General features: G+C 49.7%; 1 protein-coding gene and 1 long non-coding RNA gene across 8 annotated transcripts in view; both read left to right on the top strand.

Moving 5' to 3' along the window:
* The first annotated feature begins 6,180 nt into the window (after positions 1 to 6,180).
* On the top strand, positions 6,181 to 117,093 carry LOC119848501. 5 transcript variants are annotated; one of them, XR_006277018.1, is made up of 4 exons: positions 6,181 to 7,283; positions 10,392 to 10,443; positions 66,665 to 67,248; positions 113,777 to 113,868. It is a non-coding gene; the product is annotated as an uncharacterized LOC119848501 (long non-coding RNA). The 5 variants fall into 5 exon arrangements; XR_006277016.1 differs by lacking the exon at positions 6,181 to 7,283 and adding an exon at positions 8,206 to 8,458; XR_005290274.2 differs by lacking the exons at positions 6,181 to 7,283; positions 113,777 to 113,868 and adding exons at positions 8,477 to 9,262; positions 116,378 to 117,093.
* A 17,429-nt stretch (positions 117,094 to 134,522) lies between these two features.
* TMEM161A (transmembrane protein 161A) overlaps positions 134,523 to 141,014 on the top strand; it is a 14,662-nt gene continuing 8,170 nt past the window's right edge. Inside the window, exons 1-6 of one of the 3 annotated variants that reach the window (XM_043502428.1) lie at positions 134,623 to 134,676; positions 136,646 to 136,749; positions 137,078 to 137,158; positions 137,246 to 137,291; positions 138,061 to 138,158; positions 138,556 to 138,712. In XM_043502428.1, the coding sequence (XP_043358363.1) occupies positions 136,743 to 136,749; positions 137,078 to 137,158; positions 137,246 to 137,291; positions 138,061 to 138,158; positions 138,556 to 138,712 (389 nt within the window). In that variant the 5' untranslated portion in view covers positions 134,623 to 134,676; positions 136,646 to 136,742. Of the gene's footprint in view, positions 134,677 to 136,229; positions 136,282 to 136,645; positions 136,750 to 137,077; positions 137,159 to 137,245; positions 137,292 to 138,060; positions 138,159 to 138,555; positions 138,713 to 141,014 lie in introns of those variants that run through there. The other 2 variants (XM_038384197.2, XM_038384196.2) reach the window with 2 other exon arrangements.

Consider the following 141,014-nt stretch of genomic DNA (forward strand, 5'->3'; position numbering starts at 1 on the left):
CTGCCAAAGGGGCTTTCACCTCCGGAGACAGCTCTGAGGGAGAGTAAGATCAGGTTTGGAGAGGGGGGAGTTTATCTTCTCTTTTGTTTTAAGAAAGTGCCATGCATTCAAAATAAACCGTGTAAGAGACCGCTCGCTGCTGCTTCTCGGCGACAAAACCTACTTTGCCATGCCTGGAATTGGGGGCATTTTAAGTTAATTATGTATTTTTTTAAATTATTTCTTTTAAAAAATGTCTATAAACTTGCTCTTCTCCTCTGGGTGCAAACTCGGGAAAATGCAATATTGGAAGCCACTGCAAGACAGGCTTTGAGCACGAAGTCAAATGCTTCTCTTTGTAAAACACCTCTTAAGTGGACTGCAGAGTCCAGGCTGATTTCTAATACGCTGAGCCGTGTGTGTGTGTGAGAGAGAGAGAGAGAGAGAAAGAGAGAATGATGGCTGCTCTGTGCATGAATATTAAGTACGCATAATAATGTTAGAGCATAAAATAACAGCTTCATCTTTGTTTCAGGGAAGGATGTGACCACGCAGCCTCGGACAGAGAGCTGAAAGGAGCTCAGCTAGCAGATTCACCTTAAGAATGATGCACAGACAAAGGGGAGTTTACCCCTTTAAAAAAAAAGGCAATCTTTGGAGTGGGGAAAGATTTTACCGGTTTTGCTTTTCAACATCTAATCAGAGCATTTTGCTAAATATGGGTCAGAGGCGCATGTTTTAACCATAGCACCCAAGGGGGGGGGGTGATTCTACTTCTGCCCAGTCCCACATGAACAAACCGCAGTGGCTGTAGAAATCAATCTTGTTGGTTGGTTGGTTTTTCACAGCTACACTAATGTTCTGACTATTGCAGGGGAGGGGGAAATTATCTAACCTGCCTACAAGTGTCGCTGTTTTTGACATTGCTTTAGAATAGACCCGGTTTACTTTTGGGTGCATTCCTTTAAAATGACCGGCTCGAAGGTGCTCGTGGAAATGAGACCGCTAGGAAGGTTTGCGAACCTGTTCCCAACTGACTCTTTGGTGGCTTTTCTATTCTTTTCTATTAACTCCCCCTTATTCGTAGCCTGAGTCAGGGAGCAGGTAGCCTCGCGGGGCTCTAGCCCCTGGTTCAAGGATAAACCCTTCTGACAAAACCTGTTTCAGCTGCACTGAGACTGCGGGTCCTGAATAGCCCAGAGCGTCCACTCAGCTCACAGTCTGGACCAATATTCGTTAGCTAATAAATGCAAAAGCAGAACTCATTAGGGAAGCAAAATCTTCTACCTGCACAGGTGGGACCAGAGGAGTCTTTTGGGGAATGACCTGTTGGGGTAGGACTGCCCGTGTGTAGCTCTCGGCTAAACTTGGCCTGGGTGGGATTTTCACGCTGGGAACTCCGCACTGCTTTCCCCAAGGGGCTTTCCCCAAGAAATCCGGCTCCGGGTCACCCTCTCCTGGGGCATTGCGCCACGTGTCCTCGCCGAAAAGCTGCACACTCCGAATCAAAACTCGGGCGGGGGGGGGGTGTCTCTGCACCACAGAAATGAGCCCAACGTTTGAGGACATGGTTAAAGTGAAATTGTCCCAGGCCCCCCGAGTTAGAGGTTCGGCTCCCTTTGGCAGGATCAAAAACGGGATTTTTTTGACTGACACGCTCCAAACTTCCTGAAACGCTAGATCCAGCGGGTGTGGTGTGTTACAATGGCCTGGATTGTGTGTGGTACACACTTACCTGTATAACTACCAACACAACCATACATGTGTACATTTACTGGATTGTGCATCTTTGTGTGTGTCCGTCCACACACGTACAAGTCACTAAATATATACACGCGAGTGTGTCTATAAAATCCATCTCAGGGGTGTATTCTAACGCGAGTGGATGTATATGCCCCACAACCCAGTACAACGTGTGCAGAACATAACCCGGAGTGAATTCAAACAGAGAGCACGCGATTTCTTTTCCAAAAGAAAAACATCTCCTTCATCACAATACTTCTGTTGCTGTTGTTCCTCCGCCTGTACGCGAAAGAACAGCATGAATTGTGTGTCAGAGCAGCAGCCGTGTTAGTCTGTATTCGCAAAAAAGAACAGGAGGACTTGTGGCACCTTAGAGACTAACACATTTATTTGAGTACAAGCTTTCGTGAGCTACAGCTCGCTTCATGTCTGTATGGGGGGTGGAGTGTAACATTTTACGGCGGCTGAATTCCAAATCTACGTATCTTTCTTTTGCAAACGTCAAAAACCCCTATACCTGCGCCTGGCACCCTCCATTATCAACCTAGGATCTCTTTTCTTTTAAATGTCTCCAACCCCTGTAAGAAGTCGCTGTGGATTTTACAGCTTAGGTTTTGTACCTGTGGGTTTTTTTTCCTTTCCCACTCGGACGGCGGGGTGAAATCCGTGGATTTTTAACGACGCTAATTAACCCTTAAGACAGGTTTCAGAGTAGCAGCCGTGTTAGTCTGTATTCGCAAAAAGAAAAGGAGTACTTGTGGCACCTTAGAGACTAACAAATATATTTGAGCATAAGCTTTCGTGCATCCGATGAAGTGAGCTGTAGCTCACGAAAGCTTATGCTCAAATAAATTTGTTAGTCTCTAAGGTGCCACAAGTCCTCCTTTTCTTTTAACCCTTAAGAAACTCTCCCGTGTAAACTGTGAGCAATGTAAACACAGGATGAAGGGCTCCGTTTGCATTTCGTGTCGGGGGGAGATAAGACATGCAGGAAACCTTTAGCTCACCGGCTGTTTTTCTAGGCTAGTCATACACCCCAAGGGCAGAGCGAGCAACCTCCTTGGATTTTGTGGGACGGCCAAAAATAAAATAAAAAAAACCTAAAAGCGATTTTGGTCCTAACCAGCGAAAAGGCACCCGAAGGTTCCGAGTCACGTTGTGGCTAATTGGTGATGAGTAGGAATTACTGGTCGCAGCTACTAATCTATCGACAGTGTGGCGCCAAACTGGCCTGGCAAACTTTTAACCCAGGACACCTGGGGGGGGGGGTGTTAATTGAGAGATACACGTTTAATTTCTAGAAGTGTCTGGCTGAGAAGGCGGGCAGGTTTCAGTCCGCGCTACAGGGGATGGGGTGGGGGCTGGTTTTTGGAGCTGCACCTACTGTCCGCTTTTGAGAAATATCGTTTGTTTAGCATGTTCTCACTGGTGTTTAAGGAGAAAGGTCGTGTCCTTGTGCTGCTGTGTTATTGTATGGAACAGAATGCTGGTTACCCCTGTGCGTGTGATCTCCGTGACACACACATGGCAGAGCCTGGAGCCGGCACCCCTGGCGTAGCCACAAAAACCCAAACAGGCAAAACCGTCTCGGGCTCCGTCCCAGATCTCTCCATGTTCACATCTGAGCCGGCTTCCCCAAGGCGTTTATCGTCCAGCTACCTTCATGGGACGGTAAAACTTGTATCCCGCCAAAGAGGAGGGTCTGTGTATGTCAGAGCTAAAGCTCGGCATGTACCTTGTTTAGATTTACACTTAGATTTTACTTTCCTATCGCAGGTCTCCCACGGGCTCCAGTAAAGGCCCTGCGAACCTCAGGAGGGGTGGGAAATGAGAACGCGTTTAACAAAGGGGGGTTGCCATTTTCTTTCCCTTCATCTCTAAAAATCTGCCCTTTATTTCTTCGCTAATTGCCTAGCATCTTGCTGATCTGAAATAAAAATCAAATAAAAACACATCTGCCTGCAGCTTGCCGAATGAAACCCACCCGCCGGTTCTTTACAACCATCTCGAGCGCCCAGTTGTTTGTCCCGGCAGCTAGTAGGACAGAAAACCCCCGTGCGCTCTGCATTTCCCGTCTGACCAGGGATCTGGCGGGCACCGCAACCCTGCACCATTGATACCGGGCTGTTCCACTTCAGCCGTGGTCTGGTCTCGATCCCCCTGCACGGCACGTCTCCTCCGCACCCCGGGCTCTGGGCACTTGGTCACTGCCGGGCATCAGTAGCAGAGTGTGTGGAAAACACCGCGCGGTCCCACTGCACAAGTTGAAACCAACCTTTCAATAATAAACCAACTCGAAAGCAGGGGACCCCCCCAGACACGCGGGTGCCCCAGCATTTTAGTGGCTTTAGAGCAAAGAACATACCCCGCGAGTGACGGAAATAAATAAATATTTATCCCCGCCTGGGGCTCTGGGTATTTTTGCTACAGAAGAGAAGAGATTTATTTTCTTCTCGATCAGGAAGCCCGGTGTTTCCTTTCTCTGAACTAGTGTCGAAATCCAGCCCCGCTCCTTGCGCGGGACAGCCCGGGGGATTTTAACATTTCCTCGCTGGGCTGCCCCAGTCTCTAACTCGACCCTTTGCAGACGAGCCCCAAATTCTCCCGCTCGGCTCGTTCCAATCCGTTCGCGCCCGAGGAGCTGCTCGGTGAGGCAGAGCAAAGCACACGCGGGCGTCAAGCTGCCCCGAAGTCGGTGCGTATCTGCAGCTGCCTTAAGCACCGCTCAGCAGCCGGGCACCGTGTGCCGGGCACCCAGCCGCTGCTTCCAGCGGGCCCCTTATCCCAGGCTGGGGCCCGCGGCCGGGGGTCTGCACCACCAGAACGTGGCGTGTCCACTTTTCAATCGGAAACCTTTGACATGAGCCTCACTCCCCCCGTGTAAAGGCTGGGAGATGTGGGGCTGTCTCCGCTGTGAGTAGCTGCTTTGACGTCTCCTTCCTGGCCTGTTTACAGATATGAACGTTTGAAAAGAGGTTTCTATTTTAACCCGGCTTTCGATGTGTTTTCCTCTGTTAACGCTGCCCGGTGAGGGGCCCCCGCTGCCCCGGGGCTCTTGGGAAGGATCGTTAGAAGAACCAGCTATTTTAAAATATGGATTTCCAATTCCTAGACACGCTTCTGTAGATGCCCGAGAGATGCCTTGGATGGAAAGTGCTTAAAACACGTTAGGACCGATTTTGGAAAGCAAAGGGTTGATGCAGAAACTAAAACAAACAAACAGAGCGTGTTTTTAAAGCGTCCTTTAATCGGTTTGTCCTAGAATTCACCTTAGTTGCAAAGAGAGACAATGCTCCGTTATGGGGGGGGTGTCGTGTTAGTTTCACTCTTTGGCTAGCCACGTTCGCGACCTCTAACAAACTTTTGCGAGTGGTCTCGGGACACACTCTGCCAGCTGTGTTTTTTACAGCCCGAAGTCAGGGTCTACACTTCAATCCGGTTCAAAAATTGTTGGTTTTTTTTGGGGGGGGGGAGCTGTTAAAAGAAAAGAGTAAACGCATACGAGCAGGAGAGAGGGCATGGGAATTCTTTTGCAAATAGCATCTTCTTATAAAATCTAGGCTATAAATAGACACAGTCACACCCTACAAACACATAAGGAATGAGCAGTGGGAGTGCTCCCTTCTCGACGTGATTTATTTTCTGTCTCTTGGGAGTTTAGAAATATGAACTAGCAACAGCCAAAGGAAACCAGCCCACAGCTTAATTGCCAGGGGACAAGGTGACTGTTCTCCACAGGCTCAGAGGTCGATCTATGGAACACACCACGATCCCTTGCACCGCAACCAGCCACGTACCTCTACAAAGCGCCTGCACCTGATTTCCCAATTTACCTGGTAGCATGAACAGGGACTTCTCAGCATGGCAAGAAGACCCTGAAATGCCGGGGTAGCAAAGCACCTTAGCTCAGCAGTGTCTCCGAACAGCTCCAGCTCCTCGGCGGGCTGAAAGGCAGAGCCCCCCCCAGCCATTTGAATTGTTCTGTCTGTTTTGATTTCTGAACGTTGCTTTAAAGCTGCCCTAGGAACCTGATCAGCTCCTATCGATCAGGAGCTGAGACTAATCAAGGCTGAGACAGTCTTACAAAACAGCAGGGCTAAGACCCCCACGGGGGGGTATTTATTTATTTATTGGCTGGTTTTAGATTAACCATCGGGGGGTTATTGATTTATCCTGTACTAGTATTTTAAGTCTCCACTGTTTTGAATTTTTCCTCTAGAAGATCAGATGTGCAGCCTCGCCTTGAACCCCCCACCAGCAAAAAACCATTAAAATATGAATGCAGCTAACCTATCCTGCTCCGCAACGTCACGACGTCATGCTTTACGTAGTAAAATATGGAACAAGGGGGAGGGGGGCACTTTCTCTCCTCCCTTTGCCTCCCATCTCCATTTCCAAAATGGATGTTTGGGTAACATTCCTCTCACGGGTCTTATGTGCGGGGCCGTCATTTTGCCTCCCCCAGGTCAGTGTAGGCCGCTGCCAGACTCCTCCAAAGGTCCCCACTGCAATGCCAGAGGTATTGGGGCGGGGGCGGGAGGTGACAAGCAGACGTAGCTATTTAACCCCACGTAAAGACAACGTGACCAGCAAGACTCAGCTTCCAATACCTCTTTGCAGCCCTCTCCAGAGGCGAGAGCTGCGGCTGGATCTGCTCTTCCCTGGGTGGATTGATTTTGTTTTTCTTGCTTCCTTCGCAGCCAGCGTTCTGAGCTTCCTTTTCCTAACATAGACCCTGGGAGTCTGTTTTTTTCCCTCTCTCCCTTTCTCTCTGCTGACGCGTTAATAGCTTTGAGGGTAGTTGGGGTGTGTGGTACCTAAATCATTCAGGATGCAGGTGTGGGGCGTGTAGGAGGTAAATACCCTCCCCCCATACACACACGCTCACTCCCCTTTCATCTTTTCTTTCTGGGTTTTTTTCCCCCCTCTCTCCTCTTCTCCTGCTCATCAATCCACCCGCTGACTGATGCACCGTGAGAATTGCTGGACCGCCTGCCTTTGCTGGCAGCCTGAAAGTTACAGACACTCCTGGAGCGGGAGGCGGGGGACCCGAGCTCTCTGCTCCTAGACAACCCTTCCTCCTTTAGCACCCCAGCCAAAAGTTTTGAACTTGGAATAAAAGGGGGAGCGAGCCGGAAGAACAACCCGAGCCCCAGCCCAGCCCAGGCAGCGTTCAGAGCTGCTCGTCTTGGCTTAGCAAGTTGTCTTCTAAATTAGAGGGACCCTGCGAGGCTGGTGCTCCCTGTAGATTCTCTGCCTGCACTAGTGGGGGTTTTTCGGATTAAACTGGGGCTTCCTCTGTGATTTTTCCCCACCCACCCCCCATCGAACTCAATGTGTGTCGGGGGGGGGACACCAAAGGCGTGAAAACAAATCCTCCCTGCAGATCAGGCCGAGCTCGGAACAATGGACCCCAATTCACTGTGGACAATGACCGCTGGGTCTGCTGATTGGAGTGCTGGACACGTTCACAGCGGCTCGGGCCGCTTTGGGGGACCGACAGCAACGGACTCTGGGCAGAGACGTTCCCTCCTCGCCTCTCGCTGGAGCTGTGAGAAAATGTGTGTTGGGGGGACGGGGAGTGGGGACGTGGCCGCAAAGTTTAGGAAAGTGTCTCTCTTCCCCCCCCCCCAATCGCTTCCCCCTTCCCCGCCCCCCATGGCTCAGCCCAGCCAAGCACAAGTAAGGAGCTGAACGGCTCTGGCGGGCCCCGGACCTTAGAACCTGCCGCGGGTTCTGCTGTCCCGCCTGTAGCCTTTCGTGACCAGCTTCAGGCTGCGATGGGCTTTTCCCAGAGTTTTTTCTTTGGAAACCTGGTCAAAGGAATTGCAATTTGGGGAGAGCGGGGGGGTGTTCTTCCCCCCCCCGCATGTATTAGTATTTGGAATCAACAAGTAAGTAACAATGTTTCACTCCCCTCGCCTTTCCTTTCCTTTTGCATTGTTTGTCTCCTGGCCCCAGGGGTTGTTTAGCTGTTTAGGACAGTCTGTTCAACTCCACCTCGTCTCTGGACACAGGGTGGGGGGAGGAGCTGATGGCTGGGGGGTTATTTGTATTTTTCTTTTAAAATGCTCTGTCTTCTTCTTCTTTCAAGGGCTGGCACTTTTCTCTCTCCTTCCCCCTCCTTAGGTTTTGTGGGGTTTTTTTTTTGTAATGACCCGCCCCTCCCCAAAGCCTTCATTATTTTTTGTTATCATAAGGCAAACTCCATGCCCAAACGTTGGCATGTGTAAGACAAACAGTTGTGTGATTGTTAAGGAGCCTGGGAAAATGTGGCTGGCGGTGTGAATAGGGGACTGCCATGACGCCAGTCCCTCTTGTTGAGGAGACTTCTGTTCGCTCAGACTTTATTGTTATGATAATAACCTTCCCGCATGCTGTTGAACTTGATGTTGACTTCTTTTCTTTGGGGCTACACGTCTTCCCGGTCACTTGTTTGTGGGAAAATTTTCTCTGGGGCTACAGTGTGAAATTAATTAATCAGGGCCTTTCTCTGGGAAGGAGACACAAAAGGAGAGAGACGGGCACTCTGGCAAACTTACAAAGGCGACCCACTTTTGATAACCTTGATGAGTTCCCAGGGAACGAGCCCCCATCGGTGTGGTTACAGTAGGGAAGGTGGCTCGAGAGAGAGATTTAATGCTACATGCTGGGGGTGGGGAACGAAGTGTAAGTGTGTGTGGAGAGAGGGGGGCTGGAGTTCGGATTTCGGAATTCGGAGGCTGATGGGGATGAGGTTAGTACACTGGATTTGGGATGGGCAGGATTGGGCCGCTGGTGTATTTTGTGTGCGTTTGCGCGCGTCCTTCAGTCCGTTCTAATTCTCATTGAAATGCCTGCTGTCCTCTGCGCCTTCATTGGTAACACTCCTGGCCAAAGAAAGACCAAGAAACTTTTTTTAATACCGCGAGGGAGAAGCTTTGTGTTGGTTTAGACACCCCAGGGGGGCCGGACTAGAGTATCCCGGGTCATCTTCGCACAGAAGCAGGCTGCTGCTGCACATCTCCTAGATGTCTAAGGCTTTGATTTTCTCAGCAGTATTTACTGATCAGCTGTCCTGCAGCGGAGGGAAATATCCTGCTACAAGTTTGATTTTTTGTTTGGGTTCATGATTTGATTATTAATGATTGTCTGAAGTATTAAGTGCACTGAATCTTTTAGGACCAGTTGGACTGTCTGCCCCGCGTGTGAGATACAGATATTTTAATGCACTTGCTGGAGCAGGAACCGATTGCTTTTTAGGGAAGTCAATCTTTTGCAAAGCATGCAGGCGCAGGGAGAATATTTCTGCACAGAAGAGGCCAAAATGTGACCGTCAAATACCTTCCTAGTCTTTGTTGCTAAAGCACCTTTTGGCTGATCAGCTGTGGGGGTGGGGGAAACCAACCCACCCCTCCTGCTAGGTATATAGTTTATGGCAAGATCTATATTTCCAGTCTAGATTTTGGGGACATATTGGCTTAGGCTCTGATTGAAAACCTCTTTAACCTGTTTTTATACGCTGTTTCTGAATAAGTTGATCTGCACAGAGCCATTCGCGGTGAGTGATAGTTTAAAAAATGGAAATAATAATAATTATAATTAATAATAATTAATAATTTAATAATACGTAAAATGTTAACATCTCTCTGGAAAGGTACCAAATTTTAGCTTCAAATGAGCTGATAGGGTGTGTTATGTAAACCTGCCTGTAGCTTCGCAGAAGTATTAGCTGCCTCTGAGGAGAGATCTGCTGTGGGATCTACTAGATTTTGGTGAGATTGACAAGGAAAGCAATGTTCATCCTGGATGTCTGAGTCACAGTTCCATTTTTATATGTGTTATTTACAATGGATCCTATATGTCGCCCCGAATCCATTTGCTCACTATGGACCCTGGAATTCTGCAGGGAGACGCAGGATAAAATTGCACATCAATAGTTTTCAGTCTGTATTTCTGTCTACGAGTGTTATATAGAAATGTGTCGTATAAAAGGGAAAGGAAATACTACTACACATGGCTTTATCCCCCACCTGCCTCCTCACTGGCTTGTAGGCCCTAGCATATTCCTGCTTTATGTATTTATTTTTCCACGGTTGTCATTTCATCTGGCTGTGATGCTGGGGCAATTTCTATACATGGAATCCCAGGGCTGGTTTTTAAAATTTCTGCTTTTTAAAATATCATTTCTCCCGGCTTTACCCTCTGGAAGGGGTGAGATTTCGGATCAGGAAACTCCTTGGCTGTACTGAAAGAGATTCTAGTAGCCCAGTGAAACTGACCTGATTTGGTGAGTTAATAATCTGAGGCTGTGTTTGTTCTGAACCAAGTTCTGAGACTTTCCTGGTGTAATTAAGAAAGAACCGTTCATTCAGGCAAAGGGGGCTCTTGAGGTTTTTACAGCTAGTTGTATTTTGATCACACACAGGATACGTTTGGGAAATGGCACATTTAAGGTTATTGACAATCGCTGTTCTGCTCCTATAACCACCCCAGAGCTAATGGTTGGTTTTTTGTTTGTTTATTTTGGGTTTTGGATTTCTTTTTGTTAACAAATACCCCGGTTGTTTTTTTTTAATAAATGCTTTCAGTTTACATCTTTCTGTGAAAGTTAGTTCAAGTTGGAGCATTTGCTTCTTTGGTATTTATAGCAACCCCACCCCCACCCCCATCTCTCTCTCTCTCTTTAGGTAAGCTCAGAAAAGGAGAACTCGTCGTTACATTTGCAGATAGGATCCAAAGGTAATTTTGAAATTGTTTGTCTCCTTTCAAACGCAATCAGACTAGGTGGCTGGGTGTGTATTATGTGTATCAGTAATAGCACGTGCACAAGTCTACAAACTGCTGTGTGGGAGGCATGAGAACCCTGCCCAAAGTGTTATAATTATTGAAACAACTGAAAATGATTTAAAGGTTTTCGGATTATTTTTAAACGACAGCAGTTAACGGATTCAGAATACCTGTAGGCAGCCCGCTAGTATTTGGTGACAGAAATGCCCTTTTTCGCTATTTGATTTGAACATACCAGGCTATTACATTTTTCTAAATATCCGTTAGACTAAACTGCTGTCCCATTTTTCATAAAAAGTCATGTCTCTTCCTCTGATTCTGTCGATTTTGGCTCTCGTTTATTTGCTGATTGGATATATTACTTTGTGTGTGTGTGTGCTGTGTTTACACCAGAGTCCAATATGGCTGCTGGAGTGAAGGTATTTTGCTTCATAAGAAGGATCTATCTATCTATCTATCTATCTATCTATCTATCTATCTATCTATCTATCTATCTATCTATCTATCTATCTATCTATCTTCTGAAGCATATATATATATACACACTCACACAGCAACCTGCCCATTTAAATGAAATAGATGTGGATGCAGGAGAAATTATGCAGGTAAGTGTCAAATAGGAAAGGTCACCTCTTGACCCGAAGCTTGTGCTGGTACGGATACACATTTGCTTCATTGTTATTAATTTTTAAAACTGCCTAAAAGCTTATTTAAAACTAAAATGAGTGAGTCAAGAGGATGGAGAGGACATGCCTGGCTGTCTGACAGCTCCATCGGGGAGAGAAGGAAAGGAAACTGACCTGGACAGGGGTTTGGGTTTGTTTTTTTCAATCTTTTCCTGGTCCTTCCCATCCTTGCCTTTCACGGTGTTTAAAAGCAAATATTGCAATACAGCGGGTGTTGTTTGTGAAGATCTGTGTGAAGTCTAGCTAAAAGCAAGCCGGGACTCTGGCTGAAAGGCAGGGACAAGCCTTGGGGAGCTGAGCTGGAGAGCTCTCCCCATGTTTAAGGTGTTTAAAGTCCTGGCGAAAGGATTTAAAGGGGAGCAATTTGGGGATTCCCCCCCAGGGTTTCCTAGAGACTATTTCCCTGTCTCCAGTCACGGGTGGCAGCCCTTACATTATGTGCAGAAGGGAAATCTGGTAGGGTCTGTAAAAGTGTGGACTTCCCGGAGCAGCCCATAGGTAATACATGATCAGAGCAGCCCATCAAGCGGTTTCATCAGTGCAAAATAAAGGGATGGGATTTGTTTTTAATGTAGTACACCCCCCCTCAGCCCACACACACTTCCTCATTGTTGAGAAGTTTTTAGCTCCCCGCACGTGGCTCCTTTGGCAGGCCGGGCCTTGTTTAAACGGGGATCAGGTATCTCAAGGAATTCAGAATGTGTCCCCAGTCCCGTAAGCCTTCCTGGGGCATGTTTTCGGCCCCTGTCCGAGATATACCTGGAAGGTAACTAGCAAGAAAAGAGGCAGGATGTCACGTGTGGGGCGGGTGTCTGTGAGACAAAGATATTTAATCACCCTGTTTTTTTTTCCTGGAGGTTACCTGTTTTTCTCTCTCCCTATTAAATAAATTCAGATCTAGGCAAGCCGCGCGTGTATCATGGGTGGGGGGATACAGGGAGCGAGATACCTTTTTATTTCACCAGGTGAAACTCTCTCACGGTGGGGTCTTGCTGTAGAGACAGCTTTTGCGCGGGTTTCTTTACATCTCGGAGTCTCAGCGTGAGCCCCTTCGCTTCTCTGAGGTAGGCTGCAAACATCTGTGCATGGCGATTTAAAACCATGGGGAGGGGGGATAAAAAGGAGAGAAGAAAAGCCCGTTCGGAATGTGTCCTGTTTCCATTTGGAATTCGACGGCAAATGCTAAACAGATCGTAGCTGGTTTAAGGAGTGTCCAGCCTGTGTGTGTGTGGAGAGATGGGAATCGGAAGGACCATTATTTATATATTTTCTCTCTCTCTCCAAAAAAAGGCCCGACAATACAGAAAGTGACATTTTAAGCCTCTGCTTTACAGTGAGAATTGAAAAGAAAGAGGGTTGCATGGTGCAAGCACTTGTACTGATTTGGAAACAAATTTATTAAAACTCCCTCTGCTCATTAAGGCTTCCCCGTAATATTTTCTATATTTATATGCTTAAGCCGAGTCCTGGAAAATATACCTAGAAAGGTGTTTGCAATGAGTCATACACGAAACACTTTAATATGCAGATAGGATACACGTTTTTATTAAAACGTGTGTGTGTCGTTTTGTACATGTATCCACTTTTATCACACTATTTGTGTTATACGTTTATGTAAGACTACATACTATATGTGTATCTTATACATATTACATCATTAATTTTAGATGCACAGATATAATAAACACATTAAAATATTGTTATAAAAGTGCGTGTACATATTATATAACAATATTGTTGGTGTACTAATTAGACACTCCTATAACAAACACCTCAGCAAGGGTGTTATAAAATACGTGTACGCTTTTATAACAATATTTTGTGTGTCTGTTATACGTGGGTTTAATGAGCACACCGAAATATTGTTATAAAAATACTTACACGCACATATACCCAGAAATTAGTGTGTACACATACTTCTCTGTCAATATTATCGTGTGTGTAATACACATCCATATTATATTGTGTCTAGTCATAGTGCAGCGATATAATTTCATTCCCTGGAATGGGCATATTTAAAAAGATGTACATTATGAATGAGATTTTTCTGACGTTATTCTATGTGTGAACCTCTCGATCCGGAGCTTCTCTGTGGGAAGATTTATCTCATTTCTTATCCACAATAGATTCAAACACATTTGATAGAATTGTTTTCTGTTTAGAATCGCACAGTCCAGCGTATGGGCTACAAACTCCACCCCCGGCCCACATTCTAACCCGTGCGAACACGATTGTCAGGTCAGGCTGAAGACACTTGTATCAAACAAAATATAATGCAAAATGGGTCTTGGCTAAGGCAAAGTGGCAAGTGAAGTTAATGGGAGTTTGTCTGAGGAAAGACAGCAGGCTCACGTCCAAGGTGTGGTCATGCCATTTCTATGTAAATAGTTTGAAATATTTGAAAAAGGGGAATTATAGAAATGTATGGTAATTTACACTATTTCTGTGTGCTGTTTAAATACGTGTGTGTGTAATATCACACACACATATATATTCTGTTAGCAAATTATATATAGTGACACAGAACAGAGTCAAAATATGACACAGTGAACTATTCTAAATAATCCATATTATACACACATTGTATTAATATGTGTGTAACATATAGCCTTGTGGGGGATAGTTGGCATATACAACTAAAAATATAACACCTAACAAAAGAAATGGCTGAGACGATGAGAGATGATACATAGCGCGCGCGCACACACACACTCAGATAATATTTCACATTTTCAAAAATTGTCATTTTGGAGCATTTTGTTTAACGTCAATGTAATGGAACACGCCTAATGTGTGCCTATACACATGACACCCACGTGTCTCTGAGACATATAATGATCTACTCAGGAATATTTAAATTCTACAAATGCACGGGGTGGGTGTGGGGGGGAGGGGGAGGAATAATAAGCTAACTAAACAAACAGTTACCTGGGCAACACCAGTCTCTTCATTCAGTACTGTTTGTCTTTTTTAAAAATAAATCTGACAGGAATAATTAATTAATTAATAAGCACTGTGTACGGTATACAGAAATAAGAAATATCCCCTCACTTTAAAAAACAAATTCAGGACCCTCTGCTTGCCACCTCAAGTCTTTGAAAATAGGAAGGTATCAACTAAAAATGCAGTATGTACCTTCGTGGAGTGTGGGAGTTTTTGGGGAATAGTTTCCAACAAAGGCCCTGTGTATGTACCAACCGACTTTTCGGGTGTAGTCTTCATTGTCCATGCAAAATTCAAACCAGCCTTGCTGTATTTGTCAGGCACTACGGGAAACGTGCAGGCAGAGACTTGCATTTCAGCACCATAGACAGCACTTTCCCAGTTCCCATTCCCCATGCGGGTGTGATGGGCAGAGAGAGGATGGGACCCCGAATGGTAACATTCTGCAGCCAGACGAGGCGGGTAGGAATCTCCCAACGCTTCAAATTATTATTCGTGCCTTGTTCGGTGTTTTGTTTGTTTGTTTAAAAGAATAAATGAATCTGGGGGCCGATTTAACTTCTGGGGGGTTTAGTGACGTTGCTCTTTAGGATTTATTTTTAAAATGTGATTTCCACGTGGGAAAGAGTTAAAGAACTCCGTCGATTGTCTGCAACGGTAAAAGGGGGGCACACTACGAACCCCAGATTTTCTTCTGTACCTCCGAAGTCTTGGTTCTAAGAAATTCGTCTGGGTCTCCTACTCGGGGAGAGTTGCTCATCCCCCTACAATTTGCCACTGTCCCGTCCTTGGAACAGACAGAGCCAACAATATGTAGAAAGGGCCTCGGCACCGAAAGATTATATGGGGCCATTGAGGCCCACGAGCGCAGGATCGGGGCCAGAGCAGGTGGCAGTGCACTTTGGAGAGAAGTCTAGTGGATTCCTCTAACCTGGGTCGAATGATAAAAAGCAGAATCAAACCGCCGCGTGATTCCTAAGGAATCGCCCCTGGGTGAGAGGATTAATGTCCTCGCCGTGTCATGAACGGGGCTGGGTTAATAATCTGTGCTAGCTTTCGGCTGCTAGCTAAATACGGAGCTAGGAAGGGCCGCAGCCCGGATGGAACAACGCTCTTCAATCTGTAGGAAGCGCAGCTAGGGAGAAAGCCGGGGGAGCCCGCAGGTTGCCTGGGTCTTTGGCTGGGTTGGCTCCGCGCTGCCTCCACGGAGAAGCCGCTTGAATTCTGGGAGCAGAGGAAAGGCCTGAAACCAACAGCTTCCCCGGGCCCTGAAACACCTCTCTGAGAAGAGCCCCAAGATCTGAATGAACAAAACCCCGCCCACCCCCAAGCCCGCGGCATCCGCGCCGGCTAAGCCCCGCTAGCCTCTGAAGTCGTTTCAACCAGAAATCGAACGTGCGGACGTGGCTCTGGAACGTCTTTGGCGCATTCAGCGTCCGCCTCCAGGAGCCCTTTGGGCTGAAAATAGCGTCTTCGTGCCACATCTCCCCCAGCAGCGACTCGTCTCCAGGGTGTGCATCTGCGTGCGGCTGGGTTCCTCCTTCGCGGCTAATTATAGACGGGCAGCCTGCGTGACATAGGTCTGGGTGGTTGGCTACGATGTTGCCGGGTCTTTAGTGATGTCTGGCGGAGTGAGGCAGTTGGGGAGTGGGGGTCTTAATTGATGGACTGCGTGTTGGGTTGATTTGTTTCAGGGTTTCTCTAGAAATAGGTGGAAAGATCAGGCATTTCCACCGGGTAGGGTTTAGAGCTGCCTATGTCAGCTGACGCCGGCAGTCCAATGGCGGATGGAGGGGGCTGGCAAAAATAACAATACAGTCAGGCCAGAGGAAAATTTAGGAGGCTGGGAGACGGATAAGTTATCACAACAGTGTGTGTGATTGCCTGGATGTGCACGCTTGGGTGTTTGTCTGGGTGTGCACACATGGGTGATTGCATGGGTATTTGCCTGGGTGTGCACGCTTGGGTGTTTGCCTGGGTGTGCATGCATGGGTGTTTGCTTGGGTGTTTATGCTTGGGTGATTGCATGGGTGTTTGCCTGGGTGTGCACGTTTGGGTGTTTGCATGAGTGTTTGCCTGGGTGTGCATGCATGGGTGTTTGCATGGGTGTTTGCCTGGGTGTGCACGCTTGGGTGTTTGCATGAGTGTTTGCCTGGGTGTGCATGCATGGGTGTTTGCATGGGTGTTTGCCTGGGTGTGCACGCTTGGGTGTTTGCCTGGGTGTGCACGCATGGGTGTTTGCATGGGTGTTTGCCTGGGTGTGCACGCATGGGTGATTGCATGGGTGTTTGCCTGGGTGTGCACGCTTGGGTGTTTGCATGGGTGTTTGCCTGGGTGTGCACGCTTGGGTGTTTGCATGGGTGTTTGCCTGGGTGTGCATGCATGGGTGATTGCATGGGTGTTTGCCTGGGTGTGCACGCTTAGGTAATTGCATAGGTGTGCATGCATGGGTGTGTCTGCATGAGAAGGATTCTTTGCTTGCTTTAGTATCATTTTATGATTGTTTTATTTTGTTTTTGTTTTTTTAATGTCTTTCTCCCTTAACATAGTGGAGGAGAAAAATGCAGAGTCCCCAGCTCTGGAATCCGGGCTTTCTTTATGTCTAGGTTAGACCCGGCATGGACAGTGAGAGATCAGGCTTCCCCAAGCACAGCCCCCTCCCTATGTGGCCCGGTTCTGACACCCTCTAGGAGACAGAGGGCAGCTCAGGTCCCAGGGCTCCTTCAGCCTTGGCCCTGCCTGCTGAGCCTGCTGGCAAGGGGGTAGCTGGCTATTGTAATGGGGACACCCGCCTGCTAGGGAATGGGCTGGAGCCCACTCGCTGATTTCACACACAGGCCGCCAGGGATGGAGAAGCTGAAGGGACATTTAAATCCTAAGGAAGGCCTGGGGATTCAAAGCCGCAGTGTGATCTCCTCCAGTTGGGCCTACGGGCTGCAGCGGGCTCCGAACGCTTTCTGCAGCGGGTGGAAGTGCTCTCTCGGAATCTGGCTGTTCCTCCCTGCTGTGTGCCCTGAAGATGTTTCTATTATTTCCCTTCTCCCGCCCCAAAGGAGAAACTCCCCCTCCCCCCGCCCATGGGCCTCCTGGACCTAGGCCCGCAGCACTTCCCAAGCAGCAGGATGTGTCACCTTAGACTGGAGAACTGGGCAAGACCTATCAGGTCAGCCGCTGCCCCCCTCCCTGCTCATTCAGGGCTGTAATAGACTTAGAATCACTTTCCCTGCAGAGCCATTAAGCCTATTGTTGAGAGCCTGCCCGTGGCAGAACTGTGCAACTCAGTGACTAGGGCACTGGCCTGGCAGAGACAGGATGTGGGTTCTATTTCTAGCTCTGCTGCGTGACTTGGGCAAATCACTTCCCCTCTCTAGGCCTTTGCCTCCCCACCCCCGCCCCAGACCCGTCTCTCTGTATTGCAAGCCCTTGGGGCAGTGCCTAGGTTTTGTGTCTCACCTGGCACCAGGGGTCTCCAAGTCCAAATTCTCTATGTGCTGCTGTGTATAATATTGAATACACTTATAGACCAATATGATATGAATTAGTTAAGATCTGCTTAGCCATGCGCCCTTGCTTTATCAATGCACTCATGGTGCCATTGACAAATAGATAAGAACAAACAGTAAAATTTTTCCATCAATGTGTTGATCATGTTTGCTTTCATGTAATATTCCCAACCCTACTTTTTGTTTTTATTTTACAATTATTCCACACTGGGTGCGGGTTTGGACACTTGCTAGGATCCCACTGGGTATAGCCTCTTTGCTGCTGTCAGCTTCCCCCCTAGGCTGATGGACTGTGGCAAAGTGGGAGGACTAGAGGGCAGGAGTCAGATCATGTTTAGGAAAACTTTCAACTTCTTATTTTCTTCTCCTTTTTTTAACAAGGTTCAAAGTGTCCTGAGTTACTAGCCTTCCTGCTGAAAGACAAAGGGGTTTGGTGACAAGGCTATAAAGGATCCATAATGCAATGGTTCTGCTCTCTAAGGTCACAACCCCATTGAAGTCAATGGGAGTCGTTCCATTGACATCAATGCAAGGTGCAATAGTTGGCACTATTTACATGCTTAAGGTTTAGCACCTGCTTAAGTGCTTTGCTGGATCTGGGCCTGAGCACCTTGGAAGAATGATATTCTAAGAATCTGCTCCCATGTGGATTGCAGCATCCACTAGGATGTGGGGGTTGCATCATGGTGGGCATGAACAGGTTTAAGGGGAGCAAAGTCACCCTCCCTCTCTTTATGGCTAGATGGGCTGGGGAAACTGACTTTAGTACCTTGTAACTTGGGGCTTTAGTGGGGGATAATGCAGAGAAACCCTGCTTTAGAGGGCGCTCTCACAACAGGAAGGGTGCTTTCTATTTAAAGAGACAGGATCTCAGTTTAATCTAAAAGCCCAAGTGGGCAGATTTGTTCAAATGGCTTGGAGATGGGCTTGTGGGTCTCTCGCCCTCTTACACCAGGGACCAGATGACAGGGAGAACATTTTTTCCCCTTATGACTGTTCCATTTTTTAAAAAAGGTTTGCCTCTGATCAGAAATGTTCCTGAAATACCAACTCTTCTGGGAGAGCCAGGGATTACTGGCTTGTAAAGCCAGCCGGGACCTTGATGGTTACCCCGGGTGTAGCTGTCCTCCCCCTGGGAGGTTTGGCAAAGCTGAGGTTGAAGTGGACAACTTGTTACTTTTCAGGAAGCAGTTACAGGCTTTGAGGCTCCTAAACCATATGGATTAAATCAAAACTGGAATATTTGAGTAACAAGACCTGAGGATAAAGGAAAATGTCTTTTAAAAATAGGAATGTGGATTTTTTTTATCAGACCCGTTGGATTTATTTTTTTTATTAACAATACATCAAAATAGCTTGAATAATACAGGTCAGCAGGCCGAAGGGAGCCTTTGCCAGGGCTGGAGGCAGGTAAGACGACATGGATCTGACCTGTGCACACATGAGCACACAGATTTTGACAAGATCTTTATGGCCACATGCTTTGCTTATGCTGTTTCTTCCATCAGTGCCTATAAAGAGGTGTGTGTGTTACAGATAAGTGTGTGTGACATAGGTGTATACACATATACAGGTACATAATACCATCCATCATATCTCAGCCTCTGGCTCATAGCTGGAGTTGCCTGCTGCACTCTTTCAAATGTCCCTCATTGGGGTACAGGACAGAGACAGCCGCATCAGCCCACTTAATACAAGTAATTGGCCCAGAGGGGAGGCGACTCTTCTCCTTGCCTGGTATTAATGGCACCCAGCCGCAGAGAATTTCCGGGGCACGCTGCAGTGGGAGCCGAAAGACTCCTTGTCCCGAGGTTTCGGGAGACTTTGTTTCCTCGTGGGTTTGTTTTTAAGACTCCCTCGGGGAATTAGCTTGTCCCGGTTGCGGTGGGAATACGCAGGACCGTGCGTGCGGCTCTCTGCCCCTTCCAGCATGTGACTGGCGCGTCGTCAGGCGGTTCCTTGCTCAGGGTTCAGCTCCCGGTTCTGTTAAGACCCCTGGAATATCCGGGTTGTCACCTCCCCGGGGTCCGTGCGCAGCTCGGGCCCCGTCCTGGCTGGGTAACGCCGGGGATGCTCTGCTCTCTGCACCGAGCTGTGCTGAGCAGACAGCGATACTAACTTCCCTTCAGTGGGTCACTGCCTGGTCTCCGCTCCCATTTCCACCCGAGCTCGGGCTCTGGCCCGCTGCTTGCTGAGTTCTGCAGAGAAGCCAGGACATGGAGCGGGTGGGAAAAGGGTAGGCGGCAGTTGTTGGTTTTGGTGGAGATGAAGATTTAAGGCTGGCGCTGGCTGCTGTGGGTGCTGACCCAACACAACCCAGTGGGTTCGGGCGCTGACCCAACACAACCTAGTGGGTTCGGGCGCATGTGGAGGTTGTGTCGGAGGGAGATATCTGTGTGGTCCATTCGGTTTGTTTTGTCTCCCTCCCTTCCAATTTGTACGGGGGGCTCCTTAAAAAGCAGGGCTGAGCAGCGCTAGGTCCAAGAGGAAGTGAGGAAGGAGACCGCAGGTGGGAAGCCTTTTCAGGGAGTGCAGATTAAAATCCGACAGCTGCAGGCTCGCCCCCGACCCCCCAAGTTTCTGTGTTGCGCATGCCAGCGTCGGGACCCCAGCTTTCAAACTGGAGAGACCCAAGCGCGCCTTTAGGTAGAATTGGGGGGGGGTGCAGATTCGGCTGCGCCCGAGCTCAGCTGCGCCTCCTTTGGGGGCGTAGGTCCCCCGTGCCCAGGATCTAGCCTCAGGGACACAGCCTGGGGGATCTGTCCTGCCATGGCCCGGCCCAGGCCCTGCCTGAATATCATCGGGAGGCTTGCAGGGAAGATCCAGGCGAGGGAGGGAGAAACTCCGGGGCCGCTTCCCAGAGGGTGGAGACCGTGGCCCGGTGTGCGTCACACCAGTCACTCCACTCAAATCCGGAGCGGAGGAGAGTCTGTGCCAGGCCGGGTCCCCGAGCTGCCCACGCAGCCTGGCCTCTCACCTCGGATCGCTCCTTCTGGGCCTCCCGGACCAGCCCACTCTCCTCTCTCCTTCCCCCGCGTTTGTTTCTCTCCTGCCCCAGGGCATCTGTCCAGGCCGCACCGGGTCCGGGGGTCCCTCAAGCAACCGGGTTAACACTGGGTCCCAGCGGCAGCTGCTCAGTGTCCCGTTTAGCCGGACCTACAGGGCTTCCAGCCTGTGCCCCCTCCCGGGCGGGTTCTACATGCCAGCGCCCCCCCCCCCCCGGGGGTAGATCACAGCTCGGGCCCAAGGTGTTTCTTTTCCCTTACAGGAGAATTTTCCATCAGATACATCAATTAAAAGAAGCCACCCAGGTTACTCCACGGGAAGAAAACCCAGCCCGGTTCCTTCTGGCTCTCACCAAACGCGTTTCTGATCCTGACCGGATTATTCTCAGAAGTAGGAGCGAGGGGAAACTGGAACTGAAAAGAACATTATAGACATATCCGTGGGTGGCCCGGGGAATTATTACGTTGAATGCCACTTCTCTGTCTCCTCCTTTGAAAATAATGTGGCCACACAGAAACAGCATTATCTCTATCGGCCAATGATCGGAAATATATTTTGATCTAAAAAAGTCCCCCCGTCCCCCATCGAGTCTTTCTTCTTCCCCCCGCTGGAAAAAAAATTCCCAGTTTGCTAAAGAATCCCAAATCCGTAAATCTTTTCAACAAAGGCTGGCGAGAGTTAGAGGACCCGGGCTGGTATTTTGGCAGAAATGGCCATGGAAATGGAAGTGGCATTTTGCGGGTTTCAGAAACGCTGACAAACGCGGGCCGGGAAAGGGGAAGGGAAGGGGAAGGGGAAGGGGAAGGGGAAGGAAGTGCCCTGACAGGCTTTGGAACCGCTCTCACTTAGAAAGGTTTGTTATAAATAAAACACACGCGCGCTCGCCTTCTGAATAAAGTGACTTTTAAAGACAATGACGCTGAAATCCCACCCTGAGCTTAGAGGCCGAAAGGGGAAAAGGGGAAAATCCGCTGGGCTGGCGCGTGTTATGTCTCCGAGCCCGGCTACCAATTTTCTGCAGCTGTAAATTCCCGGCGGATTCTGCCCCAGGAGCTGCACATGTGCTTGCAACATACATCGCGGGGCTTGAACGTGCACAAAACGGACATTTCTGTCAACCTCGCGGAGGGCAAAGCATCGCGTCTGGCAGGTAAAGTGTGCTGGGCATCTTACCGCCCAAAGCGGGGGCCCGTGACTCTGTGGAAGAAGCAACTTCTTGATTAATGCAAATTTGCTCAATCGAGAGCGGAGGAAATCTCTGGCTCTAAAGACGGTTAAACGAGCAAAAGACCAGAAAGGAGGCAATCGCTGGAGAAGGAGGCTGCTGGAAGGGTTTGGGGCATTTGGTTTTTAAATGTTCCCTTTAAGATGTAGAGAGAACAATGGACACGTGATTTTTGGTTTTGAATCTGTGTTAGTCGGGGATCTGCAGTCCGGGGAGGGGGAAAATCCAGTTATTGGGGGGTTAACATTTCAAAAAAGAGTGAAAAGGTTCACATTCACCTCCCTTTAAAGTCATCGGTCTCGCTGCTAAGCAGCGGGTCTGGCATCCTTGTGTCTCCCGTGTGTCCAGGGAGACAGTGCGGAGACATCTGGGGGGATGTGACACCGATGTGCCTCAGAAGGGCAGAAAACAGACCAGGACCCTGCCCGGCTCTGTGCCCGGGGCGTCCATTCCCCGAGATCCCGGGGCGCAAATGCCGTAGCCGCGGCCAGCTTTGATTTAAAAGGCGAGTTCGCTTTTTTTTTGCTTTTTTTTTGGTCATCGGCGATAGCGCCACAAAAACCCTGTCCCGTTTTATGCCAAAGTGGGAGCGAAGGGGGCTCGATCCTGCAGCCGTGTTAGGAGGAGTCGTTGCCTTAGTAAACGGTGCGTGTGCGTGAGACACGAAAGCTCTGCTGAGTGGATGTGCGGTTGTGTGTGTAGAACATGCCCTGAGAGCCACCGCAGAATCGGTATGTGTGTGTGTGTGTGTGTGATATTTAGGCCTGTTGCCGGGGTCTCACTGCCATGTGTTTGAAACATTCCCCTGGTGGTGGCTGGTGTTTGCATCACTAATTTGCTTTTTTAGCAAGCCGAGAAGCACCCTTAACATGGATCCCCGTGGTGACTGGACGGACAATCTTCAGCTTTCAGCAACTTCAAACCCTGCCCCTCCTCCTCTCCAGAACTTCCCTCACCCCTTTTCCTCACTGCAAGCTGCATCCAAACCAGTGTAAACCTCCCAGAAACCCCTAACGACTGCAAACGCCCAGCCGTGAGGCGGGTGCACGTTTTCGGCATGATAATTGTCAGGCGATTTCCTAGCATGATTGGATTAGAAATCGCTGAGCTGTGTGGTTAGGGGGGATTCAGATGATCCCCTAAGAGAAGGGTCTTGTCTTGCAGTCATACAGGGTAAGAGAGAAACGATCTCTTGTGATAAAACCTTGTAACAGACCGTACTCCCCCCCACACTGCCCCATGGCAGGCTGAATTCTGCTCTCCGCCCCCCACCGCTCACACTCCCCAGTGCACTTGCGCGGGGTTACCCCAAGGGCACAGAGAACAGAAACATTTCTTAGCCATTAGGGGCCCTTTGAGCCGGGGCAGCACCTTGTGCCAATGGTTAATGGGACCTTTTCCATTTCGACTCAGGGAGTAGGATTTCCAGGGAGATGGGGGCGCGGGGGGGGGAAACTATTTCCCTGAGTTAAAAGGCGGGGGGGGGCTGGATAAACAGATCGCTCCTCTAACTATGGTTGTGAGCAGCTCAATTACTGCCCCTTGCAAAGAGGCAAAATGGGAGGGAAACCCCCTGCAACTGGACCCCATGTCCCAAGGCGCGTGTGTGTGTGAGAGAGAGAGCGAGGGAGAACTTGGGGTGCAATCGGTTTAATTGTAATAAACGACGTAGGTCCCAAACTCTCGCAGTCCTGGCTCAGGCAGAGAAGCCAACGGGCGTTGGGGCCGGGGGTGAGTGTTGTTCTCTGCTCCTCACCCCCGATTCGGGGTGTGCTCCCCCCCCCAGGGCCTGACACAAAAATCCAGTTTCGAATCTTTAAAACCCCGGCCAAGCGGACGCGGGGAGGCGGCTCCGTGCAGGCTCCGTGCCGGGCTCACCCGGGTTCGGTGCGGAGCGATGCTCACGGGATGCTCTGTCGGGGGGGGGGAGGCTGGGTGCACTTTCTGACCCCGCAGCGGCTCGGCGGGGGAGCTGGTGTGTCTGAGACGAAAGCGGGCTCTGAAGAGGGGCTGGGGCGGGCGGCAGACCACACAGAGCCCCTCCCCGGTACCCTCCAGACTTCCACTTGCTCAGCCATGTAGCAGTAAGCATGTCTAATGGTGCTGACATCATCCGAGCCCGGGTGCCTGACCTCTGCCCTGTCGGGCTGCCCCCCCACCCCCCAAGAGCCGGCTTTGCTCGCAGGTTGGCCCAGCCCAGAAAGTCTGGCTTTGTCCCCTGCCGTCGCCTCTCTTACCCCCCCCGCCCGCATCCTCAGACTTTCTCAGACCACTTGTCTCCCTCCCCTCCCCTCCCCTCTCCCCCATCCATGTGCACTTTCCCGGAGCCTTTGGACCAAGTTTAGGGGGAGATCACAGACGTGCCAGGCGCCTGCCTGAGGCCACGTTGTGCTGGAGCCCCTGACGGGTGTGTCAGGGGTGGATGGGGGGGTTATTAGGGGAGGGGGCTTTTTGCCTAGAGTCCAGCAAGCTTTTTCCAGAGATACCCACCCACCCTCTTCTTCTCCACTCTCCAAGGCGTGGAAGGACAAGCAGAGCAGGGAGCTCCCAGCCGTTCCCAGGGGCAGCAGGAGTGGAAGGTACTTTTCTTTCCTTTCCCTGCGTGTCAGGACCCCGGTTCTTTGGCTGCGAGGGGGCTGAGCGGGGAATGAGGCGGGTTGTATCCGGTTGTATGTTTCTCTCCCTTCTCACTGACTGGTTGCGCAGCAGAGAGAGACACAAAACACATACACACACACCCTAGTGCAAAGCCAAATAACCCATTTTCCCCTACACAAAGGGCAAATACAGCTGCTCTCGACCCCCCCTGTCGGTCTCTGACCTGCCTAATTTGCTAATTTTATCCCCCCAAATCTGGGCCCTGGGAGTAGCTTGTGCAGGGAGGGGTGGGTGAGAGTTTCTTTCGCCTGCCCTTTTGTTAGGCTGTTTGGTTGCAGCCTTTGCTTTGGGCTGATCCTTCTGCTTGTGGCAGACCTAGAAACAGGGCCTTTTTGAACACTCCTGCTTTAGGACTGGCTGAAAAACTCCACTGGCTCCCCCCGCACCACCACCACCACCAGGCCCAGCCTGGGGCAAAGGGAGCAGAAATTGCTTCAACAGAGCCACAGAACTGCAAAGATGGGGGGCAGGGCAGGAGGAGCCAGAGGCACCTCGAAAATCCTGGGAGGTCCCTTTAAGAGGAATAATTTTTTCCCCTCATCTGAGTCCTCGTGACTCAGCATTTCTCATGTCAGTAATTTACAGTAATTACAGAGTCAGAGCCCAGCACAGTGAGAGGGGCTGGAAGGTACATTTGGGTGTGAGAAGGAAGCAGATCTCTAGGGAGAAGGGACAGTTTGGATGACGTTACTGGTTGCCTGTGTGTGTGTTAGCTGTGACTATTGCATCGAGGGTGTGTGGATTTGTGTGTTGCATTAGGATGTGTGTGTGTGTTGCACTATACACAGGCATTAGGATGCATGGAATCAGCCTGGATTCCTACTCTCACAACAGTGAGGCTTCCTATTTAAGAAAAATATAAAATGGGAAAGATCTTGAGAGGCAGGAACACACTCTGTAGATCTAAAAGGATTTGGTTTTTATTTCATACTGTGCTGGGTGCATGAAGCAGGAAGTGGCACCAGGATACAAGCAAGGTGTGTGTGCATGTGTTGTGTGCATGGAATGACCAAGGCCTATATTTAAAGGACTGGGTTGGTTTTTGTCTTTGGTTATCTAGCTGTATGAGTGTATGTGATATCATAAAGCTAGAGAACCGAATGTAAAAACTGATTCACTATTCTCCAGGATTTCCTACCATCTGAGAGCTCTCCTGGTACTTAAACAGGGGAGTGGATTTCCACATGCCACCTGCTTCTCTGAATTATTGGCAGCTTTCTGAAGGAAGTGCATGCATCTTTTGCAAAAGGAGAGATATTTAAAGTGAAATGTGCTGTGTCTATTCGGTTGAAATTTCAGCAGGTTTTTGTCTTTAATCATTTATTGAGGCCCAGGGATAACATCTGTTTTTCTGATGATTATTTCTATTCCAGTCTAACAGTCCTTGGGCCAACTACAAACTCCAACAACTTCTTATTTTTCCACAATGGTTTTAATCTTCACATTGACAATTAAATATTGTTGTTGTGCACATACAGAGATAAACATAACAGAGCCTGCTTGAAAGGAACCTTGAGCAAAACATGGCTTATGGTGAAGTAGAAGGAAAGTTGCTTAAATGTGGCACACAAGTGAATTGTAACATAGAGTTAACGCATGAAGTCCATGTGGAGTGGATGATCTAGCTCTTTGGGAGGAAAAAGAAGTCAATTTCAGTAGAAGAAGGTCCCATTGTTTGTCTATGTCTATATGGATATTACAGTGTTGTTCATAGCATTGCTAGACTTAAGTCTGAGAAGCACGTTCCATTCTAAACCCTTCTTGTCATTTCTGGTCTCTCTGTCAATCTGTCTTGCTTCACTATGGTTAATATTTCAAAATATCTTGGTGACTCTCCATACAATAGACATTGTGGTGGTATAATCATTATTTTATTATTACTATTAATGAGACTGACTCTGTAGACCCTGGTGCAGAGTCATCTCTGGGAGTTTTGCCTCTGGAAATGCTGCAGGACTAAACAATATCTAGGTGTGTTTGGGTAGCCTGCAGGCTGATACAGTTAAATCTGCAAGTACATTTTAGGTCTGCACTTGCAGGAGGCAGTGGTGAGTGGCCGGTTGTCTGAGTGAAGGCAGCAGCATTGAACCCTTTGTATTTTAAGGCCCAGTTCCACAGTCACATATGATTTATTCTTTGTATTGCAGTAGTGCCTCGAAGCCCACAGACACAGCGTATGCCTGGGAGCTGTCCTGTTTACTTCCAGTGGGACAGGTTACAGGGGTAAAATTAAGCACATGTGTAAAGTGTTGCAGGATTAGGGCCTAATTATGCAGCTTAAGCAATGTCCATGTGATGCCAGAGTGGGGATACAGCTCATGAGTATAATGGTGATGGGCAGCATATAAAAACCTTGCCTGTGTTCACTGATGCCTTTTGGCCAGGGGATGTGCTCCTATTTAATGCACCTATTTTTCCCCCCTGAGCAGTAAGAGGGGGAAAAAATCATTTATTCAAAAACATCAAATGCCCCCCAAGCAATTTCCAGCCCCTTTAAACCTGTTCCCATTCTGCAGAACCCACCTGCTATGTATCTCATGCTTGTTTTGTTATAATTAGGCCTCTCTTCTCTCCCCATACCTAAACCCATACTGCTGGAGCCTGCACATATGGAGCAGTTGTAATGCTGAAGATTTTGTGCCTTTGCATAGGGCCCGCTGTTTGGTCAGTTGTTTGCAAACATTTGAGAAGGTGAATTCCCTCCTCCAGGAACCTTATGTTCCATGGGCCTGATATGGCATCATTACTCCTCGAGCTGGCTGTTACATCTATAGCTGCATTGACCTTACAGGGTTGCATGTACTGGACATTAAGTTAGGCAGGTACTACATGAAGCTGACGTCCTGACATGGTGCAGGGGGGAACAGGGTGGCTACTCTCTTAAAACCTTTCCTGCTAGTGTCGCCGTTGTCCCGGTGTATCTGTAATTTGATGATCAATGCATCTGATCCACATGGGTCGATTATGGTGATGTATCTTGGGTGGGGCCCAGTCATGGGCAGGGACCAGCTCCATGGGCAGCCAGTATCAGAGGAAGCTTGGGAAGTCCCTGCATGTCCCAGAGAAAGCAGCCCTGGTTCTTGGCAGCCAGCTGGGGAGCAGCAGAGGTTGGCTCGATATTCAGCACACAGGTGAGCGAGCTGCCAGGCAGGGGGTGTTTTAAAAACGTCATCATACGATTTGGGTATCACTGCCCACAGGGCTGGATCTCCTAGGCCCTGCAGATCGTATGTAATGTAAAGAGCAAAACAGTGTTATCATGGGAGGAAGGACAGGATCTTGTCCATTTCCATCATAAACTCCCCCCTTCCCCCTGAAGTAATGAACTCGCTTTGTTCACACCTCTGGCTGTGAACCTTCTCCATGCAAGGGTGGGTCTTACTATCATCAAGGGACCCGGGGCCCAGTCCTTGCCTGGGCAATTGGCCCCACTGAAGCCAAGAGGACTATCTGCAAGAGTAAGTGCTCCTCCCATAAGTAAGAATGGCAGGCTCAGCCCCCAGTTTGTGCAAGTCCCGTCTCAACCATGTCTGTTCAGCGGGGCCACGGGAGGCAAGCGTTTGGCAGCCAACACCCCAGCAATCACAGGGCAGCATGGGGAGTGCCACTGAGGAGATGGCAGGGGACATACCTCTGGATGCTTTGTTACCCCGTCAGTGTTCTGGAAAGGAAGGGCCAGAACTCGCTCCCCAGCAAAGTGGCTGGGGATTTTGCCACTGGGGGCTAACGGATTAGTAACCCACTCCCCACCGAGAGGCAGTTTGAGGCCCCCTTGGGGTGCTGGGGGTGGGTACATTAGCACTGAGCACGGGAGGAAGAGGCTGGTGTAGGAAGAGGCCAGCCTACAATCCCAGTCTGTCCGCATCGAGCTCCTTCCTCTGAGCAAGGGCAAGATAATAAGTCCCCAGCTTGCCAGTGGGGTTCTGCCCATTAAGAGCCAGATCTGATGATGTCTTGCTGCTGGCTGGGCCGGGCTGTGCCCTAGGGTGGGGTGGGCTCTGACCATGTTCTGAGAGCCATTCTTTTAAATGTCAGCAACTCGCTCCTTTAACTCACAGTGTTTAAGACCAGAAGGGGCCAGATCACATGGCCTGAGTATCACGGGCCACCCGCCCAGCCCAGCACCTGCACACTGAGCCCAGCAACTGAAAAAAGAGCAAAGTATCACAGCCCCCAGGAGGCTTGGCCACAGGCAGAGAATGGTGGGACCGTGGTGCAACAGTACCTGAGGCCCCAAAGTGGGAGTGAAACGTGGACGTTTCCTCTTTCTGAGCATGCTTGGAGGGGGCCCATGGCACAGGTATTGGTGCAACCTCTCTCTGGCCAGGGCCTGCGCACTATGTAGTGTGTTGGCCTTGCCAAGCCACCTAAGGGGGTTGTGTCACCGGCCGCCCTGTTCCCGTTGAGGTTGCAGCGCGTCCACTGCCAGCGTGCTCCCTGCAGCAGAGATGGGATTGCAGCCATGCCCCGTCACCCATACCCAGGCCTCTAGTCTTGACCTCCTCTTTGTCCCCTCCCCGTGACTCTGCCCCCTTTCGGACAGTCAGCCACAGGCTCGTCAGTGCATCGATGTGGAATTCTCTGCTTCAGCCTGAGCCACTTCCCCTTTTTGGACCCTGGCTTCCAAGGTGGTGTGATAAGAATCTCCCTTTATCTTGCACCCAGGGCCAAATTCTCATCCCATTTATGCCAGAGTAACTCAGTGCTTAATTTGAGCCAGCAGGGCTTGCCATGGCTGAGCCCTGGCACCTCTGGGCTGGCTGCATCAGGTATGAAAGTAAAAAAATTACTTGAGCCCCAGCATCTCTTCTCGAGGAGAAGAATTTATATATTGTGTTTTCTTCCTTCTGCCCTGCTGGGAATATAACTGGTTTGGGCTCTGACATCAAAGCTGGCCCATGCACTGGACTGGGGGTGTCGGGAGCCCCCAGCCAGAGAGAGAGAGAGAGGATCCTGCATGTGGCTTGTTTCAGATTATACCAAGTGCAGCTTCGGCTGATGTCCATAGCTAAGCCAACAAAGAGAACGGAAAGAGAAAAACATCTGACAGCCCCTTGAAGGCTGCAGCAGAACTGTGGCAGGGGAGTGGCAGGAAGGGGGGAACAGCAGAGCGATCTCAGACAAATGAGGACTGTTTTCAGCTGACAGCGTTGCTGTGCTGGTTACTTAGCAGTGAGGTCTATTAAGAAACAGCCACCAAAGACACTCCTGTTATCCTGGCAGCATAGCACAGAGGGCTGCCTAAGGGCTGTGCACCTTGGTCTGGGGTTTCAATCGTTACTAGCACAGGTGGCTCTGGCCACCAGGTGATCCCTTTACAAAGGCCCTGCAGGATGTTCTGGCCAGTCCAGCCCCATCCTGGGGGTTTTGTTGTTGCAATGTGGCCCCTAGACCAACAGCCCCCGCAGCGCTGCAGGAGCAGAATGACAGAGGCTGGGTGCGTGTTGGATGGAGCACCCACCTCCACATTTCTTGACGGGTGGGGGCCATGGGGAGGGGGACAGGAGCATAGGATTCTGGGGGAAATTCTTCAGTTCTGATTTGAAAGTTCTGGCTGCCGCACTCTTGCGTCTTGAGGCCCTTTGTCCAGCCGAGATTTGAGTGGAAGGAAAGCAGGCAAGTCATGTCATTAGCTGGCCTTTCAACCACAGGTACTTGGGAGAGAAAAGTGCCCTATTGAGTCAGCAGGAGCGTGTGGCCTTCGCCTCCCACTCTTCTTTGCCAGCCCAATGAATTAGAGGAGACAAAGGCTCTGAGGACCCAGAAGGAGAGAGGGGTGGGGAGGATTGTTCTACACTAGGAAAATAACCCATCCCCGTGCCTTTGTATAGGTAATATAATACACCTTTGGATTTTCTGTTGGGAGGCCAGGCTGAGTCCATTTACTTCAAGTATTTCCACTCACACATTCTCTGGGAAATGGTTTGTTGAGGGTGGTTTTCACTTCTGCTGCACTGAGCTATTGTTTGGGGTTGCTGTGAAACCTTCCCAGTAAGGAATAAATACATTCATTTATTTCAATGGGTTGGACCTTGGGGTCCCTGACAGAGGCAAGGCTTCCATTGACTCCCGTGTGAGTCTGACCCGAGATTTTTTCAAAGATGATTTTCAGAAGGGTTCGGTGTCTGACTCCTATTGAATTCCAATTGGATTTAGGAGCCTAACCCTGGTAGATCCCTTTGAAAAGCCCAGCTTTTTTGCCACTGTAAAATCAGGACCTTGTTCTTGCCTAGTTCCCATAATGCTGTAGCCTTCTACTAGCAGGGTGCAATCCTATGAAATTGACACATTTAGTATGTTTCATGTTGTCTTCCTGCACATCACTGGTTAAACTGTACACTCATGCACCCCAGGCAGGGCGGGGTCAACTCAATGGAAAGAAATGGAAGCTAATGATGGTGGAAAATATTTGCAGTGTCTGTGCAATACTCGTATTGTCACGTTAACCTGTCAGACGGTATTTAGGCTGCAGCATAATCCAAAGGAATAATGCAACATGGTTGATGCCTTATCTTCCGATTCCTGGCTCCCTCTGCCATGGGTGCTCAGATTGAAAGGGAGTCTTTGCAGGAAATATTTGCTTGGCGACATCTATATTAATGTTTTTTTATGGAGAGGAGGACCCGAGAAAGCTCTCAGGGTATGTTGATTTCTGGAAGCTTTCTTTTTCCTGCCGACTCCTTGTAAACCAGTCAGGAAGAATTTCTTAAAATAGGTTCCACTTTGAGGACTTATCTGCTGAATGCCATTAATTTTCTGGGGTTCGTTAAAAGCAAACTTGGTATCATAGCAACTGAATCTATTCCAGGAAATCAGCCATTGGAAAGCACTTTGTGTGCAAGTGAAGGCAGGAGGAAGGAGCCATTCAGGTTAATTCCTGGGCACAAGTCTCAGCAAGTGGAGTTTTAATTTTCAGGGGGTCCCTCCCCTTTTAATTTTATTACTATTATTATTTTAGTGAAGGGGTCAGAGAGAGGGAGAGAGATTTCCCACAAGCCAAAAATATTTAAGACCGCCTCCTTTTACCAACCAAATCCTTTCCCTCTCCCCCAAACAAACAGAAAACCTCAGAGCAACCCCCCAGTCCACACTAAGGTCTCTGGGCTGTAACACAGGTTCTTAGTCTATCACATACTCAGGATCTGCACATAAATAACAGGAACTAAATGTACAGGCTATTTTATTTTCTACCTGTAAAGAGTGGGGCCTGGGAATGGCCACCTTGAATCAGACCACTGGATCTCTCTAGCCCAGAATCCTGTCTCTGACAGGGACCAGCACCAGCTGCTTTGGAGGGGGAAACCCTGCATCAAAGGAATAAAGCTCTTGCTGGGAACATTTCCACTAACCCCCAGCAGTTCATGGGTGGCTTGTTGAGGGGTGCGGCAGGTCAGCTGAAGGGCAACTTCTCTCTAGCAGTCACTTACAGGCACCCTGGTTCAGTGTCCCTGACGTGGACAGCTAAACTCTGCTCTCTTACGCCTAGGCTGACCCATTTGATGTCACCATTGAAGTCAATTGGGTCTGCCCAGGTGTAACCAAGGCCTGTGCTACAGGCACTCGAAGAGCATGGGGATGGGGCCACAGAACTAGCTCCAGAGATGGTATTTGGCCTGCTTATGTATTTGGTTTTCCCCCACTCACCCCGGGAAGTAAGTCTCTGTGTGTGCATTGGGTTGAGGCATTTTTCCTGCAAGCTTGGCACAGGGCATGTTGCCAGAGTGAAGCCCTCTGTGCCCGCACTGATCCGGGACAGTGATAGAACAAGCTAGACCTGGAAGAGCCATCTCTTTCCAAAGATTTTCATAGGCTTTTGTAGTCACCTTCTGGTTTGGCTGGGAGGGGAGGAGGTGCTTTGGGAGTCTGGCTTCGGGGGATCTGGCTTTCCAGCTTTCCTCTGCAACCATGAGAGCTAGAAATTTACTGTAAATCCTGTAAAAGTAACTGCGGGAGTGGGGGTGGGGGTGGGGGCAGCTGCTGCCCTCCCACCCCCCACCGCCCCCTGGCAACAGGCGAAAGACTGAAAGGGCCTTCCTGTACCCTTGCTTTGCAGGCTTTTGTGCAGGGATCCTGGCACTGGGAGGAAGAAAGCTGGGAAAGGGACTATGCCAGCAGCTCATCAAAAGGCCTGGCTAGGCCATTAAGGAGCTGGCTTGGGGGAGTGAATGGGAATGGACAGCTCAATAAGGAGCCCCCTGCACACCCAGCAAGGCTCTTTCTGCCCCTCTCTGTGCCGTCAGGAAGATGCAGTAGTTCTGCCAATTGCCACCCCCTTAAGTGGTCTGTTTTCATTGGGAGCTGCCAGGATCTGGGGCCCAAGGCTTGGCTACCAGGCCCTGTCAGCAATAGAAAGAGGCCTTTGTCGTGTTCCTAGGACTGGTGGGTGCGTGTTAGGCTGGTGTCCAGATGCCTCCCCGGCTAAACTGCCTCTGAATCGGCCGACCTGCTCTCTTGATACTCCTGGCAGAAGGACAGATCCCATGTTGACTGTATGTCTTTGCTGACTGCTGGTTGTTTCCCCTGGGGCTGGGGCTGAGTCCTTGGGCAGTGGGGATCATATGGAGCTGCTGCATCCCGTCTTGGTTCACATGGGGCTTGAATTTCCCAGAGTTTCAGGTTCAGTTGAACCCCGAGGAGTCTCATTCTGATTCTGAGGCAGTCCCCCTGGCTTTAGTGCAGGTGCACCTGACTTACACTGGGACAACCAGAACAGAATCAGGCCCAGAAACTCACCACGAAGAGTGGCCCAAGATGCCATACTTTTTGCCTGGTGGCCATAAATCAGCCCCAGCACCTTTCCCCCCCCCCACCGCAAACTCTGTTGATGTGGGGAGAGGGGGTTGGGTTTACTCTGGATCTTTGTGGGGGCTTGGGGGCATGGGGGCTTGTTGGATCTTCTGAAAGGGGTCTAGGGGAGGGGAGAGGGGTATCCTGGATCTCAATGGTGTGGATTCCAGAGGAACTTCCAAGGGGAGACCTTGGATCACCAGTTATTCTTGCGCCTCAGGGCAAATCTGAGTTGAGGGCTCCTGGGCCGAGATTTTCGCAAGTGCCTATTGATTTTTGGGTGCCCAACTGAAGATGCCTTCAGGGTGCCTGGTTTTCAGGCGGTGGGCACGAGGCACTGTCCAAACACCAGGTCCCCTTTGGCGCAGCTCAGGATGGACTCCTAGCATCGTTTGTTGCTTTAAAAAATCCTGGCCTAATTCATTCCCCTTCCCAGAGGTCCCTTCTCCAGATGGACCCATGTGACGTCAGCACTGGAGTCTGATGCCCGTAGGGAACTGCAGGATATGTTCCCCCATTGCCTGGCCCCTCCCCTGGAGAGAGCAGCTGGGGGCTCCCTGACCCCGTCAGACTCCCTGGCCCACTCACTTCTGGGCCCCTGTGGGGAGACAGGCAGCAAGGGCGGGAGGCCTTGTTTAGTGTCCGCTGTCCTGGTGAATCCCTGCCTGCTGGGACCCAGGATCAGCCCCACAAACCGGGCGTCGGACCGTAAAAATTCTCAGCTAGTCTGCACCTGGGCCAGACATGGCCTAGAGGTCAAAGGCATCCCAGCCCCCTTCCCTGGATCTGGTTAGTCTCCCCCTCTCCCCCAGCGCCCGGTGATCTTGTATTCCACATGGCAGTTCTGTGGTACTCAGGGGACGAGGGGTGTGTCGGGGCTGTGCCGCCTGCATCACCCCACCGCACTGGGAAGGCGCCCAGCTCCTTGGAATCTCTCACTCTTCTGCAAGAGAGCAGCTCTCTCCTCTTCAGCGCCTATCGCCTGAGGGGGACACTTCTCCTTTCACTTGAAATAAGCATCTTGTGGCCCATTGGCTAGAGGATAGCCAGGACCTCTGGGTTCCCTTCCTGGCTCTGCTGCCCTGACTAGCTGAACCCTTGGGTGAGCTACTAAGGGTCATGGTCAACGACTCTGCTCATGTGAGGAAGAGCTGTGAAATTAGGGCCTGTTGCTGTTCTGTGACTGTTTCCCCTTCTGTAAAATGGAGTTAATCCCTGGGTGGGGGCAGCTGGGAGGCTTAATTCATTAATGCAGAGAAAGGCCCTCGAGATGCTGAGATAAAGGGTGCTAACCATAAGAACAGAAGAACATAAGAATGGCCAGATTGGGTCAGACCAAAGGTCCATCCAGCCCAGTATCCTGTCTACCGACAGTGGCCAATGCCAGGTGCCCCAAAGGGAGTGAACCTAACAGGTAATGATCAAGTGATCTCTCTCCTGCCATCCATCTCCACCCTCTGACAAACAGAGACTAGGGACACCATTCCTTGCCCATCCTGGTTAATAGCCGTTAATGGACTTAACCTCCAAGAATTTATCCAGTTCTTTTTTAAACCCTGTTACAGTCCTAGCCTTCACAACCTCCTCAGGCAAGGAGTTCCACAGGTTGACTGGGCGCTGAGTGAAGAAAAATTTCCTTTTATTTGTTTTAAACCTGCTACCCATTAATTTCATTTGGTGGCCCCTAGTTCTTCTATTATAGGAACAAGTAAATAACTTTTCCTCATTTACTTTCTCCACACCACTCATGATTTTATAGACCTCTATCGTATCCCCCCCTTAGTCTCCTTTTTTCCAGGCTGAAAAGACCTAGCCTCTTTAATCTCTCCTCATATGGGACCCGTTCCAAACCCCTAATCATTTTAGCTGCCCTTCTCTGAACCTTTTCTAATGCCAGTATATCTTTTTTGAAATGAGGGGACCACTTCTGTACACAGTATTCAAGATGTGGGCGTACCATGGATTTATATAAGGGCAATAAGATATTCTCCATCTTATTCTCTATCCCTTTTTTAATGATTCCTAACATCCCGTTTGCTTTTTTAACTGCCGCTGCACACTGCGTAGATGTCTCCAGAGAAATAGCCATGATGACTCCACGATCTTTCTCCTGATTAGTTGTAGCTAAATTAGCCCCCATCATATTGTATGTATAGTTAGGGTTATTTTTTCCAATGTGCATTACTTTACATTTATCCACATTAAATTTCATTTGCCATTTTGTTACCCAATCACTTAGTTTGGTGAGATCTTTTTGAGGTTCTTCACAGTCTGCTTTGGTCTTAACTATCTTGAGCAGTTTAGTATCATCTGCAAACTTTGCCACTTCACTGTTTACCCCTTTCTCCAGATCATTTATGAATAAGTTGAATTGGATTGGTTCTAGGACTGACCCTTGGGGAACACCACTAGTTACCCCTCTCCATTCTGAAAATTTACCATTTATTCCTACCCTTTGTTCCCTGTCTTTTAACCAGTTCTCGATCCATGAAAGGATCTTCCCTCTTATCCCATGACAACTTAATTTACGTAAGAGCCTTTGGTGAGGGACCTTGTCCAAGGCTTTCTGGAAGTCTAAGTACACTATGTCCACTGGATCCCCCTTGTCCACATGTTTGTTGACTTCCTCAAAGAACTCGAATCGATTAGTAAGACACGATCTCCCTTTACAGAAACCATGTTGACTTTTGTGCAACAATTTATGTTCTTCTATGTGTCTGACAATTTTATTCTTTCCTATTGTTTCAACTAATTTGCCCAGTACTGACACTAGACTTACCAGTCTTTAATTGCCAGGATCACCTCTAGAGCCCTTCTTAAGTATTGGTGTTACATTAGCTATCTTCCAGTCATTGGGCACAGTAGCTGATTTAAAGGACAGGTTACAAAAGGCAAAGTATAATTATTCAGGAGCCTCTTTGGTTTAGGGCCAGATTCCGCTCGGGGTCACACCCTCTTAGGCCCAAGAGAGCTGCCCAGGGCAGGGTGTAGCCCTTGGTGCTGTGTATTCACAGCAGCGTGGCCGAGCTGCTGAGGCTGCATGGCGGGACTGGGGAGGGAGGGCAGCAGACAGGCCGGGGCCACAGAGACTTCGCCTCCAGCCCTGAGATCAGAACCGACGGGCAGCTCAGTCGGAGCACGGCGAAACCCGGCGGGTAAATGCGACATGGCAGGGCTCGCACCCAGCCTCCCAGAGTGCTAAAAATCGCTCTGCAGAGAGGCTGCCTCTCGCCTGCATGTGTTTAAAATATTCAGCGGTTGAGCATTTTCAATTGGCCGTCGGTGGGGAAAGGGGGAGGGGAGAGGAAAGATGGCGATACATGCTGCGTTTCTGGAGCCCAACCTGCCTCTGTAACGGTCCTGAAGAGAAGCTGGAGCCCACAGCACCATGGGTGTGCGGATGCAAGGCCCTTGTACTTAGCCTTGTACACTGGATGTAGGCTAGGAAAGGTAACCAGTTCATTAATGCATTTACTCTTACTGCTACTGTGTATCTAAGGAGAGGGGGTTGGGTGGGGAAATCCACACCCCGGCAAGGAAGCACCCGTGATCGTGATCGTGATCTGTCACTTGCAATGTGATCTCGTGCCACATGAAGGGATTGGAAAGCTCCTGTCAAGGGCATTGGGTCGGCCTCTTAGGAGGGACTTTCCAGCCGGGCGCAGCAGGGTCCTTTCTGATCTCATCAGCCAACAGTTCCCATTGAGAATGACACAGGAGCCATGAGCCCTTTTGAAAGCCGGGAGGAGCAGGTCTGAACCTCTGGCCTCTTGTGACTTGGGCTAACGTGACCCATGTGTTTTCCTTCCACAGAATCGTACAGTCACTCGCGGGCTGGCTGGGAAATGACTCTCCTTGTGTTCTTCACACAAAATATAAATGAAAACTATTCCCCCCTCCATTTTTGTCAATGTTTTTCTTCAATTTTTTTGTTCAGGTTTTTGTCAAAAAACAGAAGTTGGGGGGAATCGTTTTTTGGACACAAAGTCAGTAGTTTTTGACAAAACCTGACATTTTTTGTGAAAATTTCTATTGTCCAAAAAAAAAAAAGAAGCCTTTTTTGTCCAAAACAGTGATAATAAAATTCGGTAAAAATCATTTGTGGCCAGCTCAAGTTGAGATTCTCTTTGTGATCTGAGGGGTCCCCCACAGCCCCCAGGGTCCACGGCCTCATGGCTTTGCCATCTGTTATATGAAAAATTCCGTAATGAGGGGGCAGGGGTGGGGAGTGGGCATTACCCCTCCATTAAATCAAATTGAATCAAGTCCTTGGAGAAGGATTTTTTCTCTGCTCTCATCATAGGCAGGAACTTCTGACGTGAGAGCTTCATCCTTCCACTTGCTTCTGAGCTGGAGAACAAATGTAGATGATTTTTAAAATCCACCATGTACTTGATAGCAGGGGGAAAAGTCATTTATGATTTAAAAAAAATAAAAATAAAAAGGCCTGACTTAAAAAGATGGAAAGGGTAAAAGCCCTGGCCAAAGCCACGTCCCTGGGCTGGAGACAATGAAAAACAGGGATGTTTTTAACTTTAGGCCATTTAAAAGTAATCATTGAGGAGGCAACAGTAACTAAGCAGCCCTTCCAGTCAGGTATGTCATTGCAGCTGTGAAGCTCCTGTCCATTGCCCCCCAGCTGGAGGAGGATGGCCCAGCGAGCTCTTTAGCTGCTAATTTTGATAGATGTCAGGCTGAAGGTTGCAAACCAGCAGCTGGAGGTGGAGGAGGCGATATGGGCATTGCTCAAGGGTCCTTCACTCTCCCCTCATAATCGTGTAGTCAGGGCTGCCCATGGGTTCACAAGCACACACATTTCTTGCAGCTTGCTGACGTGTCCAAGCCAGCTCAAGTGTGCATTCACACCACAGCACACTAAGATCCACACTCATTCCCATGCACACTCCCACATGCAGACAAAGATTCACAGGCATGTAAACACATGGGTATTTGCACAAGGATTTTGCACTGAGTGGAAAATAGAGGAGGTGAATTTGGTCTTTTGATGTTTAGCAGCTCGCCAGTCTGGCTCAGGCTGGCGTTCAGGGGCCGACTGCACCTGGGTACAATGGGACTGGCAACACAAGCCTCAGACTTCTCAGAGTGATGCTTTCTGGCCCGGGTTGTGCAGGAAGTCAGGTGAGATGATCAGGGTGGGCCTTAAAAATCTTTGTCTCTCTGAATAAGGCCAGATCGGGGCCCCAGGTTTGGACAGACCTGGCCTGAGCTTAGCCGTGAGCTTTGCAGCGCCACCGACATCCTCATGGCAAAGAGCCGAGAGGCAATATTCAAGCTGGGCCCCCCTCCAGGACTGGAATAATAAAATTACAGAAATGTTGGGCTGGAAGGGACCTTTAGAGGTCATCACGTCCAGCCCTCTGCGCTGAGACAGGACCAACTGAACCTAGACAAGCCCTGGCAGGGGTTTGTCCAACCTACTCTTAAAAACCTCCAGTGACGGGATTCTACCACCTCCCTGGGGACCCTGGTCCAGTGCTTCACTGCCCTTTGAATTACCCTGCTCTGGATGGAGCAGGACCAGAGAGGGCAGACGGGGCTCGGGGATTTGCGCAGTGTTCTGGTGGGAAACCATTAATACGAGCAACTGCTCCCCCTGCTCCACTTTCTTCTGCTCCATTCAGAGCTGCTGGATGCCTCGTCTTACCCAGACCCATGCTCCCCTGGACAGCATGAAGCCGCGCTCTTTGCAGCCACAGTGTAGTGGGTGTCCACATACAATTTTCCAATTCAGTCTGCAGTAGGGCTAGCCCTCAGCCTCTGACGCTAAGCAGAGCTGGCTTTAAAGATCAAGGAAACAAGCCTGATCCAGAACAGGGTGCTGGGGAGAAGAGACAAGCAGGTTAGGGCGGTCGTTACTGAGGGAAGCGATGGTATCAGGTTAGAGCTGGGGTTGTGGAGCCAGGACTCCTGGGTTCTATTCCCAGATCTGCTGCACTGCAACACCTAGGGCAGGTCACTGTGCGTCAGTTTTCCCAACAGGGATAACAACGCTGACCTGCTGGAGCCTGGGGCAAGGAGGGATGAGTGCATGTGTGTTAACGCTTAATGAATCAACTGGTGCTTATAAAGGGCCAGGAGAAGCCCAGGTAAGCAACGCTGGTTGAGAGCAGAGGGTTATATTACTTCTAACATACTGCAATGACCAGCAGTCCTCGTATCACTTGTGCACTCCTGGTAGAGCATCCCTGCTGGGCTCAGGACTGTTACTGGAGTGTTGGTGCAAGGACTGGTGAGCTGGGACAACTGGTGCGTGGATCAGAGGGGCCTGATGCATCACAGTCGCTGCATCATGTGCTCTGGTGCAAGCAGTGACCTTGGGTGGTACCATGAGTCGGCCTCCCTCCCTGCTCTGAATGCCTGGGTCATGAAACACTCACACAGCATGGGATGGACAGACAAGAGGGGGTGGGACTCCAAACCAACCCTTGCCTGGCGGCAGCGAGAGGTGGCCGCTTGGTGAGCCCCAGGCGGCACGAACAGCCTGGAGAGGAAATGGCAAGTGGGGAGGGATCTCGGCAAACAATAGGGATAATTATTTGAAAGGCTGACAGTGAAACGTGGTGAGCTGGAGCCTTTTTTGTGGAAAAATTATTATTTACAGTTGAGTATCTTCATGTCTCTATGGAAACTCCATTGCTTTGCTGGGTGGGAAAGTCAAAACCAGCTGGGGAAAAGGCAATATTTGAGAGAGAGAGGGAGGTGTGGGTATGTGTGAGAGAGCCTAGAAATCTGTAGCCTGGTAAAAAATCCCCCCCCCCATCAATGGCACGAGTAAATTTGGTGGCATGTATGTAGTTTTGTAGCCTGAGGCCTTGATTGTTATTCCTATTGGTAAAGGATGGGTTAATAGGCTTTGTGTCTGGGAACCTTGCCTTACAAATTGTTCAAGGTGCCTGTATGTGTGCATGCATGTGTGTTTACACACATATGACTTGTCTTTCTTTTAAAAATAAAAATAGCCACGTACACACACATGGCTTCATCCAACAAGTCTTTGGAGAGACTTCCATTATCTTCAAGGAGTTTTGGGTCAGGCCCGGAGAGAACAGATAAGTGTGTTAAATTACATCCAAAAATCAATGTCCAAAGAACATTAAGGTTGCAAAGCCAAGCACTGAAATGGTAGGAAATGCCAGCACTGAGATTAGCTGGGCCTGTGTCCCCGGTTGCGTATGCGTTACGATACAAGCTCCAAGACGTGCTTACACATGATTTTTTCCTGCCTCATTCCATGTGCTGGGAGTGGATCAGGGCTGTGCAGTGAAGGAGGCTGCCTCATTTTGTTGTAGACATTGGAAGGCGTGCAGTGAAGGAGGCCAAGAAGTCTCCAGAGCAGCACCGGCAGCCTGAGACCGAGCAGGCTCCATTGCGCTATGGGGACGGCACATGCAGTCTGGTCACAGGTAGGAGCTGGGAATGCTCAGTGCGGCTGGAATCTTTGGCAAACTAAGGGGCCAAACTATAACAAGTCTCTACTGAGCATGTGTGAACTGGGATATTTTCAGAGGCTTTATAAGTTGGCCAAATGAAGACAGATTTTCATGGAGAGGGCAAAAACCACATCCTGACACCAGGACAAGCCTCTTGCCAAATTTCAAGTCCCTGCTCCAAAGCGTGGAAGTGCTAGAGCTTCTCAGTGAATCAATTGTAAGAATTTCTTTAACATGGGCAAACGGCAAATGTATTTTTTCCTAATCTCATCCTCAGAAATAACTGAACCATTTTTTGTGAAACTTTCCCATCCAAATTCAGATGCCCAGCTTGGAAAATTTCATTCCAAATAGTTAAAGTTTGGCAAAGTTATAAGCAAATGAAAAGAGAGTCTTATAATGGAAAGTATTGGGCCACAGGTTAAATGACAACTGTGCTACCAGCTCTGCTTTTCTCTGTCTGTGTGGGCGCATGCACATGCTTCTATGTCTATGCCCTTTAAAAGGGAGGTGTAACTAGAGGGCATGTCCACGCCCGTGCACGCATGCACACGGCTAGATCCAAAGCCTTGAAAGTCAGTGGAAAGACATCTGATGACTTCAGTTCATTTTGGATCAACCCCAGAGAGAACAGAGGAGCATGTGTGTATTCATATCTTTACATGTATACATTACAAATACACAGGCATTTATTAAAGAGATAGAGGAAACAAAGAACCCAATTTCTCCCCCTCCTGAATTTGTTCACCCTTTTTGGTTTATCTATTTATTTTTCCTCCAGGAAATACAGAATAGCTCCCCCTCAGATTGCAGTCAGGGTGTGGGGTTTAGAATCCATCCCTTACTAGAAAGCATGAGGGGTAGCAGGGAAAAGCTGGACCACGTGGGGTAGGGAGGAGGTAATGTGTCTGGGGTGGGGGGAAGGGGGAGCTGCAAAGTGCACTGTGCTGCATGTGTGAATGCGGGGGCGGTTTGTTGATCCACAGTGCTGGGATTGGATGTGAGGGAGCTGGAGCCAGAGGGAGTTGTGTGTCACGCCTGCATCCCGGTAGGAGGTCGTGATGGCTGTGGGTGGTTCGGCGAGCGTGCATGTTATCTGGCAGAAAATGCTGATGCAGATAGACCCTCCCGGTGGCAAAAGCCTGCTCCTCCTAATAGCCAGTGACAGCCTCTTGCTAGCAGCTACGGGCCCTGCATTAGCCACAGACCAGGGGATTAAAGGGGTGCAGCATCCCTCTTTTGTCAAACAGAACAAGACCCTAGCAGTGGGAAAGCAAGGAGCATGTCCTCTCCCAGCTCAGCCTCTGAGTCCAGCCGCTGCAGAGACCCTGGCTTTTTGGAGCCCCAGATGGGAAGGATCTGGGCAGAGTGCTGGTGAAGTGTGTGCAGTGGGGCTGGGACTGGGAATGCTAAGGGAGGAAAGCATGTATTTGGGTCATTATTACTACCTCCAGCCAGGGGGTGCAGCAGCCCCCGCAGTACCCCTTGTTCCAGCACCTAGGAGTGTGTGTTCCTGGTTGGGCGGCTGGGGATCCCTCCTGGCGCTTTAACCTCCTCTCTGTCAGGGGGAGCTGACTTCATTTGGTTATGGCAAAATGACCATCCTCTGTTCACCTGCCTCCAGTCCTGTCTCGGTCCCTCTCCACTGAGCGAGGGGGGAGAGCCTTCTCCTCTGCAGCTCCTGCCACCAGAATTGGCCTCTCTGCCCCGCTGCGCATCTTTCCTTCCTGTTTATTCACTGCTCCTCTGTAGAGATAGACACAAATAGCAGGCCAGATCCTTCCTTTGCCAGCGTGAGCTGGTGCAGAAACTCTGTTGGCTTCTATTGAGCTAGGCTGATTTGCACTGGCAGGGGGACAAAAGCTAAACCCAGGTTAAAACTTTGTCCATTCTGGCTGGACTCCCCCCTTGCAGAGACCAGCTCTAGGGCTTGTCCCCCATTCAGTGCTTAAACAAGTACTCCAGGGGGACTGAAGGGACACCAAAGTCTCAGAATAACCCTGCGTGTCACCCTCTGTCTGTGGAGAAGTGACACATGGCTCCTGGAAGGCTTAGAGCCAAGTTTGGAGATGCATCTGGGTGAGCCCCACCCAGGGGCTGAATGGGCTAATGTGGTCCTGAGAGGCCAATAAACAAACCAGGCTGCACCTGGAGTGGGGACCAGGCTTAAGTGATGCTGAGGAGCAGCTGGGCTGGAGCAGGCTGGTTCGTATAAAGAGAGGAGGTTTGCAGTAGCATGAGCTTGTGTGGGTGTGAGTCTGGAGTTCCTCTCTGGGAAAGGGGGGAGCTGCTGCTGCTGCTGCTGCTGCTGCTGCTGAGGGGGAAGCCCAAGGGGAAAAGCAGCCTTGGGAATCTCACCTGACTAAAGGAGGCTGGCAAGCAGCTACTGAGGGGAGCAGGCCCTAGGGGTGCGCCATGAATGAAGAGCAGGATTTGGACTGCCAGGGGGTGCAGGCCCTGGGAGCTCTGTGAGAAGACTGAGTGAGGGGAGTTCAAGAGGCCTAAACAGGGCAAGCCAGAGAGTAGCTGTAGGAGGAAACTAGGGGAAATAGCAGCAAGGAGGGGACGCTGCTGATTGGGGCTGCTGGTCATAGTGTCCCTGGGCTTGAACCTGGGGTAGTGGGTGGGCCTGGGCTCCCCTGGCAGAAGGGGACAAAGACTTTGGGAAGCCCTGAGGCAAGGGTGTGAGGAGCAGGGGTCTGGAGTCTGAACCATAGGCACACTTGTGGGGACATGGGACTGTTTGAGGTTGGGCTTTGTTACCCTGGAAGGGGTGAACTAAGCGGTGACCTGCCTGAGTGACAGGAGAAGAGCACCGCCGAGACAGAGCAACTCTTAGCAGGGGGAGAGCTGCTAGATATTCCTGTAGTGAGTGAAACCCTTTCCAACAGCCTTCCAAAGCATCGGCCAGGTCTAAAATCCCATGGGCCTGTTCACCAGGGCCCTGCACTGGTGGTGTCATTTGCATTAGTGCAAAGTGGGTGTGAAATGGCACTGGGGTTAATGACAACACTGGTGATACTTGCCCCTCTTGCTGGGCTTTGATATGTCCCCTCCAGTCCCAGACAGTACAGAGGTGCTTGACAATTAAAATAACCATTTTCTTTAAGTGACGATCCCCCCACCCCCCCCTTCCAAAGTTTGAAGATGGATTCTAAGGTTTGAGCCAGGACTTGTTTTGAGACTAGTTCTTCTGTATCTACTCTTGACAGTAGGGAATGGTGGAGGCAGGGGGTTCTCAGTATTGCTGATCCAAGCCCTCAAACACTATGAGACAGGCACCCAAAAGTCATGAAATTGGCTTAAAAACTCTGTGGTTTCTGTTTGTTTGTTTGCCTTCTGTCTCTTGACACTTTAGGGGTTGTGTTTCCAAGCTTTTCTTCACAGCCACAAGAGCTAGAAATGTACTTTGTTTGCAATGAAAGCTGAGATCCTCATGGAATCCTGCCAGTCTCAGAGCTGGGTCTTTAAGAAAAGCATCAAATCTCATGAGGCTTGTGATTAAAATTGTGAGCAGCGCTGTGTATTAGTGGGCGGGTGTAATACACACTGGAAACCACCTTCCTCCCACCAAATTTAGAACCCACTCAAAAGTCAAAGGCTCTAGCGTAGAGCAGAACTTGGAACTGTCGAGATTCAGAGTCTGCTTGGCGTTGGTAAGAATCCAAGCATAGATCAGCTACTTGTTGGTTATATTGGGTCACGCTAGGTCTCCTGGGAACAGGGCAAAAATTACCTTTTAACAAAGCTGTTTGTTGTTTTCCAGAAACCTTAGCTATCCACACAAGTAGAAGCACAATTTCCCTTTAAAGCCATTGGTTCAAAGTTAGGGGGAAAATAAATGATGCGAGACCCACAACAGCTGTAGTGTTTTTGTGGAAACCCCCAATCACAAGTGGGTTGTGCAGGCTCCTACCATGAGGTACTTAGGTTAGAAAGAGAGCTCATTGGAGAAAGGGCTAGCACAGCTGTTCTCCAATACAGATTTTTATCTTGGTCCATTCCACAACTAGGAGTGTCCAGTATTGGCAGTTAATCTCTGGCGTAGAGCATTAAGCGTCACCGAATGCAAATACGCAAGAGTTCCTTTTATAGCTGTCACAGTCCAGATTGATAAACGGTTCAAAATTTGTGGTTTAAAAAAAAGGGCAGTTTAATAAAAACATCTTGCATCTCTTGACCCCTGGAGTTGTGTTGGCTGGAACACAGATAACCAGTGATCTCTCCTGCAAAGGATCACTAATGAGGGAGGAATATTTGATGTGAGTGCTTTAACTCAGAGACGGCTGATAGGACACCAGCCAGAGAGTAGGGAGACATGGTTCCAGCTCTGCCACTGACCTGCTATGCAGCCAAGGGCATGTCCCTTCCCCTCTCTGCCTTTGCCTGTTAGCGTGTCAGCTCTGCGGGGCCAGGGCATCCCCAAGTGCAAATAACTGATTAAAAATACTTTTGCAACAACGGGGGTCCATTTCAATGGTGCAAAGATAGCTGCATCCTGTCTTGGTGTCATACCATTTCTGTAGCACCCATGCTGGCTAGCTATCCCTCCAGCTGAGGATGGCACCCAGTCAGTGGTGGTCCCTTGACTTCTAGGGAGCTAGGCCAATCTACACCAGCTGAGGGCCTGGCTTTGTATGTAGAGTTCTCAACACCCACCACAGAGAAAGGGCCAACTTTCGGCTAGGACCCAGCAACAAGCAGCAAAGTTGCTTGTAGACTAAATCCTTCCTTCTGGCCAGATTCTGATCTAATTTACACCAATAGAAATCCAGAGTAACACCATCTGAGCAGGCACTCAGAATTCACTCCAGGGTAACTGCACTCGATGTAATCCCCCGCCTCCCTCCACCCCACCGTCCTGTTGCTTGCAACAGGCTGGAGCAGACCCCTGCACCGTCTGCTCTGTCTCCAGATTGATTGGGGCAATGGCCCAGGCAGAGAGTGAGCCTAGGAGACCGGGGCGAGTGGCATTTCAATGCAAACCAGCCTGGAACAATGAGGTGTGTTTGGAAGGGACTGTGAAAGGGGAGTTGCTGAATAACTGAAAAGAAGGAAGGGGGGTGAGGGAGCCTGGGCAGCCCCTCCATTAGTTCAGTGCAGCAGCTAGAACAGCTGTGAAAAGAGCCCAGGCCTTTTTCCCACGCCCGGAGAGCGGAGCGAGTGGAGGAGCCCCCCTAGCGGGGTCAGCCCCCGTCACTAATATATACACAGACTGTGGCCTCATTCACGCTGCCTGGCGCAGGGCTGTTTAATGCACAGACACTCCTTTCTCCTTCCATTTGGGCCCTCCCCTCTTGTGGTCTATGCTGCATAAACCATGTGAAGGCCCCTGGGACAAGGCGGCAGCAAGGCCCCCAGGGAACCTCCCCTCTCTCCCGAGCACCTGACGGGCAAGGTCAAGAGGAAGCTGAGTGCAGCTCTGTGGCTGTTCCAGCTGCCCCCTGCGGCTGGCCAGCCCGTACCATCCCAGGGCGGGCATGGCGTCCATTGCGTGGCTGGCAGGGGCTGGGCGGGTTAATGGGTAAGGTTTATTTTGATTCTGCAGGCAGGAGCTAGGATGTGTTTGAAACATGGACCAGATCCTCAGCTGGTGTAAATCGAAGGAGCACCATTGACTCTAATGGAGTGACACCGATTTACACTGGCTCGGGACCTGGCCCCGATGACTCCAGGAGAGCAACCTGAGTTCTGTTCCCAGCTCTGACACTAACCCTGGTGGGTGGCCTTCAGCAAATCCCTTTCCTCCCTGTGCCTGCATCCCCTTCTGCCCTGGGTCTGGCATGTCTCAGCTGTAAAGCTTTGGGGGGCAGACGCTGTCCCTGTGCGTGTGCGCATCACCGGGGCCTACCCTTGAGGGTGGATAGTAATTGAGTGATTTTAATGACCTGGAGAGACAAGGTGGGGGAGGTGAAAGGTATTTCTTAGGACCCCATGGGCAGATTTTATCCTGTTGCTGAGCCCGATTCCAGAAGGTGACAAGGTGTCTGATTGACACCTGTTACGAATATTGCCCCACCGTCTTCACTGTAACTTCCCCGGTGGCTCTCCTTGACTTCAGTGGGGGTTGGCCAATTAGCTAGAGAAGCCGGGCACAGGTTTGCCCCGAGTCCTTGCTGCCTCCAGTTGAACTCCATCAGCTGGAGCCATAGTGTAGATAAGATGCTGGTGCTTTCACAGCTGTGCTCTGTAGACCTGCCCTGAAGAGAGTTAGACAACACAGACGGACACCAGCCCTGGTGAGGCTGGCTCAGATCCAAATGTCCCTTTTTAGTAGCCACCTCCCTCCCAAAAAGACAGATACGTTTGTCACTGCTTGTCTTGGGGGGCCCGGAGGCTGTGGCAAGGCTCTAGCACAGAAGCTGCCCACTCCCCTGGACCTCCCCTCTGCAATCCCTGGGCAACTAGGTTGCTGCCCATGGGCACAGCACATGCATGACGGGGAGGTTCCAGAGTGCAAAGAGGCTTTGCTGCCAGATGTTGATGTGCAGAAGGCTGGGACCCTGCCTGTGTGCTGGATTGGCTGCCACAAGCCATCTATCCTGACTCCTTCTGAAATATACTCCAGGACCCTTCAGGCCCACGCCCTGCCTCCCACCCGAAGAGGATGTGGAATCTCCATCACTGGAGGTTTTTAAGAGCAGCTTGGACAAACACCTGTCAGGGATGGTCTAGATAATACTTAGTCCTGCCTTGAGTGCAGGGGACCAGACTAGATGGCCGCTCTCGGGCCCTTCCAGTCCTACGATTCTATGATTCGAAGTCTGGGATTTCCATGAACAGCAGATCTCACTGGAACTGGGTCGGGTGGAACATTTGCAACAGCCCCTCCAGTCACCTGAGACATGCCCAGTGTTCCTACAAATTTGGCCCAGGTTTTATTGGAAAGTTCTTTAACCCTTCACCGGAACCTGAGCACAGATTCACATCCTTTGGTGCAAGCACCATCTCTCTGTTCTGGTTCGTACAGCGCCTTGCACAAGGGAGTTCTGGTCCGGGGCTGAGTGCTACCAAAATACCAACACTTCAAGCCAATTGGGGGCTGACTCAGGAGTCAAAGACAGGAGCAGCTTGCCGGTTTGCTTAGCTCTGGTGTTTTAAACCAGGCATAGCTTAGGCATCCTGAGTTTTGTGGTGGCTCTTGGGATCATTTTAAGGGGGTATGAATATTCACATGCAACCCTCCAAAGCTTAAAATCTCTGCTGTCGTAGGGCTATAGTTTTATCCCTGGAGTGCGGTGGCAATTTGGCTGGCGGTCTTCTATGCATGTGTGTTGAGTTAACGATGTTAACCTTGGCTCTTGTGCATCATTTGCTGGCTCCAGCCAATAATTACACATGGGAGAAAATGATGAATTCAAGCATGTACCATTGCTCAGAGATTAGCAGTAAAGGAGACAATCAGACAAGCAGCCAGTGGAGAAATGGGACCTGGGTTAGGTTGCCTCAATGTCTCACCACAAGGGTTTCAAATTAATATAAATAAATAAATAAAATGATTGTGAAAATGTGCTAAGCCCTTCTGATTTCATGGCATGTGTCGAATCGGGGCCCAGCCTGTTCTCCATCCCAGGGTTTTCTTACTAAGCAGTAATGTAGATCTCAAACTGATTTATAAAAGAGAAGAAAAAACATTACACCAAATTTGATGCCTGCGGAAACTGAGGCACAGAACAGGAAGTGACTTACTCGTGGTCACCAGCAGCACAGCCAGAAATAGAACTCCACTCTCCTGAGTCCCATACTGGAGTCCCCCTCCTGTATCCATTGGAGCAACCAACCCAATTCTTCCAGGTACGCTGCACGCCCCCAGGAGAGAGAGGACAGTCTGTTGGGTGGTGATGGGCTGACATACTTTATCTGTAAAGCCCCCAGGTCTGTTAAAGGCCCTTGCCACTCATGTTAACTCCTTCCAGAGCACTCAGAACCTCCCAGAATCAGGCCTTTATTTTCCATCTTACAGCTGCTAGCAAGGTTAGTTCTGGACCCCAGGCCATGCTGGGCACGGACCATGCAGTTCTCCCAGCGCTTTCCAGAACAGCAGGATTTCTGGCACCTTCATCTCCCCTCCCCTGCTCAAGGTCATTAGCCCTTTATTTAAAAGGTCTTTCTTGATTTGCTGTTAATTAAGGGGGATTCTTTGCCCTGCCCCCACCGATCCTTTCTACTCAACAGGCTTGCTCCTCTCCTATCTCTACCAGGTGGCTGCCCCATGCCAATGAGCCCTATCTGGGGCAATACCCCTTCCCATGTTGGGATGCCCCTGGCCACAGCTGTCCACCTGTCCTGGGAAAACTCGGACAGGTCAGACAGTGCCAGGGTAGATGAGAACAAAATCTGATGGTGGCAGCTGCTGTCCCAGTATGACAGCAATGGGGCCTGCGTACCCTTCTTTCCTCTTCCAGAGCCTTGTTCCCTAGGAAGCAGGATTCCTGACTTTCTGTGCATCCCCTTCCCTCCGCGCAGGGATGTTCCTCCTGTACTTGGCCTCCTTTTGGTTATGCCCTGGGAAACCACAACTGCCTACATTAAAATTCAAACGAGGGGCTCCCACATTGCTGTCTTGGGGCCTGATCCACAGCCCGCTGAAGTCAATGGGATGTATTCCACAAGCTTCTGTGGATTTTGGATCACGGGGGGCATGGGGTGAGGGACTGCCTAGAGAAAGAGCCCCTGTGATGGAGGAGGAGGGTGTGCAGGGGCATGGGTCCCCACAAGTCGTTTCAGAGTCCAGATCAGCCAAACTGCTCAATAATGTCTATAAATAGGCTGGAAGGAGCCGGTTTTTATGGGTAGTTGTCGGTAAAGTCGGTTTCACAGTACTCACCACAAACTGACAAAGAATATTTCCACTGGTAATCATCAGAGTTTACGGAGGGGCAAAGCAGGAGAAGTGCTGCTTGAGAATACCTTAGGGTTTGATTTAAGGCTACACACTTTGTATATTTCAGCATGCCATGTTGACAGGTTGTGTTTTAACACTGATAAAGCTTTAACTTTTTGACTCTTAACGGCCAGGCTCATTCAGTAATTACTGTCTGATACTCACATCCCTCATTTCCCGCAAGTGTGAAAATGTATATCCATCAAAATTTTAAAATGCTTTAAAATAAACATTGAAATGATCAATAATAAAAATGGCATGCTGCCAAGCGCCCCTCTGATCACTCCCCTCCCTCATAGTGGACTGGGGAGGGAGCTAACTTATGCTTGTGAAGCACTTTGAGATCCTTAGGTGTGAGCGCTATAGAAGGGCAAATCTTTGCAGCTGCTAAGCTCGCCTGCTCCACTGTGGGCTGCTCACTCCAGATGAGAGGAGTCAGGGCGTGAGGAACTCCGAGTGTACCTCATTGTGCTGAATCCTGATCAGCTGAGCTGGGCTCAGAGCTGGCTTGAAACTCACAGGTTTGCCCAAGGTGGCTGTGCTCCTGGCTGCACCTGAACTGAAGTCAGGTACTTAGCCTGCAAAAGCTCTTCCTCAAACCAATCCCCACTGACTCTAGTCTCTCCCTGATCCACCTCCAGGGAAAAGCATCTGTGTAGAGATAACACTGGAGTCTGGATGTAAAAAAAAGTACAGGAAACTGGTCCAATTTCACTCCATAGATACTGGGCCTGATCCTCCACCACCTGCAGATTTCACACAACAAAAAGTGGGTGCAGAACACTGCCATTCTGACCAGGTTGTCCTTTGTGCATTGGTGTAAGCAGGGATATGAGGTGCAAGGCCAGGGAGGATCAGGCTGCCAAATTGCCATGAGTAATCTCCCGCACCTCCCCACCCTGTGCAATGATTCTGTGCCTTGACTTGCACCCCGGTGTGGAAAGCCCACACTGTCTGGGTGACCCGGCAGCAGCCGGACCCAAGGGCTGCTAAGGAACAAATAAATCAGGCTTTGTTTATTCTGGTGCTGGGCTTGTTGTGTGAGTTCATTTAAAAGCGTTTCTCCTTAAATTACAGCCTAATAAATCAATATCCACTTAGGGATGCAGGCAAATGGGAACAGTTTGCTCAAAGAATTAAAGTTGGCTCAGAGGCTTTCAATCTCCATAGAGCACAAGGTGGCAGATCCATGGCATACAACCTGCCAGCAGCCAACATCTTCCCCTTCCATGCCCCACATGTCTGTTCCTGGGCACATTGGAGGAAGGCAGTGCACAGGCAGTGGTGGGCACAGCCAACCTGTCCAGCAGGCAGTGGCCCTGGGGAACTGGGGAAAGAATCCTGGCTCTCTAGGCTCCTTATTTGCATTGTTTTCCCCTAGATTCCCCCTCCAAAGGAAGACGGCCAGGGCTAGTCTCTCAATAATCCTCCCCTCCCCAGCACCACGTGCCTGCTCCAGCAACCTGGAGCCTTTCTGTCTTCCGCCAGCCTCTGCCTTTCCACTCCCAGCTGTGGTGGCTGCTTCATGCACTTACTCCACGGACAGGTCTGCACTACAGACTTACATCGGTGAGCTGCGCCGCTGTAGTGCTTCTGGGGAAGGCACTCGAGTGCTCTCCTGTCGGCATAAAACCTACCTCGGCGAGAGGCGGTAGCAATGTCGGCAGGAGAAGCTCCCCCATCTACACAGGGGGCTATAGCTGGAATAACTCAGGGATGTGGCTATTTCACCCTGCTGAGCGAGGAGCAATACCGAAGTAAGTGTGTAGTGTGGACCTGGCCTTAGCTAATTACTGATCCATGTCAACTGGGCCTCCTTTACCAACAGTGAGCCCGGGCGGCGTAGCAACGCCACCCGGGCTCATTGTTGGTAAACACTTCCTTGGCCTTGCTAAACAGGGATTCCTCCTTAGGCAAGGTTCAGCCTTAATGGGACCAGCCCCTGGCTGCCTAATGAGGTGTCCTCACCTGCCCTGGACTTACTTCTTCACTTCAGATTGCCCTTTGCCTCTTGGCATGGGAATTTGTCTCCTTCCTCCAATTAATTCTGGCTCCTGATGTACAGCATCGGTTGGGGTGGGGAGGGGATTCATGGGGTGAGGTGCAGTTATAACTCATCACCCCGATAAGAGATCATGTCCTAAGGTCAGGCCTACACTACAGACCTATATTGGTAAATCCACTTCCCTGAGTGACGCAGGTCTCCCGACCTAACCCCCTGTGTAGACAGCACTAGGGCTTCTCCCACTGACATAGCTCCAGCCACTCAGGGAGGTGCATTAGCTACGGCGATGGGAGAATCTTTCTGGTCGGCGTAGCAGCATCTGCACTAAAGCATTATACTGCAGCACTGTACGTGAAGACAAGCCCTCAGTGCACTTAACTAAATTGGAATAAAACCTATTCTGGAATAAGAGTGGTGTTGTATGGATGGCAAGGGCCAAAAAATGGTTAAAGGTTTTAAACTCTTTCACTGTCTAACACTGAAACAATATTACAGAGATTGGGGGTTTCTACAGGAACCCTGGTTTGCTTGGTTGCTTGGCAAACGCATCATTAAACCTCCTTTTCACCTTTCATTAAAGAAAGGAAGGAGAAACAGTCCAACATTTGAAATGTAAAGGTGTCAATACAGCGTTCACTTTAACACCATGCCATGTGCCCGTCCCATTTGCTTTCAGAAGCAAGCCCCCTTGTTGGATGGTCGCACAGATGGTGATAACTGACCCTTTGGGCAGAAGAGAAGAAGTTAGTTGAGCTGAGTTGGAGTGCGGCAGTTATTGTTGTTGAAGTCTGATCCCATTTCCTCCTAGGTGGTGGGTGGGATTCAGCTGGAATTGGTGGAGCTGCCAATGCCATCTGGGTCCCTCTCTCTGGCCTGGTCTGGCCAGGGCATCTCTCGGGATTAGGATGACGAAGGCCAAGGGTCGCCAAAGACAGTGGGGGTGGCACCCATGATGGTAGCTTCCATCAGTTCTTATCCCCCCCCCCAGTGTCTCTTCTTTAAGGACGCAAAGAGGGAGTGATGGGTGGACTAGCCCCTCCCTGCATTATTTCATCCACCAATAAGGCCTTGTTTCTGAGACCAATTTTGGTTCATTATTTCCAGACCCACGTGTTCTTCTTTACTAAGCGGGATCTCAGCACAGTCCCGTAGGTCTATCAACATCTGTTTGGTCTGGACTCCTTCATTTTTTCGGCCTGGTTTGCTTGCACCTGTTCATAACGTTCTTCGCTAACAATAACCTGACCTCCTTTTCCTGGTGGATTCCCAAGCAGGCAAGATGTTATAGGCCCAATTGTCACAACAGCCTCCACACATGGAGTTAACCAGGAATTGTTAATGCATCTCAAACTCAAACTCTGCCTTATTCTGGATTGACTGTCAAGTGTGGACATTCTGTAAGGTGCTTTGGGATCCTTAGGGGAGAGATGCTCTAGACATTCCCGTTATTCTGGCGCTTCCATTGCAGTAGTCCCATCTCTGCTCCGAATGTGCGGCAGCTTCTCCATCATATGCGACTGTCTAACCTGCCCCCCTCTCCCTCTCTTTGCATTTGAATTGTTTTTAACCCTCCCCCACTTGTCTCTCCCCAAATCCAGACACTGGATGGCAGCCCATTGAAAATGCACAGCAGCCCCCTTCCAAGTGCCCAGCTCTTTTGAACTAAAAGGATTTTCTCAGAGGCTAAGTTCAAATGTATGAACGTTATTTATTTATCATCCCATTATGTATTATTCATTTATTTAAAAATGAATGGCAGCTGTGCGCCCGCTGTTTAATCACCAGTCTGGGGAGAGAGGGACAGGCGGAGACAGCGGCTTGGTCCGCTGATAACCTGGCACCATTACATGCCGCCAGGGGACTGGCGCTTGCTGGATTTTTCGCATGAAGGTGAAAAAATAAATAAATAAATAGCCCTGCCCCACCCCCGCTGTCAGCCACGGAACCCCCCTGAAGCCCAGGAAGTGGAGGGAGTGGCTGGAAGAGTGGGGTTGGCCCTGTGTCTGGCTGCAGGGCGGGAGCCCCCGGAGAGTCCGTCTCAGGCTGATTTTAAGGAGGAAGGAGGGTGCAGTGCTCAGGGCACTAGACTAAGACTTAGGGGTTCAAGCCCATGCTCTGTGTGACCTTGGGCAAGTCTCTTGGTCTCTGAGACTCACTTCCCATCTGTACAAGGGGGGAAAACTGGTCTGCCCTGCCTCACAGAGTGCTGGGAGGCGCGTGGACACTGGTAATTGGGGCTGTACAAACCCCTAGGACGGAGAAATGAATATTGCCTCTGGCTAGGACTCCTGGGTTCACTAGCCCCTCCTCCTCCACATCCCTGCTCACTTCTACTGGGATGGCGACAAGACATTCGCCAGCTAACAGTGACCAAGTGGCAAGGGAAGGATCGACCAGTGGTTCAGGCAGGAGGGAGACGTGGGTTCGGGTTCCAGCTCTGCCACAGACCCCCCCGGGTGACATCGTGTGAGGCATTTAATCTCCCCGGGCCTCCCTTCCCCATCTGTGAAATGCTTCCTTTGTCTGGCTGTGGAGCTGTGGCTGTCTTGTCATACGTGCAGCTCCCAGCACAACCAGCCGCTCTTGGGTGGGGTCTCTAGGTGCCATCGCAGCCCAAAAATAAATACAGACGGTGACAAGGGAGAAAGTGAATACTTCTTTTAAAACTAAAAAAACAGCCTTCGTTGTCTGTTTTATCCCTTGGCCCTTCCCTCCATCTGTGCAATGCTGCTCTGTGCCTCAGTTTCCCTATCTGTGAAAAGAGGGCGATGACGTTTACTCTCCTTTGTAACATGCACTGAGCTCTGCGCAAGCACTAGGCATTCGTATTGTCTGGAAAAGGTTCTGGGGGCCAGGATCCCACCCCCATGGTCAGCTGTTTGTGGGTGGACCTGAGAAGGGCAGTTGTGTAGCATGTATGATCAGACTGGGCTACAGACAAACACCCAGAGCCCCTGCCAGAGACATGGGGGGCAAATCATTTAGGCTTAAACTTTCCAAAGTGGCCACTGACTGTGGGCACCCTGACTTCTGGTTGCCCAACCCCAAGGTCCCTGGGCCTCAGATCCAAAAGCAAATGAGCCCTGACTTATCCCCAAGCAACTCTTGAGTTGGGGGTGCTCAGAACCGCTGAAAGTTGGGGGGTTCCAAAAAAAAGGCTTCCAACATCCCTGGCAGCTGAGAATGTAACCTGTAACTTATCAGTGCCTCAGTTTCCCCAGCTTTAAAGTGGGGATTGCTTTGGGGGAGCGGAAGGCAGCCTGCAGGCAAGGTTGCATTTTGCCTTCCTGGTGTTTCACCTGCATGGCTTAATTAACATGTAAAGGACGATGAATTTTCAAATGAAAGGCCCCAAAGGCTAATGATACATTTCTTCCCCCAAACTTCACATTTTTCCTGGTCCTGGAGCCAAACGGAAGCATCTCCCCCCACCCCATCCTTCCCTCTCTCACCCTCTGCCTTGCCTTGGACTTGCTCTAATTGAGAGAGACTCAGCCCCTACTTTCCCCTGGAGCTTCCCCTGGGGAGCACATTGTCTGCTCCAGCCTGGTTGATGTAATCCCCGAGCCTGAACAATACTTCCCCACCCCGCTCACAGGGAAAGGGCATTAGCCTCCCAATGAGATAATTACTCTGCAGGCCACCCTAATCACCTTCCAGTCCAGTGTGTGGATCTACTTTCTGCCAGCTGGGAACAGGCTCCTCGTCTCGGAGCCCAGCCAGCCCCGCTGCTCCACACCGATGCCAGGGACAGTTCAGACCCTGCAACTGCTCAGCTTCGTCCCTGCTGTCTCTTACTCCCTTTTTACTTGGGTCTGATCCTCCCCGTTACACTTGGGCAGAAGGGGCATAAAGCGCAGCCAGATCTCGAGTGTAGGGGCTGATCCTGCTCTCGCTCACACCAGTGTTACCCCGGGCAGAATGCCATGGATTTACACTGGTGCAAAAGACAGCAGGGAGCAGGGCCATAGTGCTTTACACACCCACTTTGCACAGGTGTAAAAAGGTGCAAGGGACTGGGGAATTGAGCCCAAGGACTGGGATAGTGGTGAGGGGGCTGCAGGTCAGGATTGAGGGGCATTAGAGCTGGGTGGGAGAACCCAGGGCTGGAATAACGGGAACGGGGCTGGAGGAGGCTGCATATCAGGATTGAAAGGCATCAGCAGAGGTGGGGGTGTGCAGCCCAGAGCAGGAATAGATGGAGACTGTGGGTAGGGAACGTGTGCAGAGAGACCAGCACTGGAACTGCAGAGGGCTACAGGTCAGGACCGAGGTGCAGAACTGCACAAGGAGAAAGGAGGCATTTTGCCTTATCCTGTGCTTTGCCTTGCCCATTTGGCCTGGCTCAGGACCTGAGTCTCGACCCTTCCTACAATTCCCCTTCGCTTCCCAGCTCACATCCTTTCCCACCATTTGCATTGTAATTGATAGTGAGGTCTCAACAGTCCCAGTTACCAAAGAAGAGCCTCTTCCCAGCTACTGCACTGCTTGGTCAGAGAGCGACCCGCTGGCTTAGTGAAGCTGGGTCTTTACGCAGCCCAGAGGAATGAGTGGCCACCTCTCTCCATGGCTTTGATTCGTCCAAAGTTCCAGGAGAAAGGTCAGTCCCAAGGAATTTGAGCATTACGGGGGAGCTTGGGTTGAAGCATCGGGGATCTCATCGGCTCCAGTAAAGCCTGGCTGTGCGGACCCAAAACGTTCCATATCCAAGTTTTGGTTATTCAGCGAAATCCCATCCAAAGTGTCACTGATGCTGCTGGGAAGCTCTGCACTCAGCACACTGTGAATGGAAACCTTCCCACAGAGTCCTTTCCCAGGGGGTTCTGGTGCTTCCTCTTGCCAATCGTCTAACAAGAGAGCCCAGGTCAGGCCTGGGCCTTATGGAGCCTCTGCTTCTGACTCAGCTGGGAGCTCTCGGGTACATCGATGCTGCAAAGAAGGAGTGTTCTTAACTCGGGTTAGAAGAGCAGTGAAGACACAGCAACTCAGCTGTTATCTCGGGTTAGCAGCTTGATTTAAAGTCTGTAGGAGTACCTGGGGTTGAATTCAAGCTGCTTACCCAAGTGAAAAAGCACCCACGTCTTCGCTGTTATGGGAGCCTGAGTTCAGGCTGCACCTTTGTAGCTGTGTAGACAGGGGGGCTGAAACAATTTGTATAGTGGGGGTGCTGAAAATCATTGAACCAAACTGTAAACCCGGTGTATGATGGAAATCATTTCAAGCCAGGGGGTGCTGCAGCACCCACCGCACCCCTAGTTCCAACCCCTATGTGTGTAGATGAGCCCCTAGGAGCAGACAAGCCCTGCAATGAAACACAGTGTGAGGGGGTGGAAGTAGCTACCCAAACTTTTCTCAACTTTACCAAAGATTAGTGGGTGGGATGGCACTCTGCTGGGAGCTTCCAGGTTTCCTGTTTTTGGCCAAAGTCATTTTCACCATGGTCCTGACTATTTCCCAAAGCCGTTTCCTCCTTTTCGGAGAGTGGTTTTTAAATGGGTCAGAAACACACAGAAAATGCAGGAGCCAATAGACCCCCCCAAGGAGTCTGCTTTGGGATAAAAAGTGGAGACTAGAGATTGGGTGGTCTCAGGGGCAGGAGCTGTCTATCATTATGTTTGTCCAGCATTTATTGCAAAGGAGCCCTGATAGTGACTAGGACCTCTAGGCTCTCATGCAAATAACCAATAACAATAAAGCCCAGAACATGGATTCCAAACTTACCCAGGATTTGGGGTATCCAGATCTGGACTCCAACATGCCATGAAGTTTTGGAGTCCTGGGATTTAGGGAATGTGATGCAGACCTATCTCTGACAAACTCTTCCCCTGACATTTGGAGCAAGCAGAGCCTGTCACTTGTTATTTTCTCCACCTTTCTCAGTTCTTCCTTTGCTACATTATAAAAAGCTGCAAAACTAACAAACTTTCAATGGGCAAACTTTCCCCTGAAAGGGAAACTTTAGCAGGCTCATTCTTCCAGGGTTTGGCAGAAAGAGGGGGATGTTTTCCAGCCTCTGGTGCTGGCTTTCCTGGAGAACAAGAATGGTTTGGGAAAGTGTCTGTGCTGGTGAATCTTCCCCCGGAGCTATCTAGCAGGGAGCCCCATTTGTCTGTATCCCCAGATTGTATTAAATCTGGAGCTGGTCAGAAAAATGTCGTCACCTTTTGGTGGTTGAAAAATGGCTTTTAGGCTAAATTGAAATTCTGGGGAGAAAATTTCCATTTTTTTTGTTAAAAAAAATCAGGTTTTCATAAAAAACGGAACATCTTTCTGAGGTTTATTGCGGGGGTTGGCTTGGTTTGTTTTGACAACTGAGATTACAAAAATTAACAAATGTTCTGTTCGTACCTAATCCGCCTATCAAAAACTGTCAACGGCAATGACCTGTTTTCATTTTCCTCTGAAATTTTTCACAGAAGGGAAACCACATTCTTTTGACCAGCTCTAACTGATTTTTTTCCCCTCTTACGAAACAGCATCCTAAATCGTGCTCAGAAACGGCCCTGGGATGTAATGCTTGGTTACGTAGGGAGAGATGAGATTTGTAATAGGTGTATGGGAACGTATATATTCATCCAGAAAGAGGCAGGGCCTGTTAGACCTTTGAAGGGGCGGCAGAAGAAGAAGTTTTGCCTGTCTCTATGTGTGACATCCGCCTCTTGGAATAGCTACATGCAGCCCTAGCATAGCTGCTGCCGCTGCTCCCAGTGGCGTGCAATGCACCGTCATCAAATCTTAGGAGGAAAGGGCACTGCATTTGTGTGCAGCTAGGAGGAAAAACATCCCTCTGCTACTGAGGTGCACGTGACATGACCGGCTGGGCTCAGCTGTCGATGGTTAATTTGGAGGAACTGGAGTTTTGCTGTGCATTGGCAGGATCCTTGTGTGTGTGTAACATGTGAGAGCCAGTTTGCACATGGCGTAAACACACACACACCCATCAGCATTGCCACTGCCAGTCTCTGATAATGAGACAGCTCTGCTCTGCCCCAGCCAAGCACTGCCACACAGACAGATTTCCCAGATTCCCCCACCCTGGCTCGGTCTGCATCATCCCCACAAAGCAGGGCTTCTCCAGGCAGGTACAGTTTGTGCTCCATTCATCTCAGAGAAAGCAGCAAGCCAGCCAGCAGCAGTCTGTCCTCACAGCCTGGGATTCTGCAGGCACAGGGTGTTCTGCCCCAGGTCAGCTCTTGCTGGGAGGCACCTTGTGCAAAGGGACCATGAACTGGAATCCCCCTCTCACTAACTTTGCACAAGGGTCACTTGGGCCCAGAGTGAAGGATTCTGGGTATCCTGATGCTCCAGATATTCTCTGAGCAAGAGTCAGGGTAGCTGTTGTCGTCAGTCCATACCTGAGCAGGAGCAAGTGTGTTCATGGGGAAGGAGGAGGCTGGTTTGGCTTGTCCTTCTGTAGGGCCTGATGCCATGAGGAGTTGAATCAGACAGGAGTGGATGTGGCACCAGATCAGGCCCTTATCTTGTCCCCTTAAATCAGAGAGAGCCCCAGGACTACCAGGCTGCTGTGTGGGCAGTGAGCGAGATGGGGCTGCTTGGCCAAGAAGTGTGGGCTCAGCAGAAGCATCTCCATCCCCTTCTGATCAATGAGCTAATCCCTTCCTATTTGCCAGGAGGTCAGGGCCCATCTCCAGTCACACCTGACATGCTACGAGCCAAAGGATAGAAGATAAGGAGACCCCCTCCCCTACCCCCACCCACTGCTGCCCGAACTGGAAAAGCGGATCCAACGGGCTGTGCGCTCAGCTGGGAAAACGTACCATGTTGGCGAAGCCCTGATCCTGCCACTCCCAACACCACAAGAAGCCGGGGAACCTGCTTTCAGCTGCCACTGACCAGTGCTGACAGGAGAGCCCTGTCTGGCCCGCTGGTTCATAGACTGGGCAGCCAGGACAGACCATGAGACCATCTAGTTGAAGTTCCTGCAGACACAGGTCCCAAGATCCCTGTACGGAACCCGCTATCCAGGAGCTGAGTCCAGGGCGTCTGTTAGAATGAAGCAGCCAAGCTAGATTTAAAGCTCCCTATGATGGAGAATCCACCACATCCTTAGCAGCCAGTTACCATTATCATTATTAGAGCGTCTTCACACTAATTTAAGAACAGGGTCACATGGGTCATCAGCAGGTTTTTAAGCCGGGGCCTGCAGATTCACAGCACAGCTGGCTGCCACTTGAGCTGCAGGAGGAGCTGAGCGCTAAGCAGGCCTTTTTTCTCCAATGTTCCGGTCTGGCCTGTCTCCTGCTCCAGTTGTGAAATCTCGGCTCCAAAGACTAAACATCCCTTCAGGACAGAGTCCCCTCAAAGTCTAGCTTGGAAAGGCATCCTAAAGCTTGGATGCTTCTCTGGATCCTTTGGGGCCTGATTCTTCCCGGCCTTGTTGCTGTGCTAATCTGTGACCCCTGTGCAGAGTGGGCACAGAAAGCTACCAGGGGAGTGGAGAATTTTGGTACCATTTTATGTGCACTTCACACCGGGCGGTAAGTGAGTGCACAAAAGGCCCAGCTCCCCTCTGCCCTGCACCTCCTGGAGTAATTCAGGCTAGTGCAAGGTGGGTATAACACACTGCCCAAAGCACAATAGGAACATTTCACGTCCGCCTTGCACTTATGTAAGTGACTCCACACAGGGCGAGGCAATGGAGAGCCATGGGAAATCGGGTCCGATAGCTTCCTGGCAAGAGGTTGGCAATTCTGCATCTGGAACTGCAGAGGTGGCCGTGCCGGGAGCCCTTGCCAGCTCGCATCCCTGGTGTGTCAGGCATGGTACAAGCACTTAGTAAGGTGCAGCTCAAAGAGCTTACAGTAGTTCTCACCGTGAGCCTAGGTCCTGCGAGAGAAGTCTGTGGACGTGGGAGGTGAGTAGACCAAGGCAAACCCGGCGTGTCCCCTTCAGGAGCAGCTACAGCCACTGCTGAGACACCCAGCTCTGGAATTTCCCTGGCTAACTTTTAAAAAGAGAAGTGACGCCATAGCTGGCTCTGGGAGGAGCTTCTCGCTGGCAAGCCCCAGGCCCTGGTGAACGGAGGCTCAAGGCAGCAAGCCAGGCTCCTGCTTCTTTTAACGGGTTGATGCTTTCAGAGAAATGCTGGGGAAGAGGGAATACAAGGAACCCAGCTACAGATGTCTAAATTAATGCCTGTTTCCCATTAATCCTGCTGTTTGTGGCTCTCGCTAGGACTGTCAGGAAGGGAGGGGGTTTTACCCACCTTTCCCCACAGGCTGGACGTTGTTACAATCAGAGCAATGTTGCAGGGAGACTTAATCCCCTGTCAATCTCTCAGATCAGATGAGGTTTTCAAGGAAAGGCAGCAGCAGACCCTGGAAGAGGGAAAGATGGGCAGCAGCAGAAGAGCTAACGACCCATCCTCTCAGCTCATCACCACCGAGGTGGGCAGCGGCTCTCCACACGCTTTGGTGCTGTGGGCAGTTTATTTTAGCTTGTTCCAGCGTTTCCTGGAAACACAGAGATAAATACACACTGAGGGCCATTTGCCTCCGGAACAGATGCGCTGCCGGTAGCCATGTCCATGGCCCTGCACCGTTCACGACAGTGCAGAGCAAGAGTGAAGGGCAGTGAAATCAGAACATGAGCACTGCCCATCACCATCACCTTTGCGCTGGTGCAGCCAACTAGGCAAGGAGCAGAGCAATGGAGAGTCAGACCCAGACGCTCCTGCCCTCAGCATGTCTATTTTCTATTCAGGACAGTCTCTTCTGGCCTTAATGTTTGCCCAGGGTTGGCTGGGGGGGGGCAGGAATGGCTGCTGGGGGATGTGGACAAAGGGGAACGGGAGTTCAGATGGGTCTGTCCATAGGGCGCCTTGTAATTTACAAAGCAGGGGGGAGTGTTCCCAAAGAGGAGTTTCCCTCTGCAGCGCTTTGAATATTTATAGCTGGGTTTGGGGCCTTAGAAGGCCAGTGTTGAGGGGGGTAGTGTTGGGAGCCAGCCCTGGCTCCTCCCTCTCTCTTTCTTGCCTGATCTCTCCTGACAGACAAACACAGTTTTTCTCCTAAACAAAGTCCTTGTCCAGCCAAGCACACAATGCAGTGCCATTATCCAATGGGGGACGGAAAGGAGGGGTGTGGGCCGGCTGCCTGCTGACAATGCACACAAGTGGTGAGCGGAGAAGCCCTATTGTGTCTGATCAGGCAGGGCTGAAGCCCATGTCTTTGGTCCAATGAATGGGACCATTGTGTCTGAGTCCTCCATCTTCTCAGCACCCACCTTCCCTCCTCCCCCTCTGCTCCAGCCTGCCTGGCCTTCTTCGGCAGCCTGTCCACGATGGTACCAACCCATGGCAGCCAAAATTGCCTTCTTCAGACCCAGATGATTCCTTTGCAACCTGGTTTTTTCCAGCCTTCTAGCAAGAGGAAGGAGCAAAACCTTCCTGTTAGAGGGAACATGGTGAAGGGCCATGGCAGTTCCATCGTGTTATTCTAAACTCATCACCATCAGGCAGACCTTCTTGGTACCTGTGGCAGATGCTATTGACCAGGGGAAGCAGGAGGGGATGGGTTAGGATATTGATTAAATCAGGAGGGATGATATTAGGAGTGTTGGAAACAAGACACAAGCCATAATTCTTCCTCTCTACTCCACTCTGATTAGGCTTCAACTGGAGTATTGGCACCTTAAGTGGGTTTTTTACCCACAAAAGCTTATGTCCAAATAAATCTGTTAGTCTTTAAGGTGCCACCAGACTCCTCGTTGTTTTTGTGGATACAGACTAAGACGGCTATCCCTCTGATAACTGGAGTATTTTGTCCAGTTCTGGGCACATCATTTCAGGAAGAATGTGGATACACTGGAGAAAATCCAGAGAAGAGCAACAAAAATGATTAAAGGTCTAGAAAACATGACCTATGTGGGGCAGATTGAAAAAACTGGGTTTGTTTAGTCTGGAAAAGAGAAGATTGAGGGGGGACATGGTAACAGTTTTCAAGTACATAAAAGGTTGTTACAAGGAGGAGGAAAAGAAATTGTTCTCTTTAACTTCCGAGGAGAGAACAAGACACAATGGGCTTAAATTGCAGCAACAGCGGTTTAGGTTGGACATTAGAAAAAAATTTCTGCCAGGGTGGTTAAGCACTGGAATATATTGCCTAGGGAGGTTGTGGAATCTTTGTCACTGGAGATTTTTAAGAGCAGGTTAGACAAACACCTGTCAGGGATGGTCTAGATAATTAGTCCTGCCTTGAGTGCAGGAGACTGACTAGAAGACCTCTCAAGGTCCCTTCCCATCCTATGAGTCTATAGTCTAGGAGCTAAGCAGGGGGATTGGGCCTCTCTGACTCATGGGTTCTAGGCCCAGTTCTGGCTCTGACCTGGAGCAATCACTTCCCCTCTGTGTGTCTCAGCTTCTCCCTCTGTCAAACGAGGATGGTTATACTGACCTGGGGAGGGTGTCTGGCTCAATGGCCTGGCTTTGTAAAGCGCTTTGAGATCCTCAGGGGAAAGGAGCTAAAGAAAACCAAATTATTTGGCCAAGATCTTAAAAAGTGCCTCGTCCCAGGATTTTAACAGTATGTCAGCATTGCTCTGCTCAGTTCCCATGTTCAGATCTTACGCTGGTGGAACTCCCTTGAGGTCATTGGAGTTATACCCTTGATTTGAGCCAGTATAAATGAGATCAAAATCAGGCCCACCAGCTCCTCACAGCTTCCTTTTGCTGCGGGCTCAGGAGCAGGGAATGTCTGTTTGGGCTCTTTGATCTCTGGGGAGCTCATGTTTTATTCTCTCAAGTCTTGCCCCACTCCCATTTACATAAAAGGAGTGAATGGGGGAAGGGGGGTGGGAAGAGCCCACCGCAGGCTGGTAGACACAGAACTTTGGGGTGCATTCCCCCAGTTCACTGGCTGCTTGTGCTGCAGAGTAAATAGTGGGATTCTAAGTTTCCAAGGGAGAGACCACCTCTGAAGCAAATGCCAATTGAGTCCCAAGGACAGCAGCCTCTGATTTTGCAGGGGTAGAAGTGGTGGAAACCTATAAATTGCAGAAGTTAGAAAGAGGAATCTGTTTGCAATCTGGAAATGTAACCTCAAGCCCAGTGGCCCCCGAGTGCTGGAACCTGGCTAGAATCTCGTCTCGTTGCCAAAACGAGCCTTTGAAGTCTGCCCAATCCATTTATTTGCTTTGCTTTTACCTGCTGATCTCTCTGGCTCAGGCTTGAGAAGTCAGGGTTCCTGCGAAGCACCTTAAGCCCTGAGTCACTCGGAGAGAAGTACCCTCTAGTGGGCCAAACTCAGGGCTGGGAACCAAGAAATTCTGAGCTCCAAATCTGAGCTCTGACCTTGGGCAAGAGTTGCTTCCCCTCTGCATGCCTCAGTTTTCCTATCTGTAAAATGGGAGAGGGGATGTTTATTTACCCACTTGAGCTGGGTTGTGAAGATTAATTAGTTAATGTCTGTAGGTCCATGAATGCTAGGATGATGGTCGCCTTTATGAGGACATAGCTCAAGATACCTACCGGAACTCTCCCTTCTCATAGGCCATGATCAACCTGTGGGAAATTCTGCACCTCCCTTCTGCTGCTGCAGTGCGGATAGACACATAGTCTAATCTTTGATACCTTAAAGGCCACATTTGGAACTGCTTTCTCCATCAATCTGACTCCTTTTTGCAACCCCCTTCATGGCTATGGCCTCTGCCCCCAAACCGCTGGATTGGCTTCTGCTAGGATTTCAAATCCCAGTCGCTCTGGGGTGGAGATTTGAACTCATGGCCTCCGTGTGCAGCACTGTCAATGATCTGTTTGCAGAGGTTTCCAGCTGGGTTGGACAATGCAGGAGTTGTGCTGTGGGTCTCTCAGGTGGGAGCGGAGTTGAGTCCTGCAGTCAGCAACAGCTGCTAGATGGTACCAGGCTGGGTGTGTCCAGATCTCTTACTGTGGGCCAAACTCAGGCCTGCTGCAAGCAGGTGCAAGTCCATTGAAGTTAGTGTCGCTGCACCCATTTACACCAGATCTAAATTTGTCCTTGGTCTCTTCCAAAACTATGCCTCCTGGTGAAAAGTTAAGGCTCTGGACAGACAGCGCCTGGAGGATGTTTTCCATTTAGCCCTCTTAAGCCTCCATCTCACTATTAGGATAGAAAGTGTTAGCCCTGCAAGGTTTAAATGCACAGTTCACCTCTTCACCTTCCTGTGAACACCATGGGGAGGAGGCTAGCCTCAATTCTGTGCTCTGGAAGGACAATCTGGGCATGTGAAATTATCTTCAGGTAAATAAAACAGGGGCTCATTTAACTGGAAGCCCTAAACTGCACGATTTCTGGGAAGGAGTCTCAGCATGAGAAACTGTCATTTGAGCTTCCCTGCTCTCTGACATCACTGCCACGGAGCAACACTCGTGAAGCATTCCCCAAAGAACTCTCCTCAAAATCCAGCCTCTGCCTGCCTCTTGAAATGAATGGGCCAAACGAAAGCCCTGTTCCAAAGTCTCTCTCTGTTAATAAGTACAGCAGATGTGGAAAAAGCCCCCATCCATAACTGAAGCCCTAATGTGAAACTCTCTCTTCTCCGGTCTTGTTTCCAGGCAGGGAGTGTTATAATGTGACCCCCCCACACACACACTCTGTCTATATAAAGACCAGCAACATTGTACTTTAGAGGAGATGGTCTATGCTCAAGGTCAGATGTTACCCTATGAACAGCTTAGGATTTAGCAAAACAATCAAAGCCACATATTTAATAGGGTGGGTAATCGAAGTATGATCCATTGATCTGAGAAAAGGAACATCAGGTATCTGACTCCCCGTCCATTTTGCTTTCACAAGAAAAGGACTACGCTTGTCCAATAATTCCCCTATTGCCATGATTTCCCCACTTCCCACTCATTTGGCTGCTTGTTATATAACTTTTAGGTGGCAATGTATGCTGGAGGCATTTTTTTTTGATTCTGCCAAGGCCTAACCCAGAGAACCTGATGGGGCTCATTGCAAAGTTTGGGTGACTCTTTTAATTTTTATGAAACTAGACACCAGGGTTAGAGTTTGGCTGCCTGAGGCTTGTGGGAGCAGGGGAAAATCTGCAAGACATCTTGATCTGATGGGCAAAATCAGGGTCCGCAGTATCAAGGTAGCTCAGCTGCCTCCCGTGTGGGGTAGGAGACCTTGCAAGGAAGCATCCTGATGCTGTAAAGTGTGATATCAGTTTGGTAGCAGGAATACAGGACTAGGTGAGAGGCACAGCTGTTATCTAGTGGATTGGACACTGGGCTAGGAGTCAGGACACCTGGGTTCTATTCTTGATTCCGCAGCTGGCCTGCTTTGCAACCTGAGGCAAGTCACTTCACCTCCCCCAACAAGACCAGGAGTGTATGTTAATCGCAGTGTCCTGGCCAAATTCCACTTCTAAGATTTGCATGTAGTTTCAGCTGGATGCAGTATTCTTTACTTCCTGACCTAAGGTATTATCCAGGATTCCCGCGCATTGTTAAACACATCTCTTCTTGAAGATGACTGCTTTTCAGGGGTGGGTGAATTAAGGCACCTATATCTTTTTGCTAAGACTGAAAAGCCCTTTGGGATCTTTTTGGAGACGAGGTGCTATGTAAATGTCATATATTCACTGTGAGAGACAAGGTGGGTCAGTTAATATCTTTTGTTGGACCAACTTCTGCTGGGGGAAGGTATAAGCCTTGGAGCCACACAGAACTCATCTTCGGGTCAGATTTATTGTATTGTTTGGAAATAGTCCTGATGGTAAGATACTGGACTTGGGAGAACTGCTTCAGTTTTTGGCTGTGCCGCAGATTCCCTGTGTGACCTGGGGTAAGTCACTTACTGGATCTGTGCCTCATTTCCCCAGCTGTAAAATAGGAGATCAGGACTCATTGTCTGTCCCATCTCTTTACATTGTAAATTCTTCAGGGCAGGGACTTTGTTTCTACAGAGCCCAGCACAATGGGGCTGTAATCTGGATAATGCCTAGAGACATAACTTACTTCTCATCTTCTACCAAGACATTGTTTAACCATCTTTTTATTTATTTGTTTGTTTTTCTTTAGCCTTTTGCAGAAAAGTAAGAAAACCAAACCACCGCCATCTCCGATGGATGCCGTTCTGCAGCAGTCCCAGCCAGGGAAGAGGGATGGAAAGAAGCATGCCTAGTTCAGGGGGGAAATAAAGAACATTGCAACACGCAGGCTTTGAATTTAACATTGCTGAGAGGGTTCTGTTCTCTAGGCTAGAATGTGACCTACAGCATGGCATGTAAGAACTGCCTAGATGCATCTGTGCCTGCAACGCACGGGCAAGATGCAAACTTTCCACAGGCATCAATGGGGAAAGGAGAAAACAAACAGCAACTTGGCCCAGGGTCTGCATAGAGACAGCGAGGGCTCAACAGAGGCAGGTTACGCCACCCCAGGCCTAAGGTGGGCTGAACTTTTCCTGCCTCTGAGGAATTGCCTGGTCAGGAAGAGATTAATATCATTGTCTTCTACCTGCAATGCTTTGAGTGGCTCTAGATGATTGGCTGGCTTGGCTGTATAATCTTTCACAAAGATGAAAATCTGGGGGATCCAGAAGGGAAGGAGCTACCTTACTACCCACATGGATGCTAGAGCCCCCTGGCTGTCTCTTGCAGAAGGTAAGCCTCAGCTTTTCTTGCACTCTTACTGCCCTACCCCACGCACCCACTCACATCTGCCCCTAGATGAGTCCCTTCCGCTGATCCCTAAACCCCCAGGAATTGCCCAGACATGTAGAGCCAGTGGATGCAGCACAAACACCTCGTGATTCCTGATGATATTAGGGAGGGTGAGTTTCTGCAGTGCAGAAAAGGGCAGACAAGACAGATCTGAGTTTCAGGTTCTATCAGCAATCTCCCGGGTATAAGCAGCCCTGGGTTGAGGGGCAGAGGAGAGCAGGAGAAGACCTGGGAGGGGGATGGGGCTACAAAGCAATGGATGATAATCAGAGGAAACTCTTGGATGTGTGATGGAAGTGAGGAATCCCCGTCAAACACCTGCGACTCTCTGGGAACTCTGTGCAGTGACAAAACTTCTCTTGTGTCGGGGGCCATTTGGCTCTGGGATCTTGGTTTTCAGGCTCCTCTCTGCCATAGAATGACAGCAAATTAGCAGTGGGGGCAGGAGTTTATCCTATGGAGACTGAAGTTGAACCTGGATGGGGGAGCAGGATTCTGGGAGTCCCAGCCATGAGTGTCAATGGGAATTAAGGGATGTAGGCCTTGTGCCAGCCTTCTGTCTAGGGGTGAATGTCACCTGGGAGAACTCATTATTATTATTATTTGTGTTATCATGGTGCCTAAAAGCCCTAGTCCTGGACCTGAATCCCATTGTGCTCGGCGCTTTACAAATACCTGAACAAAAAGACCGTCCCTGCCCAAAAAACTTACAATCTAAATATGAACCAAGCAACAACAGACGGAGACAGACTGACAGGGGCTTACAAGGAAACAAGGAGACACTGTTGGTCAGAAAACAGGCCGTCGTCTTTGTCTGTGGCCTGACCATCGACAGGTTTTTTTCAGTATCATGACAAAGGAGAGTCCTGAAGAAGGAGGATGGGAGGGGCTGGTTGGAAACAAGAATTCCGATTTGTGAAAAATGTCAAGATTTTGAGATTTCTTTTTGTTTTGATTGGAACAAAAACTAGCCCTTTCAGAGACAGACTCTCCCACCCCACACCAGCCAATAGCTTGATGGTCAGAGCAGTCATCTCATTGGGAGACTCAGGTTCAAGTCCCTGCTCTGACTCTCACAGACTCCCGCATCCCAGTCACCAGGCTATAGACTTAGTCTTTCTCATTCTCTCCTGTTTTCATTTTATACAAATAGTTAAATATTCATTGGGCCAGAGAGCGCGCGAGAGAGAAATTCCATCCTGGACCCAACAAAATTTACATCAAAACTGATACATTTCTGCAAAAAGTTTTGGTTTTGACAAATTGGCATTTTCTGTTGGAAAAAAAAGTTTTGTCAAAAAACTCCTGACCAGTTCTGGTAATGAGTTGGTTTTGTTTACAAGGAGCTGATTCCATGTGGGAGGGGCAGCATGCGAAGAAGAAGGAAGGTGCTTGTAGGAAGGTGCCCATCTGAACTATATAGAGTCAGCAAAACTGAGCTGGAAATCTCAGAATTAGGGCCAGAGATGCCACAGGAAATGGCCCCTCTGGATATTTTAATGCCTCTACCTGCAGCAGGAATTAAAGTGGAAGAGGAAGGACAATAATGACTTTAAAACAATGCAGCCAGTTTTCTCCAGGGTTTAAGGTCAGGTTTGGGTTTGAGGCCCAGATCTCGGGTTTGGTTCTCATTCCATCTGAATTGGTTCAGGCATTGCTCGAACCCTTGGTCTCTTTTAATCTGAATCTGGGACTTTCCAAAGAGTCTAGGGGAATTAGGTGTCTGATCCTGTTGAATTTCAAAGAAATTGAAATCCTCTATTGCTTAGGATCCTTCAGAAATCCCAGCCTGAAATAATAACGAGGGGGTGGCCCTTGCCCATCCTCCTGGGCTTAAGGGATGCCTGCTGCACCCCCTGGCCCTCCCATTGGGCACAAATGAAGGCCAGAATTTTCAGAAGCTTTCAGCCTCTGTTTAGAGATCAGACCGTGCCAGCCGTGCTCTCATTGAGTAGTGCTGCTCGTCTCAAATACCCATCGAATCTCACGGAGATCGCTTGCCACATGACGTATTGCTCAGTGGGAGTGGCTAAATGAGGGGCCATATTTTCTCACAGGCTGGGTGTTGAGCTCTCGAGCTGGCCAGGACATGATTTTATTTCATTTTTACCATGCACCAATTTCTATATGAAATTTTTTTTTTCATTTTTGTCAAAATTTTTATTTGATTTTTTTTTTTCAGGTTTTCGTAACAAAACAAATCAACTCTCCAAGGCAGTTTTGGGTGACTGGGAAATTTTGAGCCTTGAGTGTTTTTTGTTTAATGAAAACACAGAAATTGTCAATAAAAACAGACATTTCCGTTGAGTCAAAATGCCTTTTTTCCACGGAAAAACTTCTTAGTAGGACGTTACCAACCAGTGATCCTGAACTCTTCTGAAAATCTAGCTGCAAATGTCTCCGAGCGCTTTTTGCAAAAACTGGCAGCTGAGTTCTTTGAAAGGTCCAACCCCAGTTGTGGATGCTGAGTCTTGGTAAATCTGGCCCTGTGAAAAATTCAACCCCGTGTAAACAACTCAATCCACAGAGGAAGTTTCCAGAGGAGGAAAAATCATCAACTCCCCCTGCCCTAATGAGTCCATTTCCTCTTGCTCCCAGTGTCCTCATTTCTCTGCTGTGAAGTCACTTTCCATTGATCCTGGCTGCCTAAGAAACAAACAAAGCCCTAAATATATACATATATAAAGGAACATTTCTTCCTTGAGGCATTTAGCTCCCGATCCTTTACTGCCACAGAGGTTGCCAGTGCTCTCCATGCGAATGCACAGACCCCTCCTTCTACCCTGCACAAACTTCCTTTCACTTGTTTTCCATGGAGGAAGAAGTCAGGTTTACCAGCCGAGTGACGTCCGACTCCATCCCACACCCCATGTTGGTTTTGGTTTTGGTTTTGGGCTTGATGTTTTTAATTTCCAAGCTATTTGCTTCACACCAACGAAGGGGGAATGGAACATTGTTCTTTGAACAACAACAGATCCCTGGGAGTTAGTCAAGAGAAAAACTACACACCCTAAGGTCTTAAAAGCTCCGACTTTTCACATGACAGTGGAGCTGTCCAAAGCATTAGAAAAAGAAGTTTCACCTTTACTGGTGTGTCTCTAAATACAGAACCCCCGTTTGCAGGGTTTGCAGGCACTGTTATGTCACCCTTCATCAACCCCACTGTAACAAGGGTATTTTTTCTTCTTCTCCTGCTGTGCAACTGCAAGTGAGCCCCATGCTGACTGGAGAGCCAGAGAGGCTGAAAGTCCATGTATAATGTGGCAAGATTCCCCAGTACCTGAACTCACACCAATGTGTCTCCCCCTCAACTTGGAACTCACCTCTGCCCCAGCATGGTCTCTGTTGCCCAGTCGATCCTTGGCCGCTCTGCTGAGACTGCTGCTAAGAGAATAGTGGTTTGTGTGAGGTGGATATTTGTCCATTTTGACCTGGGTGTAGAACCACCAACTTGTGTTATGGAGGCGTCTCTGCTGCCATCAGCTAGCAGTGGCTATTTTCAAGCTTCTAAGACCTGGGACCTGACTTTCAGAAGCAGCTGAGCACCTACATCTCCAGCTGAAGGCCATGATATCTGTAGGTGCTCGTCTTCTCTGAAAATCAGGCCCCTAGAGTGGAAATCTGGATCTTATGAGGCAGAGGAGTGCATCCCTGAGGCCTATGCTCCACTGTTAGCTGCCGTCTTTAAATATGGCTGCTGCTTCGCCTGATTTCTACTCTGAAGGTGTTTGGTCAGTGTGGGTGAGTGACTTCACCGCCCTGTGCCTCGGCCAAACCAGCAGTGGAATGAGGTTAATGCTGTCCTACCTGTGAGGCTTGTTCAACTGACCAGGAAGTGGTTTGGTATTCTTGGCTGACCGGGGTCTAGACAAGGGTGAAGGATTGGCATCAGTCCAAGTCTTTGACATCTTTGTTTATTAGCCTTTTGCTAGGCTCCTGATCGCTGCCAGTCTCACAGGAGCTGCAGGCTCTGAGTTGAGTGTTTTCCAGTGGGGTGGCCATTTTGTCTTGTTGAATCATCTCCTGTGATGTTTCTTCGGGAGGTGGTGGTGGGGCTTCCACCTTGCCTCTCTCTTCTGGAGCACTGGCAGCCACTTTCGGAAACAAAAGATCTCTTCCTTTTCTAGGTTTAATCCCTGGACTCGTAGCTGAAAAACACATTCTTCTTCACTGAGCTAACAAGCCTCATCATAAGCCCAGCATTAATGATTCTCTTTGAAATTACTGCCTGCTCTGTCCCATCTTTCCTTTCCTTTTCAGATTGCCCAGTGCCGCAGCTTCTGCTTCCAAAATATGGGAAAGCATTCTTCGTTCTTGTCTGAGCCCCCAGAGCCAGGTTCCCAAGGGATTCTGTTTGAAGGTTTCATCTAAGCCCTGCCAGTGCAGAGCGGTGAATGGGATGCTCTTTGGGGGGGGTGGTGGTGGTGGAAGAGATGGAAGAGGTACCGAGCCCCTGCCCTCAAAATGAGATTTATTGGGGAGGGGGGAAATCTCCTCCCAGAAAAAAAGCTTCTGCCCTGTTTAGTGGAAAGGTCCTTCCTAGTTATCATTCCAGCTGGAGAAGAGAGCTTTCTCTGCCATTAAGATAGAGGTGGAAATGAAGAGTTGAAGCTAAAGCCAGTGAGGCCAATGGGAATCTTTCCATTGACTTCAGTAGACTTTAGATGAGGTCCTAGCATCTAGATTTTCAGAACAGATCACCCTGATGCCCAGCGAGCTAGGCTCTTTGGAACATCCAGCCCCAAGCCTTCATGGGAGAAGGAAATTAATTCTTCCTTGGAACCTACCTTGACCATCACTTTGACAAGAACAGGGTCTATTCCAGGAGACCCTTCATGCACACGTATCTGTATCCAGAAGAGTTTGTGAGGTAAGGATGAGTTCAGTGCCTAATGGGAACAAAAAAGGGGCTATTGTCTGGGACGGTATCTGCACTTGGGCAGATTTTAAAGCTGGAAGGGGGACTGTTGTGATCATCTAGTCTGACCCCCTGTAAAACTCAAGCCACTTTCCACAGTGTGTTAATCCAAAAGTTAATATCTGTTCTGAAGTGTAGGGCAAGTGAACTAGACCATCATGAGCAATTGGATCCTACTGGCTGGAAGTGCCTGGGCCCTGGTGGAAGGTGACCCTAATGTTATGCAAAATATTCACCAAGAAGTTGGAAAGTTGGAAATTTTTCACATTTCATGACACTGGTCTGATCTTCTGGGAAACCTGACAGATTATGCAAGTTTTCACTTAAAGCCAGGATGTTTGGTTGTTGTTTCCCAGTACTGATTCTGCTGTTAACAGTTGCCATTTGGTTCAGCTGAAGATCAGTTTCTGGGATATCAGGCAAAATCTGGCTTGCATCAGAGGCTGCAAACAGCATCGGCTCAGCTTGCCTTGAATTTTCCCTAAGCCAGTAATGTCAGCGGGGAAATTCTGAACACACAGAGCTGACCCCAGGTCTGGCATAAGTCAGCGTCGCTCCCCTGAAGTCATTGGCAGTCGGCAGAACGGCATCGGTTCACAGCAGCTGGGGGTCTGGCTCGAGATGTCCGAGCGTGCTTATAAAAAGATGAAATAACTCCCCCCACACCCCGCTAATTCTGGAGCCAAGAGCTGCTCCCAGGGAAATGAACAACAGAACTCTGCTCAGCCTCAGCAGGAGCAGGATGCGGCCTGTCCAGAGGGTGCGTCCATGTTTCCAGCTCCCGCGGAGCTTTGGCCTGGCTCCAGGACACTGCTGGTCACCCGCTGCTCCTGGAGGGTGGCCCGTAGGAAGGAGCCGTCCCAAGAGCATCAGTTTTTCGGGAAAGGAGCATTGCCCTCTTGAGACTGAGAGGGGGCATCTCGCTACCACACCCAGTGCCCAGGTGCTCACAGGCCCAGACAGTGCCCGTGTGGGTAGCCAACCAGTCCAACAGGTGCCACTCGGGCTGCTCTCACCACGACCTGTCATATGGCAGCCGTGGTCACTCTGGAGTGCTGAGAGCAGCTATGTCCGCCTGCCCCCCTGGTTTACAGGAACTAGTTTAGCGAGATTAATCCTCACGTCGACACTAACCCCTGGCTCCCCAGATGCCACATCTTCTCCTCTGAATCCGTGGATGCCGACTGCACTAGAATTGTGGGAGGGGGACAGTGCCCCCGTCTTGGCTCTCCAGCTGGCCTGAGGACATGGCTGGGTGCGGGAGATGGCGTCAGGAGCTCTAGTGGCAACTAATTAAATGTGCAGCCCCGTTAGCTTTGTTCCCCCCCCGAACCCTTCTCTTCCCGCTTTGCTGCCTGCATCATTTGTGTCCCTTTTAAACACCCCCGGTGCCCTGCTCCTCCCTCACCAACATGGTAAATAGGGGGCTGGCTCCTTTTCCCTATTATCCTGCAGAGACCTGGGGTGGGAGGGGACAGCCAGCTGAGCATGCTTCTCACTGCCCGACAAAAGTAGGGCACCCAGAGCAGATGCTCTTTGGCTGAACGTGATGGGCGAAGCCATCTTGTGCCTCCGTGCCTGGCTCTAAAATGGCCGCCTGTCCCATAATGGTGCTGAGCACAAGACGCCATCTGCAAAGCTGATCCCACGCCCAGCATGGCCTTTTTATGCAAAACGGAATTAATTAGATTTGAATATGGTAATTAAGCCATTAAGCCCTCCAATACTAGTAGTTTTGTTCCTTTCTTTTGGTGCTCTCCTCCCCCACTGTCCCCCACCCGCCTTCGCGCCCAACGTACCCTTCCTGCATCCTAATTAAATGTTTCATGTAGGAAATGCCACCGCTTTCTCTTCCCCTTGACTTCACCAGGCTCTGTTTTGTCTTGGGGATCCCTGTTCAGTTCTCTTTGGAAAATGCCCCTTCATCTCTAGCCTTCCTTACCAAGCCTGCATCTCCCCTTCCCCTGAAAAGTAGCTATACAATATGCAACAACCACGCCAGGGGGAAATTTCCAGCGGATTCATTTTAAAAGCCCCTTTTTTAAAGCAATATATTTGTATCAGAAATCACATCTTCAAAAAGGTAGAGCCAGATATTCAGCTGATGTAATTCTGCATAGATCTATTGACTTCAGTGGAACTATGTCAATTTACACCACCCGAGAATCTGACCCTCAGCCTCCATTTCTAATAATACAAAGACTTTTCTATCTTCAGTATCTTTCTAAATTGCACCTGGTTAATGTATTTGTATGAGCCAGATGTAGGTGGGGACCTATATTTATATCCATATTAATATAAATTATGTGCTGTAGTAGCTTTGATTTAAATAACGATGACTGGGATGTTCAGTATCATACGACTCAAGTGGGAAAAGGGTTTCTAAACTATTTCCCCACGTTTAAAACAAATTCAGGTGATATTTTAAACATCTCTTCTAAGTCCTTGCATCACTGACACCTCCATTTTCTTTCCCTTGCGCACACAAATCTTGTTTACCTGCAGCTGTTTGTCTCAGTGCAGCTGATGTGGCAAGAAAAATCGTCCAGTTGTTAGAGCAGCAGACAGGCAATCAGGACTCTCCGTTTATATCTGCAGCTATGAGTGGGCAGAGGGATTTAGTGTCTGGAGTGGGAGATTACAGATTGGGACTCCTGGGGTGACATCCTGGCCCCACTGAGGCAGGTGGAATTTTCCCACTGACTTCAATGGGCCAGGACTTCGCCCCGGGTTCTATTTCTGGCTTTACCATTGATTTTGCTGTGTTTCCTTGGACAAGTAACATCATGACTCTGTGCCTCCAAATTCCACATTATATCATGGTGAGAAAGACACTTGTCTCCCGGGAGTCTGAGAGTTAATGAGTGAATATTTGGAAGGTGCATTGAGATCTGCAGATGGAAGGAGCGAGCTATAGAAATGCAAAGCTTTATTATGTATTCATTAGAAGACCACACCTAATATTGAAATCCCGCAGTGTAGCTTAGTAGAATATAAACTCTTACTGTTACTATTATTACTGTCTTGTCTGATGCACACAACCACGTTGAATTTCTCTTGGATATTTTATAATTTACAAAGAAACAAATGGTGTTTGAATGCACTTTCATCCCTTCATCCCCCCCAGGGAAAGATTTTAACCAGGAATTATATTTTTTTCCTTTCCCTAAATTTCCTAATAGCTTATATCTGATTGATTCAGCTGCTCTGACCCTGTAGTCTGCCTGGGTGCTGTACGTTTTGGATATGTACCAGAAGTGCACATGGCTGGACACTTTAATACACTTTTACAAATCTGCAGCCTGCAGGGAATCTTTTTTCCCACATGAACATTTTGTTTTCTTCAAAAGTTTTCTTTTTCATTTTTGCTGAAAAAAATTGGGTTTTGGCATTTTCCAGGTTTTCATTGAAAACCCTAAAATTGATAGTTTTGGGGTTCAGTTGCTGAATACCCAAATAACCTTCAGTTTTTGAACAAAGGCTTCATTTTTTTTTTGGACAAAACAGGCTTTTTATTTATTTTTGAGAAAATTCCCGTTTTTCCCAACAAGCTGTTTTCCATTTAAAAAAAAAAAAAAAAGCCCATTTAGACATCAAATGTTTTGAGACTCTCTATGCAGATCACGGAGGTGAGTTTGTTTTTTTAAAGTCAGAAGAGACCATCAGAGCATCAAGTCTCTGGCCTACTGCCTATTAGGCCAGAGAACCTGGCCTAGTTTTCCCTGTATTGAGTCCTGTTGGTGAATCGAACCAGGTCAGACTCAGCAGAGAGGCTCAGCTCCCCTTGCTCTGGGTTGGGGCTGAGACACACTGGTGAACGGCAGGTGATGGAGGAGTTTGCCCTGCCACTGCCTGGTCTGAGGATAAAGTTGTGTTATCCTCAATGAGTCTTAGGCCTCAATACAGGCTTGAGCCTTGTGCTGGCTCCTCTATACAGGGCTGGAGGATTTTGCCCTGAGAGAAACTGTGCCAGCTCCCAGGGCTGTCAGAGCAGCAACTTTTAACATCTCAGTGTGGAGGGAAGTGGGGGAAGACAAAATGACATTTATAATTAACTAGGGAGGTAAAGGGCTTCACAGTGATGAAATGACAGATTTCTGCCCGTGGGACGTGCCTTATTGTTAAGGAATGAGGGTCGCCTGGGGATGCCACTGAGCAAATCATTTAGTTCAACTATCTTGGCTGCACTGATTTTTTCTGTTGAGGTGTGACTGGGGACAAGTGCAAAGCCAAGGCACCACTGACGATGCCCTCGCATGGGCACCTGTGCATGAGGGTGAATCCGCCCCATGTGGATTCGTCCCCAGTGGTTTGCAATCTCCTCTCATTTCTCTGTTCACCCCAAAATCGTTTGAACCCCACGGATGGCTCAGGCTGCAATTGTGGGAAGCACTGGGAGAGCCGGTGAACTCCTCCCCCTTTGAGCCCCCCCATCTTAAAGCGACCAGCAAAGGGGAGCATTGTCTGATGCTAACAAAGGTGTTATGGCACTGGGTGTCGCAGGCAGCCTGGCTTCAGGTCTTATTTTGGGAAGTGCCGGGGTGAGGCTCCGTCTTGCTCACCCACCTCTCCTGTCCCCTCGGCTGCAGCTGCACGGAGGAGGAAGGGAGGCTGTCATTTATTTCTCATCAATTAACATGGAAGCATCCATCCAGCAGTGTCAGGGCTGAGCTGTTGTGCCGATGAACTTGTTTGTCAGAGCCCAGCTGATGCAGGGCTGGTGACTGAAGGCCCAAGCAAAGCTCTGGTTGCCAGATGGATTTGGAAGGGTGGAGATGCCCAGGGCAAAATGTTTGAGAGCACAGCCCTGCCCTGCAGTATCATGGGGGACCCCTTGCTTCCCATCTCGCCTGGGCTCTGCTCCCCAGCTCAGCCCTGCCCTGTAACATACAGGGGCTGTCCCACTTCTGTGTCTCCTGATACCCTGGCAAAGCCCTTCCTGCAGTGACAGGAGCTGTCCAGCTCCCCCATGGGCCCCTGCTCTGACCTGCCCTACAAAGACACAGGTGCTTTCCCCACATTTCCCCCCCCACCACCACCCATTGAGGGTTGGGAAAGGTCTGCTGTGCCCTAAATCCCCTGGGGTGTTCCCAGCTTCCCAGCACACTCTGTGGGTCAATGGTGCTCTGCGGAGAGCTGGCTAGTGACATGGTGACAGATCCTTTTCCTTGTTCCCACCTGGCAGATTGTGTTAAAGAAACTAAGAGTCCACAAAATGGTTTTCCTAACATTACCGCTCCACGTATGCAATTGTTGTCGCTGCCACAGGGGATGTTACGTGATTGTGAATGAGAGGGACACGGCTTGAAAAATCCACTCAAGCACTCACCCGCGGTGAAGGAGAATCTTTCCTGGGTGAGTGCAAGGAACTTCTGCAGAAAATCTCCAAAATGTAGGCTCTTAGCCATTATTATTGGGGAGAAAACCTTCTAAGCATGAACCATGTGCAAGAAGTGCAGTGTGGTCTTCCTAAATCTGCAGAAAATTTGCTGCAGCACCTCCACGGCTGCTCAGAACTTTGCCAAGCTGCACTGGAGTGAAACCTGGCTGGGTTTTCAGTTTGCACTGCTGCTGTTTAGGGACCTGTGGGCTGCAGCAAAACTGACAAGAATGAAGCCCCTTCTACTGATTGGGCAAGCACTGATGCTTTTCCTGGGGAAGGATAGGTCAGAATGGAGCCTAAAGGGGAGGAGATGACCCTTCTCAAAACCAGCAGGCTATAAGGTGGAAGAATGGAATAGAAAGTAGCCTCATGACTAAGCCACTGTCCTGGGACACCTGGGTTCTATTCTTAGCTCGGTCACAGTCTCTCACTCTGGTCACTTCCCTTCTCTGTGCCTCAGTTTCCTCTCCCACCATTTGTTCATCTTGTCTATTTAGATTATGAGACCCTTGGGGCAGGGATTGTCTCTTACTATGTCTGTACATGCCTTGGCACAATGGAGCCCTGACCTTGGGTGCAGCCTCTAGGTGCTACCAGAATACAAATAGTTAATAGAGAAAAATGCTCCTACTATTTTTCAGAAGGGCTGGGGGTGTGGGGAGTGTCTCAGATTTGTCAGGAACCTACAGTATTGTGCCATAGAGGAAGTAGCCACACAATGTGGGGTAAGAAGGAGAGAGAAGGAAACAGGCACTGGGGATATGTTAGGGAAAGATCTGCCATGGTTTGTTATAGGGAGGAGAAAGGTGGAACAACACCAGGGAAAGAGAGATGGAGTGCAATACACTTTATGAAATCTTTCAGAGTAGCAGCCGTGTTAGTCTGTATTTGCAAAAAGAAAAGGAGTACTTGTGGCACCTTAGAGACATCAGCCACACTATCAGAGGCTCGTTCACCTGCACATCTACCAATGTGATATATGCCATCATGTGCCAGCAATGCCCCTCTGTCATGTACATTGGTCAAACTGGACAGTCTCTACATAAAAGAATAAATGGATACAAATCAGATGTCAAGAATTATAACATTCAAAAACCAGTTGGAGAACACTTCAATCTCTCCGGTCACTCGATTACAGACCTAAAAGTGGCAATACTTTAACAAAAAAACTTCAGAAACAGACTCCAAAGAGAGACTGCTGAATTGGAATTAATTTGCAAACTGGGTATAATTAACTTAGGCTTGAATAGAGAATGGGAGTGGATGGGTCATTACACAAAGTAAAACAATTTCCCCATGTTTACCCCCCCACACACACTGTTCCTCAGACATTCTTGTCAACTGCTGGAAATGGCCCACCTTGATTATCACTACAAAAGGTTTCCCCCTTCCCCCCTCCGCTCTCCAGCAGGTAATAGCTCACCTTAAGTGATCACTCTGGTTACAGTGTGTATGGTAACACCCACTGTTTCATGTTCTCTATGTATATAAATCTCCCCACTGTATTTTCCACTGAATGCATATGATGAAGTGAGCTGTAGCTCACGAAAGCTTATGCTCAAATAAATTGGTTAGTCTCTAAGGTGCCACAAGTACTTCTTTTTTTTTTTATGAAATCTATTCACTAACAAGCACAGAACAATCCAGCACAGATTGGCCTTATGCCTTTAAACTGCAATGGGCATGGCACTTTGTCTCTTCTCACTCTGGCTTAGTGTTTGGGGGTCGGGTCTGTTTTCCAGGAACTGGCAGGGAAGCTGGGGTCCATGTCATTGCAAACAGGAGGGGATGTCTCTGCAGATGCAGTAGCTCAGTGGTTTGAGCATTGGCCTGCTAAACCCAGGGTTGTGAGTTCAATCCTTGAGGGGGCCATTTAGGGATCTGGGGCAAAAATTGGGGATTGTGCAAGGGGTTGGACTAGATGATCTCCTGAGGTCCCTTCCAACCCTGATATTCTATGATTCTGATTCTATGAGCTCTCCAGTTAGATCACCCCTGCTATGGAAAAACCTTGAGGCCTCTGCACAAAGACAAACTGGCGGGACTTGCCTGAGGGAGATGGGATGAGTTGTTGTAGTTTAGGTATCAGGGTGGGGGACTGGCTGAGGTCTGCTGGCTGAATGGGATGTATTCAGAGTGGGTCCTGTGTTCCTACTTGGGACCTTGAAATTGCTGGTCTTATGAGTCCCCCTGGCTGCAGAGAAACCGATTAAGGGGCCTGGCAAGTGACTAAAAACAGTAGCTGATCTGACTGCTTGAGCCATCTAATTATTAATCTCCACCATATTGATCTGCTGCTGTGATACTTCACCCCAGGGCCTTGTCTGTGTCCATGCTTACATTACTGGCACTAGCCAAGGCAAGGTGGGCTGTGTCCAATACTACTGTGCGTTGGTAGCAATCTGTTTAAGCAATAACAGGTTGAGTTTACAGCCCAGATGGAGTGTCCCCAGTTCCATCCCAGGCCATTATACTCCTCTCTCCCTTTCAGCCTTATTTCCCCTATCTGTGCCATGGGCCCAATCTGCAAAGTTAAGATCCCTAAGTTCAGGGGTGTTTGGATGCAGAAGTCTAGTTGAAATTAGACTCTAGTAAAATGGGGCTAGTTCACCTTTGGAACCAAAGAAAATAATGGAATGAGCCATGTGTGTGTGCACGCGCACGTGCAAGCAAACCCCGCTATCTGGATGGAATCAGATCTGGACAAGTGTGTGTCATAGGCCTTACAGTGCTAACATCTGATGCAGATTCTCCTTTTCCTCAAGTAACAGAGGTCCATGCTTTTGGACCTCTTAGGTTAGCCTGGTGTCACTCTGTAGCTCTGAGTGTTCTTGGTGTGCAGCAGACTCTGTTGTCTTGTATTCAAGTAATCTGCTAGTCTTAATAATAATTCACGGCTAGTAATTTAACAACACGCTATTAGATACATAGTTAACCATAGCACGTGTTTTCAGACACATCACACCTAGTCCAGGTTCCCCACAATCTGTTGCAAATGGTGTTAAAATAGTGAAAAGATTACTAACAAAAGCTGAAGAAACGACTACTGATTTATACTTGACATTGTTAAAGTATAGAATGTCACCTTTACAACAAGCCTTTATTACCTGTACAGTTGTTATGTAATGGAAAATTTAAACAGATTCCCTAGGTTTTTTCCAGAAGGATATAAGGAAAGGAATAAGTATAAATATCAGTCAAGTTTGTATTAAAAGAATTATTGTGAGAGGATCGCAGAAATGACCTTATTTGAAACTGAATTATGGCGTACGTTCTATAATGGTAGAAATGGGGCTCAGAAGGTCACAGTGACAACTGCCAGCATCTAGGTGATGACAGCTTGTTTCTACATTTGCACTAAACCCCAGGGAGAAAAGCCCACTGAGACAGACAGGCTCTGATGGAAATCTCTTGGTGTGGGGGGGACGACTGTTCTTATTCCCATGAGGCTGCTCCACCAGGAACACTCATGGTGCAGTAAAACAGTCTGCCAAAGGGGTTGGTTTGCTTCACCACATTCCAAAGCCTGGGGCGGGGAGCCAATGACAGAATTAAACCTGGTTGTTTTTCATGCTGTTTAGCAATCAGGACCGTTAAATGCTTCCCCACTGTATTAAAGATCCTGAAAAATCAAGTGAGGAATAGATGGGATGCAACCATCTGATCCTTCCCCAGAATGCCCCTTCCGCCTGTGGATGACTGCAGCCCCTGCTCCGCGATGCATACTGCTGCAGAGGGACACACATAGCAGCCTCTATAAAAGGCATCCAGCAATTTAATACAAACTGGCATCTGCACCTGAGGGAGGGGGTTATCTTCTGACTGATCTCGAGGGACGAAAGCCCCCGACGTTCCCTCCGAGCGATGGATGTGACCTACATAGCTGGGCTCCAAATAAGACTGCCTGAGCTGCCACTGACACCCACTTAAAGAGACAACACCCTGCTGTCTGCGAGGCCCGGTTTGCCAGCGTGTGCAGGAAGAGGCCAGGGAGCAGTTGGAATCCCGGCTCACCTGAGCCCGGGGGGACCCTGTGCAGACCTGCAGGGCTGTCAGTCATCAGGCAGGGGCCAGGTGGATACCGATGGGAACCTCCTGGAAACTGGGATTTTAGAAAGGGCCTTGGAATTCCATCCCCCACCCCGCAAAGCCAAAACCCATCAGGGCACCAGGAAGGAAAAGCTTTTCTCCGTGGTGATGAGCCAGCGAGAGCCAGCTGCTCCTTAGTTTGCCAGCTTCATTAGGAGATTAAAGAATTGGGTGTTAGTCTCACATGGCACCTCAGGCCTGGGATCCAAGAGTTAAGCAGGGAAGGGGGGCCACCAAAGAACAGGGTGGCTCCTACGGGGTAGGGCTGAGCCAGGGAGCCCAGTAAGTAAAGCTGTGGAGATGGGGGAGAACAGGGCTCCTGTGATGCAGCAGATCAGGGTGGAGATGGGGACAAGCAGCAGGGGAGATGAAGGAGCCCCATAAAGCTGCAGGGCAGAGGGGAGCCTAGGAACCAGGACTTGGGAGCAGGATGCTGCGTGGCATCAGCACAGAGCCATGTCGGGGAGCAGATCCCAGCTGGAATGAACTCAGCCCTGCAGAGCACGGCTAATCCGTCCCTGGCCTGAGCTGCTCTCCCCCTCCCGCTCTGATCTCCCTGTCTCTCTCAGTCACCACATTGTATTTCCCTGCTCAAGTGAAATAAGCAAGAAATGTTTTTCTTTTTCCTTTAATTCCAGGGAAGGGCTGGAGCTCAGCTCCTGCTGCTGGGAAAAAGGGGGGAAAAGCCCAGTGAATACCGCTCCCTTTGAGCCCTGCCTGGCTCTGCAGCCCCTCCCCAACCTCTGCCCACCTTTCCCCTTGCCTTCAGAGCAGCATTAGCAGCATGTGTTTGCACTGAGTAGTCGAGGGATCCAACCAATAACCCGCGATGAGCCCCGAGAATCCTCACGAGCTGCCTCTGGGTTACAGCATGCACAGGCCTGCTAAGTTTTGTTCTGCTCCATGTGTGACATTTTATGCAAATTATTCAATTAGCTACTGTGCACATTTTGCAGGTAATTTGCATGTGGTCATTAATTTAACTTTGTGGTCAATGCACCCCTCCCATGAGCAGTGGTGGGGATGTGGAACTGCTTAAATCTTGGCAGCTCTGGCTGGCAGGGTGCACTTGACAGGAGAGATGATGAGCTCTGCCAGGTGCTGAACTTCCGCGAGGGGAGTGGGTGGAATTATTCTGTGTGTGCAGAGGGGGCCCACTTGGGGACTGGAATTTGCATCCTGGAGAGGCCTATGCATCACTCCTATGGGTCTGCACTGGCCCCTGCATGGGGTCACTTTCACTGGGCAGCAGAGTTTACTGCAGGTATGTGCAGGGGAGGGGGGCTTTGTTTTGGGGTTCCTGGAAGGACGGGGCACATTAGGAATTGCAGGATAAGCCACCGTTTACAGGAGTAAATCCAAATGAACAGAATAAAGTCCAGGCTCACTGGCGTTTAGAGAAGCTCTTGCCTTTGGGGTGATGGTGGATTTGGGGCAAATCGGGGTTGTTTTTTTCCCCAAACTTTAATGTTTTGAGAAAGTTGCATCTTTAAAAAAAAAAAACTTTAAATATTATTGTGGGTTCTAATTAAAACAAACAAACAGCCCTGGTGTTCCTGGTGTCACCAGCCCCGGGATTTTGATGTTCAATCCCAGCAGAGCCCAGACTCTCAAAACAGCTCCACTCCCACGTCCTCTAGGTGCTCTAGAGTCCTTTTGAAAATCGGACACCTCTGCGCTTTGCCTGTGTGCTCGCCCCTTCGCGCTGTGGCGGAGTCTGACAAGAGCTCTCTCTGCACTCCACAACCAGAGCTCGCGCTGGTTTAGGGTCAGAGCCAAAGACTACTGAAGCCATACTGAGACTCCAACCGGGGTCAGGCCCTAAAATAATGAGTAACTTGAAGGACCCGCTTCTCTGTCACACTGCCCCTTGGGAAGTCATTTACCCTAGTGCAAGGCAGGGGCAGGCGGCCTCCGTTCTGATACAGTAGCCCTTGTGAGCTCACTTGGTGCTGGGGTGAACGACTGCACCAAGTACCAGGTGATGGAGAAGTGGACCTGAAATGTTCTGTTCTGAAGCTAATATTGATTCCCTTGAGGGAGTCTTGCAATCATAATGAAGAGGCTGGCAGGGTTTAATACCAAAGCCCCAGCTCTGTGCGAGCAAGAGGAGCCACAAGAGGGCCTGAAAGCAATAGGACTTAACAGGCAGCATGGACTAGGTTTTCCAAAGAAGTTGGCACCCGGGGTGCTGAGCAAGACTGTCCATTGCTTTCTAAAAGGCAAGCTCTGGTGTCAGCCACAAGATCTGTGCCTGATGCAAGGATCACTGGGTGACATCTCATGGCCTGTGCTATTGGATCATAATGGGCCTGTCTGGCCTTTAACCCTATGAATCACTTTTGAAAATCAGGCCCATCAGCAGCAGCCTAGGTGGGAGCTGAGCATCTGAAAATCTGACCCTGGCTCCCTGGAAGATCTGGCCTTGTTTGCTTATACAAGGAACAGATTTTCTGTTCCTGGTCTGGTATCTGTGCTGTAGGAGTGCAAGCCCGAGCAGCTTCCCTGCAAGCCCCATCCCCAGTCAGGTGAAGGAGACAGGAAATGAATTAGAGAGAGAGAGCTATGGGAAAAGGAAACCAGAGAGCTCAAATAGCTGATAGATACATAAAGCGGGAGGGGCGGAAGCTCTAGAGAAGGCAAGATGTGTGAGAGAGATATCTCTGGAAAAGATAATAGAGAACAGGGGTGGGGGGAGATAAAAAGAGACAGAGCAAGTGAGAGTGAAGATAATTGAGAGGTTGATAGAATGATAGACAAATCGAGAGGGGAAGAGAGATGACAGAGAGAAGGATGGTGAGATAAAAGCTGTAGATTGGGAGGAGAGAGGTATTAGCAAGAGCCTGCAGTGCTGTGCATGGTCCTAGATGGTGAGATTCCCACCAGGTTCCCGTGTTCTAATCGCAGGCTGTGCATTAGCTTTCCTTGGTTTGTCTTGGAATCGGGCGGAAGCCGCCAATTCTGTTTCACAAAGTACTCTGAGATTCCAGTGTTTGTCTTTGTTCCGATTAGGAATGAAACCTGAACACTGGGAAATTATCCACCAGAGAAAACCCTGAAAAACGTAGTCTGGGGTCAAACGATCAGACCATTCCATTTGGGTTTCACCTCACTGATTTTCTATTCTGTCCAAGTGTACACTGCAAAGTCGTTCCAAATGGAAACCTTGCAACTTTTCATTCCTGTTATGTTGGAACGGCACTTTTCGAGTGTCAGAACTGTTCTTTTCCTCCAGAACATTACTTCAGCTAACTCCACACTATTTCAGGAAGCATTTGGACTGCAGTGAAACAGTGTTCTCTGGTGGAACATGGACCTATCCAAGTTTTACTGGCTTGCTCTAGTTTTTCCCTTTCTCCTACATTCACATGTTTGATGTCTAGCAGGAATGTTCCAGCTGGGAGGGGCTGTATTGTCACGGCTCCTCTTTGCTTTATGTGCACTAAGCCCTCATCTAGCAAGAGAAAGTACCCAAGGAATTAGATGGAAGCTTTAAGGTTTACCTTGTGGCCCAGTGGATAGGGTGTTGGACTGGACTAGACTGGATTCTGTTCCTGGCTCTGCCACTGACTCCTTGGCTGACCTTGGGCAAGTCATTCCACCTCCCCCATGCCTCAATTTCCCCATCTATAAAATGAGGATACTGATACTGACCTCCTTTGTAAAGAGCCTTGAAAGCTTCAGTTGAAAAATGCTGCATAAGAGCTAGCTAGGTGATATATTCACCAGTATTCCTTACTGGCAGGTTCATTTCTCTGCCTTGGCATGTGGAACCCCTTTGTGCTCATTTAAGTGCCTGATATTAAACACCTGGGAATTTTGAAGCTTAATTAAACAACATTTGCAGAGCACTTTGGGGTCCTGGGATGCAGAAATGCAAAGCACTGCTGTTAATTACAGATGCATTAGTACTGGGTGTATTTTGAGAGCCCCTAGAAGCCCCAAGCAAAATCAGGACCCTGACAAGCCAGGTACTGCAGAGACACAGAGCAAGAGATGGTCCCTGGGCCAAAGAGTGCACTGTCTAAATAGATGAGCCTACGGGTGGGAAGAAAGAAGTATTAATCACCCTATTTTATGGCTGGGCAAACTAAGTCACAGCAAGATCAAGGGACCAACTTATGAAGAGCTCTGCTCCCAGTTGGGTACCTAGATCAGGGGTGAGATTTGGCCCAGGGGTGCACAAAGGTGCCAATGACAAAGCTGCAAATCAAAGCGGATCCCCTGGGTCTCAGGACAGGACAGTGTGGTAACCACCCAGGCAGCCTCCCCCTGCCCCTTCAGCCTTCCCAACACAGGTGGGATATCCCTCCCTCCCCCACCCGTCTGTTCTGTCTCTCCCAGCGCGATGCTTGGCCAGCTACATAGATGTGCTTTTGGTTGGTCCAATTTCTTCTGGGAATGCTGCGAAAAGAATGACGCCTTTGGTGCCAGATGACACACAGACCCCTACAGATCCCCCACCAGCCAAAAAAAAAAACCCCTAACATGAAACAAATCAACCTAAAAATGTCAGTGAATAAAATGTAGAAAACCGCAAATCCCCCCATGTAGTGTTTTCACCCCAAAAAGACAGAAGAGCCAGAGGCTCTGTGGAGTTCACTAGTGACTTCACTATTGCTTTGTGGAAGGCATCCAGACCCTGGTGATGGGACAGAGAGCACCAAGACAAAGAACAGTGTCAGATGTGTCGTCCTGCTGGTTAATGCATGACTGGCAGGTGCTCAGACCTCGGATGATGAGCACGGTCTAAGAACCTACATGGAATGGAATGGGTAGCAGTTTGATACCCTACAACAGAGAGACTGACCACTGCTGGTGTCTCATGGCTGGGTGGGGTACGCAGGAGAGTCTTGTGGGCTCCGGTTCAAAGGAGCCGAAGCCTGGGACTTTAGTCCTGTGCACAGAGCTCCAACCAACAAATGCTTCTGTGATATGAAATGCTGGCATATCATTCCCGAGCACCGTTATTATCTTGTCTGTGAATGATGCTAATTAAGTGTTTCTTGTAGTCTCCGTCTGTAATTTCATATGCAATTTCCCCAGCACACACATGTATATACAGTCTAGGGAGAGTATGTATTTTGTGAACATGAGCATATATATCACTATGCAGCATAGAGAGACACAATAACAATGCTTGGCGCTGACACCAGGCCTTTCAGCCCTGCTACTAAAAGCACTGGACCTGATCCTGCCTGGCCAAACTGTCCTGTTTATACAAAAAAATGGATTGGGTGGTTGGAAATGCAGGATTAAGGGACCAAGAATGGGGGCAGGTTATCCCACAACAGCCTATTGCAAGGTCTCTTGCACCTTCTCCTGTACCATTTAATATTGTCCAGCAGTGGAGACAGGATACTGGGCTGGATGGACCCACTGGTCTGATCCAGCATGAGAGTCCTTATGTTCCCACTGCAGGAATAGATTAGCTCATTAATCAGGCCCACTAGCTAATTAATCCACCCAGCACCCCTGTGAGGCATATCAGCCATACAAATGTGTGCACGGGCGTTGGAATTACTGGGTTATAAATCCAGCAAAGAAGGAGGGAGACATAATAAACCAACAGTGAGATTATTTTTTGTCATGGCTTTTAGCAGCCTTTCCCCTCCTGACTTTATAAGCCATGTGAATTTCCCACGTCTCCCACGGAAGGAAAAACTCTCCTTTGTCTCTGTTGTCTGCCTGTTTGCGTCTCTCTCCTCCCTGATCTACCTTGCCCCCCGCCTCCCACCAACTCCATTCATAATCTTCTTCTCCTCCTGATAGTGGAAGACGAGGGACAAAAAATGGTAAAAAGCAATGTCAACTTTAACATAAATGTGACGGGGGTTGTGGCTGCTTCCCCCTCCTATAGCCGTGGGCCACTTGTAATTAAACAAAGGAGCCCAGCCTAGCACCCCGGGTTGTCTGTGCCAAGCCTCGTCCCATTGATTCCAGTGGTGCAGTGGGTTAGCCCAAGGAAGAACATGTGAGGGTTCGCCCTCATGCAGAGATGGACCCAGTTAACCTACCTAGAGGTGGCCTCTTCCCTTTCCCCAGACCCACTGGGGTCCCTACTGTGGTCTGTGGCCTGTGACCAGGCGAGATGATCATCGTGGTCCCTTCTGGCCTTAAAACTGATGACTAACCGTTGTCTGCTTGCCCTAAGATTGTTAGCTCCTGGGAGCAGGGCCTGCCCTCCCTGAGTGTTTGGAAAGACCCCACTGTGATGTGGGCACTGCCGTAATATACAAATAATTAATAAGGCTGTCCCAGGGGTGAGGGCCCCAACTGAACCTCACTTCCCCACCCCTGGCACATCTGCAAATGGGCCCCATGATAGGAAGAAGAAAAAAATGACCGATTCGAGATGTTGCGCTGCTCAATGTCCTTCTCCCAGCCCTTCCTCTGTTTATTTTGACAAGTGTCATTTTGTGTTACTGATCTGAGAGTGCGCTTCCCTGGGCCCCACTGAGCAGATTACACTATGCTGGTGCCAAAAAGTCACGAAGGCTCACTAAGAGGAATGCTGTCCTACACAGACTCTGCTATTTGGTGAGGTAGTGGGGTTGGGCATGAATTGTGCAGCTTATGAATGAAAGTGAGAATCAGCAAGACTCTGCACTGTTTATACCATCTGTTCATCTATCCCTAGCTCCTAGTGGATCCCTAGATCCCACATCTATCGATCGGTCCTAGATCCTGCTGCCTGTCTAATTATACATCATCGTTGCAAAATTATCATGAAAATGCTCCAGAGGCATCAGATATAAAACCCCCTGTCCTGGCCTTTACTATCACAATCATTTTACTAATGTCACTAATTTTTTAACAAAACTAGATTCATGCTTTACCAAAAAATAGACAGCAAAGTGGAATTTTGCAAGGCGGAAGGATTTAGAGGAGCCCAGTTATAGAGAGAGAGTGTGAGATACGTACAATGCTGTGCGTGTCTAACGGCTTCTCTGTACAGTGTACAAATAGATGTACTGTAGGTGTATATCAATATCTCCATGTGCTGTACTCTCACAAGGTAGAGTGTGTGTGTGTGTGTGTGTGTGTGTGAATGGGTAGATGTGCTGTGTCCAGTGTATATAATGTACTGCGGGGGAGGGTGTATATACACAGATAGATATAAAATATCACATGCAATATGCTTCCCGGCTGACCCGGGACAGTCCCTTTCATGCATCTGTGTCAAGTGGAGTTTTGGTGCAATAGGTGGGGGTTGCCTGCAGCTCAGGACCAGAACTCACTGGCACGCTCGGGGCATTTGTGCACTTACAGATGCCAGTGGCAATTACTGGTCCCTTTTTGTGCCCACCCTACTACTCAGAATTTCTTTGTTGGTGGAATGGCGGCCAGGTTCCCCACCGCCCATCCGTAGGGCACAGACCTGTCTCAGACAGGCTGGGGCGGAGGGGAGCGGGGGGGAAAGCAATCAGCCGGCGTTTGCATATTCAGAGCAGGTGGAGACCCATATGCCTAAAATGCACCAAACGAAATTAGCCACTATAATCATAATCAAATGTGCATTTATGCTGGGGGAAGGAAAGGGAAGGGCTGGCAGACGAGCTGGATAATTATGAAACCCAGCATGTGCACAGCGGTTTTGCAACAATTATGCCTAGCTCAGCAAGCCGGGAATGATGCTTGTTACAAGAACCCTCAATCTCCAACCTGCCCCCCACCCCACACACACACACCTAGGAGTTTGTTCCCTGGAGGGATGTGCTAGATGCAAGGTGCCATCCTGTTTCCTCCGTGAAGTTCCCTTCTTAAAGAGAGCAAGCACCCAAGGGGGGAGCATTGTTGGTCTACAGGATCTCAATGCTTTTACTGACCCCAAAGAACAGCCCAGCTTCCGGGTGTTCTGCAAACAGCAAATTATCGCTCGGTGGCAGAGGCTGGCTTGACTGCCCACAAACTATCTGTTCCCCAGCTTTAAGCATTCACTAATAACTTCATAGCCTTGCCGTATGCCCACCCCACCTTGCGCCCCCAAGCACTGTTACTGTGGTTTGCATTAGCGTTTGCTAAATATTATTATGCCATGTTATTTCCTGGCAGCTTTGGCTTCCTTTAAGTGGTTCCCTCCTTGCTAGGAATTCCACCAATAACTCATGCACACTCAGTGTGAAATAAACGGAACATGAGGGAGGAGTAAGCCCCCCCTCAAAACCTCAGAGAATAAGAGATATCTCAATGAAATGTCACCCCACAATCCAAGTTAACAATGTCCTGCCATTGCCACAGCATGGATAGTAGATTGAAGCTTTTACAGGAGGGATTTGTACTGTGACTCTGGATACACACATCCAGGTCCAGATATCCTCTTCCAGGATCATGTCCCCCCCGCATTTTGCCTATCTTACCCACTTCTTGTGAGACTTTTTTATTTCCATGGGTCTCTTCAGAGAGTGTGTTCGGCGTCTCCACTCCCTCTCAGTGCAGCAAGGGTTGTTGTGCCTGTCTCCTGTTATGGGGGGTGGGGATGGAGCTGACAGTCCAAATTCATCTCCGGACTCCCATGCTCGGGGGCTAATATCACGCAGCATTTCTCTGAATGAGCCCTGCAGGAATGGGGATGCTAACAGAGCACCGACTTCGGCACATGTCTCCACAGTAATGTCCACATACGCGTGTGCATCGATCTGAGGACACTGCATTGGCGAAATAAGGGAGAAAAAGGTGTGTGCGCTGGCCATGTGCTTTGGAGAAAAGCATTAGTGTTCGCTAGTTTTGTCACTAGTGTTCACTGCCTCTCACCACTGGGGCTTACAGTTTGTTGTGCAAATGCAGCCTGGTGCCAAGCAAACGCGTATGCAGGAAGCTACTCTGTGCATTTCACAATGTGCCCCCCTGATGAGGATGGTAATAGATTTGTTTCTCTCTTTTAAAATAACTTTCCCTGCTGCTTTTCCTACATGCTGGAAGGACTGAAACATTCCCACCGACATTCAGACCCATCAGGGTTAGCATCTTAAGTCGTCGTTGTTATTTATTTGTGTTACTATGTGCCTAGGAGCCATACTCCTGGACCAGGGCTGCTACGTGCTGCTGTGAGGGTACATTTTTGTCATGTTTCTAAGGTGCCCTGGTACCGCGGTGATGGAGGGACCAATAACGGGAGAGAAAATACCAAAGTTCTCCTTTCCTGTGGTCTTAATCAAAGAGTCATGCCCGGTTAGTTTGGGTTCACGGTTCCAAGTCCCGATTCCTTTAGGGAACAGCATGATCCACCGAAGCAGCATCTTTGGTCAAACTGCACCTCTGATTTTAAAATAATGTCTTCGCCTTGCTACATATGGTGAAGGGGCTAATTGGCTCCCCTCGCTTGTTTCACTCCCGCTTGGCCGTGGATCCGGTAGGTTGCCCTGTGCAATCCAGGAGGCAGTCAGCTCTCCAGCTAGCGGTTGATTATTTGATTAGCCTTTGTGCTGTGTCATTAGCCTGCAGATCCCGCTGCACTGCATGGCAGCCGCAGAGGAAAGTCAGCTAAGAGAGAGCTTTGCACCTATACAAAAGTCACAGCTAGGTTCTGCACTCACCCCCCACCTGCTTGCCAACCCCCACTGCGTTTTGCAACTAAGCGGTAATCTGAAGAGGCAACTGCTATGTCCCTTTCAGGGAAATAATTCCACCTTCAGAAGCCAAGGTGCAGCCTCTTCCCTAAAATCCTGGCCCTAGGACAGAGATGCCCTCAGCAAGGATATAAAGTGGGTCAAGTGGACCTTTTCTTCTTTGTATCACTGCATGATAAGCACTTCAATACCCAGAGTTACAGAAACGTCTCTGTCCACTTCAGATGTCTATCTTAGCACAAAGAAATGTTCTACAGATGCAAAAATACCTGCTTGTGTTTTCAGTCAATTATCCTGTTCAGGGCTGTAGATCAGCTGATGTCTATTTGGCTACATACTTCTTATAAGAACAAATCAAAGTCAGAGAAGGACCAGTTAGGTCCCACCTGGGTCCTCTGATCTGTCCAGAATCGTAACCTACAGCATTTTCCACAGGGCTCTGCAAAGTCCACTTTTGCATAACCGACCAAAGCAATTTGATGTCCATCACTTCCTATGCTGCTTGTGCATCTTAGATAATGTATGTGCAAACATACTGGTGTAAATCAGTGCAGCTCTACTGACTTGAATGCAGCTGTGCTGATTGACATCAGCTGAGGATGTAGCCCACTGTTTGTAAAATCAGTAACACCCGCCGCTGGGTGAATGGTGCAATAAAAACTGCATTTCACTAAGATCCCTTTGAGTTTTGTAATGGATTCTATCTGGGCATGTTTGCTTTCCACCAGCATTCAAGCACATCAGTGTTTGCTGGCCAAAAAACAAATAAAAAGGGTTGGCAGGAAGTGAACATCAATGCCATGTTCCCAAAAACTGAATGTCTAATTCGCAGGTACAAGTATTTACACTGGAAGTGCTGGGGAACAGAAACAAACATCATCTGACTCAACTGATCAATCCTTAGTCTGAAGGCTGAATATTTACCACCAATTCTTCCTTTAAAAAAAATCCAGTAAATAATGATGAGGAAATAGCTGGGAGTGATGGAAACAGGCTAGAATTGCTAAATGAACTCTCCATTGCAAGATTTTCTCTCCGCTTGAATAATATTGACAAGGAACCAAATTTTCCAACCAAATCCCCTTCAAATTGGTGGGAATCTTTCCCTTGGCTTTGTATCAGACCCCATGTCATTTTGAAAAAAGGACAGTGAACATACGTTGGAAATATATTTTTCTGGGTGTCTGTCTTGCTTTCCTCTATGGATCATGGTGCCATAGTAGTTAGCAGAATGTGTAAGGAGTTACTTTTGGGGTTGTATTTTCACTACCACCATGCCTGCTCTGCTCGGGAGAAGGCATCTTTGAGGCCCTGGTGGATTTCTCTAGCAGACCACTGGTGCCTTCCTCCGCACTGTGAACGGAGGAAGGCACCAGTGATTTTTCATTTCAGTGCCATCTAAAACCAGGTCCTCAGCTGGTACAAACTGTCATAGGTGTGCTGAAGTCAAAGGAGCTGTGACGATGGACACTAGCTGGGGATCTGCCCCAGATCAGTTGCTCTGCCAGAACTCGCTTGTGGTGAATTCGGCTAGAGTGATACGGGCTGTTATGTGGAGGGTCATCCTGGTGATTACACATTGAACAAATGTGCCAATCCTGCTACTAGTGAAATATTGGGGAAAACTGACTTCACTGTGGGCCTGATCTGTCAAACCCACACTACTGAATGTGGTGAGTGAGAACCACCCTGTACTGTGGCCGTATTGAATTCACTGGGATGGCTCTCACTGGTACACATAGGTGGCATTTGGAGAGTGACTTCACTTCATCTCTAACGATCCCTGTGTTTGGAGCAGTGTTGTACATTTACAGGGTTTTGTGGTAATGGGAGCTTTTGTGTGTTAAAAATGGATCTCCAATTTCTTAAAGAACCTGGATTTTTCTGCTTGGCATCGGCATGCCCCACTTCCGTTATTCCTGTGAAGAAAACAGTTGAGGCTTTCTCTTTTGTAAAATAAAGCACAGATGCACTTCAGTTGAAATAATAATTGAGATTACTCCATGGCTGTAACCTGATAATGAATTCTAGCTCTCATGCACCAAATCTGAAAATGGCACACTGAGAGTTTGCTGCACTCATTTTAAGGAGATGCTAAAAGGCCTGATTCTCCTCCCTCTTAAAATGTCAAAGATTTTACTCCCCATTTACACCAGAATCAGTGAGAGCACAATCAGCCCCGCAAATGTAAGTTGACTCACATACCAATCATCATCTCCGGTGTCGTGAGTATATGTCTTTTTAACAGAATGTTTTAACTGAGAGATTCTTTAGAATTGCAAATACCGCACTAGTGAAAATACATATTTGACAACCACAAATATCAATGGGAGCTAAGACAGAAAGCGATCCGTCACTGAGACTGTCCTATACAGAGAATACAGAACGTAAGTCAAACCCTATGTAGCAATTTCAAGACCCTTCAGATAGAAGGAACCATGTAAAAACAGTTCCCACTCCCAGGTTCTGCTATGCGGTGATACAGATTGAGTTTCTGGTTTGTGGTGGCTATTTTTCTGATCAAATTAATTTTTTGACAGATTGTGGCTCTCTGGTAAGAGTAAAACTCCAATTTTATTGGTGCTTAAAAGAAAATTGTTTAACTTAAATTCTCTCTCTCCCAGAGAGCTTGTGCAGCTGCGGGGAACCCTTTAGTTAGCAACAGCCCCACCATAGGTTTCAACTCTGCAGAAATTGTCAATTCAAGGGTGTTTCCTGTTTATATTTATACAAACCCAGTCTCAGAATTTGGCTCCAGTTGGGTTTTTATAGCATTTAACCTAAAGGCCACTCACCTGTAGTTGGTTGTGTGGCTCTGTATGGTCCAGTCCAGCCAATGAAAGGCAGCACTGTGTTATTCTTAGAGGATGCAATCATTCCAGCCACTTGGCCCAATTACAAACACTGCTGAGATGCAGAAGTTCAGCCCTGTTTTCTTCAGGGGTGGCAACAACTTAGAGGCGACATGGAATTGTGTCCATTCCATTTCTATAAATTGCCCAAACTTAAAATATGGGGCTAAACCCTCCTCTTCCTTACATAGGTGACATTTCCTTCTATCCACTCATATCACGGGGAGCATTTCATTTTGAAGTTTTGCACTGACTTTAACGGGGGCATTTTCAAAGACCTGTGGGAATTGGGGGTCTTTGTCCTTTGTGCCTTTAAAAATCTCCACTTCTTTTTTTCTTTAGTGTCAGACTCTCCTAGTTGGTCTCATTCTGAATGAATGACTTTCCAGCATGAAGAGGCTGATCCAAAGCCCACTGAAGTCAACGGGAGTCTTTCCATTGATTTTTCAACAGGCTTTGGATCAGATCTGAAATTCTCACATGTCTGAAAGAGAACCAGGCCAGCAAACCTTGTTCATCCCCATTAGCTTGTGCAGAATAATCCAAAATATTCCTTGTTGGCATTTTACTTTTGAGAAAAGCTTTTCTCGCCCTTATTTTTTGTTTTAATTGATGGAGGAGTTATGCAGTGACATAAAGCAGGAGAATCTTTTCCCAAAGCTATTCTTGTGAGTATAAAGTCATTGTTCCAAAGTTTATTAGAAGAGGCTTGCAGTATTTGGGAAAAGCAAGGAAAATATATGTCTGTTAGTCTGTCTGTCTGCTGGAGGGGAGGAGACTGGCTCCATGTGTGGGTGCAAAATCCTCTCTTTATGGAGAAAACTTAGAGAGCTGTGAAGAGGGGAAGAATTTAATAGAGGCATGTTACTCACACACATGAATGATACTAGAGAGGATTTAAACTAGAATTAGCTACTCCCAAATGTTGCAGGTCAACTGGCTAAATACCAGCAACTCTCCTGGCAATAAATTAATGAATTCTCCCAGTCTCACTAGGGGTGTCGGGTGAATCCTTCTTTTATTGTGTACCAGGCGGCAGCAGGGGGAGAAGAGAAATAAAAAGGGGAGTGGGGCAGAGAAGGTGACTGTGTACTCCATAAATATTATATTGGAACTTCTTTGCATTTTCGACTGGGCTGGGTGATAGTCGGGCCAGACAATGCCTGCATTGAACTGTCAGGCGGTGGCTAGACAGCCCAGCTGTTGTGAATGGGCTGCGCAGCGGGTGAAAAAGGACCCATGGTTCAAGGTCAGACGTAGCCCCTTGTGTATTATTCAGCCAAGCCCCTTTATTTTTGTCCATAAAACTAATAAAGTTAACTGGCTGTTACATGCCGAACATACCAACTGGCTGCCAGTGCCAGTCCAGGGCACAGGGGCCGGAACTAGGGGGGCTGCCGCACCCACTGCCTCGAAGTGGTTTCCATCGTACTGGGGGGAGGATAGCTCAGTGGTTTGAGCATTGGCCTGCTAAACCCAGGGTTGTGAGTTCAATCCTTGAGGGGACCATTTAGGGATCTGGGGCAAAAATTGGGGATTGGTCCTGCTTTGAGCAGGGGGTTGGACTAGACACCTCCTGAGGTCCCTTCCAACCCTGAGATTCTATGATATGCAGGGTTTACAGTTTCTCAGCACCCCCACTACACACATTGTTCCAGCACCCCTGATCCGGGGGCAGAGAGACTCACTCGGGGGCTGACAAAGACTTAGCTCCCACCCCACCCCCAATGCAAGTGTACACATGCACATTCTGATGACTCAGAAAAAGAGCCCCCAGCGTCTTTGCTGGAAGGTTAATGAAAGACGCGAAGGGGTAGAAGGAAAGGGATAATGCTCTGTGGGTGTATCAAGGTGTTGATGCCAAGGAGGGACCACGGTTCTTTAGACTGGGGTTTCCCAAGGAGTCAGTGCCCAAGTCCCCCTGATTGCTCAAGTCGAAAGTCCTTAGGAAATTCCAGCCAGGGTGTTGTACACAAGTGTACTACTAGGGGGAACAGAGCAGCGCTAAGAAAAGAGAAGCTTAGGGCCTGATCCTCAGCTGGTGTAGCTTGGCACAGCTTCACGGAAGTCACACCAAGCTGAGAATCTGTCCTGTAGGTTGAGTAGACATAAAACTTCCTGCTGGTGAGATGGATCTGGCTGAGGGGAGGGGAGACAGCCCCATCGCCCCCTGCCATGAAAAGGATCTACCTGGGGAATCATCTTCCCAGGGAAGCTTGGGACCAGACTGGGCAAAACAACAGAATGTAGCCAAGGAGCTGATCCTGCCTTGTCCCTGGGAGATGGGCATGACTGGGCTTAACAGGACTTCTCTATGCAAACCGCTCTGATTCTGTGAACATGATTCCAGCCTCCTGTGTTAGGTTTTTCTATCTGTTTGCATTTTTACGCTGTGCTCATCATGGCGGGCTGTAGAAAGCACAATAGACAGGCAGATCTAAATGGCTTTAGCCCAGCCCTAGGCTAGCTCCTCAGTGGCCCGGAGCCATCTCATGCTGCTCAGAAGTGGGGCTTTAGGGTCGCTGTGATTCTACACACAGTGCCCTGAAACCTGTGACTTTCCTTGAAAAATTTTTGCTCATGGAAAAAAATAGGAAAAGTTTTAGATTTTCGATATCTTCTGCACCCAGAAAACTGGGGGGAAATGGCAGGAACAGGCTCCAGTGCCCTGGCCAGGCCCAGAACAGGCTCTGTTCTGCGGCTGGCTCTGAGAGTCAGCAGTCTGGAGTTGAAAAGAAGTTCCTGGGAGTTTATTCAAACTGATCTCAATGTGTGGGCCTGGAATTCAAAGGTGCTGAGCACACCCAAACCCAGCTAACGCCAATGGGACTTTCCAGCGTCTCTGAAAGTCAGGCCTAGCAAAGCCTGCCAGGGGGAGGGGGAAGTGGGCGTGATTGGTGTCACCAGATAATACAATGGGGAAGCATATAAACAAAAGACAGTTGTTTGCGAGGGGTTTGGAGTGGCCTCTGGGTTTCTTTCCCAGGAGGCAGTGGAAAGGAGTCTCTGTCGGTGTCTGTCTGTCTGAGTTCCTATTGGAATGGGTACTTACAGCTTCTGAGATGTGCCTGTGTTCATGACGGAAGGGAGCCTAGAGCTTTGGATAGGCTTCTTGTTAGTATTTTAAATCTACATAAATGCTACATGTGTGTGTCTCTAAAGCTGCATTCGAAAGGGATGGAATTGTAGTCACAGTGCAGTGTGCCCCAGACCAGGGGGGCCAATGCTTCAGAAGCTCCATCGGGGGGCCAGGAGCAAGCCCCATGTGCAGCTGCCCAGGTCCACATTATTTCTGCCTAGAGTCTGTCCATTCTGCTCCCAGGGCTGCGACCAGGTCTGGGGGTGACCGGCCGATATCCACCGCCTATGCACCTCTTCTGACCTACTTCAGCCTTATTTTTAGGACTTAATGGATCACAGGCTGTGTGCTGCTGGCCCTCTCTGCACTGCAGTGATTCTTTCTCTATGGGTATAAACAGGTGGACCCTGCATTCCCTCCTGGCTCCTATTGGAAGAGACAGTACCCTGCAGGGGCAGCCGGCTTCTGTTTTGCTGTGTGATGGGGTTATTGCTTTTCTTTGCCTACATGCCACGCTTGCCAAAATGATGCCCTCAGGAGTGTGTGGACTGCTTTCCAGATCGTAGATATCCAGCGTGTGTGTGTGTAAGTGACTGGACACTTGCAGGAAGTCAAGCAATAAGACAGCTAGTGAAAAAGAGTGTGCCTGTATGATGCAGCACCCACACAGATGTGATTGGAAATACCCAGCCAAAGGCACTGGTATGCCCACCACCGCCGCCCTCCCTGGTCCCTAGCTCCTGCGCTCACAGACTGTAACCACAGCACCATGAGAACTTGTCTTTTAGAATATTTTACTACATATTAGTCAATCTCTTAGCAACCCTTGTTTCCATGGCAAAGAACCTTTGTGCTGATGCTGAGCTTAGCTTTAAACTGTAATTCTGTTAATTTCATTCTAGGCATCAGTGCTGCCACAGCTCCGTTCTGCCCCAGAATCCAGCCCTGAAATGCCAGCGGGCAGTAATCAGGGTGTTTAAAATCCAGTCTGGCTTGTAGAATTTGCCCTTGTTTGGGGATTTAAAACACAGATCGGGGGATATACCCCAGGTGTTCCAGCGGCACCAGGAGAGAGAGGGAAAGGGAGATTTCCCTTCCTATTTCTAAAGAAATTCGTAACATGAGGATCCTCTTCCCCAGACCAGTAGAAAGTTTATTTTCTCTCTCAAGGTTGCTCTCCCGCTGCAGTCTTTAAGCCGGTCAGTGTCTCTTCTGGGACCAACCTGGCTCACTTGCAACCTTGGAATTGCTCCATAGTTCACAGGATTTAGAACCAGGGTCATGTCCGGTTTTAGTTTAATGTAACAGCTCATGGCGAGCCATGGACAAGTGGCTGCAGCAGGTCGAAAATGAGCCTTGTGACTCAGAATGGCAAGTAGGGCTGGTAAACAGCAGTGATGCTCAGCTCTCGCAATGCACCGTTCAGCCCAAGCTCTCAAACAGAAAGGAATTAAGACTCAGGGTTCCCTGTGAGTTAGGTACGTGGGGGTAGCCCCATTTTGCAATGGGGAACCTGAGGCACAGAGTGCTGAAGTGACCTAAGGACATACAGAAAGTCAGTGGCAGAGCTCATCTTTGAACCCAGGAGTCCTGACTTCCACTCTCCCTTTCTAATCATTAAGGTACACTCCTCTCCCGAAACTCGCATTAGAGCCCAGGAAAGCAGCCTACTAATCTGTCCTGCTCTGATCAGCTGATCCACTTCTTGCAATGTATCTGTGGTGAGGAGGGCTGAGGGAAGAACTGCTCTTGCAGGGCTGTCTGGTCAATGAGGTCTTTCTCTTCCATCTGTCAGGGCCACCAGAACATAGTAGATGGCAACACATACCAGTGGGATCTTTGGTCCAGCTCCCTCCAGGGTCCACTTGGAGCCAGGGGACACCATCAAACTGTTACTGTGTGGAAGAAACTCTGGTCTAGCGGCAGAGGGCTGGTAGTCAGGACTCCTGAGTTCTTTTTGCAGCCCTCTGGACACAGATTCATTAAATGACCTTACTTCTTTTTTGGTTGACTCATCTGTACAATGGGGATAACACTGCCTACAGGGAGGACTGTGGAGACTGATTTTTAAAATATTTTGAGCTCTTCAGATAAAATGCAAAGTGGAGTTATTCTTTTCTCCCTCCATTAGCAGGTCGTTGGGTTTTGTTTTTAAATATAAGGATGTTTCTGAAAGTTGGGACTGTACCCACCCATTTGTTATGGTAGGGTTGCTTATGCAGAGCATATTATATTGCATTATTACTGTAGCATTGCTTAGGTATGCTGGGGGGTGTATCATATTAGTAGAAGGTGCCTTGAGAGCACTACGCTGGTAGCACTTATTGATTAGTTTATTAAAAGAAAACAGGGTAATTTAGAGGAGGGAGGAATATCCTTAACAGGACAATTTGGGGGTTTTATCAGCCTTCCCAGTGCAGCGAACCATCTAGTGCCTGCTCGTCTGCAGTGCGTGAAGAGGAGAGTTTGGGGGCTGGCGTGAGTCATGAGGGAGGAGAAGAAAAGCAAAGATTATTTGTGTCTTTAAGCATCACCAAGGTTTGCAGTGTGAGCTAATTCCCAGGAGAAACATCTCTTGCAGGGACATTGTTAACTGGTGCTTACTTCTACTACTACTAATAACAATTAATAATAATTACTCATAAAGATCAAAGGGGTGAGGGGTTGAAAACCAAAAAAAAAAAAAAAACCCAAACAACTCAGATAATGATCTTTTTTTCCCAGGCATCATCATCATCCCCTAAATACCTAATAAAGTAAATAAAGACGGCCACTTAAAGGGAATCTGGCAATTCTGCTTCGGCCACAACACGGCAGCTCGTGTTCACTTTGAAAAGTAAGTGTGGTGGTGGGAGGATTTAGGCTGGGGTTTGCACAGACATCTAAGGGAATTAGGTGCCTAGGTTTTAGGCTTACATTCTGCAGCATAAGCTCCTTGGGACTAGGGGCTGTCTTTTTGTTCTGTATTTGTATGCTGCTCTATGATTGGGGTTTCTAGGCAAAACCACAATACACATCAATAATAATAATATTAGGAAATGCATTGTTTAAAAAACTACGATGGAAATTATTTTTGTTTGTATCTCTTAATTTCAACTTTCCTCATTCTGGGAATCCCAGGGACAGAGTCTCAGCTGATATAAGTCGCTCTAGTAACATCAGAGTCAGTGAGCTATACTGATTTCCACCAGCTGAGGATCTGGCCCTGAAACACAGCAGTACTCCGTTAGGCTCAGTTCAGGAAAGCATTTAAGCGAGTGCTTTAATTTTAAGCATGTACTTAAGTCAATGGGACATAAGCACATCCTTCAAGTTAAACAAATGCTTAAGTGTTTCCCTGAATCGGGGTCTTAATGCAGCAGATCCAACAACTGAAATTGCTTAGAGAATGACAAGGAGCAGAATTCCAACTGACAAGCTGCTGTCCAGGCTGAGTGAAACCTTTCATCTCAGCTTTCCCCTGAGTGACAGAAATTCTGGGGCCAGATCCTCATCTGGTGGGAATCAGCAAAGCTCAGTGAAACTGACAACAGCTGAGCACCTACCCACGTCCTGCCACAATTGCAGGGAGACAGGGCTCCGTTCTCCTTCTGCTGAGCTCAGTGGCCAGGCTTACATTGATTGCAGTGGCACAGGGTGGGGTCTATGGTCTCCCAAAGGAGGATGTTTAGCCTGTCTATTTACAGAGCACCAGTCATCTCGGTATCTAGCCACCAATATATCAAATATTAAACCAGCATTTAATTTGGCCGTGATCCCACAAACTTCTTACTCCCCTTGACTTCAAGGGGAATATCCACAAGAAGAATAAGGAAAACCCACAGGATTGAAGGATCAGACACTCCTAGATTCCAAGGCCGGAAGGCGACCACTGTGATCACCTAGTCTGACCCCCATGAATAACACAGGCCAGAGAATTTCCCCCAAATAATTCTGAGAAGCAGATATTTTAGAAAAACCTCCAATCTTGATTTAAAAATTGTCAGTGATGGAGAATTCACCACGACCCTTGGTAAATTGTTCCAATGGTTAATTACCCTCCCTGTCAAAAAATTATACCTTATTTCCAGTCTGAATTTGTCTAGTGTCAACTTTCAGTCATTCGATTGTGTTAGACCTATCTCTGGCAGATTGTAGAGCCCACTATTAAATATTTGTTCCCTGCGTAGACACTTATAGACTGTGATCAAGTCACCCCTTAACCTTCTCTTTGTTAAGCTAAATAGATTGAGCTTTTTGAATTGATCACTATAAGGCAGGTTTTCTAATTATTCCCATGGCTCTTCGCTGAGCCCTCTCCAATTTACCAACATCATTTGTGAATTGTGGGCACCAGAACTGGACACAGGATTCCAGCCGCGGTTGCACCAGTGCCAAATACAGAGGCAAAATAACCTCTCTGCTCCTGCTCGAGATGCCCCTGTTTATATGTCCCAGGATCGCACTCGCTCTTTTGCCCACAGTGTCACACTGGGAGCTCATATTCAGCTGATTAGCCACTAAGATCCCCAAGGCTTTTTCAGAATCACTGCTTCCCTGAATAGAGTCCCCCATCCTGTAAGTGAGGCCCACGATCTTTGGTCCTAGATATAGACATTTCTATTTAGCCTTATTAAAAGGTATATTGTTTGCTTGTGCCCAAGTTACCAAACTATCCTGAGCACTTTCTTCTAGGTCATTGATAAAAATATCAAATACTATAAGTCCAAGTACTGATCCCTGCAAAATCCCACTGGAAATGCACAAGTTATATGATGATTCCCTGTTTACAGTTACTTTTTGAGGCCTATCAGTTAGCCAGTTTTTAATCCATTTAATGTGTGCCACGTTAATTTTATATTGTTCTAGTTTTTTTACCAAAATGTCTTGCGCTACCAAGGTAAACACTTTACAGACATCTAAGTATATTATGCCAACATTATTACATATATCAACCAGACTTGAAGTCTCATCAAAAAAAGATATCAAGTTAGTTTGATAAGATCCATAAAACCATGTTCAATAGCATTAATTACATTACCTTCCTTTAATTCTTTATTAATCAAGTCCCATATCAGCCACTCCATTATCTTGCCCAGGATTGATGTCAGGCTGACAGGCCTATAATTACCTGGGTCATCCTGTTTACCCTCTTTAAAAATTGGTACAACATTATTTTTCTTCTAGTCTTCTAGAACTTACTCTGTGCTCCACAACTTATTGAAAACCAACATTAACCAGCAAACTCCTCAGCCAGTTCTTTTAAAACTCTGAGTGCAAGTTATCTGGACCTGCTGATTTAAAAATGTCTAATTTTAGTAGGTTTCAGAGTAGCAGCCGTGTTAGTCTGTATTCGCAAAAAGAAAAGGAGTACTTGTGGCACCTTAGAGACTAACAAATTTATTAGAGCATAAGCTTTCGTGAGCTACAGCTCACTTCATCGGATGCATTTGGTGGAAAAAGGAGGCTTTTTCCACCAAATGCATCCGATGAAGTGAGCTGTAGCTCACGAAAGCTTATGCTCTAATAAATTTGTTAGTCTCTAAGGTGCCACAAGTACTCCTTTAATTTTAGTAGCTTCTGTTTAACCTCCTCCAGAAATACTCGTGGTATGGAAAGAGTATTGTCATCACCATATGATGAAATTATATCATCTGTTCCCCCATCCTATATTGAGAAGCTTCTATGCCCCTTGATCTTGCAAAGGCTGGACATATGTTTAACTTTAAGCATGTGAGTCAGCCTAACTTGTCTGAAGATGGAGTTTGATAAATTTATGAACAGAATTATGTGACAAGATTATCTGTAATAGCAGGGATTGGACTGAATAATCCAGGAGGTCCCATCCAGTGCTGTGTGAATCAACAAGACTACTCATGTACATCAGTCTTTGCAGGATCAGGGCCCTAGTTTGAATTATTGTGTTGTTATTTAAGATTTATCTTGTGGTGATCCTCAGGGCCACAACCAGGTTTGGATCACATTATGCTAGGCACCGTACAAACATATAGAAGGGTGGCAAGAAGTTTCACAACAAACACATGTATGATTTTTGGCCTGTTCACAGTCCTTCAAACCAGCATCTTTCCAGCACTTTTGTATTTATTGGAGCTGGTCAATATTTTTCATATAAGCAGCTTTCCTGTAGGAAAATGTTGTTTCATCAGAATTGAAACTTTTTGCAGGAAAATGTCAGTTTTAACATTTTAACATGTTTCCAATTGGGGAAAATCCAAGTGACATTTCTTTCTTCCGTGTAGACATTCTGAAATGAATCCACGTTTTTTTTGTTGTGAAACATTGATTCTAAATTAAAAATGCCACCTTGAAATAGCTGTCTCCTTTTGATCAAAAGTGTCTAAAAAACCAAACAAACATTTGTTTTGGGTGATTTCCGGTTCAAATGCTTTGGGAAATGTTTTATATTTTGACTTTCCATTCTGACGCCGCACAGGGAACTAATTCTGACATGGTGATGTTTCCTGACAGACAAAATTCCATTTGCCAACCAGCTCCAGTATTTATTATAAACTGGTGGGTCCGCATCTGCGGATGAACCCATTGGCATCAGGGCCTCTGATGGGATTCTGCCTCCATGAGCTGCATTCAGGGTCTGGGTGCTGCTTCAGCGCTCTGGTCTCAAACACACCTTAGCCACAAATTAAATGCAATTCTAAGAAAGAGACATAGAAAGAAACCTTTGTCCCCTTCCTACTGTTCAAGGACAAGCAGAATTCAATGTGATTCCAGTTTGATTTCCCCTCCTCTCCAAACTCTTGTACTTGGTTTAAAGGAGGGGGCGGGGAATGGCTCTTTCTTTCAGTCCATAATCAAAATATTTGCCATCTGAAGGATTTTGCCTTCACAGCACATAGAAAAGGAGCCTAAAGCGGCTCTAAAAGGAGCCTTGTCCTTCATCTGGGAGTTGAATCGACGTCTCTGGTCGCAGGTTTCATAATGAAGCACTGGCAGCACTGAACTGAAGGGAGTTATTGCAGCCCCTCGCTTTTCTTCTTCCGAGACCAAGAATGCAAAAGAAATCCCCCCCCCCCCGCCCATATACTGCTGTTTACGCGAAGCCCATTCGATCCCAGCCCCCGGGGGCAACTGGTCAGGGTCGGGGCTGCAAAGGAATCTTTCTTTACCCTATTTAATCTCCATAGTAGAGAAGCGGAGACCTCCTTCCTCCCAGCACAACGTTTATTGAATCTGTACTAATGAAAGGTCGGACACAGTCCAATGGCTGGAAGCTGAAGCTAAACACTGTCAGCCTGGAAATAAGACAGGGTTTTAACGGTGAGAATAATGGACTGACCGAGGGTCATGGGGGATTCTCCGTCACTGACTATTTTGAAATCAAGCTGGGATGTTTTACTAAAAGATCTGCTCTAGGGCTTAGTCTAGGGGAGTTCTCTGTCCTATGTTATACGGGGGTAGGGGGGAGACAGACTACATGTCACAGCAGTCCCTTCTGGCCTGGGAATCTATGAATCTAACTAATTCCTACAGCAATGGTGACTCTGAAGGAACCTTTGCACACACACTTTAAAGCTAACAATAAGGTGAAGGGGGTGTTTCCCTTGCTTTGCAGCTTCAATTTTTCACTAAATCTTATTTTTGAAAAATCTCTTTGCAATTGTTTTGGGGGAGTATTATGGGCTTTGAGCCCAAAATCTGAACTAGATTTGACAATGTTTTCATTTTTAATTTAGAAGAAGAGCCTTTATTTTTTACCAGCTTTGTTTTTGTTTTTAAAACCCTCCCTGGGCTAGGTCCAGCTGATAAAACTAATGCCAATAAGCACCCTCTGCTCCCACTGACTATAAGGTTACCCGACTTCTTATCTATCCTCCTCTCCCTGCTTCCTCCACTTATCTATGGTGATATTGTTTGGTTGTATTATGGTAACCCCAACTGAAAGCCAGACCCTCAGTGTGCTAGGCACTGCACAGATAGAGAGACAGTTCCGGCCTTAACAAGCTCACAGTCTGACAAGACTGGCACAGAGTGGGAGGAGAAACAGAGATACCCGTGACTGTGGCAAAGTCAGGAATAGAGCCCAGGTCTCCTGAGTTCTAGGCCAGTGCCCTGTCTACTAGGCCATGCTTCATCTAGCAGGTGCCATGACTCCCTGTCCCTTCATTTCAGCCCACTCTCCCTTGGGGATCTGCCCCCATTCCAGCCCTTGGCAACCAGTCATTAGTGCAAACCCCTAGAATAGACAAGCAAAGCTGCGATTTGCACCAGCTCACTCCTGCATGAACCACACTCAGCTGTACTGGTGCAAATCGTGGTTTACATGGAGGCATTCGTACTGGTGCAGCCACATTGATAGGTGGCCACTGGGGGCTGGAATCGGGGCAAATCCTGGATTGGAACTAGCACTCTAGTGGTGATAAGCCCCCACTATTCCATTTCCCAAGTCTCCTTAGCCAGCCTGGGGTATCTGATCCACTCCACCCTGGTGTGTGTGTCTAGGGCAAAACTCCCTCGAGAGGAGAACTATAGACATGGATGAAAAAAGAACTAGATAAATTCATGGAGGATAGGTCCATCAATGGCTATTAGCCAGGATGGGCAGGGATGGTGTCCCTAGCCTCTGTTTGCCAGAAGCTGGGAATGGGCGACAGGGGATGGATCACTTGATGATTCCCTGTTCTGTTCGTTCCCTCTGGGGCACCTGGCACTGGCCACTATCAGAAGGCAGGATACTGGGCTAAATGGACTTTTGGTCTGACCTAGTATGGCCGTTCTTATGTCCTTAAATGTAGATGGCATTATAGTATTTTGCTGCAGAACAGGCTTCAGCCTCTGGAACTTGCCCCAAATGGCATTTATAGTATTTTCAGGGCTTTGTCCTCTCTTGCGCACCAGTCAGAAGCTGCATGATGTTGACGCAGCACGTGCACCCCCTCCGGCCATCTGCTCTCCAAACCCCACACCCAACGTGGACCAACACAGGAGAGGCCCTCTCCCTTTGCTCCCTGATCTGGCCTCCTGCAGAGTGGTGCTGGTCAGTGTGTGTTTGAACTGTGCTTAGCACAATGGGGTACCGGTCCGTGCCTGAGCCTTGTGGATGCTACTGCAATACAGATACTAAATAAGAATTAACATTACGTTCTGCTGTCGCTCATGATCGTCCTAGTCAGAGGAGTGAAAAATGAGGAGAGCAGGCTGAGTCATCCAGCGTGCAGCAGATAAAGGGAAGAGAAAGCCCTGGGAGCTCCCCGGTCTTAAAGCATCAGCCTGTGAGATTTTCAAAGGAAAGACCTGAGCCATGGCATTCTCTGGGTCTTCAGCTCCAGAGTTACTGGGCAGACCCGACGCTCCCCAGCCCATCCGGGGGCTGTCCTGGAAAAGCAAAACCTCCCCTGGCTTGCCACACTGAGGCGTTGTGAGGTTGGAATAGGCAATTGGCAGGAGTGGTGCTGGAAGAGGAGGTGCTCTTTCCCCTAGCTAGACTAAATTACTCAGCAGCCATGGAGCATTTAGTAGTGAAAGGTCCTGATTGTAGCCCAGTGGGCATCAGGTTCTGACCTCTGCTTGGTGGCGTTATTCATCTGCGCTTGAGCTTCATTGGCTCAAGGGAAGAAGCTCCCGTCACGTTCCCCCTAATGTGTATTCAGGCCGAGACCCTCTGTGGTTTTGTTGGTTGGGGCCCAGTATGATGCTTGGAGTGTGGTGAATTGTAGCTTAGGAATGCCACCGAATGTGTGTGTGCGGGGGAGAGGAGGTGCGGAATCCATTCTTGATGCCAGAAAATAGTTCCCCCGCCATACACACACACTACTGGCATGGAGCAGTTGTTGGTCTCCATGTTAACTCTTCCTGAAGAGTCACTGCAGAAAAAGGAAGGAAAATTCCCACAAGCAAGCGCAGCGGGAACATGAAATAAAGACCAAGAAGCGTTTGGATGTGTCCATCGCAAAGGAGCTGGGCTGGGGCTCAGGAGATCTACATTCAGTTCCCAGCCCTGCCTCTATTTCCCTGTGTGATCGTGAGCCAATCACGTCATCTATCTAGGCCTCAGTTCCCCATCTATAAAATCAGACTAGCTGATCACACACACACACACACACACTGAAATCGATGAATCTAGGCTTCCTATCCCCCACCTTTTCTCTAGGTAGCATGGTGGAGCCCCAAGCTCGTCCATGGACTCCCACTACCCCCCCTCACCTCAGCTCAGGAGGCAAAATGTCTTCCCAGCCAGCTGTGGCTCAGATGATTCCAATGTCCAAATTGTTCCTCTGTTGTCGTGGTTCTTTATGATATTGTCGGTATTGAGGCCTTGACTTTCAGTAAATCCCCAACCGGATTTTTCCAGAATAGGGTGCGTGAAAACTGACCATTGCACAAGTTGATGCCTGGGTCCTAATTCAGCCCAAAGGCCTTCGTTAGTGCACAAGGAAACACACTCAAAGGAGATTTAATTCCCAATTGAAATGCAAGATTAATTTTCTTCGGAGGGGAGCTGTGCCAAGAAACCACCCCCTTCTCATCTCCCTCCCTGTTTGGAGCTGGTACAGCCCTCTCTGGCATTGAGCAAACTTGTTGTTACAAACCAGCTTGCTTGAGAATAAGGCCGACCCCCAAATCTTTTCCTGAGCTTGGAATTAATGTTGTGAAAGAAAGTTTGGTGGTTAAAATCTCCACTTCCCTGGTCCCTCAGTGCTTGCTGGTCTTTCCTGAACCCTGACCCTATATCCTGATGCCACATCCCAGGGGCCGGCCTGGTGAAAAGAATGCATCAAGATCAGGCCTTTCCCATTACCTACAAGTCTGCATGCACAGCTCTTCCCTCACCATGGAAGTCACATCTCATGACACAAACAAGACTGGACAAAGCCCTGGAGGGAGCAAACACCTCCTGGCCAGTGGGACTGAGCTAGAAAGGACCCGTGGGCTCTTTTCAGTCTGAGTCTATGAGCATTTGCTTTTTAATTCTTCTCACTGGAGTTTCCTCCATCACAGGGTCCTGGCCCATCCCAGAAATCTTTCCAAAGGTGGAGGGTGTGTGTGCAAAGAGTTAATTTTATGTGTATCTTCCCTCTGCCACCCCCACCCTCACCGGACATTTGCACAAATCAGCTCAGTGCATGGGCATTACCATGCACCGCTTGACACTGATTGTTCTAGTCAGGGTGGAACTGGCTTGACTGTTCCTTTGCAGACTCACCTGCTCCCAGCAGGCTGGCAGTTTGGGCTCACTCGTTCATAAGCCTTGAGCTACTTTGTCACCTCACAGCGGCCTCAGACGGGGCCAGTTCTGCTGTCACCCACTCACGACAGCTCTATTGCGTCCTTACCCCTCGAGGAGCGCTCGGGCTGCAGGAGCGAAAGCCATGCAAAAAGGCCTTGAGCACAGAGTCTGGCAGCGATAGAGAAGAGAGGCCTAAACCCCTGTGTTCCCACGGACAAAGGAAAGCAGCCTCCAGCCAGCAGTGAGAGGAAACTGCAGGACAGACTTGGGTGCAGAGCCCTCCAGGACTAGCAGGGAGTGGAAGCACCCACCTGACCCTCTTGGCCCTGGGAATAAACTCTAGCTTTTGGAAATTAAATCTGTCCCCAGAATAAGGGCAAGGAAAAGGAGTGACAATAACGTTCTGCCACAGGGCACTGACATGGGACTCGGGGGACCTGGGTGCAGTTCGTGTCTCCACCACAGACTGGGCAAGGCACTAAAGGCAAGCTTTTAAAAGGTCCTTGCTCAATTCAGAGGGGAAGCAACTGCCGCAAGGTCACAGAGTGAACCAGTGGCAGAGATGCGAATTAGAGCCCAGGCTCCCTGATACTCTGCCTCTCTCCTTGCTATAGAACCCATTACCCCCCATAGCTGGGGCTAGACCCCAGGAGTCCAGGCTCTCACTTCCCCCAGCCCCCATGCTGATGACTAGACTGCATGTCCATGTGTTTACATCAGTTAGCATCCCCTGTAACGCATGTTGCTGATGGTTTGAGGGTTAGTCTACACGACCAGTGACTTCAGAGTCCAGCAGCACTTTGCTAGCTGCCTGGCCCAGGGGGCACGTCACTAAAACTGCCTAAATAACAACAGGGGCCACTCTGCACAGTGGGTCCTGGGGTATTTTAACAAGGGTTCTTCTCCCTCTGGCATTCCCCTCATCCCTCTTCTCCTCAAAGGGCCCACTCAGTCTTCTCCACTGCCTCCTGGCTGAGAGGCTCTGAAACCACCTGGGTGAAACCAAAGCAGGTTTAAAGAACCACATGCCATTTTCCCCATTGTAGTGACCATCTTAACTCCCCCCTGGTGGCCATTTTACTCACATAGGGCGCGTTTTGCCTGTGCAGAGGCCAGCACAGGGTAGGTCTTTCTGTCTCTGGGTCTTTCTGTCTTTGTCTTCACAGTCGGTGAGGTTTTATCCTCCCCACCCCACACCCTGGAGAGGAAGGGAAGTACCAAACTTTCAAAGGGGCCAGTAATGTTGGCTGCTTCCGTGTTTGCAAACCTAATAATAATCTAAATACCTGGGGCTTATATTGTACTTTTCATCAGTAGATCACAAAATGCTTTACAAAGGAGGTCAATGTACATTATCCCCAATTTATAGATGGGGAAACTGAGGCACAGAGCCATGAAGCAACTTGCTCATGGTCACCCAGGAATAGAAGCCAGGTCTCCTGAGTCCTAGTCTAGTGCTCTATTCTCTACGCCATACTACCTCCCCATACTCATTTTCAAAGGGTGCATGTCCAGCACTTTCTGATCATCTGGCCCCTTTAAGGCAACTCAAAATCACTAGTCTTTTTTTTTTTAGAATATGGGCCGAATAGTGTGAATGGTTAAAGAATATGCACAGGGGCCAGGACACCTGAGTTCCAGCCTGTGTTCTGCCTTAGTCTCAATCTATGTTGCTTTGGGCAAGTCACTTCCTGCCATGTGCCTCAGTTTCCCCATCTGTAAAATGGAGATAATAAAACTGACCTGCCTGTGAGGCTAAATTCCTTCATGTCCATGAAGTGTTTTGAGGGGTCCTGGCACAGGAGGTGCCAGAAAAGAGCAAAGGTTGGTTGTTTCTCATTGGTGTCTGTTCAGAAAGTTTTGCATCCACTGAGTCCTGTGCTGAGTTTGTTTCCATATAGTAAAGCTGAGGCTCCAACCCATAGGCATGACTCTCTGTGTAGTCATGAGGTTTTGGAGCCTTGTTACAAAACTATAATCTCTGTCCAAGGGGACCCAAGACTCCCCTGCAATCCTTCTCATTTGGTAAAGATTCCAGGTACAATTTCACTTTTATTATTGGGGTTTTTTACTGCAATGCATGGCAGGCGGGGGGTGGGGGCTGTTTCTGATGCACCAGAATAGGAAGCACCATGTAATGAAAAGGCATCCACTTCTTATCCTCATTATTTATTATTAACTAGCCATGGGAGCGTCAGAGCCAAATCCTTAGACTAGAATAACTGTCAGGGAAGGAATCCCAATTCCAATCCCAGTCCAAAACCAGACCCAGATTTTCCAAATACCCTCTATCTTTATAATGGGAAAAACCAAAACCCTGGAGTCAAACAGCACCCCTGACCTTCAGGGAGATGGAAATCTAGAAGCGGGGTCAGAAATGTGTGGCGTGGGCCTGTCTCGGAGGGGGGAGACTGATTTGAGTGGCACTTTGATAAAGGGCAGCAGAGCTCAGGGTCTGGTTGGCACTTCAGAGCTCATCCCTTCCCGGGAGGACAGATTGCCCGGCAAATCTATTCCCTCGGGAGCATGAGATTAATAAAGCGGGAAGCTAGAAGCGGGGGGCCCACCGGTGTCCCCAGCAAAACACTCTCAGCTTTTCTCATGCAAAGCACCAGACCCAGCCGAAATGCCCACCCTCCTCAAAGGGCTCCTGCCATTGATCTCAGCTCCCCCCACTCCACTTCTCCTCCTCCATGCACACAGGGACACACACACACACACACACACACACCCCGCCTTGATAGCAGACTCCAATTCCCATGGCCGAGATGGGGGTGGGGGGAGAAATTAATCCATATGGAAATGTATGTAAATCAGGTCCCTGACTGGAATCACCAGCTGTTTCCCCAATACAGCTTTTCCCTGCCTGCGGGTGGGGGGGGGGAGAAATGGCGGGGGAGCTGCTGAAGGGAGGGGGAAGGGGATGAGCAAAGGAAGGAAGGAGACATAGGGGCATGGAGAAGGTGGAGAGTTAACTCCCCTTTTCCCTTCATCTCCAGATGCCTCAAGGTTCCTGAATCCCGGCCTGAAATGACAACATCTCCATCCCCTCCATCCAGCTCCACAGGATGCTCTTGGGGGGCTAACGCCTCAAGGCGCTTTCTCTGCCACCCCCACACATGCTGAGGCATGTGTGTGGGAAGAGTCAGCCTCCACCAGCACCCTCCTCGGGAGCTCCAGTCTGCATTCAGTCACCCAGCCAGGCCTCCGCTCGGCTAGCCAGCCAATTCCCCCTGGGAGCCCTAGCGCAGAGCAGCTGCTGGCGGCTTCTGGAGCTTTAGCCACCGTGCAAATGAAACGTGTCCATTAACTAATCATCACCAGAGATGGTTGGGCATTTTTTGATGAGATTTGATCGGTGGTGGAAAATATCCACTTGTCAAAATCGAACCTTCTCACAGGGACAGGTCAGTTCTGACAAAGTTCTTAACTCGAATAATTTTAGAGAGAAAAAGAAGAAGTTTAGAGATTGTCAAACCCCTTTGCTGTGACATTTTCCAAACAAAAAGTTCCACGTTTCCGGTTGAAAGAGCTTTTTTGTTTAGAAACGTAATCTCATTACGGCAAAAATCATTAAAAATAACAACGGTCAAAGTGTAAATGAAACATCTTGAAATTATGTAAACTACATGATCCGACTGACCCAAGTCAAAAGGTTTCTCGGGCTATTCAGTTCTCAGCAATGTTTAGAATTTTGACGTTTGGTCCCCATTCGCAACAGGAAGAATCTCTGAAATCGAAAAAATTTTGGCCAGGATGGAAGTACCAGAATTTCCGCTAATCATCCTCCTTTGTGTCCTGCCCACTTTGAGTCAAAGGCTACATGCCCTGAGGGGCAGGGGAGCTAGCTCAACCTCTCATTATTACCCTTATTTATTATCTGTATGCCCATAGGGCTTATGCCCCTCAGTCATAGGCCAGGACCCTGTCATGCTAGCCGCTGTACAAACACAGAGCAAAAAAACGGTCCCTGCTATGACAAGCTTACAAAGTCAGTGCAAGACGAGAGATGACTGTGGAAGTCCAAGGACACAAGACAAACTGCTCGGGGAGGTTTGCAGGAAGCTGGCCTGCTTGATGTACTGAGGGTGTGTGTATAGTGGATTATAGAATGGGACAGGCAAAGGGCTCAGAGAGGGATAATGGTAAACCACTTACACAGTAGAGCTGGTTGAAATTTTTTTAAATAATTGGTGAAAAGTTTTGAAATTTCAAACTTGTTTTCATTGGCAAGATTCAAAATGGACCTTTTTTGATTGGTTGGGTTGGGTTGGGTTGGGTTGGGTTGGGGGGGTGGGTGTTGAATTTTGATTTTGAAATATTTTATTAAAATGTTGATCTAAACTTTTCATAGATTCATAGATTTTCAGGCCAGAAGGTACCATTAGATCATCTGGTCTGACCCCTGTATAGCACAGGGCAGAGACACTCCACAGTTATCCCTGCACTGAGCCCAATAACTTGTGTTTGACTAAAGCAGATCTTTCAGAAAGGCGGCCAGTCTTGATCTGAAGACATTTCATTTACTGAAAACCAGGTTTGATTACCTGGCTATCGGAAACCATTGTGTTAATATTGACAATAAAAATTTCTGTATAAAATCTTGCACGAAATTTAAAAAAATTGTCAACTTTTTTTGCAAAAATACTTATGTTTTGAAAAACAGCCATTTTTGACCAAAAAATGTTTTGTTCAGGACTTTTAGCAGCTCTCGCATGCCCACACAGATGAACACACAGTGCCCATGTGTACACGTGATCATGCACACACACACACACATACACACAACTGTGCAGTGCACGTGCATATATGTGATCACATATGCAGCCATGCGTGTGCACACATGTGCATACACTCTTGGAGAAAGGAATAAATCTGTGTTAATTCCCTGCACGGAGCAGATCAGGGAACAATAGTGATGAGTACGAAATAGCCCAAAAGCCAAATTCTGATATAACCCAATTAGAGTCAGGGATCCAAGGGCGTAAATGAGCTAAGTAGCCTCAGAGCGCAAGTGCAAGTTGAGGGAAAAAGGGGATCTCCATAGAGCAATGGTCTTCTGCGCAGGGCTCGCTCTACATGAGCAGCAGGCGTGGCGTGAGATGAGCACCAAACATCACATCTTGGAAGAGATAAATACCCCGATGGGCCAATTAATCAATGTGGACTCCGCCCTGGGAAGCTGAATGGAGTGCCTTATAGAGGAGGGGCAGTGTCCGTGGTGTGGTGGGGGAAAGGGTCATGCTCCATGCTACTGGGGACAAGGCAGAAATCCAGGAAGAAATCAAAGTTCTACAAAGAAGTTATTAACTAAGAACAAGAGAGAAAGTACAAAGGAACCAGCTTCTTTCCAGATCCCGCCCAGATGCTAACATGATGTACGCATTAATTTTCAGGAAATTCTGCCATCCCACTTGCCTGACCCCGTCCCAGAGGGCTCCGCCAACCGATTCCATCCACTTCCGGGAGTCAGGCAGCCCTGGAAGGCAACTCACTTAGCGACGAAAGCTTATGCTCTAATAAATTTGTTAGTCTCTAAGGTGCCACAAGTACTCCTTTTCTTTTTGCGAATACAGACTAACACGGCTGCTACTCTGAAACACTTAGCGACGGAGATTCATGCTGCACATCTCACCCCACCACAACTGTGCTTCTCCAGGGGTGAAGTAAGGGATTTTTTTTTTAAAGCCATGGAAAAGAACTGCTCTAGGCTGGGATTTCCAGAACAGCTTATGGGAATTAAGCACTCAACTGGGAGAGGGGAAGCATGGGTTGGGGGTTCAGTGCTTCCTGAAAATGAGGCCCCTTCAAGTTGGGCCCCCAAGAATTAGGACACTCAAAATTTTTAGTTGCTTTTTAAAATTTTGCCCTAGGTGACTTGTCCAGGGTCACCCAGAGAGTCTGGGACTGATCCAGGAACTACAGCCAGGTCTCCTGAGTCCCAGGCCTGGGCTTTACCCACAAGGTCACCCTTCCTCTCCCTGTTACGCATTGACCCAGCCATGACTTGAGACCCCCTGTAATAATTTGTTCTCTGTTCTTCCAAGATTCCCTGGAGAGAGCTGGCCCTTTAGGTGCTCCCTGTCCCTCAAACACATGGCCCCTCACCCCAGCCAGACATCCGTGACATCTGCTAGCCCAGTAATATCCCTTCTAAAAACAATAAAGGGCCAGATTCAAATCCCATTGGAAATGCACTAGGCTCTAGATCAGGTTCTTGATGCTGCAGGGACTCTCCTGCAAGCTGCAGGGCTTGCAGCCACGGGCAGCCACTGGAGTTGATGCAATGTCCGAGTCACGCTGCGTGTGCAAAGTGGTCTCGCTCCTCCGGTGCCTTACACGGCTCTGTTTCTCAGAAAGCCAAGCAGTTAATACATTCTCAGCAGAATCCCTTTTAATGCATCGGCTCTTCCCACTCCCTGTTGACACCTGACCGGCGGCCACCTGTGTCGGATGAACGGGGCATTTGTAAATGACGATTTCCCATCAGTCAAATTAATAAGAGGGGGATTTCCGTCACTGGCCCACAAGTTCAAGGTAAAGCATAAAACCTCTCATTATCATCTCCTTTCCTTCAGATGGCTTGGAGGAACCTATTATTGCACTAGCTGCTTTCTGCAGGGGCAGAGGATGTTGTGGTTATTACTGTGTAATTTAGGTCATGGGGATGAAGGTTAACAGGAGGAGAACAAAAGGATCTGCAAACTTCCCGATAATCAAAAAGAAACAGGATCCAGGGGATGATCTGGAAGACCATTTCATGGAAGTTCCCCGATACACTGGTTTATTTCTTGTGTGTGGGCAAAGAGGTCAGAATAGACAGGCAAGCCCCAAGTGTGAATCAGAGAGTAGTAGAAATCAGAGAGGGGGGAAAATCTCGGTTAGATCATCCCATCCACACCGTGCACAGTCAGGGCCAGACTGCTCTCTGCAGTACAATGTGTGCAGTGGAAAATAACCAGTAAGCTTTCTTCCCTCTCCCCATCACTCTCCTTAGACTCTCTCGCTGCTTTCTGAACACCTAGGTTCACTGGTTGGTGTGTGTGTTACAGTGGTACTGAGAAGTCCAGCTGAGATTGTGACTCTAGTCACTGCACAAGCATGTAGTAAAAGGAGTCTCTGGCCCAAAGCTCCTACAGACACCAGAGACCAACCAGACAAAGGATGGGAGAAAGGAAAGAACCTTATCCCCATATCACAGATGGGGAACAGAGGGATGACGTGACTGGTCTGTGTCACACAGGGAGCCTGGGGCAGAGCCATGGACAGTCTCGTAAGTCGCAGTCCAGTGCTTTAACCACAGGACCTTGCTCCCCACTGAGCTAGATAAATGGTTAAATGTCAACAATCACGAGATAGAGGTTACTGCTGCAGAATTTGCTGTGACTCCAACAGGCTCTTGTTTGACTGTATTATCAAAATAAAGGTTACAATTGTCAAACTTGGGGCCTTAAGATGAGGTTCCTAAACTTGCCTTGAGATCCCCAAAGAAAAGAGGTCTGATTTCCATAGGTGCTGAGCACTGCTAGCTCCCAGGGACTTCCATGGGAACTGCAGGCACTCAGCACCTTCTCTTTAAATGGTTAAATATGGATTGAAGAGTTGAGCTGGGTGAATAATTGAAGTTTTGGTTCAATGGCTGAACCAAAAAATTGGGGGCAAAAAAATTGTTTTGGAGAGACCCGAAACAATTTTTTTTTAATTTTTCAGTGAAGCAAAAAAGTAAAAAAAAAAATCACATCAGATCTAACTAAACGTTTTGTTTCATTGCAGGGGGTTCTATGATAGGGTTTTTTTTGATAATTTTTTTAAAATAACATTTAGGGAAATTCTGGAACTTCAGTGAGGCAGGTTTTCCCGCACTGATTAATGCTGGAGTTGTGGGTTCCAATTGTGTCTGCAAATCAGCCCTTGGGGAGTCCATACTCCCAGCCAGACAGGGAGGAGGGAAATGTGTGCGAGGTCCTATCACTGAAACAGCTCTCTCTGACTGACAGGTGGCGTGATCAGAAGATGTGAAGTTGGATGACCGCGAAAGCCACAAGAATGGGCCAGTATTTGCAAGAGATTTCATTTGAAGATTTGTTTCGTTTCTCAAATAAAAACAGTGACTAGCGTGTGGAAAGCGTTGATGGAGGAGAGGAGAGGGTCATTTTTTTTGTAAATGGCAAAAAAAAAAAAGAAAAAAAAAAAAAGCCAGCGGCTTTCTCAGTAGTAAGACAAGTTGTGCATCTCCCCTCTGAGCAGAAAGGACCAAGGTAAACAGCCAAATCCAGTGTGCGGGGTTGCATTCTGCCTCCTAAAATTCCCCCTGTGGTTTCCACTGGATACCGATTATTCTTCTCTTCCTGTTCTAAGTGGTTGTATAGTTGTAATGAACCCCACTTGGGCCACTGGTGGGATTTCAACCCATAAACTGTGTTAATGCTTAAGATCAAAGATAAAATCCAACAGCTGGAAGCCAGGGCAGGCTCAGTCTTTTATGGTGCCTAGTCACTAGAGGGTGACAAAAGCCCCACAGCCTACAAGCACGGGTTACATTGCTGTGTGCTGTTAAACAAATGCTGTGTCCCACCCCAAAGGCATGTATAATTTGTGTTATCAGTTTGTAATGTGTCCCTATGGAATGAAAGACACTATTGGCCATGTAAGTTCTTACTGTCCTGGCTGCTGCTGGGTGAGATGTGTATTAAAAATATGAATTTGACTCATAGTCTGGACTCCTCTTTATTGATTTACTTTGCTGAAGCTTGTAGCATGGATGTTCCCATTTTCTTGCTGTGATAGCCAAGAACCCCCCCAAGCTTCTGGCTGGGGCTACAGCTCATATACATCCTCTATCACATGTGCCATATTAAGTGTCCCTTTGCCTTCTCAGATTGGATGGGGCTTTGCAAAAAGGATTATAAACCCAGAGATTATAAACCCAGGGATTACCTCACCAACCAATGGGCAGCCAGGATTCCCCAAGGTTCCAAAGCATGTTCATCTTGCTCAGGGGTTGATCTCGCAGGTGAAATTCTGATTGGCTGATTGAGGAGGAATGTTCCACTGGATTAAAGGTGGGGGAGAGGGTTTTTTTGTAACCAAATTAGATTTTATTTTAAGGAGGTGGGGGAGATGGGCCTGTTACTCACAGACTTTGGGGCATTCACAGTCCCAACCTAACATGAAAGTTGCAAATGGTCCCTTCCTTTAGGAAGCCACCCAGCCAACTCTTGGTCCCAGCCTTCAGAGTGTCCAAAATTCAGATTTTGGCTTTTGTTGTTTCAGCCCCTCTCTACTTTATGACGAATTACTCTGGTTATTCGCGTGCTGGGGCGCTGCTAAGAATCCCAATGGGCCTTCGGTGTGAATGCTAGCCACATGCACTGACACAGAGGCATTTTCACCCCTGCAGAGACAATGCTGCTAGGGGAGTGTGACACGTAGTCTGTTCTGCCTCCTGCACCAGCCCCAGAATCCACCTTTCTAGGCTCTTAAAAGGCACCCGGCACTGTAATATCGGAGCACCAGCCAAATTCCCACTGTGGTTCTTTATTTATGAAGGGAGAGGCAGACAGACCCCCAGCTCTGCTTAGCAAGTGGAGTTCAAGGTGCCAGCTGTTAGAAACACCTTCCCCTGACTTGTACAATGCAACTCCTTTCTTTTGGAAGCTGTTGACAGAGCATAAACTCGCCCCACCATGGGCCAGACTTTGAAAAGTGATCAGTGCCCTCAGCTGGGGTTCAGACTTTGCAAGGAGCATGGCTTCCATCTAGGCAGCAAAATAAAAAGCTAGGCACAGCAGCTGCACATGGGGTGCTGAGCCCTGGAGAATCTGGCTGTCAGCCCGTGGAAATTTGTCCCCAAGCTGTTTAGAGAAACTGGCCGCCTGGCCTTTTGACAGTCACTTTCCCATATCAGGGATTCCGAGGGCACCTGGCCCTTAAGCAGTAGCAAACTCCAGCCTTCCCAACCCAACACGCCCTTCGTACCTTTGCTGCCTTAAGAGTTTTGTTCCCTCTAAAGAAGAGGCAGCAGGATCTCTGAGGGAAGGGCTGGGGCGCTTTGGGCCAGCTGTATATATTCATTTCTCCTGTGTCTCGTTGCGCTGCCTGGCTCTGGTATTTTCACGGCAGCCCGTCTCTTGCTGCCCCAGAAGAGGTGCCCATAGAATGGGTGGTTTATCCTATGCCCAGGGAAACAAATTTTTTAAACTACAATAATGGAAGAAGTGGTTACAAAAAATATTTTAGGAGAGAGTGTCGGGGGGGGGGGGCGCAGGAGGAAATGTTCCAGCCCCGGAAGAAAATACTTCTCTGGCCTCTTTTTTTTTTTTGGCTGGCTGGAGGCATGAAAAGTCTGACCAGCCCTCATGTTAATCCAGCTTTAGGCCACAGACCACCCACTGAGGGAGCACTCAGCCATGATATATCCTTGATATAGTATAACATGCATAAAGAGTTTACAAGAAACTTAGGGCTTAGCCAGACTTCAGCTAGGAGGCAGAGGGACAAAAAGTCCCCCACCCACGCTACCTCCTCCCCCACCTTGGAGATTAGGTTTGCTTCCATTTTGCTTGAGCAGACCCACTGAATTCCAGCAGCCAGACTTTCCCAGCAGCTAGAGCAGCACCCACCTCCCAAAGGAACTGCCCTCAGCAAGGGCCTGACTTGCCACTGAAAGGCACAAATAATTATCAAGGAATAAAAAGATACATAAGGCCAAATTCTGCTGTGTTACATCAGTGTACATCCAGACTAATGCTACTGCTGTGGTTGGAGTCACTCCAGATTTACACTATTGAACCTGGGAGCAGAACCAGGCTTTCAAACATACACGCAAAAGACCCGCTATTCTTAGCATGCCAAATCAGGGACCCCTTTTCCCAATCACTTCAAATTTTACAGACAAATTCTAATTTGGCCTCACACCTAACCTACCAACTTTGGGGCTGATCTGACTTTTTTTGTAGCTTTTAGAGGTGTGCTAGGAGGCATCAAAACCAGCCCTACACTGGAACCTCAGCAGCTATCTGAACTCTGGAGACGCTGGCTTCACTCTCCGTGTTTGGGCTTTGGTAAGGTGAGCACCATAGCATCAGACAATCAAGACATACTAATTCACAGAGAGTAGCTGCTGTGAACTTTACAGATATCCCAGGCAATCAACATCAAATCCTGTCCCCATTTGAAAGATTTATGATATATCCTATTACGTATAGCAGGATGGAGCCATTCCCGATAAGACCAGTGCCCAAATGACCACTTGCAAAGATGGAGAAGCCAGTGGTCTCAAACTCATGTCTTTTTTGCTTGTTTATGCAAGATAAAGGTGCCCGCACGCACACACCCACCATTTCAGTCTCTCTCCCCACCCCCATTTTCAAATCCTCGAGGGGTGGGCTGGGACATAAACCATGCCAACTGTCATCATTGGATCCCGGCTATTTCAGACAAAGAGAGAGTGAATTCAAAAGCACTGGGGCCTCCCCCTGAGAATGCCCAGTCAGCAGCCCCCTCCCCTTTATATCAGCCTGGCACCAGCTGCTGCTCTCTGCTCTGGCACTATGATCCGGGGCGACAGGAAGGCACACCCTGAGCCATTTGGGGATATACAGGTGAAAATCCAGCACCTCCAACTGAAAGACAAATCAGTCACCCCTGCTGAGCAGCTGGCAGCTTTTGGGAGAAACCGAGAAGGTGGGATGATGGATTTGCAAATTTGCATGAATTAACCCTCTTAATTTAGGGCCTGATTTTCAGACATTGAGTGGAGGAGTCCCGACGCCCAGTTCTCTCTTGTAGCTGCCCTTCCCTGTCACATAGCCAGAGTCTGCCAGAGGACTGATCTTATACCGCTATAAAGGCAGCAAGGAGAGATAAATGTGTCCCGCCCTATCATAGCAATGTACCTCTGGAAGGGACCTCAGGAGGTCAGCTAGTCCATCCCTCTGTGCTGAGACAGGACCAAGTACACCTCAGCCATCCCAGACAGGCAGCTGTCCAGCCTCTTCTCAAAGTCTAAGGCTACGTCTACACTAGCACTTTTGTCACTATAATTTATATCACTCAGGTGTGGGGGGAAAAGCCTCTTCTCAAAGACTAACACAAGTTCTCTTGGAAGCCTGTTCCAGAGCTTGGCTACCCTGAGAGTTAGAACATTTTCCCTACCATCTATCCTGACTCTCCCTTGCTGCAGATTAGGACAAGCAGTAACTGGGGTATCTTCAGCGGCGATGGAGAACAATTGATCCCTGTCCTCTGTAGAACAGCCCTTAACAGATCTGACGACTGTTCTCAGCTCCCTGCTTACGCTTCTTTTCTCCAGACTAAACAGCCCAGTTTGCAGCCTTTCCTCGGGTGGCAGGTTTCTAACCCTTGAATCATTTTGGTTGCTCTCCTCTGGACTCTCTCCAGTTCATCCACATCTCTCCGAGAGTGTCTCACCCGGAAGTGGACAAAGGACAGGCTGAAGCCTCACCTTTAGGGTGGTCATTCGCACCTTCCTGGATTACTGGACTTGCTGGGACCAGCAAGGTCCTGCCTCTGTTGGTGTGACTCCGCCCGCCTCAGCGTGATTTCACATGCACAGTGCGTGCAAGGTCGCCTCACGGGGGGGGCGCCGTTCTGAGGAGCACGACACCCTGCCCCTGCCAGCGTTGTGTGAGGTGATGCCGGTGGGGGCCCGCGCGTCCCCCATCTGATACCAGGGTCTGTCTCAGTACTGGATGGGGGACAAACTTTAGAAAAGCAGGACTGGCTGGTTTAAAAGCAGATGAACGGCCTGCCACTCACCTGTGCTCAGTGCAGCGAGACAATGACCTCCAGTGTCTTACAGTTGACACTGCTGTGCCGTTAACACACCACAGGACTGATGTGTCGCTGAGCAAGCTAGTCTCATTTGGGGCACCAGAAATTCTGACATTGGCCTCTGTGGATGGGAAAAGGTGATGGAGGACTGGCTTCTCCCCTGGTCCCTCCAGTGCCTGGTTCCTTATGAAAGCCAAGGGCTGCAGCAGGCTCCATGGACACAGGCCAGCCCAAGAATCCAGTGCTAAGACCCAGCCACCAAACAGCAGGGCGGTTTGCAGTGTTTTCCCCCCATCTCTGATAGTTACCCCCGCAGCTCCTCTCTGAATCCTGATAAACCAGCCCCTCCAGTGCGGGGTAAATTTATCCCGCAGGGCAGCTGCTCTGTGCTTGGAATGGACCAGAAAGCCCCACATGGCAGGGGTACTCCAAACAGGCCTGGGGAGGCTACAGCCAGGCTCCCCAGGAGGTCTCCCCTCACGGGACTATATGAGCCAAACGGTCCCAGCACCAGATACAGAGCGCTAGTCCGGCCCAGAAAATCACTGGCCCAGTGTGGCTGCTGCACCCTCTCTGCACTATGCTGATGATTAAATGAAGGCTGAGGTTCCCCTTCCACACACACACCCCTTGTGCTGGCAAGCAGAGGGCAGATCGCCCACTGGCCAGAGGGCTAGCGTGGGAGCTAGACCCTGTTCTGCCCCACACACTCCCTGGTGCCCCTCTGGGCCTCGCCTATACAATGAAATAACAGCACTGCCCACCTCCCAGGGCGCTCATGAGGCTACAGACAGTCACGAGGGCGAGCGCTCAGTGCAGGCAGCCAGTGACGGCCACGGACAGACAGCACGCACGTGCCCCTGGGACAGGGGGTCCAGCCCAGGGGAGGGATTCATTCCACATAGCAGCAGAACATCACTGAGTCAGAGCCCAGCTCATGGCTGGTGGTATCCCCCCTCCCACACAAGGCCTCTGTCTGAGAATGCTGAAAAGCCCCCATGGGTGGGAGGGGAAAGCAGCCCAGACTCCCAAATATTGAGCTATCTATTAAATTACCCTGCTGACAGGTTGGGAGGGAGTCCACGCTGGCTTTGAGGGAGTGTGTCAGTTTGTTATGCTAACCGAGGTGGGGGAGGGTCCATCCAGGGGACACCGGGGAGAGGTCTGAAGAGCAAGGAGTTCACAGGCCCTTTCCCTTTGTCATGCTAAAAGTGCAACGCAGAAAATATATACAGCCAGCTGCTCAATGGAGCATGAACTCCAAGTGATTTCTGAGGGAGCCCTGGGTAATGTAATGCACGACTAGACAATGCCAGGCGCCGCCCCAGCCCAGCCTTTGTGCAAAATGGAAAACTTATTTGGGTGAATGGGCTTGTGGGCCAGGCCGGCGTTCAGCCTGCCAGGTGCAGGGGCAACGCGAGATCTAGGGGTGGAGAAGGAGCTGGGAAAAGGCTGCTGGGATGGGCCGGGGTGGGCTGAGCAGCTGAAGAGCACGGGCCCAGGTGTGAGTGGATGTAAAGCCCTGGAAGTCAGGGAGAATTCCTGGCCCTTTTTGTTCAGCTAAGTGTGCAAAGCTCCCGCACGCCAGGCTTGCCTCCTCTCCAGGGATGGGGCCTCTTATTCCGTCGTGGCACAGTCCTGGAGTGGGGGACTCTGCTTCTCTGCAGGTCAGGGATGGAATGGGCAGTGGCCGAGCAAGCTACACCCCTACCCTGTACCCCGGGCATCCCTGGCAGGGACCACCTGGCTATGGGGCGAGGGGAAGTTCGGTCTTTGAGACCCATTCAGTTCTTGTTCTCTGATGCAGTTGCCCGCAGGGGACCAGTGGGGACTGTGAACAGGAACTGGATTGCACTCACCAAACTCATGTCTCACAGGCCAAGTGGGTCAGGTGCCAGTGACTCTCATTTGCTGCTGACCCGGGCCAGGCTGCACGCCAGGCTCAGCTCAGCTCAGCTCAGCACCTGGCTCCCTCTCTCCCTTCGGTGTTCCTGGGGCCTCCCATAGCCCATTACAGCCACACCAGCCAGCCACCGAGTCATGAATGTGGTGGGAGCACCAGGGCTACCCAGTTGATAACCCCCTCCTCCTGAGCACACAGAGGGATGTCTGAACACAGAGAGGGCTCTTGATTTCTTAGGGGGGCCACCTCCCAGGCAGGCCAGTGGGGGAAACGCCACCCCCACATTCCTATCACACAGGGAGCTTTCCGTACTGTCTTTATTGCCAGCAGATGAAGCCCGCGATGACACTCGGTGCCTGGGTGCTGGTAGGGAACGTCTTGCCCAAGACGCCACTTGGATGGCCTCTGCCCCATGCCGAAACAGAGCTGAACTTGGCTAGGAGCTCCCTGGAACAGAGACTTCAGCCTCCCCCCCCACACCCTGCACAGACACCTTGCTTTCCATGGTACTCCATCTCCAGCCCTTAAACACCTTCTCCCAGGGCTATGCCGGGAGGGCCATGGGGATGGGGGATCCCTCGTTAATCTAGTAACTTACGAGGGCACCAACTACGGGCCATTGTGAGGCTTCCATTTGCTGATGCTAATTTATGAATCGTGGGGGGAGGAGAGGGGAGCTGTAAAATCAATTCTCAAAGGGGTTTTTGTGTCATGGGGGGCGGGGGTGACCAGGGAGGAGGGGTGAGCCTAAGCATCCATCTTTTTCTTTCTTTTTCTTTATTTTTGTCTCATATGAAATGAAATTCGACACTGTCTAGGAGCCTCTGGGTTCTAAGGCCCTTGAATTAGTTCCAGGGACACACAACTAACCTTTTGTGTATATTGTGTACTTAGAGCCAAAGTGCGCCAGAGACCCTGGAGGGGAGGGGCTCGGGAGCAGCAGCAGTCAGAGTTGTGCGATGGCCCAGCTCTGGGGTGACGCTATTGTTATTACTGTTGATTTGCAATGCCCCTGCCAAGATTGGGCCCTACTGTACCGGGCACTGCACAGACACAGCGACAGCTCCTGGCCTGACGGATTTAAACTCTACAGAGACACAACTAAATTATTATCCCCATTTTATAGCTGGAGACCCAAGGCACAGAGAACTATGCGATTTGCCCAGCCCAACATGAGCTCCCAGTGCAACACTGGGGCCAAAAGAATGAATGAGATCCTGGGCAGGGCAAACAGGAGAATCTCGCATAGGAGTAGAGCATGTATTTGACCTCTGTATTTGTCACTGGTGTGACCGCAGCTGGAATCCCATGTTGGTGAGGGTTCAGAGCAGAAACACAAGACTGATTAGAAAACGTATAGACTCAAGGAGCTCAATCTATTAGTTTAACAAAGAGAAGATTAAAGGGGTGACTTGATCACAGGCTATAAGTAGCTATGTGGGGAACAAATGGAACTAAGGCATATCTTTTTAATGGTGCAAATAATTAAACCTTGGAACAATTTACCCAGGCTCGTGGTGGCTTTTCCATCACTGATGATGTATAAATCAAGCTGGGATGTTTTCCTAACAGATCCGCTCAAGAAATCATTCGGGGCAGGTCTTTGGCCTGTGTTATACCATAGGTCAGACTAGATGGTCACAACTGTCCCGTCTCACCTGGGAATCTATGAATGAAGGTCACACAGGGAGGCTGTGGCCGAGCTGGGAATTGAAGCCGGCTCTCCCGAGTCCCAGCCCATCCTCCCCCTCCAATAACAACACAAACACATTGTGCCTCTCCAGCACTTTTCCTCCCAGAGTCCCAAAGTGCTTTAAAAAGGTGGGTCAGTATCATGACATCCCATTTCACATATGGGGAAACTGAGGCACACAGTGGCGACAGGAGCTGCCCAAGATGATGTGGCACAGTCAGGGATGGAACCCAAGAGTCCTGACCCCTAAGACAGTGTACTGTAATCACCCAAAACACGGGTGTGTGGCTGTTAGGGGTTGCTGCTACTGTAAGAAGAAAAGGAGTACTTGTGGCACCTTAGAGACTAACAAATTTATTAGAGCATAAGCTTTCGTGAGCTACAGCTCACTTCATCGGATGCATCCAATGAAGTGAGCTGTAGCTCACGAAAGCTTATGCTCTAATAAATGTGTTAGTCTCTAAGGTGCTACAAGTCCTCCTTTTCTTTTTGCGAATACAGACTAACACGGCTGCTACAATGAAACCTGCTACTGTAAGGTTGGTTTTATTTTTATTAAGGGCCTCTAATTCAGGCCACTAGGCCATAATTTACACTCTGTTTCCTGGCTGGGGATGTATCTTTTTCCTTCTGCTTAACCACAAACCCTGAGGTCAGGAGGGCTGGGTTTGAGACCTGGGTCTGCTAGGGACACCCTTTGTGATGTTAGGAAGGTCATTTGGGGACAGATTTTTCAAAGGTATTTAGGAGTCTAAAAAGTGCAAGTAGGTGCTTAAGGGGTTTTTCCAAAGCTGCTGAACAGATTACAAACATCAATACCTTGGCAAGCCTGGCCCTGAGAGCTCACTGTGGCAGCTGCATGATGTAGCCAGAGAACCAGGAACTCGATGAGCTCCTGCTGCCAGTAGCGGCTGCAAGGTGCTGAGCCCATCCAAAAATTCTCAGTGTCTCCAACCCGCCTCTGTAACCCGGGGGTGCCAGGGACACTTCCCGAGCTCACAAACCAGACGTGAGACTGAACGTGTTAATGGCACCAGAACTGCAGGGGATTTGCCGGTAAAGGGAGCTGAGCCAAAATGTGACATTGAAACATTACCCTTGACTGTTGCTACAGACTCCCAAACTCTGGCCAGGTGCATAGGGGAAAGGTCTGTGAACACTTCCCTATCTCGGGCAGCAGAAATTCCGGGTTGGGACAAGTGTGTGAATACCAAGCGCTATACTAGGACCCGCGCTGCTGGTTGACGACGATACTCAGCTGTAGCTGCTTGAATTTGTCTCTTTGGCACAGAACTGGTTGCTGCAAGAAAGGAATCAGTTCAATCCACCCTGTGCCTTTTCCTCACTTTGGAGTGTGGCATGTGAGCTGGGTAGTGAGACCGTGTCTCAGATCATCTGCTCTGCTCAGGAACTGGCTTCACTTCATGGCCTGCAATATCCTGCTGATTAACATTAGTGAAAATAACTCTTTACCATCAGCAGTCACTGTTAAAGGCTCCCAGCAAAGTATAGCACTGCAGGGCCCAAGCCTGCAAACACACAAGCCTGTGGAGATCTATACTCACGTGTGCAATCCCATTGGAAGTCATACCTACGGGAGTAAAGTATGCACATGCTAGATCAGAGCCTGGGTAGCAGTGTTATTGGTTGCACAGGTGCAGCTGTTAAAGCTAAATTTACGGGCCAGTCCCTTAGTTGGCGTAAATTAGCACCTTGTGCTGTTAAAATCATGGGTGCGCCACCGAGTCACACCAGCTGAGGATCTGGCCCTGGCTTTTCCCCTGGGTCCAGAAGAGGCCATCCATATGTGGTAACCTTCCAGGCAGGCTGCCAAAATGATCTGGGGGGCTGGCTGCTGCCTCGATGAGGAAGAGGCAGAAGGGAATTCTTGTAGGTGATTGGCTTGCGTCTTTACATAGAAAGAAATAACTAATATTTTTGACTGACCCATCTTGAACCAAAGAGAGAGACAGGAACTAGCTGACTTGCCCGTCCGGGCTGCTTGCCAATGCCCAAATCCCTGGGCTCAGAGTGCTGCGTTAGCACAGACCCCGGCTGTGTCCCTGTCTCCAGGCACTTCCTCTTCCATAAGTGTCCTAAACAGGCTTCCCACCCTCCTCATCTGCACTCCACAGGGCTACAGCCCCTGCAAGGAGCAGGGACAAAGGAAGGCAGATGTGCAGAACATGTGGATGCCAAAGAAGTGATTTCCCTGGCAACAGGGGCTGTATTGTCAGTCGCTCCTGTCTCCTACCACTACCAAGTGCTTTTAGAGAGGTATGGAGGATAACCCTTCCTCTGCTGGTCCTTCGCAGACTGGCTGGGGAATCATCAGCTGTTAATATTCATTGCCATAAGCGGGACACACTCTGACACACTCAGCAGCAGCCCCAGCACCTTCTACCTGGACGCACCTATTTCATTTCGCAGCACAGCGGGTATGTTCCAGATGCCCCTGGGACAGTCAGCAGCACGGCAGGGCCTCTGCCTAGACGTAACTGGTACATACACCCTATCTCAGCAACATGGCGGGGCGGTGGGTTCTGCCTGGCTGTATCTTCACATTTGGCCACAGGATGGGTCTCTGCCTGGAGTGTTCTGCAGAACCTGAATTGGAAAATAAGCATAAGAAGCAGAGCCCAATAGAGAAGCATCTGAAACTCACAATGGCAAAATACCTGGCAGGGGATTCTCTCCTTTACTCCCGAGACAGCCGGCAATCCCGCTGAATTCAGCATGCCACCATGCCCACTCCATGGACTCCACCCCCTTTGCCGCCTGCTGGGGGTACATATCCAGTGGATGCTGTGGGTGTAGAGAGATGCTCAGCTACTCCGATTCTAAGCCCTGTATAAACACCCAGCGAGGTCCGGGCGAGGGGTCTAGGAAGGTCTGGCAAAGCACAGGAGGTGACAGACAGACTACGTCATGCTTTGGCGTGTGGTCCTTCTCGTTCGGTCACCTCCCTCTTCGTTCTGGTTAGTTCCTTTTTCCAGAGTACATGAGGAATCTTCTGCCGTTGTGCAAAGCTCAGCCCTCGGCGTTTGCACTTCCTAGACTGAAATTCACATGATGCAACTCAAAACAGCCCTAGCAGGCTTCCGGGGGTGGCTGAATGCACCCCTCTCTAAAGGGCTTCCCCTATATGCCCTCTCCCTGCAGCCGCTTTGCCTGCACCCCCTCGCCCCAGCCCCCTCTAGGAAAAAGGCAGTCTGGGTCCCAGTCCCGATCCTAGTGGGGCCACATCACAAATCAGCACCATAGTGCCAGCACATTGAGAGTGAGCACCCCTCTCACGCTTTGGCTAGGCCCCTCCTTTGGCAGGAGGGCAGCACTGGGGGTGGGGAACTCACCCTGCCACTGGCAGCTTTGCAGGCCAAAGGAGGAGTTTGGTTCCTCAGAGCTGTCACCATCTTTCCCTGGCACTAAAGCCCCTAAAAGAAGTCAGAGGTAAAAGGCACCTACAGGCGGGGAGTGGGATTCCAGGCCCTTCTGTATCCATCCTGCTGCCTAGGATGATCCTCCCTCCGCCCCCAAGAGGTAGACACAGGAAGGGCCCAGGGGACAGGGTTGGAGGGGAGCAGCCTGTTTATAGATTGAGGCACCAGGGGGGAACCTGGAGCAGCCCAGGTGAGAACTCTGATGGCAAAAGGCCAGGTAGCAAGTGAGAAATTGGGGAAGCCCTGCTAGGATCGCTTTCCTTTGGATCAAAAACTTCCAAACCCGTGTTTGAAGTTTTTCCCCCAGCAGCTCAGTTACAAAATGGAATAATTAAAGGCAGTTTCATCTCTGCCCATGACAGTCATTTGCATGCCAAAGATACCGTTAAGACATTAGTCACTAGGTCAACTTATTTAGTGATTTGCAGGTGTCAGTTATCCAGGGCTTAGGTTCCCTCTGCCTTTAGCTTCCATCTGCCCGGGATCATGTCTGAACTACAAAGACTCATGTCAAGGCAATGCTAAAGTGGAGGAATAGCGTGTCTGAAAGTCGAGTGATTCCAGACAGGCTGCCTCTCCCACCAGGTTAACCTAGCCCTGTTACTTAGCCAGTATGGATTTTACGGCTTGCATTAACTCATGACAAAAGCTGGGGTGGTCAAAGGAGTTTAAGGGTGTTAGGCACCCAGCTGAGAGTTTGTTCTCTACTCTGCCACAGACTCCCTGTGTAACCTTGGGCAAATCACTTAACCTCTGTGCTTCAGTTCCCAGCTGTATATTAAGGATTATATTTAACAAGGAGGCAGACCATGCTACAGGGCAGGTTGATGTTGCAGGAGACATTTTAACTGTCTTGGCGTTCGATTGCTTGATTTGTCAGCATCACTGTTACATTCAGGCTGTGTTTTTGCATTACATTTCCGGGGGGGGGCATATTTAAGACATGAAGGAATCCGGTGGATTTGAGACAATGCGGGTGACAGTCACCAATGAACCCCAAAAGAGCTACAGCCCTGCAGCATTCAGATGCTCCACGGGACTGGGGCTGGAGGAACTAACAGATTTGCCCTTACTTTACGAGAGACATCCTTTAAAACACATGGGTAAAAAAAAAATCCCTATTGAAATATATGAAGGGGCATGCACAGAAGAGCTGATTTGTACACTCAGCATGTACAGCGCCGCAGCTGAACTGATTCCCTTCAAACATGGCTTGATTTCCCCCCCCCCCCCCCCCCGCCAGTAGCGAATGATGCCAACAAGCCAAGTCTGACATATCCACAGTGTTCCTGGAGTGATTCAAGCACAACCATTCGGACTGGGACGTATGCAGCCGTGTAAGATTTTCCCCTTTCACATCGCTCAGAAATTGCTGAACTGATTTTGATCTAACTTCCTCTCTCACATGCACCAAGAATTCACTATTGGGCTAAACTGAGCATGGCCAACTTCAGCAGGCTCTGCAGAAACATCCCCTGCTCTGGGGCCCCTCCCCTCCTGGAGACAGCACAGCCAGGAGCGACATCCTCTGCAGAACACCACCCAGGCAGCTCATGGCACCTTGATACCACAGAGATGGGTGCCACTGAACTACCTAAAGAGATTAGATGCTGTAAGAACAATTGACCCAAACTGGACAGAAAGGAATAGAACCCAGGCATCCTGGATCCCAGGCCTGTTCCCCTGCTCCAGTCCCTCCCAGGGCTGGGGCTAGAACCCAGGCGTCCTGCTCAGGGAGCATGGGCTGCACGGCCTGCTCTCTGAACATGCCCAGGGCGGCAGGAGCAGGCAGCGAAGCAGACGCTGCGGGGGCGAAGTTGGCACTGAGATGGGAAGCAGGGTGCAGCGAGCAACCCATGACGCCCCCCCAGACTCCCCCAGCTCGGAGGACTCCACAGCTGCCACCTCACAGCACAGCATACCCACTCCTGAGAGGGCCCCCGGGCGTCTCCCCCCAATACACACACGCCCCTCTCCCGCCAGAGCAGGCAAGCTCTGGAATGGACCCAGAGGGGCTCGGTCCTGGCACGCTCCCTGGGAGCCCCGGGGAACTCCTGGCCGGCCAGCTCTGCAAGGAGATGTCAGACCTGGGGAGGCTGGGCGCCCGCCCCCCGACCGCTCCGGCCCAGAGAAGGGTGCAGGTACCGCGCCCACCCAGCAGCTGCAGACCCAGCCTTGTGCATCCTCCCCATTTGCCTGGTTTGCTGAGCCCCCACCCCGGTGCATTTACACACACACAGCCCCCACCACCATGCTGGCCACCTTTCTCCCACTGGATGGACTGGGCACCCCCGCCTCCTTGTGCACCATAAAGTGACACCCCCCGCCTGCCCCCTGTACTGCAGAGCAGATGAAATGACACCGTGCCCATCGAACCCCCTCCCCAGCTTGGGAAAGTGCTCTCCTCCTTGGGCACCCATCCCCCCACGTGGGGCTGGAGCAGCTGATCCGCAGCCATTTCCCAGCAGCCATTATCTGTCAGGATGGAATTTAGGAAAATAAAATAATGGAGCTGGGGAATAATCTGGGAGAACCCCCCCCCCCCATCCACTCCTGGGGCAGTTCCATCCCAGGAGGCAGTTTCACGGCCTGCAGGCTGCAGAAAGGCTCCGGAGGTAGGCACCCTGCCCACCCTGGCCCAGGCGCGGTAGGGAAGGTTAGAAGCGACACCTAGTGGGAAAGGAGCATCTTGTCGGCCTCTAAGGGGGACTCATATCCATGGCAATATTCATGGCACAGGCCAGGCAAGCAGCAGCACGGACGACCCCCACGTGCCCAATGGCTGTAGCGAGATGACGCAAGGCGCCCCAGCCCCCAAGACGATCATGAGATTGGCTTAAAAATCACAAGATTCTGGGGGGGGAATAACAACGTCAGGGTTCTTCATGTGGGCCGTTCGGAGTCACGTTAGCGAGCCTGCCTCTGCAGCCAGGCAGGCGAGACACTTCCTTCTTTTTAATGAAAGCCCAGAGTCTCCCCTCACCCCATGACTCCAAGAGCTGGGGCTTTAGGGAAAGCACCAAATTCGCGAGAGCTGGTAACACGGCAGAGCCAATCCAATCAAGCTTTCTAGGATTAAGGTCTCAGCTGAAGTTGCTCAGCATCTCTGAAAATCAGGCCCTTTCAAAGTGTTTTAAACTGGCCCCAGGAGTCCTGATTCCCACCTTCCCTGCTCTAACTACTGGACCCCACTCCCCACCCAGAGCTGGGACTAGGACCCAGGAGAAATGAATCCCAGCCTCCCCTGCTCTAACACAGTGTCTTGCCTCACTCCCCTCCGGGTCCTAGGAATAGAATCCAGAAGTCCAAGCGCCACATTCACCTCTCCAGCTGCACTCGTCTGCCTTAGTTGAATGGAGCCCAGGAGTCCGGCATTGTAAACGCCAATGTCTTCCCTTGCCCTGCAGAAGTTCTGTTTACACAGGTTCCCCTCTGGGGAGGTCAGGGAACCACTTCTGGGGTAAGTTTGACTAAATGGAGGCCTCTCTGCAGCCCAAGGGGCTCTCTGTTCTGCTTTCACACACCCCATCGTCCTCACAACCCTTTTCATGCTCTTCCTACGAGACATAAATGCCATCAGGCAGTAATGGAGGGATAAATCCAGGCAGGGAACCCATTTATCTTACAAGGAAGACTTGGGCAAAAGGACACAGCGCGCGGGCGAGATTGTTACCATCCGTTCTGAAGCACTGTCGCTCCCATCTCAAGGTAACGCTGGGGGAAGGAGGCATAAAATATTACAGAAATTCGCATATTTAAAAAATGACATATGGCTGCCTCTCCCCATTAAACGGCCCGGAGTCCTGAGCAGAGGGAGAAAGGACTCTCCAATGCAGCGCCTCAGACACTTGGGGCCACAGGCTGCAAATCCAGCACCCGCCACCCAAGCAGTTAATTGATTTGGAGATTAATATTTTTGTTAGTCCCGGGGAAAGGGCCCAACCTGGCAGCCCCAGAGACTGGATTCTTCTGGATGTGGTTCTCCATTGCCCTGTACCTTAGGCAGTCATTTGCATTAGTGGACGTAAACCACAAGTGTTTCATGCCCACTTTGCACAAGTGTTAATGATTCCACAAGATGCAATGCCATGGAGTATCAAGCCCATCTCTGGGTATGGCACAAGCAGAAGCTCCCCCACCCAGCACTATGCTGGCTACCCTGCCCGTCTGATTCACCCCTAAACCAGAGGGATGCCCCTACAAGCTGGGAGGTGAGAGAGGAGTTCGGTTTCTGCCTCCAGCTCAGTTCCGGGTTACTTGCCCTCTAGAACTGGACTGAGACCAAACTAACTCATGACACCAAAGAGCCAGCACTGCCCACCTGGTCTAGGATTGACCCTGTGACCGGCCCTGCAGCCTGGTCCGGCCTCAGTCACCCAGCACAGAGATGCACAGTTAACTCTGCCTTTAAAGCATTTTTGGTGAGATTTTGTGGGTGAGAAGGGAATCTAGGGGCGCAGGGGGCATGAGTCTCTGAGTCTCTCTAGTCCTTTACAGAGGGTGGGGGAACCGGGATGGTATGGTCATTTCCAAAGCACATAGGCAGAATCATAGCTTGTAAGCGTTCTGCTGAATCCCTCCTGCTACCCCCCCCGGCCTGAGTCCAAGCCACCATCCTGCTGGCTCTCTTGAAGGCCAGGAACTCTAGCCTTTCTCTGATCCCTAAATGTGGCTTCCAGCTGCAGTGTTTATACTGGGATGCTCAGGGATGGGGACACAATGGGGTGTGAGCAATACAGATGCCTGCAAATACCGTGTGTGTCTGTGCGCACATGCCTGCTGCATGCCCAGTGTGTGTGTGCCATATGGGGGTGTGTGTGCACCATTCGTGCCCTGTGAGGCTGGAGTGTAGCTGTGTCTGTGTGTTTGCACAGGCTGTGTCTGTGGCAAGGTGGTGCGCATGTGCGCTTGTCTGCACTATGCACCCACTGCTCTTTGTTTCGCAACCTCTTGTCAGAGTCCATCAGCAGAGTGGGCTGGTATGGCTGCTGAGAGGCGTTTTCAGGATTTCATCTCGAGTGTACGGAATCTCTTTGGTTTTCGCTCAGAGCTCTCACGACTCATGGTTGATTTGCAGCCGGCTAGGCCAGCTGAGTAGCCCAGAGCCCAGAATCCCTTTACTGTTAATTAGGCAGAGAGGCATGCAAAAGTTCCTGCGTCTCGAAGCATGCTGCCCAGTGTCCAATCTGCAAAGACTAAGCGGGGCTTCCGGCTACACAGACTCACTGCAGCTTCTACCAGCTCAACCTGGAGAAACGCCTGCCAGCTGAGCAGTCCCTAAGCTTAGCCTGGGGGGAGCAACCCCACAGGCAAGACCTGCTCAGCACAGCTCCTACCAGCTGAACCCAAGGGCAGAGGATTCCATGCTAGAAGCAGAGTAGCAGCCAGCCTGGCCAGGCGTTCGGGATTCCCAGTAGCGACCTAGGACTGGAGGAGTTCCCTTTTGGCTCAGCTGATAGATCTGCTGCCCATGCACTAGCCGGGTACCCGGATGCAGTCTGGCCACCAGAAAGGTTACACTGACTGACCCTAGTGCATGACCCTGAAGAGGCTTATAATGCTGAAGAGCGAAAGACTCAACATCCCTAGGCTGCCTGGGGAGAGCAGCTGGGAGCACCAGTCTGACAGGCCATCCTGCAGGCTCTGAAATGAGGGCGGCCAAACTCCGCATGTTCCTCATGAAAATGCACACGGGTGGGAGTGCTAACTTGCCTCTCTCCCTCCACCTGGCCCCCCTTTACCATCCCAGGTTCTGCACCTCCCGTGATTTATATCCCTGGTCAGTGCTGACGAGCGGCTGGAGCAAGGGGCACTGAAGTCAGTCATTTCACCTCTCTGTCCCTCGGTAAAATGGAAATACTAATAACTCATCATAGAATAAATAACCCAGCCCTGCCTCACAAGGGGTGAATGGGAGAGTTACTTCATGGATGTTTACAAGACGCTTTGGGATCCTCAAGCTGAACGGTGCCTTTTAATGGCATCGGGTTGTAATTATTATTATTATCAGGGAACGAAGGTCACCAAGTTCTAAAGCACAATCGAAGTACATCATAGACCCCCCCCGGAGAGGCGGGAGCCAGCTGCTACAGTGTGGCCCGCCCACTGCACATCTGGAGAGGCGGCAGCCACGTGGGGGGCAGGGTCACCCACCCAGGACATCTCTGGAGGTGGCTGAAGTCAACTGGCTCCAGAAGCGTGACGCACGAGAGAGAGAAAAACTACAACCCCCGACATGCAACGCGGCGGAACCCGGTGGGAGAGGAGGAGCGGGGCTGCCTTTACCCAAGCACCTCTTTGCCCGGAGTCAAGACCCGCCCTTCTCCCAGCGACTGCGCTATCATTGGCTAAGCCGCTGGCAGTCACCCGCAGAACGGCCTGTGATTGGTTGTGGGGAGGGCGGGGTTCCATGCGCGGGCCAGCTGCGGGCAGCTGGTTGCGGGCGCGCTCCCCGGCCCCGGCATGGTGAGTCCAGCTGGGAGCAGCCCTGGCTTGGCCGGGGGCCCTCTGGGGGGGCGGAGCGGGGCCCTTCTGGGGGGGGGGGGGGCCGCCCTGGCGCCTGCGCTGGAAACGGGCCCTGGCTTGGCGGAGCCTGGGAGCGTGTCTCTGCGCAGGAGAGCGGGCGGCTGGGGCCCGCCAGCTGCGTTGTAGCGGGGCCTAGGCAGCTGTTAGAACCTCAGGGTCTGGTAACCTGCCCCCCCACCCCCACCCCCACCCCCAGCCCCTGCCAACCTGCCTCCCCCCCCACACCTGGTAACCTGCCCCCCCACACCCAGCCCCTGCCCCAGCCCCTGGTAACCTGCCTCCCCCCCCCCAGCCCCTGCCCCAGCCCCTGGTAACCTGCCCCCCCCACACCCCCAGCCCCTGCCCCTGCCTTCCCATCCCCAGCCCCTGCCCCTGGTAACCTGCCTCCCCCCCCAGCCCCTGGTAACCTCCCCCCCCACACCCAGCCCCTGCCCCAGCCCCTGGTAACCTGCCCCCCCCACACCCCCAGCCCCTACCCCTGCCCCTGGTAACCTGCCTTCCCATCTCCAGCCCCTGCCCCTGCCCCTGCCCCTGGTAACCTGCCCCCCCACACCCAGCCCCTGCCCCTGGTAACCTGCCCCCCCACACCCTCTGCCCCTGCCCCCCACACCCAGCCCCTGCCCCTGGTAACCTGCCTCCCCCCCACACCCAGCCCCTGCCCCTGGTAACCTGCCTTCCCCCCCACACCCCCAGCCCCTGCCCCTGGTAACCTGCCTCCCCCCCAGCCCCTGCCCCTGGTAACCTGCCTCCCCCCGGTAACCTGCCTCCCCCCCAGCCCCAGCCCCTGGTAACCTGCTTCCCCCCCAAGCCCCTGCCCCTGGTAACCTGCCCCCCCACACCCAGCCCCTGGTATCCTGCCCCCCCCCGCCCCTGGTAACCTGCCTCCCCCCACACACACTCAGCCCCTGCCACTGGTAACCTGCCTTCCCCCCCACACACACACCCAGCCCCAGCCCCTGGTAACCTGCCCCCCCACACCCAGCCCCAGCCCCTGGTAACCTACCTCTCCCCCCCACACTCAGCCCCTGCCCCCTGGTAACCTAAAGCCCCTGCCCCCTGGTAACCTAAAGCCCCTGCCCCCTCCCCTGCCCCTGGTAACCTAACCCACACACACACTGGTGCCCTTCCCCGGCTCTTTACCAGACCCAAAAGCTCCCTGCCCCAGAGCAGTGGCTGCTCTTCACTGGTGAATGAAACCCACTGGTGGGGGAGGAGGCCTGGGCCCCAGGAAGATCCTGAGTATCTGGGCTGCTCTTCCTGCTCCTATAAATAGGAGTTCGCCTGGTGCCCTTTCTGGGGCTTGGGAAGGCATTGCTGCTGCAGGGGCGGCATCTGTATCTGGTTTCCAGGCCTTATGGGCAACGTGAAATGGCTGCAGAGTATCTGCAGAAGTGTCTCGTGTCTCCCCTGATTGTTAGAGGGTCTTTTTCTTTCTGCTCTCCTCAAGAGAGATGTACAGCAGCACGCTGTCCTGGGTGCCGTGGTGCTGCAGCTTAGTGGTTTATGCATCGGGTTTGAAACATGCAGGCTCCCGTCAAAAACCAGGTTTGAATCCTGGAAGGATCTGCTTGGGCCCCAACTTTCTGAATTAAACAAAGTCCTTCCAGAGGCACCAGGACTAAGAAATTTGTGTCTGACTGGAACCAGGGGGTGGTCACGGGACTACACAAACCTCTATGCACCAAGTCCCATGTTGTGCCTAGCATAGGCCCTCTGCACTCAGCTGGGTTTCAGAGAGCACCAGCCATGTAGAGTGTAGCTTTGGAAAACCCAGACAGAAAAGCCACTGAACGCTCATTCATGTGCTCGGGAATCTGGGCAGGGGTGTTCTGGCTCAGAGGATGCGCTGCGATGGGCAGGAGCCCTGTTGCTGACTTCGCGGTTCGGATTGTCTTCGTTTCCTTGCCAGGCTGTGATGGGGGTGCAGCTGGCGGTGAGCCTGCTTACGGCGAGCATCATGCAGAGGATGTCCCCGCACTGCTCCTTCGCTCGCTGGCTGCTCTGCAATGGCAGGTACAGGAGGTTTTCCAGCCAGCTCCAAATCGATGCCCCCATTCTACTCTTGCATCTCTTCCTTCAAACACTGCCCCTCAATCCCCATCCCTTTGCTATTCCTGCCTTGAGCTCCCGCCAGCATACACACCCAGCTCTGCCTGTGTACCACATCTCAACTCTCGGCACCCTCCCCTGTACAGCCCTGCCAACGTCCTGCAACCCTGACCTGCAGCCCCTTTTCCAGTCGCCTGCAGTGTTGCTGGTTTTCACTCATCCGGTCAGACATTTCTGACTCTCCCCAGCTGATTGTTTATATTTTGTTCCATCCTTGACCCCCTCCCTTCAGCCTGTATCGCTACAAGCACCCTTCGGAGGAGGAGTTGTATGCCCTGGCAGGGAAGCAGAAGCCCAAGGCCAAGCGAGACCGGTGAGCGGAACCCCTGCAGTCCATGCTTTGTTATTGGGGGTGACGATGGGATGGTTTGGAGTGCAAATTAGGTCTCTTGTCTTCCAGGCCTGACTTCTTCAACCTGCCCCCATCTCTGGAGAGATATGGTGTGGTGAGCAGTCAGGGCAGGGGGGTGGAACTGGGGTTTAATAATGGTAGCACCCAGAGGCTCCGATCGGAGACCTGTGGTGCAAGATGCACACACACCCATCCGAAAAGGTGACATCTGCCCCCATCAGTCTCAAGCCTTGTCTAGATACACAAGTTCTGTTGCTTTACCGACACTGGTCCAGCTGAAGCAGTGCAACATGCACTGTGAGTGTGGACACAGCTGTGTCTGGATAAGTGTGCTGGCAGGGGAATAAGTTATATCCATGGTGCTCAAACTATGGGTCGTGACCCTGTTTTAATGGGGTCACCAGGGTTGGCATTAGACTGCTGGGGCCTGGGGCCAAAGCTGATGCCCAAGGGCATCAGCTCTGGGTGGCAGGGCTCAGGTTACAGGCCCCAACCTGGGGTAGCAGGGCTTGGGTGGGCTCAGGCTCCCCCTCCCTCCCCCCAGGGTCATGTAGTAATTTTTATCATCAGAAGGGGGTCGTGGTGCAATGAAGTTTGAGAACCTTTGAGTTATACTGATAGACGCTTTTATCCTGGGGTAAATGCATCTACATGAGACATTGTACCTGTATAACTATACCGCCCTAACTGACCTAGTTCTACCAGAACCAAATCTGTGTGCGGACCAGGGCTAAGTCCAAGGTAAGTGACAGCAGCTGGATACAACCAAGAGAGGCAGGGAGCCTGAATTCCTGCTCCATGGGCTGCTGTCCACCCTCGCTGTGCTCTGTTCCTGCCATTCTGAGCCTGTTTCTCTCTCGCAGGAGGCTGAACGGGGTCACAGAAGATAAACCCCTGTCAGTGCCCAAGGACATCAACTTGCATTTGGAGACCACCCCAATAACCACAGTGGATGCTCTTGGTAATTCCTACTCACCAGAATCAGTGTGTGCCCATCACCGCAGTGGCTGAAGGCTGAAGGCCTATGGGGTAGGGAGAGGGGCGTGACTGACCTGAGTTTTCTATGGCAGAGCCAGGGAATAGACCCCAGGAGTCCTGACTCCCAAGCCCCCCCTGCTTTAACCTACGGGACCCCAATTGCTTCCCAGAACCTGTTACAGAACCCAGTAGTCTTGATTCTCAAGCCCTTGTTCAGGCCAGTGGCCCTATGAGGACCAAAGAAGTTCAGATAGGGAAGTGTACCTCACTGCCCCCCCCCCCCCCACACACACACAACTTGCTGCGGGGGGGGCAGGGTGAGCTCACTTCTTGCACACTGGCTGGTGGTGACAGCCCCGTGTCTCGCTGCCCGTTTCCAGTGCTGCGCTATTTCCTGGAGTACCAGTGGTTCGTGGATTTTGCCGTCTACTCCACCCTCGTCTACCTCTTCACTGAAGGCTACTACTGCCTGGCGGACCCCCGGAAGGAGATGAATATTGGCATCCTGTGGTGCCTGCTTACAGTTGTCTTCTCCGTGTATCCTTCCTTTCCTACCCTGCCCCCTCTGCCTTGGAGGCTGGCAACAGGCTTCCCTAACCACGTGCCAGGGTCTGGAGGGAGAGGGATTGTCGGGGCTGGGAGCCAGGAAAGCGACCCTGATGGTGAGGGATACAGGGAGTATGATGGGGAGGCAGGATGATCTAATGGATACAAGAGACTCCTGGTTCAGTTCCTGGCTTGGCTGACGGCTCCCTGCGTTTACCTCGGACAAGGCACTGGCTCTGCGTGAGGCGAGGCTCCCGAGCTGGAAAAAGGGGGAGGCGTCCCAGAAATGAATCCAGGAATGACTCCCACGTGCTCAGATCCTGCAGTGACGAGGGCTGTGTAAGTACCTGGCCAGAGACTGGGTGAGCCGGGCAGAGACTGGGTGAGCCTCCCAGAGCAAGGGGTAGAATCCCCGTTATTTATTTACCGTAGCACTTAGGAGTCCCGGGCATAGCTAGTACCACCTTGTGCCAAGCGCCGTACACACCGAGAACAGGAAGAGGGTCCCTTCATGATAGACCTCCGGAGGTGTTCTCATCTGGATGGCTTTGGATCAGCTCTAAGATCCTCTCCTCCATGGGCAGGTCATGCCTGAATCCAGCTGACCTGTTCATCTCGCCCTCTGCTCAGAGCAGTGCAGGCTGCTCTATAAGGCTGCCAGCAACAGGCAAAATAACGGGGGAAGAAACCCACCATCCTCTTCAATTAGAAACCTGGCTAAGGCCGAATGGCTTAATTTATGGACTTATAAACAGCTCCCTGACAAGTTGTAAAGCTGCATAATGAGAGCCTTCCCCACCGAGAACCGGGCAGGGGCCCGATGAAGTGCATGCTTTATGAGGTGCTCATGCCGTGGCAGCTGCAATCAGTATGGATGAAAGGGCTCCCGGACACTTTTACAGGCTGCTGTAAAGTAGGGCCGTCTGGACCGTCTGTCTATCCCCATTGAAAGCGTGGCTGGCCCACTCCCCGGTGGTTTATGTGAACATCTACATAGCGCCACGTGAGCCTGCCTGTCCCTCCTCTTTCCCTGCGGCTGATTGATACAGGGCACCCGGGGATTGGCAAAATGGCCTGAGCCTTGAGGCCTGGCTGCTAATGGGGGTGGGGAACCAAACCCTGGCTTGGGGACCCTAAAGAAAGGCCTTAATTGTTTCTTTTTATTACCCATAATCACCCCCTTGCCAGCAGGTGACACCCCAGTGAGTCCCTTTGAGTGAACCCCTCAGGCCTTCTCTCCTCAGGTGCAGATGCTTCTCCTCCTATCCAGCCTGGCCCTGGGCTGCGTCACCCGGCAGATCGACCGCGGGCAGCCAGCAGATCGGGCCACCTCACCCATGGGCAGCTCTTCCCTTCAGAGCATGTGGCCAGAGGTGGATACAACAGCCAGGCAGCCTCCCTAATGCCAGCGTATTTAACCTCAGCAGTAGGCACAAAGCATAACGCCCCAGGTCCAAATTGTTCAGGGAACCCCTTTTTCCCCCCCGTACCCACACTTTTCTCCCCTGCAGGCTGAGGCAGGAGCTGTTCCTGGGTGAGATGTGGACCTGAGGGCAGGGGGTTGGTACAGAACATGTCACAGACACTGCAGAAATGAAGCACGCCCAGTGTGGCTGCTTCTGGGCTCTGTGGGGACCCCAGTGAGTAGAGCTGGCTGCTGGTGGGCCTGGGGAAGGATCACCCCGATTCTCCCCTTGGCAGGAGGCTGCACTCTAAACCCCTCCCTGCCAGAGTCACCTGAGAGGTGCTGCTGGCAGCCATGTCAGCCCTGCCTATGCTGTGATCACCCAAATGGAGAGGGGAGAATCCCCTTCGGGCTCGCCCAGTCCCTCATAGCTAGCAGGGGCTGGGCTGCGGGTGCCAGGCTGTGCTTCTGAGAGCCTGCCAGCTTGACAGAGAGTGGGCCCTGGGATCGGGCTCCAGTGCGTAACACAGAGTGATGAAACCTCCCCGGGCTGGGCCACCTGTTGCTTTGTTTCCCCCACATGCAAGGACCCCAGTGAGGAGGTTGTTACAGGAGCCCCACCCCCAAAAGAGATTGGAGGCCCATTGTGCCAGCTGCTCCCTAGGGCTGTGCTAACAGACAGACCAAGAGGGTGGGGGCTTCACCTCCCTGCCTTACAGATGAGAACTGAGGCCTAGGTTGGCTAAGTGCCTTGCCAAGGCTGCACACGGAGTGAGTGACACAGCTGGTCTCCCACCACAATGACTACAAGGGCCTTCCTGACAGCTGCAGCCCAGGGTCTCTCCCAGTCCTCAGACAGTGACTAGACAGAGGCATGTGTTGGTTTTA

Source organism: Dermochelys coriacea, chromosome 25 (genome assembly GCF_009764565.3).
Source record: "Dermochelys coriacea isolate rDerCor1 chromosome 25, rDerCor1.pri.v4, whole genome shotgun sequence".
NCBI classification, from domain to species: domain Eukaryota; kingdom Metazoa; phylum Chordata; order Testudines; family Dermochelyidae; genus Dermochelys; species Dermochelys coriacea.